Source organism: Mastacembelus armatus, unplaced genomic scaffold, assembly GCF_900324485.2.
Source record: "Mastacembelus armatus unplaced genomic scaffold, fMasArm1.2, whole genome shotgun sequence".
NCBI classification, from domain to species: domain Eukaryota; kingdom Metazoa; phylum Chordata; class Actinopteri; order Synbranchiformes; family Mastacembelidae; genus Mastacembelus; species Mastacembelus armatus.
In genome coordinates, this window is record NW_022872881.1 from 20,955 (window position 1) to 162,188 (window position 141,234).

At 44.3% G+C, this 141,234-nt stretch overlaps 9 protein-coding genes, 1 long non-coding RNA gene and 2 pseudogenes across 15 annotated transcripts; 5 read left to right on the forward strand and 7 right to left on the reverse strand.

Moving 5' to 3' along the window:
- The first annotated feature begins 644 nt into the window (after positions 1 to 644).
- Positions 645 to 2,872, forward strand: LOC113132372 (uncharacterized). Its single transcript, XM_026310368.1, has 5 exons — positions 645 to 845; positions 979 to 1,248; positions 1,509 to 1,572; positions 2,395 to 2,436; positions 2,579 to 2,872. The coding sequence occupies exons 1-5, from the start codon at positions 689 to 691 to the stop codon at positions 2,646 to 2,648; spliced, it is 603 nt and encodes a 200-aa protein (XP_026166153.1). The 5' UTR covers positions 645 to 688; the 3' UTR covers positions 2,649 to 2,872.
- A 2,074-nt stretch (positions 2,873 to 4,946) lies between these two features.
- Positions 4,947 to 6,756, forward strand: LOC113132377 (chromodomain-helicase-DNA-binding protein 7-like). 2 transcript variants are annotated; one of them, XM_026310374.1, is made up of 7 exons: positions 4,947 to 5,053; positions 5,141 to 5,326; positions 5,600 to 5,929; positions 6,018 to 6,081; positions 6,199 to 6,252; positions 6,441 to 6,485; positions 6,590 to 6,756. In XM_026310374.1, the coding sequence occupies exons 2-7, from the start codon at positions 5,167 to 5,169 to the stop codon at positions 6,657 to 6,659; spliced, it is 723 nt and encodes a 240-aa protein (XP_026166159.1). In that variant the 5' UTR covers positions 4,947 to 5,053; positions 5,141 to 5,166; the 3' UTR covers positions 6,660 to 6,756. The 2 variants fall into 2 exon arrangements, with proteins under 2 accessions (XP_026166159.1, XP_026166158.1); XM_026310373.1 differs by having other exon boundaries at positions 5,041 to 5,326.
- A 4,068-nt stretch (positions 6,757 to 10,824) lies between these two features.
- Positions 10,825 to 18,195, forward strand: LOC113132380 (interferon gamma receptor 1-like). Its single transcript, XM_033325105.1, is given in 8 exon segments — positions 10,825 to 11,036; positions 13,600 to 13,723; positions 13,935 to 14,116; positions 14,227 to 14,375; positions 14,893 to 15,058; positions 15,319 to 15,443; positions 16,545 to 16,782; positions 16,785 to 18,195. Coding segments are annotated over 8 exon segments (1,218 nt in total). The 5' UTR covers positions 10,825 to 10,975; the 3' UTR covers positions 16,958 to 18,195.
- Positions 18,196 to 18,290: 95 nt separating this feature from the next.
- LOC113132379 (protein LTV1 homolog) lies at positions 18,291 to 25,959 on the reverse strand. Its single transcript, XM_026310376.1, has 11 exons — positions 25,802 to 25,959; positions 25,105 to 25,236; positions 24,634 to 24,837; positions 23,928 to 24,015; positions 23,613 to 23,745; positions 22,949 to 23,186; positions 22,443 to 22,570; positions 22,204 to 22,343; positions 21,127 to 21,179; positions 20,437 to 20,637; positions 18,291 to 19,103 (listed from the first exon to the last, which is right to left on the reverse strand). Exons 1-11 carry the CDS (start codon positions 25,802 to 25,804, stop codon positions 18,993 to 18,995), a joined length of 1,431 nt encoding a protein of 476 aa, XP_026166161.1. The 5' UTR covers positions 25,805 to 25,959; the 3' UTR covers positions 18,291 to 18,992.
- A 783-nt stretch (positions 25,960 to 26,742) lies between these two features.
- On the reverse strand, positions 26,743 to 37,375 carry LOC113132378 (calpain-9-like). Its single transcript, XM_026310375.2, has 20 exons — positions 37,095 to 37,375; positions 35,990 to 36,059; positions 35,778 to 35,896; positions 35,225 to 35,358; positions 34,846 to 35,014; positions 34,640 to 34,723; positions 34,363 to 34,448; positions 34,095 to 34,172; positions 33,056 to 33,216; positions 32,285 to 32,442; positions 31,379 to 31,587; positions 30,880 to 30,916; positions 30,705 to 30,785; positions 30,452 to 30,509; positions 29,554 to 29,618; positions 28,573 to 28,641; positions 28,411 to 28,489; positions 27,697 to 27,813; positions 27,556 to 27,614; positions 26,743 to 27,073 (listed from the first exon to the last, which is right to left on the reverse strand). Exons 1-20 carry the CDS (start codon positions 37,278 to 37,280, stop codon positions 27,047 to 27,049), a joined length of 2,046 nt encoding a protein of 681 aa, XP_026166160.1. The 5' UTR covers positions 37,281 to 37,375; the 3' UTR covers positions 26,743 to 27,046.
- Positions 37,376 to 38,882: 1,507 nt separating this feature from the next.
- On the reverse strand, positions 38,883 to 41,078 carry LOC113132364 (TAF5-like RNA polymerase II p300/CBP-associated factor-associated factor 65 kDa subunit 5L; annotated as a pseudogene).
- A 6,442-nt stretch (positions 41,079 to 47,520) lies between these two features.
- Positions 47,521 to 62,608, reverse strand: LOC113132365 (calpain-9-like; annotated as a pseudogene).
- A 766-nt stretch (positions 62,609 to 63,374) lies between these two features.
- On the reverse strand, positions 63,375 to 70,649 carry taf5l (TAF5-like RNA polymerase II, p300/CBP-associated factor (PCAF)-associated factor). Of its 2 annotated transcripts, none has more exons than XM_026310356.1 (5): positions 70,513 to 70,649; positions 66,117 to 66,258; positions 65,750 to 65,854; positions 64,904 to 65,664; positions 63,375 to 64,667 (listed from the first exon to the last, which is right to left on the reverse strand). In XM_026310356.1, the coding sequence occupies exons 2-5, from the start codon at positions 66,253 to 66,255 to the stop codon at positions 63,870 to 63,872; spliced, it is 1,803 nt and encodes a 600-aa protein (XP_026166141.1). In that variant the 5' UTR covers positions 66,256 to 66,258; positions 70,513 to 70,649; the 3' UTR covers positions 63,375 to 63,869. The 2 variants fall into 2 exon arrangements, with proteins under 2 accessions (XP_026166141.1, XP_026166140.1); XM_026310355.1 differs by lacking the exon at positions 70,513 to 70,649 and adding an exon at positions 66,636 to 66,761.
- Positions 67,027 to 77,756, forward strand: LOC113132362 (nuclear pore complex protein Nup133-like). The gene is made up of 25 exons (XM_026310354.2): positions 67,027 to 67,288; positions 67,835 to 67,950; positions 68,278 to 68,381; positions 68,650 to 68,883; positions 68,972 to 69,142; positions 69,777 to 69,932; positions 70,154 to 70,224; positions 70,542 to 70,689; positions 70,903 to 71,050; positions 71,321 to 71,475; positions 71,722 to 71,813; positions 72,083 to 72,246; positions 72,513 to 72,607; positions 72,800 to 73,024; positions 73,110 to 73,232; positions 73,339 to 73,438; positions 73,578 to 73,841; positions 74,197 to 74,330; positions 74,680 to 74,838; positions 75,751 to 75,886; positions 76,265 to 76,383; positions 76,789 to 76,869; positions 76,970 to 77,034; positions 77,211 to 77,299; positions 77,522 to 77,756. Exons 1-25 carry the CDS (start codon positions 67,164 to 67,166, stop codon positions 77,656 to 77,658), a joined length of 3,411 nt encoding a protein of 1,136 aa, XP_026166139.1. The 5' UTR covers positions 67,027 to 67,163; the 3' UTR covers positions 77,659 to 77,756.
- Positions 77,757 to 79,863: 2,107 nt separating this feature from the next.
- Positions 79,864 to 83,574, forward strand: LOC113132375 (centriole, cilia and spindle-associated protein-like). 2 transcript variants are annotated; one of them, XM_026310369.2, is made up of 4 exons: positions 79,864 to 79,953; positions 81,221 to 81,618; positions 82,026 to 82,375; positions 82,934 to 83,574. In XM_026310369.2, exons 2-4 carry the CDS (start codon positions 81,252 to 81,254, stop codon positions 83,111 to 83,113), a joined length of 897 nt encoding a protein of 298 aa, XP_026166154.1. In that variant the 5' UTR covers positions 79,864 to 79,953; positions 81,221 to 81,251; the 3' UTR covers positions 83,114 to 83,574. The 2 variants fall into 2 exon arrangements, with proteins under 2 accessions (XP_026166154.1, XP_026166155.1); XM_026310370.2 differs by having other exon boundaries at positions 82,029 to 82,375.
- A 3,721-nt stretch (positions 83,575 to 87,295) lies between these two features.
- On the reverse strand, positions 87,296 to 92,508 carry LOC113132371 (cell division control protein 6 homolog). 3 transcript variants are annotated; one of them, XM_026310365.2, is made up of 12 exons: positions 92,385 to 92,508; positions 91,527 to 91,875; positions 91,199 to 91,441; positions 90,909 to 91,108; positions 90,430 to 90,578; positions 90,190 to 90,296; positions 89,442 to 89,581; positions 89,097 to 89,197; positions 88,853 to 88,920; positions 88,497 to 88,675; positions 88,148 to 88,288; positions 87,296 to 87,643 (listed from the first exon to the last, which is right to left on the reverse strand). In XM_026310365.2, exons 2-12 carry the CDS (start codon positions 91,861 to 91,863, stop codon positions 87,551 to 87,553), a joined length of 1,758 nt encoding a protein of 585 aa, XP_026166150.1. In that variant the 5' UTR covers positions 91,864 to 91,875; positions 92,385 to 92,508; the 3' UTR covers positions 87,296 to 87,550. The 3 variants fall into 3 exon arrangements, with proteins under 3 accessions (XP_026166150.1, XP_026166152.1, XP_026166151.1); XM_026310367.2 differs by having other exon boundaries at positions 91,199 to 91,436; positions 91,525 to 91,875; XM_026310366.2 differs by having other exon boundaries at positions 91,527 to 91,914; positions 92,385 to 92,505.
- Positions 92,509 to 93,751: 1,243 nt separating this feature from the next.
- On the reverse strand, positions 93,752 to 94,336 carry LOC113132369 (uncharacterized). The gene is made up of 3 exons (XR_003295890.1): positions 94,197 to 94,336; positions 93,968 to 94,042; positions 93,752 to 93,839 (listed from the first exon to the last, which is right to left on the reverse strand). It is a non-coding gene; the product is annotated as an uncharacterized LOC113132369 (long non-coding RNA).
- Between the last annotated feature and the right edge of the window lie 46,898 nt (positions 94,337 to 141,234).

Below are 141,234 nucleotides of genomic sequence, written 5' to 3' on the forward strand. Positions count from 1 at the left end.
TACATTTAGTGATCACTGGAAGAGTTGACCTTCTCTCAAATCAATGACCTATGACAATAAAGTATGTACAGAACTGCTTCGTGCATTTTTGGTTTGTGTCTTGTCATACAAAGTCAGTGTGGCAGAGCTCACCTCACGGTCTAGTTGAGATAAAATACTGGTGTCAAAAGGTTTGATAACATCTAGTATGGTTGAGTTGCCATGACTTTATCAGCAGATGACTCTGCAAGGAAGACTTGAGCCCTGTGAACTTTTGAATCACCAACAGAAGGCAGATCACCTGGTTTCACTTTTTCTTCAGTAAAATCTGACAGTTTGAATTTTCAGTCACATGGTCCATAAGCTTCAAAACATAACAGCTGACTTTTTAATGGACTTTTACTGCTACATAGTGTGATATGGGGAGAAACAGTTTTTTACATCTCATGTCCTTTCAATGGCACCAAGGCGTAACCGTTACCGTAAGTGAGAGATGTTTCCTGGTTGCTGGGTGATTTGAACCTCCCCTGCTCTGAGAGCCAAGTGTGAATGTCACAACATTCTGCACATTCAAGGTCTTACTTCTAGGAACCAAAGGAGTGGCCTGTGTCAGAACAAAGGATCTGAATTCTTTGCAGCTCTGCGGGAGCTATATATATATATTGTTCCACTTTTGTTGTTGCAGTCAGACACAGTAGCTGGAGTCAAGATGAAGCTTCTCGTGGTGTTTCTGCTGGTGGTGCTGGGCTGCAGCCTGGCTGAAGGGCGAACTATGACGAAGTGTGACCTGAGGGCTCAGTTGTTAAACGCGATGAACAAACTGCCAAATGATGAGATACCAATTGAAAATGAGTTTTTGGCCAAGGGTAAGTACTGCTGATGGACTAATTCTGTCCTCTGGGGACCATGAACATCTACAGCAAATGTAAGAGACATTAATAGAAATGTGAGTCCAGGCAGTTTTTCATTTCCATTTTCTCCTCTCTCCCTGGCCTTCAGTCGTCTGCCACGCCGAGCTGTCCTCAGGTTTTACCACCAGTGCAGTGAATCATCTGAAGCCTGGCACAGAAGACAACCACTTCATGGAGCGTCAGGACATTTTGAACAGTGGAAATCTACAGTCTGTTCAGAACCCTGAGTGGCACCCAGACCCTGCGGCTCAGGAAGGGGAGGTCTTGGTGCTCTCTGGCATTTTCCAGCTCAGCAACAACCTTGTCTGCAACAATGGCAGTAATACTTCCCCCAACATCTGTGAGACAGAGTGCACCAGTGAGTTTCACTTTGACACCTGCCTCTTGCTGCTCAGCTGGAATCAAAGACAAAATGCAGGATTGGCTTTTAAATTTGATCCCTGGACTGTTTCAGCTTTTATTTACCCCGAGCAACCAACAAGCCGACTCTACAGATGTTAGCAGCAGACAGCTGTCAGCTACAAACCAGATGTGCATGTGTAGAGAGTTTTACTGCCTGTACTTCTCTGCTTTTCTTCTTGTGGGGGGAACAATTTAAACTTTACTTTTTCTTTCCAGAGCTGCAGGACGACGACATCACTGATGACATCAGCTGCCTGTTTGAGGTCTACAGCAATCCTGAGTAAGTTCCTGATTCAGGTTTTTACTCCCATTGCATCGCAGTTAATTTGACAGCTCATCCATTCATTTCTGAATCAGTTTTGACATTAGCTCCCTAGTCAGACCTATTTGAAAACACAATGCTCTGCTTTAAATAATCACTTAGCTTGGACTTTCCAGAAAATGTCTTTAAAATGATAAATATGACGTTTTCCTCACTGGGAGAACTGGAAGTTATGAATATGCAGATACTGTCCATGTTCCCAAGCAATTTATCAGCGTCTGTGCCCCGGAGGCTTCAAGTATCTGACTCGCATCTTAAACTCCGATTTAATGTGAAGACAGAGAAACTTCCTCTCCAGGAGATGAATGTGAAAACAGCCTCCAAATGTTAAACTGCACATTCATCGTACTGCACAGTGAAGTCATCCGGCTCAGGGCAGAAGAAGAAGAAGAAGAAATGGGTTTTTGTGTGAGAGGGACTGTGAGGTTCATCTCAAAAGGCACGTCAGGCTTTAAAACAAACATTTCAGGAGTGGCTGCACAAACAGGTTGAGACCGTCTGCTGCTGTGAGAGACTGACTGGTTACACCAGTCAGTAGTTTGGCAGGTGGCCTGAAATGAATAGCAGCTGTGTATAGTCGGTGAGAACAAGGCCAGAGAGCAACAAATACCTCCAGCTATATTTCCACACTGCTCATTATTTTTAATAACCGATGGTAAACAGTGTTTGCATCACTGTGCATGTGGAGGTGCATCCAACCACGTCACTTCACAGACTGAGCTAATTTGCCCCGACACTGCGATTTTATTTATCTCATATATGCTTCATGTATTTCCACAGCGAGGGCCTTGCAGCAGACGTGCTCAGGAGGAAGATCAGACAGTAAGTTCAGTCTTTTCCTCCTAAGTTGCATGTTCTGCTTTTACATGTGCTTTGCATTGATTACCTGCAGTTTGGTCATCCAATCAATACAGTCAGTTTGCCTAAACAAATACCTGTAATGTTGACTTCGGCTTATTTCTAGGATCCGGCTCATCTTCCAGGAAGAGTGCAAAAGCAAGACAGCCTCGGAGTACTTCTCTGACTGTGCATAACCTGCACCCATGTAACTCCTGGAATCACTGGGATTATTAATCTTCTCCTAAATGCAGAACCAGTGACTATGATGAAATGAAGTGAAGGGTTTTTGTGTTTTTATGTCTGTTATTCAAAATCAACATCTGTCCTTTGACGCTTTGGTAAAAGATTCATAACGTGGCTTGATGAAGCAGTTTCCTCTGAAATACACAGATCAATAAACCTGTAAAATATTTAAAAATGTGTTATGTTTGATTATTACTTCAGCAGCACATATTGTTTAGCTGATTAACCATCACTTCACTACACAAAGAGTCCAAGACAAATCATTGGTGCAAGTTCTCCAGTGGTGTTTTTTGTTTTGAATCTCACTTCTGATTTTAAAAAAATCTCTGTAAAATGATCTTGTACACAGATAAAACAATAAAAGATCATAAACAAAACTGTGAAATGCAGTCACTGCTTTTGAATATGCTGCTGTTCACTGCCACAAACTGAGACATGCTGATGGTGCTGATGAGAAAACAAGGCCAAATACAGAGACTGTAAATGCTCACAGGCAGCCTGGACTGTAGTGGACCAGGGGGAGATGCTAAATCTGAGCATCTTCTGCTTTAGACAATCTGGCCTGTGGTTGTGTTATAGGTGTAAACTGCCACATCATGCTGATGGTTGTAACTTTAGAACTAACAGATCAACGATTTGTTTTCATTTTAAGATAACCTGATAGGAAAGGTTCCCATAAACTTCAATGGACCCGTCACTGGTGTCAGTGGAGACACTTTTTGATGTTGTAGTTCTGACACTCATCACTAGAGGGCATCCTTTGCCACTGTGTTACTGTAATCTACAAGGGCTCATGCAATCTCAGAAATCCAAACAAGAATGCAGCTGCACTGGTATGTCCTGTCTTGCACTGGTGTCACCTCTGATTGAGGTGAGTAGATAATGATCCTACAGACCTTTTGTGATCATCTGAGTTAAATGGCTGAAGAGAGGGGCCCCAGGGGTTCCTGTACCTGAGGAGCAAAGTCAGCAGAAGAGATAAACATAAACATCAAACATTTTTAAAACATGGAAATGCATTTCTGTGTTCTGATGAATCTGACATTTTGGTGCTGTGTCGTCTTGCCTGGATTAAGGAAACCCCTCTTGGAGCCAGACCTGCGAAGGGATCCTGCCCAGTGTCTGCTAGTTAGACCTTCACCACTGGGCTCGGTTGGGTACAGCCCAAAAAAATTGACATGGAGCTGCCTCCCTGGTCCAAGAACCAGGAGTCCTGCAGCAGATGGTATGACCCCAACAGAGTCCAGATCTCAGCAGTGTGACATCAGTCTGGGATCACATGGGAACAGCCTGAATCTACAGAACTGCAGCAGCTGGATGGATGGATAATGGATGGATGGATGAATGGATGGATGGATGGATAATAGATGGATGGATGGATGGATGGATGGATGGATAATAGATGGATGGATGGATGGATGGATGGATGGATGGATGGATAATAGATGGATGGATGGATGGATGGATGGATAATGGATGGATGGATGGATGGATGGATGGATGGATGGATAATAGATGGATGATGGATGGATGAATGGATGGATGGATGGATAATAGATGGATGGATGGATGGATGGATGGATGGATGGATGGATGGATGGATAATAGATGGATGGATGGATAATGGATGGATGGATGGATGGATGGATGGATGGATGGATGGATGGATGGATAATAGATGGATGGGTGGATGGGTGGATGGATGGATGGATGGATGGATAATGGATGGATGGATGGGTGGATGGATGGATGGATGGATGGATGGATGGATGGATGGATGGATAATAGATGGATGATGGATGATGGATAATAGATGGATGGATGGATGGATAATGGATGGATGGATGGATAATAGATGGATGGATGGATGATGGATAATAGATGGATGGACGGATGGGTGGATGGATGGATGGACAGATAATAGATGGATAATAGGTGGATTGATAGTAATAAGTTTCATGAGACCTTCCCTTCTCTCACTTTCTGCAAAATAAAATCTGTCAGCCTGGACCATGGGGGGTCTAAATAAAACACCTTTGGTTTTAACCAGGACATTTGACTGAAACTAAAATCATGTTTCAGCTGCTCTGTTCTTGTTGCACGTGTACTGCTCCCGTGTTTTTTTGCTGACGTAAGATGACAATATCTTTTTCTGTACCCGGTTCTAGTCCCATGACTTTGTTTTCAACACGATGGGGGCGTAACCTGTAGATTTGTAAAGATGTTTCTTTTCCCCCTTTACGTCTTCGAACCCATACAAAACCAGAAACCAGAAAAACCAGAAAACATCAGATGTCTCAGAACACTGTGTATTTCCAGATCCTTGTTCCAGGGACCAAGGGAGTGGCCTTTCATTGTAGGTGAACAATAAACGTACAATGTGCCTGGTTTGTTATCAGCGGCTCTGCAGACAGTATATATATCATGTCACACATGCTTCCAGAGTCAGACACGACAACTAGAGTCAAGATGAAGCTTCTCGTGGCGTTTCTGCTGGCGGTGCTGGGCTGCAGCCTGTCTGAAGGGCGAATCGTGACAAAGTGTGAACTGAGGGACCAGCTGGTGAGGGAGACTGCGAACCTGACGGACAGTCAGAAAGTACTGACTGGAAGTAACTTCGTCGCCAAGGGTAACCACCGTTTCACCTACTCAAACGACTTCAACTTGTTTTTTTAGTTACTCAGTCAAAGAGCAGCTAAAGAGGTGGTGGAGGTACGAATAAGAACACACGTCTTTAATACACAGCGGGGCTTTTTTTCTTTCACCTAATCTGGTCTAAATGGTAAAAACTGATCCAGTTTCTCATGAACCCCTTTACTGTCCAGAGGTGTGTGGATCAACAAGTTTTCTATTTGCAGATCAGTTTGTCATGTTGTCTTTATCTTTTCTGTCCGGCCTTCAGCTGTCTGTCACGCCGAGCTGTCGTCAGGTTTTAACACCGCTGTGGTGAACGAGGTGAACCTTGAGAAGAGAGGCGATGACAGCAAGGAGCAGAAAGACTCTTCTAAACCAAGAAGGCAGCGGAGCCCCAAGGGGCCTGAGCCACCCAAACGGCCCGAGCCACCCAAACGGCCCGAGCCACCCAAACGGCCCGAGCCACCCAAACAGCCTGCACCAGCCCCTCCTCAGCCGAACAACACCTGGAAGCTCTACGGCCTGTTCCAGCTCGGAGACAAAGTGGCCTGCAACGGCACGAGTCCTTCAGCCAACATCTGTGGGACCAGCTGCAGCGGTGAGTTTCAGTTTGTGTTTTTTTCCATCTGGATGTCACAGCTGTCTAACGTTTCTTTCCACAAACTGTCGGTTTGTTTTCTGTCCAGACCTTCTGAACGACGACGTCACTGACGACATCAACTGTCTGCTGAAGATCGTCACTAATCCTCCGTGAGTTCTCTTGTGCGGTCGCACAGTTCAAATATCACACACGCTCTCTTAGGTTGGCTTTATTGTACAGTGACCTCAGTGAAAATTGCACCTGATTGGACTTTTTGATTCATTCAGACCGACAAAAGGCCGTGAGAGTTCAGAGTCGAGCGAGGAGAGTGGAGAACAAAGGTAGGACATGCAACAAAGGGCTCCACAAACCTCCCACAGCTGCTGGGACTCTTTGTGTTGTGCCTTTAATATTTGATGGTAAACACCATCCAGCTTGTGTCCTGTGATGCAGCAGACATCAGGGATTAAATCTACAGAGAGAGTTTCTTTGTCCTGATATGTCATATATTTTCCCTATATTTCCACAGAGGACATGGCTCTGGAAAGGCCCACTCGGACAAGCTGAAAACAATGTGAGTTATATCTTTATCTGTTCATTTTCACGTTCTGCTTTTAATAAATGACCTGAAATCACTACAGTTCATTTACTGAACATTTGCCGACTGTTGATCTGCAGGCTGGGGCTGATCTTCCAGAACGAGTGCAAGGACAAGCAGGACGCCAGCTACTTCGCTGATTGCCCATAATCCTTAATACATCTAGTCCCGTAGTTATCACTGGAATTACTGACTTCCTGTCAAATGTCCAGTGACCTGTAATATCAATAAAGTGAAGCATCATACACTCGTTGTGTTTTTTTTGTGTCTGAATAAAGAAATTTCCCACAATGCACAGGTCAATAAACCCGAGTCATATTTTAAAAAGAGATGTTATGAAGGGAGTGTGGAAACATTCTTGGTGTGCTGACAGAACTGAAACTTAAACTTCCTTTACCAGCGTTAACTTTAAATCCTCCGTCTGTCTTAGAAAGTAGCTGCAACACTGTCCCTGCACTAACCCACAACGTTTACAGCCACGTCAGGAGAACACGATGCAGAGGTGGAGAAGAAAAACCTTTTTATCTAAAGGTTAAAAATGTGCATTGATTTATCTAAACCATCAGAAAACACTTTATTACCTTCATCACCGACACCAACAGACATGAGCATCAATTATGTCATTTGAAAGAGAATTGAAAGTCACTGTACATGATGCAGCATATTACTGTTGTTGTTCTGCCGTGTCACCACTAGAGGTCCCACTTTAGTCGTGTGTTACTGTATTTAGTGAAGTGCAGGTGTGTGATCTCACACACTCTCAACATTATTCACTGGTCCCTGCATGTATCCATGTGTGTGTGTGTGTGTGTGTGTCTATAGAGTATTTACAGACGACAGATATTGGAGCTCTAATGTCTTCTCACACTTTTCCACTGTTTGACCAGAGCTCTGGACACAGTCTGGCCTCCAGGTCTTCTATCTTTATCGACTCTACGTCCCTGGAGCTGGAGACGCTGGCAGCCCGGGTGATCTTGGTGAGCGTTTTTTCATAGGGTGGAGGCAGGTAGACCATGACGAAGACTCCGTCTGATCCGTCGGAACTGGTGCTGGTGTGGCGCTCAGCGTTCCTGGTCAGGGAGGACAGGAACTCTGAGCTGCTCTCGGCGTCCTGCAGGTCCAGAGCGATGATGTTGGCCAGGCTCAGCTTACTGCGAGAGCACCGGCAGTACACCAGGCCGACCAGGAGAGCCAGCAGGAGGACTGAGACAAGCGGGAGGACCACGTGGAGCACCGGCTCAGACTGCCTGTCCTCCGCCAGATCCAGCTCGTTCCATTTGTGGCCCTGGAGATCAACGAGGAAGAAAAGAAAAGTTTCTGTCATGATTCTGCTCAGGTCCACTTTTGGATGCCAGAACATTGTGTGACCTGCTTGTGAGCACAGACAAGATGACTTAAAACATATGTAGGTGCACTAGAGCCTAAGAGGGAACTGGGTTTGATTCCCATTTGTTCTCTTTCAGCACATCTGGAAACAGAAGAGTTGACTTGGAAAGAAAATCCTCAAAACAAAGTTTTTATGTCATGTGATTAGATTTGTAGTTTTTGAGCCAAACTTATAGTAAAAACTCACTCGAATAAAGTATAAGTATGAAGTATTTGTGCCAAATACTTCAGTTCCTGTTGTCGCTGTGTGTACATGTGTGTGATTTCTACACACCTGCTTCTCCTGTGTCGCAGGTGAACCTGTCACCCAGTCGTACGACCCCCTGCCTGCTGGTCCGAACCTCATCCAGCTGCTCTCCAGTAGCGCCCGCATGATGCTGAGGTGCGGGTGGTGCTGTCAGGGTGGACGGGGAGACGTGTGTTTGTAGAGTGATCCACTAAAGCGTCCAGTTGTCTGTCCTGTGGTTTCAGGAGTAAACAGCAGAGAGCAGGGGCTGGAGGATGGTTGTTGGTCCGGGTGGGGGCCAGGGATGAGGGTTGGTGTAATTTGGGGGGGGGGGGTTAAAGGATAAGCAGCTGCTCACATGCTCACACATGCAGCAGCACAGCAGGATTCAGGCCAGTGAAGGGATTTAGAGCCGTGCAGCTGCCCTACATCAGGGAGAGTGAGGGAGGGAGGTTCTGGGGACCAGTCTTGTCGTGGGGGCTACAAGTCCCCGTAATGTCCATCATCCAATTTAGGGTGAGGATTTGATTTAGGTGAGGAGCGGTCAGGGTTAGACCCCAGGACATGAACACAACTATGTCTGTGTGTCTATCCCTGTGAGGACCAGTGGCTCCTCTCACCTCACTTGAGGGTTCAGGTTGGAAACAGGTTTAGGGTTTAGACCCAGTGAGTCAGTGACTGATTCTGGACCCAGTTTGCGTACTGGTGAAGCTGTGTGGCTTCTCTTCAGATTACAGCTCGGACACGTGGCGCTGACTGGAGGGTAAAATAACAGCTGCTGCATCTGTTCCAGAGTCCGGGTCCTCAATAGCCTCAAAGAGAAAATCCTTAGAGAGAACAACGATTCGCTCGTCCTCACATCTACAGTCACGCTCTGATTTTTCTTTTTTTTGCTTCATCTTCTGAGCCACCTGAGACCAGAAGGAGGGTCCTGGTGGATTCTAGGCAAAAACCACAAAGAGCTCCCTGTCTGGGACTGAGGCTCCTGGTGGTACCTGCAGACACACAACCTAGGGGCCTGAAATAGCACCAGCATTTCCCCTGATCCTGAGGCGTCACTGATAAATGTAATTAAACCATTTTAAAACTGTAAAAACTGATGTTTTTCTTGGGCCTCAAACACAACACCGACATGTGATCACTCTATAAATTATATTTCAATGAGCTTGACCTGTACTAGCTGAGTACATCACACTTAAGGCTGTGAGTATTTGCTCCAGCTGTGCAGAAGGGTAGCTGTAACAGCTGGATCTCGGTCAGCACAGTGGGATTACTCAGCAGTGACGTAACAGGTCTGACTCTACCCATGATCCTCCTCTCCACCTCTGTGTGCTCGGACCCGGCCCTCGTATTTCTGCACACTCAGCTCGCCACGTGAGGAGTAATTACAGCCGCGGTCCACGGCCGGGGCCTCTAATCCTGCAGGGACAAATCCCTCCGAGTACCGGGCCTCCTGCTGGGTCGACTCCAGACAGATGTTGAAGCTGACAGCTGGACTTTGGACATGTGAGTGTGAGATCAGCACCAGTGTCAGTCTCATCACGAGCAACATCTGGACCTCTGGACGTTTTGTTTGATTAACAGGCCGAGAGTGAGGAAGTACATCTACAAATAAAGTACTGACAGCCTTTACTGCAGTAACAGTACAAATACCACAGAGTAAAAATCCTCCTGCATTGCAAAAGTTACTGCAGTAAAAGTCCAAAAGTATCATCATCCAAATGCACTGGAAATACTTCTAATTTGAAGTACTTTATATACCGCTGGGTAGCTGATGTGAACTACCTTATATACTTCTGATTTGAAGTACTTTATATACTGCTGGGTAGCTGACGTTAACTACCTTATATACTTCTGATTTGAAGTACTTTATATACTGCTGGGTAGCTGACGTTAACTACCTTATATACTTCTAATTTGAAGTACTTTATATACTGCTGGGTAGCTGACGTTAACTACCTTATATACTTCTAATTTGAAGTACTTTATATACCGCTGGGTAGCTGACGTTAACTACCTTATATACTTCCAATTTGAAGTACTTTACATACTCCTGGGTACCTTATATACTTCTAGATTGTATTTTGTTAGGAACTGAAGTTATCAGATAAATGTAGAACAGGAGAAAGTACTTGGATAAATATATTTTATGACCTGTAGGTGGCAAAATACAACCAGTTTACCTGATGAGCTAAATGCACATGGGCAAAATACATATAAAAACGGAAATGAAAACATTTTACCTTCACAATAAAAGCTTCTTTTCATTTGTAAAATAGCGATATATTTGACAGTTCTGTACAAAAGACTCATCAAAAACACCTTCATGAGTTTAATGTGGGCCTGTTTATTACAAAGTGATAACATGTATGTCAATTATGTGTGTAACCGTTTTGAAATAGTGTGCATGTAATAAATGATTTGCTGTTTTTGTAGTTAAATTATTGTTTTTTGTGAGTCCGGGATTATTTTTAAATACATGTATATTTTTGATTAGACTACATTTGAATACATTTATTTACTTACTCAAACTTTTGTTTAAAGAAGTTTCCTCCTACACTTGTTCATTTATTCTCCCTCTCTCCAAACCTTTACTTTGAAAGACACATCGTGATGACGTCGTCCAGGTGTGTTTTTAGATGCCCAGGTGAATTTGATTGGCCTGTTTCTGCTCTTACCGCACACCACGCACGTTGACCTGAGTCATCGCCGGCTCTCGGTGGGAATGTGTTAGAAATGATCGGGGCAGAATTTTTACACGTTGTTGCGCAAAGTCCGAGTTTCCTCTGAGTTTTTGTGTTTTTAGACTTTATAGTTTTCAGAAAAAGCCTCGTTGGCACCAAAGGCCTGAACCATGCAGCCGGGCGGTGCGATCTCGGTCCTGCTCCTGATCGGCGGAGTTTCTGCTGTTATTGGTGAGTGGATAAAAATGTAATGTCTAAAAGTTTATTGTGCTTTAATGCATAACATTGTACATGTGGGCAGCGTAATTAACTCACTGTACTTCATACAGTTCTGAGGTGTTAGTAGTATTAGTATTAGGTATCGGAGGCAAACCTTGTACTTTGTACTGCAGTACATTTATCTGACAACTGTAGTTCCTTATCACAATCAGATAAATCAAACAAAAATACTCAGCACAAATACCTCAATGTATAAATACTCAGTTATAAGAAAAAGTACTGAAGTCACACTGGAGAAGTATTTTTGTTACTATTTCAAAATGGTACTTTAATGTGATAAAGTCAAGTACGATGAGAAAAACTTAAATATCTAATCTATCTATTATATTATATTATATTGTCAGTGTTGTAGTTTGGGTAGATAGTAGTATATATAGTACTGAGTCATGTAATATGAGGATTTCTTCAAAGTAAAAGGAAACTGGAGCTGTGTGAGATAAATATAGTGGAGGGAACGTACAATACTTACTGTGAAATGTTTAAGTATATAAACATAGGCCTAATATTGAAATACTTAAACACAGAACTAAATGTACTTTATTATTTCTAATTACTGCTGCAGTCTGGTAACACAGTATTTGTTGAAATACAATATGATCTTCAAAAACAAAACACTGAATTTCATCTCCAACCACTGATGTTTTGTTGTGGGACGTTCAGGCCTCAGCCTGTTGGTGTTTTTGTAAACAGTGAACCACCAGGTTGACTGATCCTGGCTGACAGTAACAACAACAAACACAAGGATCAGCTCTCGACAAAACTCCCCCCAAAATAAGCCTAAAAACAGACCATGTACAGTGTAACTGCACATTCCTGAGAGTCAGGTGGATCATCTGAGAAAGGTGCGTGAAGGTGAGTCAGTTATTGCCGGTTATAAACCTGTTCAAGGTCCAGGCTGCGTCTATAAACTTTATCATCAGTAGCTGGACAGTATTTTATTTATTGTTTTAAACACATAAAAAACTCTAAGACTTTCATTTCCTCTTCCTCCCATCAGTTTCTGGACATTTCAGCCGTGTGGCCACACTTGAGCAGATGTTACCACATGTTGGAAACTTTTAAAAACGTATTTTAACAGCATTTGTTCCAACTCGTCTGCAGACGTGAGCCTCCTCGTTTTGCTTCTTGTTTTTAATGACACATCCTGAAACTGAGGAGTTTGTTAATCCGGATCATTACCAAGGTTTTTAGGGCATGAAAGCGTCGGCGTTTTCACGCTCCGTTGTAAAGGGGGGGGGGGGGGGGGGGGGGGGGGTGATAGAAGCTGATGAGTAACATGATACTGGCACATATGAATGAACTACAAATGGCGACACCTGCTCATGTGGTGGATTTCGGTGAAAACCATGTTATTTACCGTAGATTCACCTGATCGCCCAAACGCCTTTAACTGTGCAGTGTGTGGATTTACTCTTAGGTCTTCAGGTCTTTAGGTCTGTTTCCCCATTAGTTCAATGTTGTTGATGCTGTCTATACTGTCTGTGATTGACAACTGGTGAGTGAGCAGATATTAGCAGATGAGTGACGTGTGTCTCTGGAGAAGATCAGTACATCTGACAAACAGGTCAGACAGTGGCTGAACAACAAAGAGAGGCAGAGTCTGGAGGAATGCTGAAGAGCAGGGATTGTTCCGTACCACCTTTAACAGGTGTGTTAGTGGAAACTATGACCTGCTGGCTATTGTCAGACTGTTATAGTCCCTTAGGGGATTAACGCTCAGTATGTCGACATCTTAATTTGTGTCTTTTATTACAAACAGGGTTCAGTGCACGGCTGCATGTCACAGTATGGGGCTTTATCCACATTCATCCATCAGGGCCAGTGTAGACCAGTGTAGACCACTGTCCCCGTACAGACCCACTTTAACTACATCACAGCACTGTCACTTCTGTGCACAGATGACTGGATGAATACCAAACCAGAATATATTGAGCTTGGTTGGACATAACATGTTGATAAAACAATAAGTGTAGGAGTCAGAAAGGCTGCACAGATTTCTGGTGTGGAAACAGAGCCCCAGCTGCTGCTGGGTCTGGGCCTGTGCAGAGCAGTAGCAACATCTGGACAGGTCGCACAGCAGCAGAACACCTATTGGCTTGTGTCTGTGTCAGAATCACTTAAGTTCATATTGTGCTTGTTTATTTTAAAGTTGTATTTTATGAAATTCTAAGTTCTGAAAGTTTCTATCAATAATCCTTCATATTATTAAATCATCTCATTCCTAATCTGATACCTCAGTACATCCGTGCTCGGAGGCTAATTGCAGCTTTCACTCCTTCAGCACTGACATCAGTGTGCTGAGCTGTCAGACATGAATTCCACTAACTGTGTATTTAAGGTGGAGAAGTCCAGACCAGGATGTGTGGTTTCATTAGCGGTTAGGTTTACGTTTCGGATCAGGTGCAGACCAACACGCTGCTTTTTCCTCGCAGGTCACAACATCCCATGTGGCTGTCGTCCATGTGAGCACACAGGCTTTGTGTGTATTCACGGCTCTTTCTTCTTCTTCTCTTAGCTGCAGTTCCACCTCCAGAAAAAGTCGACGTGACCTGCCAAAATCTCAAAACCACAGTGAGCTGGGATTACAGCGAAGACCAACCACAAACCAGCTTCACCGTAGCTCTCGGAGGGTCTGGAAGGTAAAAACTACTTTATGTTAAAATCAGTAAACACCTGTTTCTGCTTTAGTTGGACTGATTGGTGGAGTCTGCAGAAACGCTGCTGATTTGAGTGGAAATGTATTGACAGAAATAAACTAGTAATAATATCAGCAGCAGAAGAAGAAATTGTTTTGGTTAATGTCTAAATTCACAGAGGACTGACCTGCTGTTGTCTTGCTTTAATTTGAAGGCATTTTGAGACCAACACCACAGATCACCAGTATGATCTGAGTCCCTTCATCTGGGGGTCTGAGCAGCAGTACATGGACCTCCACTATGTCACGGTCACAGCCATACAGGGAGGAAACTGGTCTGAGCCCGTGGAATCTAAAACCTTCTCCTTCAACACTTTAAAGACAGTCAATGTGAAGTGTAAGTGACATGAGGAGGTCAAACATACTCACACTCTGCTAAATCAAACAAAACGTCTATTAATACAGATGTTTGTTTGCCAGAGGTTAAACTGTGATTTGTCTTCACAGGTGAGTTAGATTTCCCTCCTGCGAATCTCACTGTTCGAGAGTCGGTGGCCACAGTGACTTTCCAGAATCCGTTGCACGTCTACAAAGAACTGAAGGAGGCTGTGAGGGACGACTCTGCCTCCATAAAGTTCAGAGTTTCTCCAGGTGGTGTAAGTGTCACAGGTTTCAAAGACTTTGGTTCAAACTGCTGGTGTTGTCCACATGCACACTGCCTGTGCTATGCTGGGCCCTAAGAAAGAATCCAAAATCAGCATTAAATCCAACTGATTCATATTGTGTAGCCCTCCTCATATCACCAAACCAGCTCTGAGCCTCCACAGACCTCTGCAGGTCCCTCTGGGGTCCTTTAAGTCCTGAGGCTGTGAGGTGGGGGCTCCATGGATCAGACAAGTTTTTTCTTTGCATCTATTGATGTGACTGCACCTGGTTGTCCACGTGGTTCATCAGACCAGGTCTGCTCCATGGTCCAGTTCTGAGGCTCATGTGTCCATTGTAGGAGCTTTCAGTGGTGGACTGGGCTCAGCATGGACACAGGTTTAATGTTGGGGCTGATCAAAACAACCTTTAATGCCAAACACGACTGCAGGCTCATGTGTTTTCTACATCACCAGCTGTTTATTATGATAATATATCAATTCATTAATAATTCTGTGTTCTGACTTTCAGAAATCCGACCAAACCTGCAGTCTGACACAGAAAGTCTGCAGATATGACTTCAAGCTCCCTGAGGATGGAGGGATGTGTGTCAAACTGGAAGGACGTTTGTGTAACAGCAATTGTTTGAGTTGGGTGGTTTTCAAAGAGACAAAAATCTGTCCCAGTGACTCAACTGGTAAGTCTGGAAACCACCAAAACATGTTGATTTAAAGAAGCAACGTGTGTGTGTGTGTGTGTGTGTGTGTGTGTGTGTGTGTGTGTGTGTGTGTGTGTGTGTGTGTGTGTGTTGAGGACAAAATCCAGAGTAACAGTAAGAATGAGCTTTATTCATTACCAGGCTAAAAAAACAAAAAACAAAATAAAAATATTTGTGCTGCAACATTTTGGATTCATCCAAAATATTTCAAAATGTTTCCTGTTTTCTGTTTGTTCCAGAGATCCATGTGATAACACTGGCGCTGTTGCTGTGCGTCTTTGTCCTCGCGATCGTTGTGGTGTCCATACTCATCTGTAAAGTGAAGGCCTGGACCATGAAGATACCCGTCCTACCGGACTCTCTGGTAAGGCACCGGATCAGCACAAACAAAACACTGATGTTTACACTGTGACCAGGGACAGGTGAAGTCCATAGCACTGGTTATCAGGTTCCTCTGGCACCTGTCAGCACTGGGTTTCACTGCTTTTCCATATGTTTCTCACTGAATGGCAGACAGAGGTGAGGGCTCAGACAGATGTGGGCTCAGACAGAGGTGGGGGCTCAGACAGATGTGGGCTCAGACAGAGGTGAGGGCTCAGACAGATGTGGGCTCAGACAGAGGTGAGGGCTCAGACAGATGTGGGCTCAGACAGATGTGTGAGCTCAGACAGATGTGGGCTCAGACAGATGTGTGAGCTCAGACAGAAGTGGGCTCAGACAGATGTGGGGGCTCAGACAGATGTGTGGGCTCAGACAGAGGTGTGAGCTCAGACAGATGTGTGAGCTCAGACAGATGTGGGCTCAGACAGATGTGTGAGCTCAGACAGATGTGGGCTCAGACAGATGTGGGGGCTCAGACAGAAGTGGGCTCAGACAGATGTGGGGGCTCAGACAGATGTGTGGGCTCAGACAGATGTGTGAGCTCAGACAGATGTGTGAGCTCAGACAGATGTGGGCTCAGACAGATGTGGGGGCTCAGACAGAAGTGGGCTCAGACAGATGTGGGGGCTCAGACAGATGTGTGGGCTCAGACAGAGGTGGGGGCTCAGACAGAAGTGGGCTCAGACAGATGTGGGGGCTCAGACAGATGTGTGGGCTCAGACAGATGTGTGAGCTCAGACAGATGTGTGAGAGCTCAGACAGATGTGGGCTCAGACAGATGTGGGGGCTCAGACAGATGTGTGAGCTCAGACAGATGTGGGCTCAGACAGATGTGGGGGCTCAGACAGAAGTGGGCTCAGACAGATGTGGGGGCTCAGACAGATGTGTGGGCTCAGACAGAGGTGGGGGCTCAGACAGATGTGGGCTCTTCCTGACAGTAGGCCTGTGGAAGACGCACAGTGACTGCAGGGCGACACCAGCACCAACCACCTGCTGCACCGACTCCAGTGGTCACAGCATCAGGCTGCTGGTCGTAACATGAAGCTGATCGATGTTTTTAATCTTCATCTGTCTCTGTCTTCAGGTGCTGAAGGACTCTGACCTGCTGAACCCCAGACAGCACTTGAAGTATAATCCTGTGCCCAACCCCCCGATCAGTCCTGTTACAGTGACTCTGCTGGACCCCCACTGGACCTCTTCAGTTGGCTCAGAGGACGACTGCCCTACCCAACACCCCCAGGGCAGCAGCGCCAGCTCGGACCTCGCGGCCTCATATTCTGGACCGTTCTACATGGAAAGACGACTTTCAGGGGGCAGCAACCAGAGCTGGAGGCTTCAGGAAGATGCAGGATAGACGACTCCTCTGTCGACTCGATGCAAACGGAGAGTGTTTCGATGGAGGAGGAGGAGGAGGAGGAAAGACCACCCTATGAACCCCGCGTTCAGCAGATAGACATGGGCGATGGAGACATGGTCGACTGTTACAGCAGGAGATGATGTAAACTATCAGGTTATGAGAGTTTTAACTACAGACGTTTAACTACAGACTGAACCAGTAGCTTCAGGGAGTTGGTGCCTTTTTCCAAGAGACATGGGAGTGATGGTGTTAACCATTTCCCCCCCACAGCCCTCAAACCTCAGGAACCGTTCAGCCCTCGACACAACAGGGACCTCAGTCTACCTTCAAATCAACACGTTCTACGGGCGTCATATTTTTACCTCGTAGCTAAAGAGGCTTCAGCCTGAACCCTGTTTTACAGTTTAGTGAACAGGGGGAGCAACATTCCTGAGCACGACTTGTGATTGACAGGAAAGCCGTCCTTTTAGTGTGGTGTTGTTTTAAAAGAAGATACGGCACGCTGCACTTTGGCTCTGTCGTCTCTGGGAAATAACCCTGGTGATATTCCAGGCAGCTGTTTCAGGAAACAGTGTCTGTCACGATGACACCACCTTCAGCTGAGCTCAGCTCCTGTGGCATTTGATCAGATTATTGTCTGTCAGCGAGCAGCTACTTCATAAAACAGGCTCTAAAAGAACCAGCCTGCAGCTGTTCGTTCTCAGTTCTGGTTGGTTCTGTGTGCAGCTGCTATGAAGGAAAGTGCTCCATGTCACACTTTAAGAGCTTCGCTATCATTTGTTTAAACAAAGGAGCAGTTCACCCAGGTGGCACAAAGACATGATCTTACCTGGTGATATCTGATCGTAGAACTCTTTGGCTTCACGTGTTTCCCGAGTTTTTTTGGTTGGTCATGGTTTTTTAAGAAATAACGCTCCACATATAATAATCTAAAGGGGAGACTGGCAGCTGTTTGCACACAAACTGTTTCTGCAGTAGAAAGTGGTTCCAGTGTGGCTCAATCAGACATGGAAACATTTCTGCAGAGAAATGTTGCTGTTTTTATCTTTATTTATTTATTTTTAGCATTTTTAAGCATGAAAACTCTTTTTTTTTTAGTGGGCTGGCAGCAAAGGTCTGATGTGGCCAAGAAACCAAACAGTCCACCAGTCTCCGCTTCACTACAGGTACAGGAGAAACAGTTTTTCTGGCCTCTGGGTGAACTCGTGCTTTGAGACGTCCCTACTGTCATAAAGGTTTGGTCTTATCAAAACTAAATCTAGAGCCTCATACAATCTGAATGTTGCACTGCTGCCCGCACCTCTGCAGGTGTCGGACACTTTAGTCTCACTGAAGGCGCCGCACCCTGTCAGTGCATTCACCCACAGGTGCTGCTGCCTGACCCGTGACCTGCAGAACTGGTCTGTTGACATGCAGGAGTGTCACTGGGTGTGTTGTTTACATTATTACGAGCATAAGTGGTGTAGCCTTTAATGTTGTGGAAAATCTATTTAATCTGGTGTAAATCTGGTTTTTATACAGTTGCTAATGTGATTACATGAAATAGTCATTTTACAGTTTGTACAGTTAAAGTCTAAGGATAAATGAATTTATTTTCATCTGTACAGAACACACACGATGAATAAAGAAAGAACAGTCAGCCTCTAATCCCAGTGAGATGTGAACTTTAACTGTGCTCAGGTTTCCTCGGGCATGAGAAGAAAAAACTGTCGTCTGCGTGGGAGGAAGGAATGTGAACCATGTCGCTCTGCCAAAGATTTTATCCTCTGATCAGTCAGATCATCTGTTTGGGGGAAAGTACTGCGAAAGTACTACTGAGTACGGCTCAACATGGCATCACACAAAAACTGCTGTGAAGCGTTTTTAATAAAGAGACGTAAACTACAGTGATTAAAGTGTGTTTATAGTCCAGACGTGATGAACGTGTTGGTCAGGATGGGGGGTCACTTTATCTGGGAAGGTTTTCCCCTTCAATGAGGCTCCTCTGTCTGTTCAAGGCAGCAGCTGGTGATTGTGTGTCAATGTGGCTGAGCAGCTTCACTGGAGGTGAACTTCATTTTTACTTATCGCCTGGTGATTTGAAGAAACTTCCTTCTAATCTACAAACCCAGATCCCCTCCAGACCCACTCAGTCCTGGTTTGCCGTCCCAGTGTCTGCAGAGGTGCCGGCGGCTGCTAGAGCTTCAGGCCTTGAATGTTCGTTCTCAGGTTCAACATCTGCTTCTCCTGTCGGACCTTTTCGTCTTTGAAGGCCAGCTTGTTGGCTTTCTTCTCCACTCTCCTCTCCTGCACAAACACACACACACACACACACGGAGAATTTAACACTTTGTTCTGCACAAATCATCTTCACGTCTTCATCATTTGTTGACATCTTTTCCTCTGCGGTTTGTTTTCATGTCTAAACATCCTGATAGCAGACAAATGTGACCAACAGATGAATTATGTTGCTGACGACAGCAAATATTTGAACCTGTTTGTGGAGTGAACACACAATGATCAGGCTCCGATAGAACCAGAGACGAGCACAAATCAACCAGTGACAGATATGAAAAACCTTCTTAAACCTGGGCCCGGTGACTCTACAGAGACGGCATGTTGTCTGTCAACAGCTTTGTCAGGTGTGTCTGTCCTCACCCTCCCTGCTGGTTTGAAGTGGGTGAGACAAAGTTAGAAAAATAAGATTAAAGTCACTCAACATTTCTGTGGTTGTGACAGCAGCAATGGGAGAAGGTTCCAGTGTTAAACAGATGATAATCTACTGTATATGAGCTTCCTCATGTCTGCAGGTGTTTTCACACTTCCTCCTTTGTGTCCAAACGGCAGGAACTGACAATGATCAAAGTTCTTGGTGTTATGAGGAATGTTTTTAGCTCCTACTTTCAGGGTAGGTACCTAATGAAAACAAACCTTGAGTGACGCGATCTACATTGATCGGTGCAGCACCGGAAATGCCCAGAAATGAAATTAAACCTGGTGTCGCTATGATGGAAAAAAGATTTTTAATGATTTATTATTCTCACTGATTTTATTTACAGGTTGGATCACCCAGGAGCTCAAAGACGTCTTGAGGTAGAACAGAGAAGCAAAGACTTAATTATCCGATCGAGTGATTTGTATTTACTTTGCATGTCTGTATCAGCAGCAGCCTCAGCCCAGTCGGAGCTGAGCGACTGGGGAAGACTGACTGATTGTGTTTGATTCTGTTCTGCTCCTTTGATGCAAGAAATAAATCACAGTGTCTTTTTCAGATTTATTTCTGAACCTTTCTCCCAGATACTCCTCACAACAACAACTTTAAACAACACTGTGCCCCTTAGTGCCGGACTAAGGCAGGTCAGGAAGAACACAAACCTAAGACTTAATTATGGAAACAAGACGTCTGTGAGCTCCTTGTGATTTCACCTGTAAATGAAAAACCTGTGAAAACAAGTAAATATCAGTAAGAATAATCAATCAATCATCAATCGCCAACTGAACATTTTAGCCTCAGACAGTTTGACAAACAGGATGTTCTTTTCAAATCAAACTGAGATTTCCTGGTTCATCGTCCTGCGTATCGAACAGCCTTTAAAGGTTTTACGACTGTTGCACAGGTTCCAACTGCGACCACGCTCACCTTGCGTTCTTCCTTCACGGCCTGTTTCCTCGCCTTCCTCTCCTCTTTGCTCTCCTCCTTGTTTCGTGGCTGAGTGGAGACACGAGGCAGGTCCGAGTCGTTGATCCTGGTCATGCGCTCCGCCTGCCTGGTGGTCAGGCCCCGGGCGGGGAGGACGTCCAGCGGGATGCCCGTCTTATTGGACACACGGATCGGCTTCGGCTGAGGACAAAAGGGGTGAAAGACGATTTAGGTTTCTGGTGATAAGGTGGTAAAGAGCAGCTGGATTTACTTTCTAAGCATCTGGGCAAAACTTTTTTTTTCCTTTACAAACTCATTAGTTAAAATATAATTACAGGCTCCATGACTGTCCTGGTTTTGTGTTTGGCAGTGTTTCATCAGTTTGAGCTCTGGGTTTTGGTCTCCACCACCTCCTGAGGGAAATCTCTGGCTCTTTAGCTGCTAAATGCTCCACTATGTTCACCAGCTGCTGTTTGCTGCTGAGCAGGTAGAGGACAGAGGCTTTTTACAGCTGCAGCTGCTCCAGTGTTGCAGGTGTGAGAAGCACCACCTAGTGTTCACCTGAAGTGACAGGTCCTGGCAGCACAGCACCCCCTCAGGTGTGGGAGAGCTTCATTCTGATTGTCATATTTATACTGGGTGCATCTTAAAATGGACTAGAAAACCTAAAATAAAAACCTTTTTTCATACCTTTGGTGGATCTTCAATGACTTTGGGTCTGTTGTAAATGTTCGAATAGGTGCCTGGGGAGGAAATATGAAAATATCAGTCAGTGAACTGAAGTGAGTCTGCAGGATATTTTGAAAAATCAAAACACAAACCCCGCGTTCTACTCTAAGAAAGTTTTGAGGCCTGGGATTCTGCAGCATCGCTCACTCTAACAGCTTCTGTTGCTGCTTTGCTCCTGCAGGAGTCAGGAGTTCCACCACTGACCAAATAAACGTTACTTGTGTGAACAGGTAAGATTTTAACCTTTGGTTTCCAACAAAGCAGTTAGTCACAATCTGAGCCACTGTGCAAATACACCACACTGGTTACTGTTACAAACCAGAGCCAAGTTCTGTGACTGCACAGACAGTCAGAGCAGAGCTAATGTTCAGGTTCACACGTCATGTTTTTCACCTTCAGACCCTGAAGACCTTCCAGAAAACGTCAGGAAAATATTTTCCAGTATAAATGGATTGGATTATATTCTGAGATGTTCCTAATGTTCTGAACCTCTAAATGGACAAAACACATGAAAATGATGCTCCTGAAACTGGAACCTCAATAAAAACATAAAAATTGACATACATGTGTCAGGCCTCTTTCCACTGAGGCAGTTCCAGGGCTGCCTCGGAGCCAGCACCTAATTTTGACCCGGTTCTTTGTGTTCAAACAGCCAAAGAACAGGCTTGGACCAGGAAAACTGGTGCAAATTCTCTAAAAGTGAGAACCTCTTACATCAGGAGCTGTGAGCGGGATTATCTTGACCAACAGGACCAAGTGTGATGTGTTTGGAAACTGTTTTGTTGTGATCAGGTGATTTTTTTGCTGGTTTTCTGCTATTATAACGTATCTTCTGTCTTTCTGTTGGACCTGCAGCATGTGAACCTTCTGTACTGTGGCAGTGCAGTTACTAACGTTAGCTCGTTCGCCTACACACAGTACTCACTGCTCGGTCAGCCTGTGTGCAAACTGGTTGTAAGAAGGATCTCAAGTTGGACCAGCTCTGAACCGTCAGATTGTACTGGTTGAAAAGGACCATCAGTCCGAAATGAAACTCACTGATGATGGTTTCACAGTCCCACGTCTCTTCTGGAGCCTCAATAACAACAGTTTCCATCTCTTCTTCTTCCTCCTCTTCATCCTCCTCCTCCTTCACAGCAGGAAGCTCTTTGGGACCCAGGTCATCAGGCCTGAGGAATCTGAACCACAACGAGACACAAACGAGTCATTTAACAAATAAAAACACATATCTGATACATCAAATCGAGAGGAGGAGAAGAAGAAGGAACTCCACCCACTCCTTCTCTTTCTGTTTGAAGTAGTCTTTGATAACTTCTTCGAGACGAGCGCTGTCCGGCTGGATGAAGCCCTCCAGCTCAGCGTTGTCCAGAGCACCGATTTCGTCGTCGTCAAACTGTTCGTAGAACTGAAAGAACACAGATGCAGTTTTTGACTAAGGACCTTAACGGCTGTGAGGGGCTGTATGTGAGAGTCAGGGTGAGGGAGGGACTGGGGGGGGGTCATGACACCATCACTGAGTTTCCACATATGAGGAACTGGTGAGATGCAAATCCAGCCCCAGCTGAGCTGCATGTTTTATCTGTGTTTGTGTCCCTGGAGCTGTGTGAACACTGCTCATGTTGTCCTCGCTCACACTGCAGCTCTTTGTTATTGTTATGGCTCTGTGGTTTTTCCGTGTTAATCCCTAAACAACTGGTACTAACTGGTGCTACTCATGGTGGAAGGTGATACGTCCTCTAGAAGACCCTCGTCACACACCACCGCTGAATTAAGATGCGTTCACCTTTTCGAAGCGGTCGTCCAGCAGGCTCAGCTGCTCGTTCCTCCTCATCACAGACGACGTCAGCGAGTACTCTGTGAACCGACTCCTCGTCTCCTCGTCCGTGAACAGAAACTCTGGACCACGGCCGGACTCGTCCTCGTCGCCCGAGAAACCTCCTTCAGAGTCGAAGTCGCCCTCTTCATCGTCTGTGTCCTCCCACTCATCATCGTCATCTTCGCCGTCTACATGGTGGCCATTTCTGTCAAAGAGGAAATTACGTGTCACGTACTATAATAATACATCACAATATTTTTAGCAGAATCCACAGTCAGAACTATTAGTAATATGAATATTAGTAGTAATCACATTACTATGGAATACTACATGTACTATTGTAAAACCTCTGGTTGCTCATGTTAATGAGGAGTCACTATTAAATCAAATATGGTTCAATAAAATCTCTTTCTGTGATATTATAGATCAACATGTCTGCCTGTATCACTGCAGAGATAAAGAGATAATGTGGTTGTTATTCCTCAGCAAACTCATCCGCTCTATTTCTTCTATAATAATGATTTTTGTTATGGCAACCACAAGCAGCAGTAACAGCAGCAGCACTTCCACAGTCTCTGGAATGACCAAACAAAACCTTCAGTGCAGCATCAGATAACTTGTTATTTCTTACTCCATTTCCTCTGCTCTGCTCGCACTGTTTGCTTTGACAACAAAGTCATCGTCCAGGATGTTGTCGGGGTCCTCGTAGTCGAAGTCTTCGTCGAGCGCGGCCACGATGTCGGGGTCCATGTCCAGTCGGGGTCCTGGAGGAAAACACAAAGCACAAGCTGCTTCAGGCGACGTCACATTATCGGGATGAACGGAACAACAACAAAGAGCTGAAACTAATAGACCAGTTTCTCCATGAAGTTCAGTGAACAAATATCAGTGTATTAGCTTTAACAGTCTGTTCAAATCTGCTCTGAATCAGGTGAAAGTTGTTTACCTGAGATCGGAGCAGCTTTGTTCAGAAGTCCGACCTCCTCTTCAAACTCCGAGGCGAACACTGAGGAGGGCAGGTGGATGGTGGCTGCCTGTTCGTCAGACACAACAGGAATCAGTTTTTAACCTCACTGCTTCAGAGAAATGTTAATACTCTGATGAGACTGTACAACTGTCTGCCCGAGTCTAACACGGTGCCTAAATCTGTACTTAAAACAAAAACACAAAACAAATCTGAAAAGTGAACATAAATTAACTCAACACCTTAAAAGTGCAAAGACAAAACCAATACAAAACATTTGCATAATAAACTTCTGATCCCAATATAACAGTGTATGTAGCTAATAACTGTAGCAGCATCTTAGACAGACATCAGAGATCATGAGGACCTGTCAACCAGGGTCCTTTCAAAACGGATCTGCTCCACTAAACGACTTCTCACTGTAACTTCTCAGAGAAACAGGTCTGAACGAAGCTGATGCCGTCACATGACGTTTAACTGTCATCACGCTACATCAGACACAACCTGGGAAATGAAGCATTTTCCAGCTGCATCATTTTGGCAGAGGAAACACTGCTGACGTTGCTCTGAGCTAACAGCTGCAGTGAGACCAAGTGTACTGTTAACCAGCATGTGACACGCAGTCATGCTTCTGCTGCCCGTAACGGCAAAACCATCCCAGAACTTTGTCAGGACTTTCTGGACTCACAGCAAAGGCCTTGTCCATGTCTGGTTCCTCATCGTTCTCATCTTCATCACGGAGGTGAACAGAGCGTCTGTCGGTATACGCGGGTCCGGCCTCCACAAGCTCCGACGGGCCGGACGCCTCCTTCAGGTGCTGCAGGTAGTCGTAGTCGTCGTCAAAGAAAACCCCAAACTTCCTCTGCTCCTCGCGCCGCTTCTCCGTTTCCACCTGGAACATATTAAAAACACAGTTTTCACATCAGATGAAATGTTTCTATCACCAAATCATATGTAGTCACGTTTAAGCCGAGTTACTTTTCTGACTTAGACTGTTGTTTTACTGTGAAATGATGATGTTTGGCTGAGCTGCTCAGGACTCTCAGGTCTACACAACCTGTGACCACAAAGGTCAGGAACCACTGAAGCAAACCAGCTTTTTTCCTAAAAGAAGCTTGAGGAGATTAACGTGAGGCTCATTAGAAGAGTTCATGTGGACCTTGGCGGCGGGCAGCAGGACGTGCTGTGGGGCTTTCTCATCCGCAGCCAGCGGGTCCCTCTGACTCCTGTGGACGAGGTGAAAGGTCACAGCCTTTTTCTTCTCGATGAAGGCTTTCTTCTTCCGATGAGGCTGAAAGACAAACAGTGTCACGTGTCATCCAGTAAACTCCTGCACGGTCCTGTTTACATCCCTCTGGCTCAGTCAAAGTTGTTAGGAACCTCATTTTAAGAAGTTGAATGTGTTTTATAAGTGTACACAAAGTTTGAGGTACTTGTACTTCACTTGATTATTTATACTTTTTCTACTTCATACATCTACTCCACCACAACTCAAAGGCACATTTCTATTTCACTAATGTTTATTTGACATGTTTAGTTACTTTGCAGATTTGGATTCAAATACAACAAAACCCATTAGGATGTTTTATTATAGGTTTGAACAAAACTACTTAGTAGTACAGAAAATAACTAGAGGTAGCTCCGTGTTTAGCAGGTTTACTATATAAACACATCAATAACACACACATTAACGTTATTTAGGAAGAGGAACTTGTACTTGTGGTCCATTGTGTTGTATTTTATGTCAAACTATGAATGTGTGCCTTTCTCTTCTAACACACTATTGATTTGTTCACGGCACTGACGTTAGCCGCGGTGGCTAACACCGTTAGCTTAGCGCAGAAAAGTCCGCTCACCATGTTGTAACCGAACGTCTGGCTGGATTTTTCTACGGGTCGAGTTTAAACGTGTCCGGTCCTCCAGCTGTGGGCAGATGGTCACACAAATAACCGTCTACATCCACAAAGTGTCGTCGTTGTTTATCCACGTTGAGTCAGCCACCATGCTGCTGCTGCCGCCATTACTGGAAAGTACCACTTCAGCCTGCAGGGGAGGGGGGGTTGAATTATACCAACACACTTTAATAGAAAATAAAATGTGTTAAATGTTTAAATGTTTGGATTTATGGTTTAAAATGTTCTACGATACGAATAACATCAATAGCACGTATGTTAAAATTATCATTAATTTTATTGTAGGAGCTGTGACCCCTCTTTATTAGGCACTGTTGGTACAGTCCAAAACGTCCTGAGGTGCATCAGCGCCACCTGCTGGTGTGGAGAAGATGCCGTCAGTGAAAAACAAGTTAAATGTTTTTTAAAAAGCCCCAAAGTGAAATGGGAACAGTCCATGACAGCTTCTGCCTTCAGAGCCTGTAAAAGAGGAAAAACCACAGACCTTCTACATGTGTAGTCACTGTGGACGATACTTGACCTGAGCTGTTCTGACACAACGTTAGGTAAAGTACAAACACACATAATTAATTAATCATTTCTGAATTTCATTATTAAAGTTACCAGCAAATACAATGAGGTTTAACCTGAGAAAAGGAATTTCCACATTAATAAACTCTGGTGTCATTTACTTTAAACACTGATCATGTAAAATGATTTGGATCATGTTTTTCCAGATGTTTGTTTATATATGTGTGTGTTTCTGATCATTATGCATAAAGATTTGTCTATGTTACACAGGCTTATATAACATAAAATTAAAAGTACCAGTCCCTCAAAACTGGACTAGTATGCACAGTACTTGAGTAAATGTGTCGTGTAGTCAAAGTTTCTCCACAAAGACAAAAGTTTTATTCCAAATTTATTTCCATTCGTGCAGAGAGTAGAGAAAATAAAACAATCCTTTGTCCAAAAGAATGAGTCAGTAACATTCAAAGTTTAACCCCCCACCCCCATCACAAAACCTTCCTTCAGTGTCTCACATTTCTTGCTCCAAAATAATATTTCAAGTGAATAGATGACACATAAAACAAGAGAAAGAAAAAGCGTGCACATGTCATTATGGCCTGAATATTCAACCCCCTGAACTAAAACATCGTCCGCTGTGTTTTGCTCTGTTGGTGTCTTCTGTTTGATTTCAGCTTCCCCTCAGACATTCATGGACAACATCAGGAACTGTGCAGGGAAGAGAAGACAAGGAGCAGCTAAATCAACCTAAAGTCAAATCACTGACACGCTGCAGACGTGCTGTTGTGCAGCTCAGCTCCACAGTCACTATCATTTGTCCAAAATCACATTCTCACCAGCACCACACAGGCACGTCTTTGCATTTGCAACTCTTCATAGACTCTGACTCAGTGCAGAAAGGTTGTTTTTCCAGGAGCACGAGAGAGGTAACAAGACTAGTTTATCAAATCCACATTGATTTTAGTTTGTTTTAAAGCAACTTGGTTCAATCTATGGATTTCAACCATTGCAGCAATATCTCTGACTCTTCTATTTGTTTTCTGTTGGATAATCTTTGCAAACATTCCACCACAAACACATGGACCTGGATAAATTCCACCCATCTGGCACGCCAGGTATAGTAAAACAAACACTTCAGAATTGTTTGCAGAGATTAAAGTTGCTCAGGTGTGGTGTAAAAGTGGTTTTACCTGCATCATGTTCATCCTCACACGGCCCCTCTTGAATTTGTCCAGAGCCTGGAAAGTTCCTGGATAAGACAGAGAGTTTCAGTCAACACAAAGTTCCACCAAACATAGAGGAGGCTTTTATTTTAACTTTGCTCTACGTACTGAACATGTTCTCCAGGCGAACGATGCAGGTGAGGTAGTCATCAAAGTCTATTTCGTAGTTTTCGTCAGCAAACCTCAAGCCGATCAGCTGCAGGAGCTGGTTGTTGAGACGCATGCCTGCAGGAAAACAACGCAGCAGCAACACTCAAGATTTACATCATTCCCCAAAACAGTGACTCTTATTTCTACAGGCTGCAACGCTGTTGCTGCAGCTGCTACTATCAGCCCTTACAGTATAACTTTCACTACCACTCATAGAACATCGGCACAAAGAAAATATAATGCATTTACTAACACATTTGTATATGGGAATGGAGTACACAGTATTTCACAGAATATATTACAGATGGAGTACAATAGTACATAGTATAGTACAATATTTAGTGTATAATACACTGCATTCTCTTTGAGAAATGTGTCATTTGACACTAATTACAGTCTTTTACCGCTGCTTTCAACACATCTCATGGTCTTTGTTAGTGGACAGCATTTCCTCATTTGTCATAAAGACTCAGCAGAGTAAGCTCCATCCACTAAGGAAGACTGGGAGAGGTCACAAATCTTTATGTTTAATGACATCTTCATGTATGACCAACACACGTCTTTGTTCAAATGCTGTAAACAGTCTTCTAAGAAATGTCTGCCCACAGATACAAAGTGACAGATGCAGATGAGACGAAAGTATTAAAGTAAACCTGTTAACTGGACTCTCACCTGCAGCACTGAGCACACTACGAAGCTCATAGGACGACATCTTCCCTGATCGGTCGGTGTCAAAGGACAGGAAGAGCATCTGCAACAACACAGGTTCATTTTTAACAACCTGAACCGCAAAGAGCCGCCTGAGCTGAGTTACACAGAAAAATCATCACTCACGATCCACTTCTTCATCTTCTCCCAGAAGACCTTAAACTCATGGAACTCCAGCTTCCCTGTGTTGTCCACCTGGTTTCTACTGTCAAGGAAAAAGCTTCAAATAAAATTATGCTTTTTCAGAGCCTTAAACCCAACGTGTGCTTTAATGACAGGGTTTGTTTTAAATTGAACTACATAAACAACTAAAAACACTTGTGATGCATCCATTGTCAGTTCGTTAGGCACAGACAGCTAAAACAAAGTCAATCTAATCCAACAGTCCTACATTAAACTCCTCCTAATGAATATTATAATGTTCTGTTAGAGTGTTAATTCAATCAAATGACTCAAAACTGCTGAAAAGGTGTGCAAAATGACTAAATAATGCACAGGAGGCAGAAAAATTCTACAACAGACAAACGACAAGCAGTAATTTCTCTGTTTAACTACAGAAAGTTTCATGATATCCAGAGACAACTGAAGAGTGAACCTAAAGTGCTCATGTCATCAGGTAAATGTATCTGTGATCTGTATAATCTACAATATTAATAATACATCATTAGAGCCCAGAGGAACATGCTAAAGAATAAACAAAAGTGGTCCAAGAGATAACCCTTGTGGAACTCCATACGTGATCAAAACAAGATGAAAAATTACCACATTGATCCAAAATATCTATAAGGAGGCATATAAATAACACAGACACACAGACTGACTAGCAAAATGTGCTGAATGATCATAAAGAGATGTAAAATGACCACAAAACAATGACAAATAGATGCAAAACACCCGTAAAGACTCACAAAGACACACAAAATAGGTGACTGTTTGTTATTTTATGTCTCTTTGAGTCTGGGGCTTTAATATGCATAGTTCTAAGTCTGACACAGGGGTTCCTAATAAACCGACTGGGTCCGACACAGGGGTTCCGAATAAACTGACTGGGTCCGACACAGGGGTTCCTATTAAACCGGAAATTGAGTCAGGCAGCTGAAAGGATACGTCCATGAGGTTGATGATACTGTGGCAGGTGCTGAGACTCAGGCCTTCAAATTTGATCTCTTTTCCTGAAAATAAATGATTAAAACATCAAGCAGTAGAATTACTACATACAACAACACTGCATGGACACTCAGTTACAACACTGTAGATAAGAGAGAAAAAACTATATATTGTGCAATAGATTACAGATGCCATAAGCTGTATTTTGGAACCAAATGTCAATTTGATGGATGCTTAATTTTTTCTTCTGCATGAAGTTGGAAGTTTTTGTATAAAAGTAAATCAGCTTTTCTGTTTTGTTTTTCATTTATTTTACATCCTTGGTAAACACCAAAAAGCACAGAAGATAAAGAAAAGCCAAAGTTATTGATGCATTAACTGATCTAAGAACAATGAAAACATGATTTGTTGTAATTCATTTTAAAAGCTTCACACATTTAATCCTGTTGACTACCAGGGTTATTCTTTGTAATATTTCACTCTTTATAATTATCCATCCTTGATTTAATGCCACATTAATAGTGTTAGAACAGCTGAGGTGTTATGTTTACATCTGATCATCACATTAGGTTATGCCTGACGCAATGCCAACTGTATTTCTGAATATGTAAGACCATATACTCGAGGATTGTAAACCTCTACAGTAAATTTTTACACTAAAAGCCAGTGGGTAAGATTTGGAGGGATAGCTGCTGTTTGTCTGATATCAGAGCCCAGTGGAAGACACTAAGGATTAAACAGAAGAGGTACAAGAAAGGATCCCTGTGGAACTCCATACATGTCAAAATTACAAGTTGATGTTCATTTTTGATACAGCATCTGCAAAACGGTTTTAGACAAAGACATTTCACAACAATTAAACTAAAAACAGAGAAAAAAGGAATGGAACAAAACTTACGTCGGCTGAGGACGCCATTCAGCATCTGCTGAAGCTCATTGACAGAGATGGCCTCATCCTGTAGACACGGCAACATTTACATTCAGAAATATTCATGGAAAATACAGTAATTACATAATAATGGTCATTTTCACACATGAGCTTTTCGACATTAGGTTAACAAGACAGTGTCTGAGCAGATAAAACTCCTGAAGCCCAGGTGGTACATACTGTCTAACACTGGACTGATAGTATTAAACAGCTGTTTTCTTACATCACCAGCCAGCTGATCGAATAGTCTCCTCAGGCCTTTCTCCTCACTGGACTCCTCCTCTGGAGCGCTGGGCATGGGCGGCTGGTGGAGACAACACAGCATGAGTACAAGCAGACCGGACTGGTTGATCAGCTGAATGGGTGATTGATTGTCAATGTCTGGGAGATCAACTTACAGCTGGGAGGTCAGCGTCAACCTTGCTCCCCATCTCCCTGTGAAGTCACAAGTTGTCAAAGAAAAGTTAGTAACTGCAGATACTTTGTGCCCACATTTCTTATTTTTTAAAGTCATGTTTCATTTTTAATTCATTACTTTATTCTGTGTTACCCCAAAAACTGTATCATGCAGTCAGAGCCCTACACTGTTTCTGGGCTACAGCCAGATGTTGCCGAGGCAGGCTGTAGCTGTGACTGCAGCTTCGGTCATGCATGTAATTGTTATAATTCTGGCTGTAACACATTTGTTTCTGATGGTGAAAAAAGAGCTAGATAGAAACTACATGACACATATATAGTAACTCAGAATTCATTGTGAGGGAAAATACCCAGCATGAAACTGTGGAGGTTCTATAAAGGTGCATTATTTTAAATTCTCAAATAGCACTGACTCTTTGTTTCCCCATCTGTGCTTTGTTGTTCCATGTCATAAACTCTACCAGATGCCTGAACACTCACAGAGCTCCAGCTTTCTTCTCTGAGAAGATGCGGATGAGGAAGTCAGCTTCGTGGTGGGGCTGGAAGGTGGTCGGGACCAGCAGGTATTTCCCAGGAGGCAGAGTAAAACGCTCCGACACCTCTCGCATGTTAATGTAGGTCTTGCTGCGAGCCGTAGATGGGTTGTAACGGAAGAAATCCTTCCCGAGATGATCTTCTTCTTCTGGAGCCTGAACAGACAGAAACGGAGAGAAAAGCCGATCAAATTAGCTGATTCTAACTAAAGAAAACATTATTATTATTAACATGTCAGCACACATATGAGGCAAAATGATTAGTGAAAGCAGGTGTGGAGTTTGTGAACTTATGAAATGTAGATGGTGAAATTTCTATTTCCACTGGACCTCTCATCCTCATTTGTTTCAAACTCTACTACTCCATCTGACATACATGTTTTTGGACTGTGGGAGGAAACCAGAGTACCTGGAGAAAACCCACGCAAGCACAGGGAGAACATGCAAACTCCACACAGAAAGGCCCCTGATGGGTTTCAAACCAGGAACCTTCTGGCTGTGAGGCAACAGTGCTAACCACTCATCCACCATGTTGCCCAGCTTCATAAACCATTTATGATAATATGCTGATGAATAAGTTTGTTTTTGCAAACTGTTTCAAATAAAGTTTTTTTGGACCCACTGCTATAATTTGAACATACTTGCATATATGCAATATCCACTTTTATGCTGATGACACCATGTTGTATGTCACAATGACATACATATTTAAAATATGCATATATTTGGCACAAAAGTATAATAACACCAAAATAAAGATTTCTTGTACAGTTTCAGAAAAGTGTGAGACGATTAAAAGATAAACGGTTCAAGCAGGAGTCTGAAGCTCAAATGTGTTTGGATATTTTCTGACCTTATACACTGCGAAGCCGATGGTCTCCAGGTCCAGGCCTTCCTTCCTCAGCTTTCGTCTGTTCTTCTGCATGAGAGCGATCACTACGCTGCACACATCGTCATCGTCGTCAGTGTCCTCCAGCTGCAGCTTGAACTGCGGGTTCGTCCAAAACGTGTCTGCAGATTAAAGAGGTATAGTGTTAGAGAGCGGTTTGGGATTTAAACACCAAGTGAAATAAAATAAACATTTTTCTGGCCCTTATCCAGAGTCAGGATTTAATGGCAGCAGGTTCACCAGGGTAGTCCAGATGTTCCCACAGCAGTATTTTCCAGGTGCCCCTGTCCTACTGGGGGTCCTCAAGGCATCCCCAAGCCAGATGCAATGTGTTCTGGGTCTGCCCTGGAGCCTCCTACTAGTTGGATGTGCCCAGAAAACCTCCAATGGTAAGTGCCCAGGAAGCAAATGGCCAAACCACCTCAAATTTCCTTTCAACATGAAGCAGCAGCAGCTCTACTCTGAGCCCTCTAGAAGTCCAAACGTCTCACCGTATGAAGGAAACTCATCTCGGCTGTTTGAATTCACAGTCTCATTCTTTCAGCCATTACGCAAATCTCATGAACACAGGTGAGGACTGGATGTAGATGAACTGGTTTTTGTTTTGTCTTCTGGTTCAGTTACCTCTTAAAATACTGTCAGTAAACCCATTCAGCAGCACAGGTGAATTTATGGATAAACTCTATAAACATGCCTTATACTGTGTTGAGCGGTAAGCAAAATGTTTATTCCTACCAATGTAGTTCCTGCAGCCTCCAGCAGTCGAGCCTCGGATCCAGTTTCCCTCAAACATGCTGACTTCCCACTGGTGCTTTACATCGTCGGTCAGGGAGTCAGCGGTCATGTTGCAGATCTCCACCTTGTCATAGTTCCTCTTGAAGTCCTCGAACTGCATCCTGGAGTCACAAAAACCATCATCTTCAAATTTAATACCATCATCATGTCAAGTCCGGTAGCTTTTATTTGGCGTTTCAGCCGTGCACAGTAAACACAGTGTATAGTGAAACAAAACAGGTGGTGCAACATAAAGATCTTCACTCAGAACTGAAGATCACACACATCTAATAGCTGACTGATAATTAACTCAAAGCTCTGTAACAATAAAAAGCCTCAGAAAGTGGACGAGTACATATAGTCCACTAAAGATGAACTGCGTATCACGTAGTAATACAAGACATTTCTAATAGATGACACGCTGCTTGCAGCCATAACACACAACAGTAATTGACATATTTACACAGTTTGTTTGGTCAGACAGCAGCTAGAACACTGTTCTGCCTAAGGATCCACTGGGACAGTTATTATACAGCAGAACAGTCAGGAGTGGGCACAATTAAAAACACAAATAAGATAAAAAAGAAGCTGAATGAAAGAGAGTTCAGTTTTGTCAATGTCAGAGGGCAGCAAAATAAATTTGAATTGTGTTTATTAGGTCATATTGGCAAAATGCATTTTGCAAACTCAGACAATTCAGTGTTTTGTAGATTTGGCAAAGTAAGTTATGACAAAACAGCTAGCAGCCAGTCTTCAGTCTAAGGCCCATCACTGTTCCCAACAGGACTGATATTTATTAGTGAGAGAAACTGACAGCTAAAAACTGTTAAGCACAAAAGTCCTTATGGCTTTTTCTCCATCTGTGTCTTTGCATGAAAGGTTTGTGCATTTTATTTTTTATTTACCCTTATTTGTCTTATTTATTCCAGGACCTCCAAAACAAACACACAATCGCAAAGTTAAATGAACTTAATCTGTAAATCCAAAGAAATGGACTCACCAGAATTCACCGTCGTCTGTTGAATTCTGCTGGAGGCGAATCTGTTCAGATTTGTCGATGTAGTTCCACTCTCTGGAGCTGAGACAGAAAATACGACTGTTTGTTAGGAGTGAAATTAAAATACATACAAGTACAGTGAGACACAAACTGCTAGAACATATTATAGAGACGTTTATTTCGTGTGTCTCTCTCAGTCCTGCTGTCTCACATAAAGGAGCATAATGTCCAACATAAACTATGTTTTTTGAACATTGGTCTTTATTCTTACTTGTCACTCCAGGGGCCATTCCACTCAACCTGCCCCCAGGGGTTTCTGATTCGGATCAGCTGGACCGTCTGACCTCTATAATTCACCTGGGAATCAGAGAAAATTGAATTTCTTTGTTAATTATTCTATCATCCTGAAATATGGCTCTGTTTCCCTGCTTCAGTACGTAACTCATTTATGTTTTACTTCATTTTCATTTCAGGGCTTCTCTTCAGGAGCCTTCAGGTCCAAGATGAAAAGCAGAAAACATCAGTTGAACAGAAACAAACAGTCTCACCTCCTCCATGCCTGTGATGGAGTATGCATGTCCCTTCACCAGGCCGGTGGTCGTCTTGGCTTCAGACTCTGCAGAGCTGGTGATCTGGAGAAAACCAGAAAAGCGTTTGAGCTGGGCTGACGTACCATATGAGGAGTGAAAGACAAAAACAATAATTAAACATTATGTTCTAACTAAGAGTGTTTTCTTTGGGGTTAGGTCTTTACATCAATAGAGCATCCCATCATGGAGCCTCTGTCCAGGGCCTTCTTCATGATGGAGAACAGGTTCCCTGGAGCGTTCTTGGTCTCGTACATTTCCCCCACACCGCCAGTGAAATCCTCCATGGCCTCCATTGTGCTGCCGCCCTTCAGCGCCTCGTAGCTGCCGTTTAGTCTACAACACACAGGACAACGTGTCACTGTAGTTAACACAGAAAACAAAGCCAACGTTAACGTTTTAAGGTGTTTTTTCTGCTTAGGGAGAGAATCCTGATCCTTTTGGTGACCTCCTGATCCTCCCTGTAGACCCTCAGATCAACACACACAGAACCCTCAGAGGTCCGGAGAGCTCAGGACAAAAATAAAGCAGTGGAAGCGTTCTTACTTGGCGTAGGCCTTCTCCATCAGGGCGCTCCAGAACTCGTTGTAGGATGCAGAGTGAAGCATGATGAGTTTGTTTCTCACCGTTGGCAGCCTGTCATCCACCACCACCTCCAGCCATCTGTTGTGCTGCCAGAACTGAGGAAACAGAGAACGTGTCACATAAAACACAACACAAGTCCAGACCTAAGCCAGGCGTCGACACGAGTCTGCACAGCCCCCACTGTTGGAGAGGAAGAACCATGTGTGCCAGGTCAGCGGCGTGGCTCCCTGCTGTGTCTTTAATAGTCTTTGGATAACAATGGAGGTCTTCGGACAGACCGACAAGCTGAACCAGGTTCTGGATGGGATTTGGACTCAGTAACACACACACATAGAATCACCTGTGTCTTTTAAAGGATTTTTAACCACCGACTATGTTTCAGCGACTTGCTGATACAGACGCTGTAGTTATTCTCTCTGTGTCTGTCCTTCCTCACAGAGACTGAAGAGTCAGGAAAAGCTAAAAAAGATCAGAGTCAGAGAAGCTTAAGAAAACAAACCAACGCTGCTCGTACCTGGAAGTGAAAGATGCCAGCGTATCTGTGGTCAAACTCCTGGTCTGGAGGCACAACTCGGGCCATGGTTTCAGGCTTGAGGGTCAGGGATGCGATGGCTGCCAGGAGCCAGCAGTCCCCTGTGGTGACAAACAGGTGCATCATGGGTAAATGAGTAAGATTTGTGCACAGGAAGAGTCAAAATGATTCATGCAGATCACTTGCGGACCAACCGAGCTGTCCTTGACAAATGTCTGTCCTGTCTGCGCCGCCGACGATAAACTTCGGGTCGCTGCAGATCTCCTGTGGGAGAGAAGAGGAACAGGTTGGATTTTTAAAAAATGACAGGTGAGACATGACACTGGTGCCTAAACAACAGGTGAAGGTGACACATGCCTTTAATAGGTGTGTTCACATTCCAGCCATATTAATCAACCTGAAATCTCAGTCACTGGAGCTCAAAAACTACAACAGAGGCAGCTGAAACATCCACTCAGAAGAAACGCCCAAGGGAGAAATGTGGACTAATCACAACCAGTGTGATGCTGGTGGGTTTTCTAGTTTACTCAAACCAGGTCGGTGCTGCAGGTGCAGTATGTTAACAGGTAGAGCTGCTGAAACCAGCTAATTAACAGGCAAAAACATCACGTATAAGATTTCTCAAAAAAATAAAATCATCCAGGAACAACTTCATCTAAAGCTGATCAGCTAAAATCCAACCAGACCAAAACTCTGGGTGTGATTTGCGAGTCGCTGCCGACTGTGGTAAAGTTTGCACAGACAGAAGAAACTGCCCCTGCTCTTGGTTCTATTTACACTGTTTCCTTGTAGAACTGGTTTTGCAGCTACAGCTGAATAAATACAAAATTTTTTTGTTTGTGCTAAAACCAACTTGAAATAAAACTATCACGTCGGTTATTACTGATTCTCTGTCCATGAACGCTGCCAGGACTCACTCAGGTCAGTGCCACAAACAGGTTTGATGACGACAGCTTGTTGGTTTTCATTCATTCAGGTTTGTACTGAACCAGAGGTTTGACTTTTTAAAGCCAGTCAGAGTGAACATGACCAGTTTCACTGAAAACTACCACAATATAAAACCACACGTTGACCCATTAGATGAGCAGTCCAGCTAGAAACCACAGGACGTCATTTATTTAATGTTTTAAATCTCAATTTAAGGCATCAGCTGTGAGAGTTAAGAGATTTCAGGACCCCTTCAGGGTTTAAGTGGAGGCAGGTTGAAACATCTGGGCACTTTCTAGCACAGTTTCTTCAATCTGGGTCAGCCAAACCACCTGAAACTAGAAATCCTAAATCTAAAACGTGCCTACGTACCTTAGGCCTCTTCCATTCAACATTGACAGGAACACTCTCACTGAAAAACAGTGAGGAGTCTTTGGCAGGAAAGTCTGGATCCTCAAACAGGACCCCCTTCTGCAGACATTCCCTCCTCAGCTGTTCGAACGACTTCCCATCTGACTGCGTGATCTCGGCCTGGATCGGGCTGGACTGGAGAGGCATCTTCTTCTTGGGGAAGAAGCTCGGGAGAGCGGAGCAGAAGGAGCCGTGAGGTGAAGTGTGATGCCCTGAGCTGCCTGCTGTGTGTCTGATGCAAAGACGAGCCTGTCAGGTCGGTAGGGCTGAAACGTACACACCCTCCAGACAGAAACTGGTTTATCCTCCTGTGGCGGTGAACCTCGCCCCTGCAGACTCTCCTCTTATTATCGCTCTCCTCTTTGGGCTCGGCTTCATTCCTCACAGTTCAGCAACATATAGTTAAATAGCTAGAAGTGTCATTTAAATTCAGTATCTGGGCCTAAAGGACCACATAGTGTCGTCGTTTTAAAATGGGACACATAAAATCGTATCTGCGCTCAGTGTGTGGTGAACCACAAACCACTTGTCCCCAATTATCTGAGAATTAATTTAGAGCGTATCAATTCCTGCCAGTCCATGCAGCGATTTCTTGCCTGCCTCAGGTAGATAACGTTTAATGCAGTAATTTCCTTTTGTTGGTTTCTCTGTTCTGTTGACTTTAATCTAATCAGAGCAGTAACTAGGACCAGTTTTACCATGGAAGACTAATGTTTACACATCATAAAAACAGTCTACATGACCTCTCATCGGGTGAACCGTTCACCTGGAAACTACAGTTCACTACATTCAACTTGTCCAATCTGAACCTAAGGCAGAAATCCTTCTGGTCTAAAGAGAACACAGTCTGAGACACTTGGACATATTGTTAGGAGCTTGTGCACTTTCCTGGTTTTTACCACCAGCTGTCAAAGGAGCTTTATGGTTATGTAATGGAAGCATGTCACAAGCAGGTACTGAACTGAGAACAGGGTCCTGAAGCCCTTTCTGCACTACGAGAAATCTTTGATTCTGGCACCTGATGCTGAGGAGAGCTGAGCCCAGCAGCTCTGGACGAGGTTTAAGTTAAAGTTTCATGTGAATGTAAATTACAAACAAAATCTGGACAAAAGAAAATGAGCAGATATTTATTTACCTGGGAGGACGATATGTGATGCAGTGGTTCGGTCTTTGCATCCGATTGCTCCGATTTCCTCCCACAGTCCAAAAACAAGCAGGCTGGGTCACAAAAACACAGGTGTCAATGTTTTCAGCCTTTGGGTGTCACTCAGGACCCCCAGCACACGCCTAGAGGTGGAGGCGTCCTCCACCCCAAACTCTCCTGCCACCTCCTAGACGGGGACGGACAAAAGACCAGGACGGACTTTTCATGATACTCAATGACAAAACAAAAAAGGAGCTGAGTGAAACATTAGTTCAAATATATTCTGTTATTTATTTTGTCTTAGAGTACAACAGTTTACTGACAAACACAGAGGAAACTGGCTGAAAGTATAAATGAAATACAAACAAAAAAACTTTCATATGAAAATGCAGGGAAACCAAATCACTTTCATTTACATTTGAATCGCTCTGTAAGCACAACCTGGAGGGTTCCATGTTACAAAAATACTGAATCTTTTTAAGCATTGCACAGTTACTGACAGAACAGCTTGAAAAATACAGACTTTCGATTCTTAGAAAGTCCTCAGCAAGACTATTACACCGCTAACTCAAATACCTACAGCAGGCTCACGCAGGAAAAACCAACCCGCTGTTCTGGGGTTTTAAATTTCACTCTGTAGCTTCTGTTTTTAAAGAATGAGACTTCCTGATTTACAAAAAAAATATTCTTTGCTTCTTGTCTAAGACTGGCGACATCATCAATCTAACACCCGGAACCATTCAGGCTCAAAAACCCGACGGCCGTGGCTACTGCTCTGTCTTCTCCTGTGCAGTTCCCGTCACCAGCAGCAGGTTGCAGGCCATGAACTGCACGTTCAGCACGTTGCTGGTGTTTCCAGTGTACAGTCCCACCAACTCGCTGGATGAGCCGTCAGCAGGCGTCCCACCGTGGGAGTTGCGGATGTCCCACACCCGGACCGAGTTGTCCATAGACGAGGAGGCCACCAGGCTGCTGTCCGGGCTGAAGGACAGGCTGGTGATGTTGTCTGTGTGTCCCCGCAGGTCTTTGTACAACGTCCCTGATGCCAAGTCCCACAGCTTCACCCGCTGGTCCTCACCAGCTGACGCCAAGTACTTCCCGTTAGGGGAGAACGCGAGTGAAAGCACCGGGCCGCGGTGGCCAGTGAAAAGGCGAACGGACGCACCCTGCTGGGTGCCCCACAGCCGGACAGTCTTGTCTGTGGAGCCGGTGGCCAGATAGTTGGAGTTGGGGTGGAATTTGACACAGTCAACGTCAGCGAGATGCCCAGCGTACAGCCGCAGCGGGTAGGTGCGAGAGAATGTCCAGAGGCGCGCGGTGCGGTCGTGGGAACCGCTCGCAAAGTAAAGGCTGCAGGGACTGACGTCCACGTCCCACACCGGGTAGGCGTGGCCCTGGTACAGAGCCGTGTTGGTGAAGCTGCCCAGGTCCCAGTAGCGGACGGTCGTGTCTTCAGAGCAGGAGAGCAGGCCCGAGCTGTCCGTCAGGAAGGAGGTACGATACACCGGGCCGCTGTGACCCCGCAGCGTCTTTATCTCCTCGGCCTGAGCCGTCTTCCTCATCCACCTGCGCAGAGAACAACAGAAACAAGAAATAACACAACACTAACCAAACCATCCTGCCCTGAACTGCCACTGTGTTTGTGAAAACATTCATGTTCAAATGATGTGAAAAACAAAAAAAGAGTGAGCAGTTAGAACTCCAGCCGAACTAGAGATTATTTTAATTAGATTAACTCACTGATTAGAAGCTATAACATTAATGGAATAACACCCACTAGACCCTTCAACCTTATCTCGACTCACTTCCTCCTCCAGTACACACATGCCAGGTGGATGCGCGACACATCAGCCTGATGCGGTTTGGCCTTCAGCTTTCTGGCTCGAAGGCTCCAGAGCTTCACTGTGGAGCTGTCGAAGCCGGCGGCCAGCAGCCGGCTGTCGGCCGACACCTCAGCCGTGTTCAGCATCTGCTCCGTGTGGTGGAAAGCATAAAAACCACGGTGGTGAGCGAGGGGGGCCCTCGCGGACTTTCTTTATGCAGTCCTGCAGTCCAGGGCCGCCTCGTTCTGTGGGATCCCTGCAGGGACTTCCACCCCGTCCCCACACTCAGCTCCATCCACTCCTGCCCAGGAGGAGGTGGAGTTTGGGGCGGCGGCGTTAGACCACTGGTACCGCCATACAGTTGGTAGTCTGTGCGCTGGGAAGCAGTGACCTCCACCTGCAGGTGCGTGCTGAGGGCCTTGCAGAGGGCGCTGTTGTCCTCGCTCTGCAGGTAGCGCAAGCAGGTAGCTGTAGGCAGGCTCCGTCAGGTGAACCACATACTTGTGCTCCAGGAAAGCACTCAGCCGGGGTTGGCTGCAATGTCCTGAATAGTGAGAACATGGCGGAGCTGCTCTATGGTGGCACGCTGCGCTGTCCTGAAGAAAGGCGCCGTGGAAGCGACTGTAAAATCCATCTACTGCCCCCTTCAGGCCACCGCGCACCATGTCCAGGTGGAGGTAGACGAACAGTGGGTAGGGATGCAGCTCACCTCCTTCGCCCAGGATAGTTCTGTCTCTAAATAAAATAAAAAAAACCAAGATCACAGCTGCAGCTAAGGAAGGACTCCTGTGACTGTGCAGCAGCAATGCGGATGTGCTACCTGACAGAAAGGAGCGCAGTCTGGAGTACTGGGTCTTACTGCTGTGGGTCAGACTGGCAGGGTGCAGCAGAGACGATGTTGGCACAGCGGACTCCGCCTGCACTGCTCAGACGTGAAGAAGGAAAGAAGCAGTGGGAGAGAACGAGGAACGTTATCATGTTAAGGGTAGAACCATTTTCAGAGTGAACTAAAGTGGCTCAATGTCATCAGGTAAATGTAGCTGTGATCTGTAATAATCTACAATATTAATATACGTCATTAGAGCCAAAGGAACTGCTAAAGAATAACAAAGGGTCCAGAGGATAACCCTTGTGGAACCGCCATACGTGATCAAAACAAGATGAAAATTAACCACATTGATCCAAAATATCTATAAGGAGGCATATAAATAACACAGCTGACTAGCAATGTGCTGAATGATCATAAAAGAGATGTAAAATGACCACAAAGCAATGACCAAATAGATTCAAAACACCCGTAAAGACGCACAAAACAAACAAAAATAGGTGACTGTTGTTATTTAGTCTCTTTGAGTCTGGGGGCTATTAAATGCATAGTTCTAATTCTGACAGACAACAGGGGTTCCTAATAAACCGACTGGGTCCCGACACAGGGGTTCCTAGTAAACCGGAAATTGGAGTCAAGCGGCTTGAAAGGATACGTCCAGGAGGTTGATGATACTTGGCAGGTGCTGAGACTCAGACCCGTCAAATTGGATCTCCTTTCCCTGATAATAAAGGGTTAAAACAGCAAGCGTAGAATTTACTACAAAACACACTGCATGACACTCAGTTACAACACGGTAAGATAAGAGAGGAAAACTATATATTGTGCAATGAGATGGACAGATGGCCAGAAGCCGGTATGGGGAAACCAATAGCAATGGAATGGAGCTGAAGTTGGCTTGACATGACGAGTGACTGGGAAGGTTTTGTTGGGGAGAAGTAAGGATCAGTTAGCGTTGTTTGCGGGGGGGGATGGATGGGACAACCTGGTGAAACACCAAAAGCAAGCAAAAAGAAAAGACCAAAGTGGAGGGATGCAGAACGATGCTGAAGAACAATGAAACAAGATTTAGTTGTGGAATGGCTTTGGAAAAGATCGACAACATGTAACCGTCGACTACCAGGGGTGCGGGAATACACTACTTCACACCGGGATGAAAGCCACTCGATTGGAATGCACATTGATAGTGTGGGAGAACAGCGGAGAGGTGATGTTGGGACAATGCGATCACACAGGAGGATGCCGACCAGCGCAATCGGAGCCGGAAATAGTGAAGACCATATACTAGAGCGAGGATGGAACCTCTGACAGTAAATTTGGGGAACACAAAGCCAGTGGTAAGAGTGTGGAGGAAGCTGGCGGTTGGGGCGAGGCAGAGCTCAGTGGGAAGACACGAAGCCAGTTAAACAGAAAGGTACAAGAAAAAGGATCCCGGGGAACTACCATACAGTTCAAGAATTACAAGTTGATGTTCATTTTTGAGACATACAGCAATCTGGCAAAACGGTTTTAGACAAAAGACATGTTCACAACAATGAAACTAAAAACAGAGAAAAAGGAATGGAAACAAACTACGTCGCTGAGGGACGCATTCAGCAAGCTGCTGAAAAGCATCATTGACAGAGAATGGCCTCATCCGGTAGAAGCACGCAAACAGTTTTACATGTCAGAATATGATCATGGAAAAATAAGTAAGTAACATAATAATGGTCATTTCACACAGAGCTGTTCGACATTAGGTTTAACAAGACAGTGTCCTGAGCAATAAAAATCCTGAAGCCCAGGTGGGGTACATACTGTCTGAACATGGACTGAGTAGTATTAAACAGCCTGTTTTCTTACACACCAGCAAGCTGATTCGAATAGTCTCCTCAGGCCGTTCCTTCGCCAGCTGGACTCCTCCTCTGAGCGCTGGGCATGGGGCGGCGGTGGAAGACAACACAGCAATGAGTAAAACAGAACCGGACTGGTGATCAGCGAATGGGTGAATTGATGGTCATGTTTCTGGGAGAATGCAACTTACAGCTGGGAGGTCACGTCAACCTTGCTCCCCATCTCCCTGTGAAGTCACAAGTTGTCAAAGAAAAGTTAGTAACCTGCAGATACTTTGTGCCCACATTTCTTATTAGTGTTTAAAGTCCATGTGTTCATTTTTAATTCATACTTTTCTGTTGCCGTACCCCCAAAAACGGTATCAATGCAATCAGAGCCCTACATACCTGTTATGTTCTGGGCTAACAGCCCAGATGTGGCCGAGGCAGGCTGTAGCTGTGACTGCAGCTTCGGTCCAGCAATGTATTGTTATAATTCCTGGCGGTAACACATTTGGTTTCTGTATGGTGAAAAAGAGCTAGATGAAAACTACATGACACAGATATAGTAACTCATAATTCTTGTGAGGGAAAAACCAGCATGAACTGTGGAGGTTCTATAAAAGGAAAGTGCAATGTATTTTAAATTCTCAATAGCACTGACTACTCTTGTTCCGTCCCTCTGTGCTTTGTTGTGTCCTGTCATAAATAAACTCTACCAGATGCCTGGAACAATCCAAGACTCCAGCTTGCTTCTCTGAGAAGATTGCGGAATGGAGGAAGTCAGCTCGTGGTGGGGCTGGAGGTGTGGGACCAGCAGTATTTATCCCAAGGAGGCAGAGTAAAAACGCTCCGACACTCTCCATGTTATGTAAGGTCTTATGGCATGGGGGCGGAAGTAAGAAGCCGTAGATGGGGTGTGTACAAAACTTCGAATATCTTGACAACAGAAGAACGATGAAATAGCAGATCAATTAGCGCTACTGAAAACATGCATGGATGTTAAAGCGCTTCGTTACAGCGGGAAGGAAGCACATATAGAATGGAGAGAGCCCACAAAAATAGTCTGATGCTGTGCATGCTCGGAAGAAAACCATTATCTGGATGTGGACGTTAAGAGACCTGAGGCCAAGCGATTGTGGGAAATGGCGTGAGTTGATTGGGACTTTGAAATGTTAGATGGTGTTCCACTTTGACACTGGACCTCTCATCCTCATTTTGTTTCAAACCTACTATCCTCAGTGACATACGAGTTTTTTGGACTGGGGGAAACCAGAAGTACCTGGAAAAACCCACGCAAGCACAGGGAGAACATGCAGACTCCACGCAGAAAGGCCCCTGATGGGCTTCAAAACGCAGGGAACCTTCGGCTGTGGAGGCACAAAGTGCTAACCACTATCCACCCATGCGGCCCAGCTCATAAACCATTTATGAGTAATATGCTGATGAATAAGCTTTTGTTTGTTTTTGGCAAACTGTTTTCAAATAAGTTTGTTTTGGACCACGCTATAATTTGAACATATACTTTGCAATATATGCATATCCACTTTTAATGCTGATGAGCACCATGTTGATAAGGTCACAATGACATACATATTTAAAATTTTAGCAATATATTTGGACAAAAGTAAATAAACCACAAATGAAAGATTCTTGTACAGTTTTCAAGAAAATGTGAGACCGATTAAAAGATGAAACGGTTCAAGCAGGAGTCTGAAAGCTCAAAGTGTTTGGGATATGTTTCTGACCTTACCTGGAAGCCGAATGGGTCTCCAGGTCCAAGGCCTTCCTTCCTCAGCTTTCGGCTGTTCTTCGCAGAAGCGATCACTACGCTGCACACACGTCATCGTCGTCAGGGCCTCCAGCTGCAGCTGAACTGCCGGGTCGTCCAAAACGTGTCTGCAGATTAAAAGAGGTCAAGTGTTAGAGAGGCGGTTGGGACTTTAACACCAAGTGGACATTAAATAAACATTTTTCTGGCCCTTATCCAGAGTCCGGAAGTGTATGGCAGCAGGTTCACCAGGGTAGTCCAGATGTTCCCACAGCAGTATTTTTCCAGGTTCCCGGCCTGTCTGACGGGGGTCCCAAGGCGAATCCCCAAGCAGATTGCATGTAGTTCTTCGGGGTCTGCCTGGAGCCGCCTACTAGTTTGGAATGTGCCCAGAAGACCTCCAATGGTAAGTGCGCCAGGAAGCAATGCGCCAAACACCATCAATGTCCTTCAACATAAGCAGCAGCAGCTCGACTCTGAGCCCGCTAGAATTCCACAACCTCATCTCACGTTATGAGGAAACAGCATCTCGGCCTGTTTGAATCACAGTCCTCATTCTTAAGCCATTACGCAAATCTCATGACACAGGTGAGGACTGGATGGTAGATGAACTGGTTTTTGTTTTTGGCTTCTGGTTCGTGACCTACTTAAAAACGGTTCAGTAAACCCATTCACAGCAGCAACAGGTGAATTGATGGATAAACTCTATAAACATGCCTTATACTGTGTTAAGGGCGGTAAGCAAAATGTTTAATTCCTACCAATGTAGTTCCTGCAGCCTCCACATACGAAAGCCTCGGAATCAGTTTCCTCTCAACATGGCTGACTTCCCATGTGCGGTTTTTACGTCGTCGTCAGGGGAGTCAGCGGTCATGTTGCAGATCTCCAACCTTGGCTCTAGTTCCTCTTTGAAGTCCTCGAACGTGCATCTGGAGTCACAAAACCAATCATCTTCAAATTTAATATACATCATCAGTCAAGTCAGGTAGTCTTTTATTTGGCGTTCACCGGTGCACAGTAAACACATGGTAAGTGAAACAAACAGTGGTGCAACATAAGACCTCACTCGACTAAGACCACACACATTCCTAGATGGCTACTGACTATAACTCAAGCTCTGTAACAATAACAAGCCTCATAAAGTTGACGAGTAACAAATATAGTCCCACTTAAAGATGAACTGCGTATCAAGTAGTAATAACAAGACATTTCAATAGATGACACCGCTAGGCATACACAAACAGTAATTGACATATTTACAACAGTTTGTTTGGTTAGACAGCAGCTAGAACACTGTGTCCTGCCTAGGAATCCACTGGGAACAGTTAGTTAGACAGCAGAACAGGATCAGGAGTGGGCACAGTATTAAAAACACAAATAAGATAAAAAAAAGAGCTGAATGAAAGAGAGTTCAGTTGTGTCAATGGTCAGAGTGGCAAGCAAAATAAATTGGAATTGTGTTTATTAGGTCATATTGGCAAAATGCATTTTGAAAACCAAGACAACTTCACTGTGGGTTTAGATTTGGCTGGAAAGTAATTAGAGACAAAAGCTAAGCAGCCAGTCTCAGTCTAAGGGCCCATCACTGTTCCAACAGGACTGATATTTATTAGTGAGGAGAAACTGACGCTGAAAAATGTTAAGCAGCAAATGTCGCCATTATGATGGCTTTGTCTTCCACTGTGTCTTGTGCAATGAAAGGTTTTGTTGCTTTTAAGTGTTTTATTTACCCTTATTTGTCTGATTTATTCCAGGACCCGCCAAAAACAAAACACACAATCGCAAAGTATACAAATGGAAGCTTAATCTGTAAAATCCAAAAAGAAGAGTTGGACTCAAACCAGAATGTCACCGTCGTCTGTTTAATCTGCTGGAGGAGAATCTGTTCAGGATTTGTCGATGTAGTTTTCCACTCTCTGGGCTGAGACAGAAATAACACGTTGTTAGGAGGAGTGAAATTAAAATACATACAAGTACAAGTGAGACCAAACTGCGTAGAACAGCAATTATGAGACGTTTTTTCGTGGTCTCTCTCAGTCTGCTGTCGCACATAAAGGAGACAGAATGTTCCAAACTAAACTATGTTTTTAACTTGGTTCTTATGTCTTCTTTCACATCCAGGGGCCATTCCACGCAACCGCCCCCCAAGGGGTTTCTGATTCGGAAAGCTGGACCGTCTGACTCCATAATTCACTGGGGAAATCAGAGAAAATGAATTTCTTTTTTGGATTTATTTCTATCATCCTGAAATATGGCTCTGTTGCACTGCTTTCAGAGTAACTCATTTAAGATGTTTGTACTTCATTTTCATTTCAGGGCTTCTCTTCAGAGGCTCAGGTCCAAGATAAACCAGAAACATCAGGTTGGAAGATGAACAGGAAAACCACACCGTCATCTGGCACCGCCTCCATGCCATGTGATGGAGTATGCATGTCCCTTCACCAGGCACGTGGTCCGATCTTGGGCTTCAGACTATCTGCAGAGCTGGTGATCTGGAGAAAACCAGAAAAAGCGTTTGAGCTGGGCTGACTACCATATGAGGAGTGAAAGACCAAAAACAATAATTAAACCATGTATGTTCTAACTTAAGATTGTTTCCTTTTGGGTTTAGGTCGTATTAACAATCACATAGAGCATCCCATCATGGAGCCTCTGTCCAGGGCCTTCTCATGATGTGAGAACAGGTTTCCTGGAGCGTTCTTGTGCTGGTCTCGTACATTTCCCCACACAACCCGCCAGGTAAATCCTCCATGGCCTGCCATGTGTCTGCCACCGCCCTTCAGCGCCTCGTACTGGCCGTTAGTCTACAACACACAGGACAACGTGTCACGGTAGTGTACACAGAAAGCAAAAGCCAACGTTAACCGTTTTAAGAGTGTTTTTTTCTGCTTAGGAGAGAATCCCTGATCCTTTTTGTGACCTCTGATCCATCCCGGTAGACCCCCTGCATCACACAACACAGAAACCCTCGAGGCGGAGAGCTCAGGACAAAAATAAAAGCGTGGAATGTTCTTACTTGGCGTAGGCCTTCTCCATCAGGGCGCTCCAGAACTCTGGTAGGAATGCAGATGAAGCAATGATGAGTTTGTTCTCACCCGTTTGCAGCCTGTCCCATTCCACCCAACCACCTCCAGCCATACTGTTGTGCTGCCAAACTGAGAACAGAGAACGTGGTCACAAAACACAACAACAAAGTCCCAACCGAAGCCAGGCGTCGACACCGGAGAAGTCTGCACAGCCCCCACTGTTTGAGAGGAAGAACCATGTGTGCCGGTCAGGGCGTGGCTCCTGCGGTTGTCTTAATAGTCTTTGGATAACAAGGGAGGTCTTCGGACAGACCGACAAGCTTGAACCAGGTTCTGGATGTGGGATTTGGACTCAGAACACACACACATAGAAAACCTGTGTCTTTTAAAAGGATGTTTTGTAACCACGACAATAGTTTGTCAGCGAACTTGCTGATACAGATGCTGTAGTTATTCCTCTCTGTGTCGGCCTTCCTGCACAGAGACGTGAAGGCAAAGTAAACAGAAGTAAAAGATCGAAGAGAAGACTGTAAAAGAAAAAAACCAAACGCTCTGGCTCGTAACCTGGAATGAAAGATGCCAGCGTTCGTTGGTGGTCAAACTCCCTGTCATGGGGAGTGACACAACTCGGCCATGGTTTCACGGCTTGAGCGGTCAGGGATGCGATGCTGCCAGGAGCCAAGCATCCCCTTGGTGACAAAACAGGTGCATCTGGTAATGAGGTAAGACGTTTGTGGCACGAGCAAGAAGAGTGAGAAAATGATGTCAGGAAGTTAGGTAGAGAATCCATGAGAACTTAGCGTACCAACCGAAAGTCGGTGTACCTTGACAAATGTCGTTCCCTGTCTGCGCCGCGACGACGTAAACTTCGGGGTCGCTGGCAGATCTCCTGTGGGAGAGGAAGAGGAACAGGTTTGGATTATTAAAAAATGACTGAGTGAGCCCATGGACTGGTGGCCAAACACAGTTGAAGGTGACCATGCCTTTAAATAGCGTTGGGGGGGTGTTCACAAATTCCAGCCATAGTGAATCAACCTGAAATCTCAGTCACTGGAGCCAAACTACAACAGAGCAGCTGAAACACACAACTCAAAAGAAACGACGCCAAGGGAGAAATGGGACTAATCAACCAGTGGATGCTGGTGGTTTTCTAGTTTACTCAACCAGGTCGTGCTGCAGGGTGCAGTATGTTACAGGTAAGCCGCGGAAACCAGACTAAGATAACAAAGCCAAGCAAAAACATCAGCAGTATAAGATGTCGTCTCAAAAAATAAAATCATCCAGGAGGAACAACTTATCGCTAAACTGAATCAGCTAAAATCCAACCAAGACAAAAACTCTTGGTGTGATTTTGCTAGTGCTCTGCCGACTGGTGGTAAAGTTTGACAGACAGAAGAAAACGGCTGCCCCCTGCTCTTGGTTCTATTACACACTGTTGACTTCGTAAACTGGTTTTTGGCAGCTAACACAACTGAATAAAACTGAAAATTTTTTTGTTTGTGCTAAAAAAAACCAACTTGAAATAAAACTATCACATCACACCCGTCACAGGGTTATTTACTGATACCTGTCCATGAACGCTCCAGGCACTCCTCAGGTCAGTGCCACAACAGTTTGATGACGAGCATCTTGTTGTTTTCATGTCATATCAGGTTTGTACTGAACCAGAGGTTTGGACTTTTTAACAGTCAGTAGTCAGAGTGAACGTGACCATTTCACCTGAACACAATATAAAAGCACACACACAGTGTTTGAACAACAACACACCAAGCAAACACGTTGACCCCATTAGATGGAGCAAGGCCAGCTAGAAAAAACCACAGGACTCATATATTTAAATGTTTTTTAAATATCAATATTTAAAGAGAAAAGTTAAGTTAGAAAAAATAAGAAAAAGTAATCAATTTTAAGGAAAAGAAGCATCAGCTGTGAGAGTTAAAGAAAGATTTTCAGAGCGGGACCCCAAAGGACTCTCAATCACTTCAGTACTCTTCAAAAGGGTTTAAAGTGAAGGCAGGTGTGAAACATCTGGACCAACTATCTGGACACTTTTTCTTTTCTAATCTATTCACTTCTAATTCTTTATCTCTTTCACTTTTCTAGACTTTTCTTTCTACTCCTTTCCTAGCACACGCTGTCGTTCTTTCTTCAAGCTTCTTCTCAATCTGGGTCGCCAAACCCACCACCTGAAACGAGAAAACAAAAAAAAAAAAAATCCAAATCTAAACGTGCCTACGTACCTTAAAGAGAAGGAACCTTAGGAGGCCTCTTTCCCTTCCATTCGAAACTTGACAGGAACAACGCTCAACTGGAAAAAAAAAAACATGAGGAGTCTCTTCTGGCCGAAAGTCCTGGATCCCCTGCAAACAAGTACCACAAACAGGACCCCATTCGGCAGACATTCCCCTCAGCTTGTTCAAACAAACGACTTCCCCATCTGAATGCGTGTCTCGGCTGGATCGGCCTGACTGGGAGAGGCATATCTAATCTCGGCTTGTTTGGGGAAGAAGAATCAGAAGGAGGCCGTGAGGAGGGAGGTGAAGTGTGATGCCCCGGGAGCTGCTGCTGTGTTGTCCCTGATGACACAGACGAACCTGATCAGGTCGTTAGGTTGGCTGAAACGTACACCACCCTCCAGACAGAAACTGAAACGTACTGGTTTATTATCCTCCTGGTGGCGGTGAACCTCGCCCTGCAACCTCTCCTCTATCCGCTCTTCCCCCTTAATCGTCTCCTCTTTAATCGCTCTCTCGTTGGGGCTCGGGCTTCATTCGCACAGTTCAGCAACATATAGATTAAATAGCTAGAAGTGTCATTTAATTCAGTATCTGGCCGAAAGGACCACAGAGTGGTCGTCGTTTTAAATGGGAACACATAAATCGATATCTGTGCTCGCAGTGTGTGGTAACCACAAACAACTTGTCCCCCAATTATCGAAGAATTAATTTAGAGCGTATCATTCCTGCCCAGTTCCATGCAGCGATTTCTTGCCTCCGCAGGGAGATAACGTTTAAATGCAGTAATTTCCTTTTTGTTGTTTCTTTTTACTCTGGTTTTGTTGACTTTTAATCTAATCAGAGCAGTAACGAGGACCAAGTTTTAATTACAGGAAGACTATGTTTATACACATCATAAAACAGTCTACATGACCTCTCATCGGGTGAACCGTTTCACACTGGAAACGACGTTCAACTACAGTCAACTTTCCAATCTGAACCCTAAGGCAGAAATCCTTCTGGTCTAAAGAGAACACAGTCTGAACACTTGGACATATTGTTAGCAAGCGTGTGCACTTTCCTGGTTTGTAACCACAGATTGTCAAAGGAGCTTTATCACAAGCAGGGACTACTGAACGTGAGGACAGGGTCCTGAAAGCCCTTTCTGCACTACAAAATCTTTGATTCTGGCACCTGAATGATTAGGAGAGCTGAGCCCAGCAGCTTAGGGAGAACGAGGTATTTAAGTAAAGTTTATGTGAATGTAATTACAACAAAATCTGGACAAAAGAAAATGAATCAGATATTTAATGTACCTGGGAGACGTATGTGATGTAGTGGTTTCGGTCTTTGGGATGCAAGATGGCTCGCTTTCCTCCCACATCCAAAACAAGCAGGCCTGGGTCACATTACACACAGGTGTCAATAGTTTTCAGCCTTTGGGGTGTCACTCAGGGACCCTCAGGCCACGCCGGCAGGTTGGAGGCGTCCTCCACCGCCCAAACTCGCCTGCCCACCAAATCCTGGACGGGGACGACACAAAACCAAGCAAAAGACGGACTTTTTTCATGATAACTAAACTCAAAGGACAAAACAAAAAAGGAGCTGATGAAACAAATTAGTTCAAATATATTCTGTTATTTAGTTTTTGTCTTAGATTACAACAGGTTTACTGATGTGTGTGTGGTGTTGTGTGTTGTGTGTGTCAATACCTCCTGCACACAGTTTTCAATCAACACAGATTTCATACTGATCATTATGCATAAAGATTTGTCTATGTTACACAGGCTTATATAACATAAAATTAAAAGTACCAGTCCCTCAAAACTGGACTAGTACGCACAGTACTTGAGTAGATGTGTTGTGTAGTCAAAGTTTCTCCACAAAGACAAAAGTTTTATTCCAAATTTATTTCCATTCGTGCAGAGAGTAGAGAAAATAAAACAATCCTTTGTCCAAAAGAATGAGTCAGTAACATTCAAAGTTTAACCCCCCACCCCCATCACAAAACCTTCCTTCGGTGTCTCACATTTCTTGCTCCAAAATAATATTTAAAGTGAATAGATGACACATAAAACAAGAGAAAGAAAAAGCGTGCACATGTCATTATGGCCTGAATATTCAACCCCCTGAACTAAAACATCGTCCGCTGTGTTTTGCTCTGTTGGTGTCTTCTGTTTGATTTCAGCTTCCCCTCAGACATTCATGGACAACATCAGGAACTGTGCAGGGAAGAGAAGACAAGGAGCAGCTAAATCAACCTAAAGTCAAATCACTGACACGCTGCAGACGTGCTGTTGTGCAGCTCAGCTCCACAGTCACTATCATTTGTCCAAAATCACATTCTCACCAGCACCACACAGGCACATGTCTTTGCATTTGCAACTCTTCATAGACTCTGACTCAGTGCAGAAAGGTTGTTTTTCCAGGAGCACGAGAGAGGTAACAAGACTAGTTCATCAAATCCACATTGATTTTAGTTTGTTTTAAAGCAACTTGGTTCAATCTATGGATTTCAACCATTGCAGCAATCTCTGACTCTTCTATTTGTTTTCTGTTGGATAATCTTTGCAAACATTCCACCACAAACACATGGACCTGGATAAATTCCACCCATCTGGCACGCCAGGTATAGTAAAACAAACACTTCAGAATTGTTTGCAGAGATTAAAGTTGCTCAGGTGTGGTGTAAAAGTGGTTTTACCTCATGTTCATCCTCACACGGCCCCTCTTGAATTTGTCCAGAGCCTGGAAAGTTCCTGGATAAGACAGAGTTTCAGTCAACACAAAGTTCCACCAAACATAGAGGAGGCTTTTTTTTAACTTTGCTCTACGTACTGAACATGTTCTCCAGGCGGACGATGCAGGTGAGGTAGTCATCAAAGTCTATTTCGTAGTTTTGGTCAGCAAACCTCAAGCCGATCAGCTGCAGGAGCTGGTTGTTGAGACGCATGCCTGCAGGAAAACAACGCAGCAGCAACACTCAAGATTTACATCATTCCCCAAAACAGTTTATTTCTACAGGCTGCAACGCTGTTGCTGCAGCTGCTACTATCAGCCCTTACAGTATAACTTTCACTACCACTCATAGAACATCGGCACAAAGAAAATATAATGCATTTACTAACACATTTGTATATGGGAATGGAGTACACAGTATTTCACAGAATATATTACAGATGGAGTACAATAGTACATAGTATAGTACAATATTTAGTATAATATACTGATTCTCTTTGAGAAATGTGTCATTTGACCTATTACAGTCTTTTACCGCTGCTTTCAACACATCTCATGGTCTTTGTTAGTGGAAAGCATTTCCTCATTTGTCATAAAGACTCAGCAGAGTAAGCTCCATCCACTAAGGAAGACTGGGAGAGGTCACAAATCTTTATGTTTAATTACGTCTTCATGTATGACCAACACACGTCTTTGTTCAAATGCTGTAAACAGTCTTCTAAGAAATGTCTGCCCACAGATACAAAGTGACAGATGCAGATGAGACGAAAGTATTAAAGTAAACGTGTTAACAGTGGACTCTCACCTGCAGCACTGAGCACACTGCGAAGCTCGTAGGACGACATCTTCCCTGATCGGTCGGTGTCAAAGGACAGGAAGAGCATCTGCAACAACACAGGTTCATTTTTAACAACCTGAACCGCAAAGAGCCGCCTGAGCTGAGTTACACAGAAAAATCATCACTCACGATCCACTTCTTCATCTTCTCCCAGAAGACCTTAAACTCTGGAACTCCAGCTTCCCTGTGTTGTCCACCTGGTTTCTACTGTCAAGGAAAAAGCTTCAAATAAAATTATGCTTTTTCAGAGCCTTAAACCCAACGTGTGCTTTAATGACAGGGTTTGTTTTAAATTGAACTACATAAACAACTAAAAACACTTGTGATGCATCCATTGTCAGTTCGTTAGCACAGACAGCTAAAACAAAGTCAGTCTAATCCAACAGTCCTACATTAACTCCTCCTAATGAATATTATAATGTTCTGTTAGAGTGTTAATTCAATCAAATGACTCAAAACTGCTGAAAAGGTGTGCAAAATGACTAAATAATGCACAGGAGGCAGAAAAATTCTACAACAGACAAACGACAAGCAGTAATTTCTCTGTTTAACTACAGAAGGTTTCATGATATCCAGAGACAACTGAAGAGTGAACCTAAAGTGCTCATGTCATCAGGTAAATGTATCTGTGATCTGTATAATCTACATATTAATAATACGTCATTAGAGCCCAGAGGAACATGCTAAAGAATAAACAAAAGTGGTCCAAGAGATAACCCTTGTGGAACTCCATACGTGATCAAAACAAGATGAAAAATTACCACATTGATCCAAAATCTATAAGGAGGCATATAAATAACACAGACTGACTAGCAAAATGTGCTGAATGATCATAAAGAGATGTAAAATGACCACAAAGCAATGACAAATAGATGCAAAACACCCGTAAAGACTCACAAAGACAAACAAAATAGGTGACTGTTTGTTATTTTATGTCTCTTTGAGTCTGGGGCTTTAAAATGCATAGTTCTAAGTCTGACACAGGGGTTCCTAATAAACCGACTGGGTCCGACACAGGGGTTCCTATTAAACCGGAAATTGAGTCAAGCGGCTGAAAGGATACGTCCATGAGGTTGATGATACTGTGGCAGGTGCTGAGACTCAGACCTTCAAATTTGATCTCCTTTCCTGATAATAAATGGTTAAAACATCAAGCAGTAGAATTACTACATACAACAACACTGCATGGACACTCAGTTACAACACTGTAGATAAGAGAGGAAAAACTATATTGTGCAATAGATTACAGATGCCATAAGCTGTATTTTGGAACCAAATATCAATTTGATGGATGCTTAATTTTTTCTTCTGCATGAAGTTGGAAGTTTTTGTATAGAAGTAAATCAGCTTTTCTGTTTTGTTTTTCATTTATTTTACATCCTTGGTAAACACCAAAAAGCACAGAAGATAAAGAAAAGCCAAAGTTATTGATGCATTAACTGATCTAAGAACAATGAAAACATGATTTGTTGTAATTCATTTTAAAAGATTCACACATTTAATCCTGTTGACTACCAGGGTTATTCTTTGTAATATTTCACTCTTTATAATTATCCATCCTTGATTTAATGCCACATTAATAGTGTTAGAACAGCTGAGGTGTTATGTTTACATCTGATCATCACATTAGGTTATGCCTGACGCAATGCCAATTGTATTTCTGAATATGTAAGACCATATACTAGAGGACTGGAAACCTCTACAGTAAATTTTACACTAAAAGCCAGTGGGTAAGATTTGGGGGATAGCTGCTGTTTGTCTGATATCAGAGCTCAGTGGAAGACACTAAGGATTAAACAGAAGAGGTACAAGAAAGGATCCCTGTGGAACTCCATACATGTCAAAATTACAAGTTGATGTTCATTTTTGATACAGCATCTGCAAAACGGTTTTAGACAAAGACATTTCACAACAATTAAACTAAAAACAGAGAAAAAAGGAATGGAACAAAACTTACGTCGGCTGAGGACGCCATTCAGCATCTGCTGAAGCTCATTGACAGAGATGGCCTCATCCTGTAGACACGGCAACATTTACATTCAGAAATATTCATGGAAAATACAGTAATTACATAATAATGGTCATTTTCACACATGAGCTTTTCGACATTAGGTTAACAAGACAGTGTCTGAGCAGATAAAACTCCTGAAGCCCAGGTGGTACATACTGTCTAACACTGGACTGATAGTATTAAACAGCTGTTTTCTTACATCACCAGCCAGCTGATCGAATAGTCTCCTCAGGCCTTTCTCCTCACTGGACTCCTCCTCTGGAGCGCTGGGCATGGGCGGCTGGTGGAGACAACACAGCATGAGTACAAGCAGACCGGACTGGTTGATCAGCTGAATGGGTGATTGATTGTCAATGTCTGGGAGATCAACTTACAGCTGGGAGGTCAGCGTCAACCTTGCTCCCATCTCCCTGTGATATCACAAGTTGTCAAAGAAAAGTTAGTAACTGCAGATACTTTGTGCCCACATTTCTTATTTTTTAAAGTCATGTTTCATTTTTAATTCATTACTTTATTCTGTGTTACCCCAAAAACTGTATCATGCAGTCAGAGCCCTACACTGTTTCTGGGCTACAGCCAGATGTTGCCGAGGCAGGCTGTAGCTGTGACTGCAGCTTCGGTCATGCATGTGATTGTTATAATTCCTGGCTGTAACCACATTTGTTTCTGATGGTGAAAAAGAGCTAGATAGAACTACATGACACAAATATAGTAACTCAGAATTCATTGTGAGGGAAAATACCCAGCATGAAACTGTGGAGGTTCTATAAAGGTGCATTATTTTAAATTCCTCAAATAGCACTGACTCTTTGTTTCCCCATCTGTGCTTTGTTGTTCCATGTCATAAACTCTACCAGATGCCTGAACACTCACAGAGCTCCAGCTTTCTCTCTGAGAAGATTCGGATGAGGAAGTCAGCTTCGTGGTGGGGCTGGAAGGGGTTGGGACAGCAGGTATTTCCCAGGAGGCAGAGTAAAACGCTCCGACACCTCTCGCATGTTAATGTAGGTCTTGCTGCGAGCCGTAGATGGGTTGTAACGGAAGAAATCCTTCCCGAGATGATCTTCTTCTTCTGGAGCCTGAACAGACAGAAACGGAGAGAAAAGCAGATCAAATTAGCTGATTCTAACTGAAAGAAAACATGATTATTACATGTCAGCACACATATGAGGCAAAGTGATTAGTGAAAGCAGGGTGTGGAGTTTGTGAACTTATGAAATGTAGATGGTGAAATTTCTATTTCCACTGGACCTCTCATCCTCATTTGTTTCAAACTCTACTACTCCATCTGACATACATGTTTTTGGACTGTGGGAGGAACCAGAGTACCTGGAGAAAACCCACGCAAGCACAGGGAGAACATGCAGACTCCACGCAGAAAGGCCCCTGATGGGCTTCAAACCAGGAACCTTCTGGCTGTGAGGCACCAATGCTAACCACTAATCCACCATGCTGCCCAGCTTCATAAACCATTTATGATAATATGCTGATGAATAAGTTTGTTTTTGCAAACTGTTTCAAATAAAGTTTTTTTGGACCCACTGCTATAATTTGAACATACTTGCATATATGCAATATCCACTTTTATGCTGATGACACCATGTTGTATGTCACAATGACATACATATTTAAAATATGCATATATTTGGCACAAAAGTATAATAACACCAAGTGCAAAATAAAGATTCTTGTACAGTTTCAGAAAAGTGTGAGACGATTAAAAGATAAACGGTTCAAGCAGGAGTCTGAAGCTCAAATGTGTTTGGATATTTTCTGACCTTATACACTGCGAAGCCAATGGTCTCCAGGTCCAGGCCTTCCTTCCTCAGCTTTCGTCTGTTCTTCTGCATGAGAGCGATCACTACGCTGCACACATCGTCATCGTCGTCAGTGTCCTCCAGCTGCAGCTTGAACTGCGGGTTCGTCCAAAACGTGTCTGCAGATTAAAGAGGTATAGTGTTAGAGAGCGGTTTGGGATTTAAACACCAAGTGAAATAAAATAAACATTTTTCTGCCCCTTATCCAGAGTCAGGATGTGATGGCAGCAGGTTCACCAGGGTAGTCCAGATGTTCCCACAGCAGTGTTTTCCAGGTTCCCCTATCCTACTGGGGGTCCTCAAGGCATCCCCAAGCCAGATGCAATGTGTTCTGGGTCTGCCCTGGAGCCTCCTACTAGTTGGATGTGCCCAGAAGACCTCCAATGGTAAGTGCCCAGGAAGCAAATGGCCAAACCACCTCAAATTTCCTTTCAACATGAAGCAGCAGCAGCTCTACTCTGAGCCCTCTAGAAGTCCAAACGTCTCACCGTATGAAGGAAACTCATCTTGGCTGTTTGAATGCACAGTCTCATTCTTTCAGCCATTACGCAAATCTCATGAACACAGGTGAGGACTGGATGTAGATGAACTGGTTTTTGTTTTGTCTTCTGGTTCAGTTACCTCTTAAAATACTGTCAGTAAACCCATTCAGCAGTACAGGTGAATTTATGGATAAACTCTATAAACATGCCTTATAGTGTGTTGAGCGGTAAGCAAAATGTTTATTCCTACCAATGTAGTTCCTGCAGCCTCCAGCAGTCGAGCCTCGGATCCAGTTTCCCTCAAACATGCTGACTTCCCAGTGATGCTTTACGTCGTCGGTCAGGGAGTCAGCGGTCATGTTGCAGATCTCCACCTTGTCATAGTTCCTCTTGAAGTCCTCGAACTGCATCCTGGAGTCACAAAAACCATCATCTTCAAATTTAATACCATCATCATGTCAAGTCAGGTAGTTTTTATTTGGCGTTTCAGCCGTGCACAGTAAACACAGTGTATAGTGAAACAAAACAGGTGGTGCAACATAAAGACACTCACTCAGTACTGAAGAACACACACATCTAATAGATGACTGATAATTAACTCAAAGCTCTGTAACAATAAAAAGCCTCAGAAAGTGGACGAGTACATATAGTCCACTAAAGATGAACTGCGTATCATGTAGTAATACAAGACATTTCTAATAGATGACACGCTGCATAACACAGAACAGTAATTGACATATTTACACAGTTTGTTTGGTTAGACAGCAGCTAGAACACTGTTCTGCCTAAGGATCCACTGGGACAGTTATTAGACAGCAGAACAGTCAGGAGTGGGCACAGTTAAAAACACAAATAAGATAAAAAAGAAGCTGAATGAAAGAGAGTTCAGTTTTGTCAATGTCAGAGGGCAACAAAATAAATTTGAATTGTGTTTATTAGGTCATATTGGCAAAATGCATTTTGCAAACTCAGACAATTCACAGTGTTCTGTAGATTTGGCAAAGTAAATTATGACAAAACAGCTAGCAGCCAGTCTTCAGTCTAAGGCCCATCACTGTTCCCAACAGGACTGATATTTATTAGTGAGAGAAACTGACGGCTAAAAAATGTTAAGCACAAAAGTCCTTATGGCTTTTTCTCCATCTGTGTCTTTGCATGAAAGGTTTGTGCATTTTATTTTTTATTTACCCTTATTTGTCTTATTTATTCCAGGACCTCCAAAACAAACACACAATCGCAAAGTTAAATGAACTTAATCTTTAAATCCAAAGAAATGGACTCACCAGAATTCACCGTCGTCTGTTGAATTCTGCTGGAGGCGAATCTGTTCAGCTTTGTCGATGTAGTTCCACTCTCTGGAGCTGAGACAGAAAATACGACTGTTTGTTAGGAGAGAAATTAAAATACATACAAGTACAGTGAGACACAAACTGCTAGAACATATTATAGAGACGTTTATTTCGTGTGTCTCTCTCAGTCCTGCTGTCTCACATAAAGGAGCATAATGTCCAACATAAACTATGTTTTTTGAACATTGGTCTTCATTCTTACTTGTCACTCCAGGGGCCATTCCACTCAACCTGCCCCCAGGGGTTTCTGATTCGGATCAGCTGGACCGTCTGACCCCTATAATTCACCTGGGAATCAGAGAAAATTGAATTTCTTTGTTATTTATTCTATCATCCTGAAATATGGCTCTGTTTCACTGCTTTAGTATGTAACTCATTTATGTTTTACTTCATTTTCATTTCAGGGCTTCTCTTCAGGAGCCTTCAGGTCCAAGATGAAACACAGAAGACATCAGTTGAAGATAAACAAAACCACAACCCTTCAGAGTCTCACCTCCTCCATGCCTGTGATGGAGTATGCATGTCCCTTCACCAGGCCGGTGGTCGTCTTGGCTTCAGACTCTGCAGAGCTGGTGATCTGGAGAAAACCAGAAAAGCGTTTGAGCTGGGCTGACGTACCATATGAGGAGTGAAAGACAAAAACAATAATTAAACATTATGTTCTAACTAAGATTGTTTTCTTTGGGGTTAGGTCTTTACATCAATAGAGCATCCCATCATGGAGCCTCTGTCCAGGGCCTTCTTCATGATGGAGAACAGGTTCCCTGGAGCGTTCTTGGTCTCGTACATTTCCCCCACACCGCCAGTGAAATCCTCCATGGCCTCCATTGTGCTGCCGCCCTTCAGCGCCTCGTAGCTGCCGTTTAGTCTACAACACACAGGACAACGTGTCACTGTAGTTAACACAGAAAGCAAAGCCAACGTTAACGTTTTAAGGTGTTTTTTCTGCTTAAGGAGTGAATCCTGATCCTTTTGGTGACCTCCTGATCCTCCCTGTAGCACCTCAGATCAACACACAGAGAACCCTCGGAGGTCCGGAGAGCTCAGGACAAAAATAAAGCAGTGGAAGTGTTCTTACTTGGCGTAGGCCTTCTCCATCAGGGCGCTCCAGAACTCGTTGTAGGATGCAGAGTGAAGCATGATGAGTTTGTTTCTCACCGTTGGCAGCCTGTCATCCACCACCACCTCCAGCCATCTGTTGTGCTGCCAGAACTGAGGAAACGGAGAACGTGTCACAAAAAACACAACACAAGTCCAGACCTAAGCCAGGCGTCGACACCCAGGAAGCGAGACGAGTCTGCACAGCCCCCACTGTTGGAGAGGAAGAACCATGTGTGCCAGGTCAGTGGCGTGGCTCCCTGCTGTGTCTTTAATAGTCTTTGGATAACAATGGAGGTCTTCGGACAGACCGACAAGCTGAACCAGGTTCTGGATGGGATTTGGACTCAGTAACACACACACATAGAATCACCTGTGTCTTTTAAAGGATTTTTAACCACCGACTATGTTTCAGCGACTTGCTGATACAGATGCTGTAGTTATTCTCTCTGTCTGTCCTTCCTCACAGAGACTGAAGAGTCAGGAAAAGCTAAAAAAGATCAGAGTCAGAGAAGCTTAAGAAAACAAACCAACGCTGCTCGTACCTGGAAGTGAAAGATGCCAGCGTATCTGTGGTCAAACTCCTGGTCTGGAGGCACAACTCGGGCCATGGTTTCAGGCTTGAGGGTCAGGGATGCGATGGCTGCCAGGAGCCAGCAGTCCCCTGTGGTGACAAACAGGTGCATCATGGGTAAATGAGTAAGATTTGTGCACAGGAAGAGTCAAAATGATTCTTGCAGAGATCACTTGCGGACCAACCGAGCTGTCCTTGACAAATGTCTGTCCTGTCTGCGCCGCCGACGATAAACTTCGGGTCGCTGCAGATCTCCTGTGGGAGAGAAGAGGAACAGGTTGGATTTTTAAAAAATGACAGGTGAGACCTGACACTGGTGCCTAAACAACAGGTGAAGGTGACACATGCCTTTAATAGGTGTGTTCACATTCCAGCCATATTAATCAACCTGAAATCTCAGTCACTGGAGCTCAAAAACTACAACAGAGGCAGCTGAAACATCCACTCAGAAGAAACGCCCAAGGGAGAAATGTGGACTAATCACAACCAGTGTGATGCTGGTGGGTTTTCTAGTTTACTCAAACCAGGTCGGTGCTGCAGGTGCAGTATGTTAACAGGTAGAGCTGCTGAAACCAGATAATTAACAGGCAAAAACATCACATATAAGATTTCTCAAAAAATAAAATCATCCAGGAACAACTTCATCTAAAGCTGATCAGCTAAAATCCAACCAGACCAAAACTCTGGGTGTGATTTGCGAGTCGCTGCCGACTGTGGTAAAGTTTGCACAGACAGAAGAAACTGCCCCTGCTCTTGGTTCTATTTACACTGTTTCCTTGTAGAACTGGTTTTGCAGCTACAGCTGAATAAATACTAAATTTTTTTGTTTGTGCTAAAACCAACTTGAAATAAAACTATCACATCGGTTATTACTGATTCTCTGTCCATGAACGCTGCCAGGACTCACTCAGGTCAGTGCCACAAACAGGTTTGATGACGCCAGCTTGTTGGTTTTCATTCATTCAGGTTTGTACTGAACCAGAGGTTTGACTTTTTAAAGCCAGTCAGAGTGAACGTGACCAGTTTCACCACAATATAAAAGCACACGTTGACCCATTAGATGAGCAGTCCAGCTAGAAACCACAGGACGTCATTTATTTAATGTTTTAAATATCAATTTAAGGCATCAGCTGTGAGAGTTAAGAGATTTCAGGACCTCTTCAGGGTTTAAGTGGAGGCAGGTTGAAACATCTGGACACTTTCTAGCACAGCTTCTTCAATCTGGGTCAGCCAAACCACCTGAAACTAGAAATCCTAAATCTAAAACGTGCCTACGTACCTTAGGCCTCTTCCATTCAACATTGACAGGAACACTCTCACTGAAAAACAGTGAGGAGTCTCTGGCAGGAAAGTCTGGATCCTCAAACAGGACCCCATTCTGCAGACATTCCCTCCTCAGCTGTTCAAACGACTTCCCATCTGACTGCGTGATCTCGGCCTGGATCGGGCTGGACTGGAGAGGCATCTTCTTCTTGGGGAAGAAGAAGCAGAAGGAGCCGTGAGGTGAAGTGTGATGCCCTGAGCTGCCTGCTGTGTGTCTGATGCAAAGACGAGCCTGTCAGGTCGGTAGGGCTGAAACGTACACACCCTCCAGACAGAAACTGGTTTATCCTCCTGTGGCGGTGAACCTCGCCCCTGCAGACTCTCCTCTTATCGCTCTCTCTTTGGGCTCGGCTTCATTCCTCACAGTTCAGCAACATATAGATTAAATAGCTAGAAGTGTCATTTAATTCAGTATCTGGCCTAAAGGACCACATAGTGTCGTCGTTTTAAATGGGAACACATAAATCGTATCTGTGCTCAGTGTGTGGTGAACCACAAACCACTTGTCCCCAATTATCTGAGAATTAATTTAGAGCGTATCAATTCCTGCCAGTCCATGCAGCGATTTCTTGCCTGCCTCAGGTAGATAACGTTTAATGCAGTAATTTCCTTTTGTTGGTTTCTCTGTTTTGTTGACTTTAATCTAATCAGAGCAGTAACTAGGACCAGTTTTACCATGGAAGACTAATGTTTACACATCATAAAAACAGTCTACATGACCTCTCATCGGGTGAACCGTTCACCTGGAAACTACAGTTCACTACATTCAACTTGTCCAATCTGAACCCTAAGGCAGAAATCCTTCTGGTCTAAAGAGAACACAGTCTGAGACACTTGGACATATTGTTAGAGCTTGTGCACTTTCCTGGTTTTTACCACCAGCTGTCAAAGGAGCTTATGGTATGTAATGGAAGCATGTCAAGCAGGTACTGAACTGAGAACAGGGTCCTGAAGCCCTTTCTGCACTACGAGAAATCTTTGATTCTGGCACCTGATGCTTAGGAGAGCTGAGCCCAGCAGCTCTGGACGAGGTTTAAGTTAAAGTTTCATGTGAATGTAAATTACAAACAAAATCTGGACAAAAGAAAATGAGCAGATATTTATTTACCTGGGAGGACGATATGTGATGTAGTGGTTCGGTCTTTGGGATGCAAAGATTGCTCCGCTTTCCTCCCACAGTCCAAAAACAAGCAGGCTGGGTCACATTACACACAGGTGTCAATGTTTTCAGCCTTTGGGTGTCACTCAGGACCCTCAGCACACGCCTGCAGGTGGAGGCGTCCTCCACCCCAAACTCTCCTGCCACCTCCTGGACGGGGACGGACAAAAGACCAGGACGGACTTTTCATGATACTCAATGACAAAACAAAAAAGGAGCTGAGTGAAACATTAGTTCAAATATATTCTGTTATTTATTTTGTCTTAGAGTACAACAGTTTACTGACAAACACAGAGGAAACTGGCTGAAAGTATAAATGAAATACAAACAAAAAAACTTTCATATGAAAATGCAGGGAAACCAAATCACTTTCATTTACATTTGAATCGCTCTGTAAGCACAACCTGGAGGGTTCCATGTTACAAAAATACTGAATCTTTTTAAGCATTGCACAGTTACTGACAGAACAGCTTGAAAAATACAGACTTTGATTCTTAGGAAAGTCCTCAGCAAGACTATTACACCGCTAACTCAAATACCTACAGCAGGCTCACGCAGGAAAACCAACCCGCTGTTCTGGGGTTTTAAATTTCACTCTGTAGCTTCTGTTTTTAAAGAATGAGACTTCCTGATTTACAAAAAAAATATTCTTTGCTTCTTGTCTAAGACTGGCGACATCATCAATCTAACACCCGGAACCATTCAGGCTCAAAAACCCGACGGCCGTGGCTACTGCTCTGTCTTCTCCTGTGCAGTTCCCGTCACCAGCAGCAGGTTGCAGGCCATGAACTGCACGTTCAGCACGTTGCTGGTGTTTCCAGTGTACAGTCCCACCAGCTCGCTGGATGAGCCGTCAGCAGGCGTCCCACCGTGGGAGTTGCGGATGTCCCACACCCGGACCGAGTTGTCCATAGACGAGGAGGCCACCAGGCTGCTGTCCGGGCTGAAGGACAGGCTGGTGATGTTGTCTGTGTGTCCCCGCAGGTCTTTGTACAACGTCCCTGATGCTAAGTCCCACAGCTTCACCCGCTGGTCCTCACCAGCTGACGCCAAGTACTTCCCGTTAGGGGAGAACGCGAGTGAAAGCACCGGGCCGCGGTGGCCAGTGAAAAGGCGAACGGACGCACCCTGCTGGGTGCCCCACAGCCGGACAGTCTTGTCTGTGGAGCCGGTGGCCAGATAGTTGGAGTTGGGGTGGAATTTGACACAGTCAACGTCAGCGAGATGCCCAGCGTACAGCCGCAGCGGGTAGGTGCGAGAGAATGTCCAGAGGCGCGCGGTGCGGTCGTGGGAACCGCTCGCAAAGTAAAGGCTGCAGGGACTGACGTCCACGTCCCACACCGGGTAGGCGTGGCCCTGGTACAGAGCCGTGTTGGTGAAGCTGCCCAGGTCCCAGTAGCGGACGGTCGTGTCTTCAGAGCAGGAGAGCAGGCCCGAGCTGTCCGTCAGGAAGGAGGTACGATACACCGGGCCGCTGTGACCCCGCAGCGTCTTTATCTCGCTGCCTGAGCCGTCTTCCTCATCCACCTGCGCAGAAACAACAGAAATAAGCAACACATAACACAAACCATCTCTGCCCTGAACTGCCACTGTGTGTTTGTGAAAACATTCATGTTCAAATGATGTGAAAAACAAAAAAAGAGTGAGCAGTTAGAACTCCAGCCAGAACTAGAGATTATTTTAATTAGATTAACTCACTGATTAGAAGCTATAACATTAATGGAATAACACCCACTAGACCCTTCAACCTTATCTCGACTCACTTCCTCCTCCAGTACATCACATGCCAGGTGGATGCGCGACACATCAGCCTGATGCGGTTTGGCCTTCAGCTTTCTGGCTCGGAGGCTCCAGAGCTTCACTGTGGAGCTGTCGAAGCCGGCGGCCAGCAGCCGGCTGTCGGCCGACACCTCAGCCGTGTTCAGCATCTGCTCCGTGTGGTGGAAAGCATAAAAACACACGGTGGTGAGCGAGGGGGGGCCCTCGCGGACTTTCTTTATGCAGTCCTGCAGTCCCTCCAGGGCCGCCTCGTTCTGTGGGATCCCTGCAGGGACTTCCACCCCGTCCCCACACTCAGCTCCATCCACTCCTGCCCAGGAGGAGGTGGAGTTTGGGGCGGCGGTAGACCCACTGGTACCGCCATACAGTTGGTAGTCTGTGCGCTGGGAAGCAGTGACCTCCACCTGCAGGTGCGTGCTGAGGGCCTTGCAGAGGGCGCTGTTGTCCTCGCTCTGCAGGTAGCGCAGCAGGTAGCTGTAGGCAGGCTCCGTCAGGTGAACCACATACTTGTGCTCCAGGAAAGCACTCAGCCGGGGGTTGGCTGCAATGTCCTGAATAGTGAGAACATGGCGGAGCTGCTCTATGGTGGCACGCTGCTCGCTGTCCTGAAGAAAGGCGCCGTGGAAGCGACTGTAAAATCCATCTACTGCCCCCTTCAGGCCACCGCGCACCATGTCCAGGTGGAGGTAGACGAACAGTGGGTAGAGGATGCAGCTCACCTCCTTCGCCCAGGATAGTTCTGTCTCTAAAATAAAATAAAAAAACCAAGATCACAGCTGCAGCTAAGGAAGGACTCCTGTGACTGTGCAGCAGCAATGCGGATGTGCTACCTGACAGAAAGGAGCGCAGTCTGGAGTACTGGGTCTCATACTGCTGTGGGTCAGACTGGCAGGGTGCAGCAGAGACGATGTTGGCACAGCCGGACTCCGCCTGCACTGCTCAGACGTGAAGAAGGAAAGAAGCAGTGGGAGAGAACGAGGAACGTTATCATGTTAAGGGTAGAACCATTTTCTCAATTTGTTCCTGGTCAAATAAAGGAAGTAGCCCAGGTGGGTGGAAAACCACCTTACCTGGCAACACATGCACCACATATACTGTGTCTACAGTGACTTTAAACAAATGTAAAGGTGAAAATCGTGTCTGGCTGGGCTCAGTGCTGTAATGACATCATGTTCACCTGTGTTCACCTGTGCTCACCTGTGAGGCTGGCAGCCATCTCCTCGGCTGACTGGAAGAGCTTGGTCCCCTTCAGGGAGCCTTCAGAGTCCACATACTGCCTCCTCTTCAGGTACTGAGCCACGGCATACTGGATCTGCTCAGTGCGGACCCGCTTCATGACCTGTGACCCAACAAGCACACCGATGTCACACACACCTGCGAACACACCTGCACATCACTTTCACTCTCATCCTGACGAAGGACGATGTTTAGGTTCCGAGTCATCATCAAGATTAGCCGTCCCAGTAGCTAATGACCGAGCTAACACGTTAACTGAGCCAAAACACTCTACAAACGCCCTAATGAAACCCCAGACACACCTGTCAGCTAATACTAATGAGCCTGGAACACCTGGAGCTGGAGACAAACCCAAAGCTGCCAGGTTTCCACATGAGAGGAAGCTAATCGGCTAACCCGCCCTGGGCCCGGAGGCGGCTCCAGACTTTTAGCGGGATCGATCCGGTTCCGTATCTTGATGGTCTGGAAATAAATACTCACTGCATATCGCGCTTTTCTCTTCTTGTCCTCGGTTACTGTTTGCAAGTCGACGGGGGTCTGGTGCAGCTCGGTATTCAGCTGAAACTACACCGCTGCCATTGCTGCTCCATCGTCCGCCCCCCCGACCAGCTCCATCAGATCATGCTAGGCTAACGTTAGCCTGCTAGCTCACCGGCTATCGGTGTTCGACTACTTCGGCCTGATTTCACGTTGAGCACCGTGTATCGATGATCGACCGCTTTAAAAAAAAAAAAAAAAAAAATTAAAACTCTGTTTATGAGCGAAACTCTTCATTTAATTTGTTATTTAATTTAAAAACGGACATTGTTAGTTATTTTTATTGTTTATTATTTAGTTATTGCTAAATAATTTTCTTTCCATGGGCGTGGCTTGTCAATCGATGACGTATTTTTGAAGCGACATCACCGCGCGCTGTTCGGACAGTTGGACGCATTTTTACCGGAACCTGTTTGTTAAACTCGTACAGGTTTTGTCCGGTGCTGAGCCGTACCGGGTACCGGAGCAGCCATGTTTAGTCCCCGTACCGCCCCGGGTTCCGGCCGCAGGCAGCAGGGCAGGACCCCCGGCAGGAAGAGCGTCTCCGGGGCGGCCAAGAGTCTGTTCTCCCCGCGCAGACCGAGCCTGTCGGCCAGGTGAGAGAGACCGCCCCGCTAAAACTAAACCACACTGGACCCTCCTGAATCAGTATTATCACCGGTTTGTGTTGAAAACTGAGGCTGTGCGTTAGTTTGTGTCGGTCACTTATATTAAATCAACATTAGACGAGACAGTTTGGTTTATTTAGCACAATATCAGAGAAAAACCCCTTGTGATGTTTATGTCCTTAGCCCTGTAGTTCAATAATTAAGCCTCTAATGGGGAAAATGAAACAACATATGAACACACAAGGGAAAAACAGAGGGAGAGACAATGAGGTGGCTGGGGCTCCTGCAGGGTCAAGACCCAGATCCAACATCTGAACCAGGCACCAGAGGAGGGAGACAGAGGGGTCCCAGTACCAGGTCCAGAACCTGAATGGGGGGTGATGGGAGAGAGACTGACAGAGCTCTGAGTCTCACGAGGACAAGAAGAGACCCAGTGGTTTTTATATTTACCTTAAACACATCAGTTCAGCAGCACCACAGACTAATTCAATATTCAGCTTGTATTTTTATTCAGACCCTGCTTTACCCCCTCAGGTCGACACCCACCCGAGTGCAGAGTCACGCCACTGCAGAGTCGCTGAACTATGATGTGCAAACCTTCGGCTCGTCGCTGCCTGTCAAAGTGATGGAGGCTCTCACTACGGCCGATGGTAAAGGAAACTCTGCCAGGGCTGGAGGATGTAGGATAAACAGTGTATCTTATTATTTAACAGTGTTTTGTTGATAAGTAAATAAATATTGAGATTAAAATATTCTGCAGTCACAGTACCTCCTGAATTAAACAGGGTTTGCTCAGCCAACTCCCGACTTTGCTCATGTTCTGCTCAGGCTTCTGGATCAAATCCACAGTGTTTCTGCTCTTTATTTGGGATTCTGGTTTGCTTGACATCAGAGTGTCTGTCAGGGTTTGATAAAAGCACTGGTTCCTGCTCCAGTTTTGCTCCTCTGAACATTTCTCTGTCTCTTGGTGCTTCCAGTCGATGACCAGATCTCAGTGAAGGTGAATGAGAGCGGCTGGGCCTGGTTGGTTTGTGGAGAGAAACTCATCATCTGGAAAATCTGCCAGACTGCTGTTGCTAAGGTACATTTAGGCTTTGTTTCCAACAGCAGATCCGTAAATTCAATGTGAGAAAATGTTTTTGCTTTATAAATGGAACTTTCTGGCAGTTCGGAGGCTGGAAACAATTGATTAGTTAATCAACAGGAAATTATCCATCTGTACCTTTTAATTTTTGCTGTTTGTCTGAGGCCAAGGTTCCTAGTCCAGATACCTGTCTCTGTGTTGTCCAGCTCCTCCTGGAGGATCCCAAGATCCATGATTTAAAGCCCTTCTGTGTGTTTTCCTGCAGCTGTCGGTGTGTAAGGAGCTGCAGCTGCCCGGCAGTGAGTACAACTACACCGCCGACCTCGTGGCTGTGACGTCTGTTGCTCCTCTGGAAACGGCTGCCGTTCAGTCCGTCTCCGTCCTGGCGGTGGCTGCAGAGGGAACTGCTCGTCTCTGGCCCAGCTTGGCTCAGGAGGGCAACTACACAGAGACCGAGGTGGACCTGGGAGATCTCTGTAACTTTGTTGTTGCTGTCAGAGTAAGCAAACCCTCAGTAAATCACATTTTGGCCTTTAGCCTGGGCCAGTCTTGCTGTCTGTATTTCCCACTTCTCTCTCCTCTGTCAGGGAGGGAGCTTTGTCTTGTCCTCAGAGAAGAGTCAGCTGCTGAGAGCGAGTGTGGATTCTTCAGGAAAGCTGCATTACCGAGCCCTGCAGCAGGGTCAGGGCGTGCTGTCCGGCATCGGACGCCGTGTCTCCACCTTGTTCGGCATCCTCTCTCAGCCGGCCAACAGCACGGTGAGCCGCGCGGACAGATCCTGCATTCAGAGTGTGGTGCAGCTTATGGAGAGCAGGCTGATGGGCATATTCATCGGAAATTAAATCAACCACACAAAGCGATCTTACACCCACGGTTATTTTTAAAATGAACCTTCCTGAAAAAGTACAGATCCTGGTCACACATGAAGTCATTCAAAATAAGTGGCTATAACAACACTACACCCAGTAGGAGGTGTTCCTCTGGGCACTTCGTGTTTTTTATCATGCAGTTAGTTTAAAATATGGGTTCAGTGGTTTATTGGTGTTTGTTTGGCAGAATTTCTTAAAAATGTGACAGATGTTATGACATTCGGTGCACAGTTTGGCAGTGGGAGCCACACCGCTCGTCACCAACAATGGGAGGCCCGTCTTTTTCCAAAAACCAGCTCCAGACTCTGAGAACGGCAGTCACTGTTTACAGGCTCTGAAGGGACAAAGAGTCAACTGGTCTCTGGTTCCACCAGCGTCTCTCTGCTCACAATCATTTATTGTTTTAGTCTCTAAAGGGAATTTGTGCAAAATAACAAATCACAGGCTGCATCCCTGCAGTGTTTTCAGTAGTCAGCCAGCTGCAGGATGCCTGTGCTCAGGTAGTGAACCTGTGTCTGTGCAGCTCCACAGTGTGCTGTGGGTGGGCGGAACCAGCTGCTTGTACACACTGACCAGCTCCAGTCTGAGTAAATGGGAGGTCGACTACAACTGGGAGCACCAGATCCTCAGCTGGGACACCCACAGAGCTCTGACCGAGAGCATCGCAGACGCCATCTGGGTCAGTACGGGGACGCACATCTTCATATACAGTTTATATCAGTGTGATTCATTCACTGAGAAACAGGAATATAGTTTATATTCTAACATTTACTGTCAAATACAGTTTTCATTAAATGAAATATTCCAGGATTAAATAGTTCTTATACTGGCCGTGGTCATGTGATTAAATTTCCTTTAATCTCACATGATGGTCACACATGAAATCTTCTGTCCCATCAGGGCTCAGAGAGCAACTACGAGGAGATGAAGGAGGGAGCGAATGTGGTGTACCTGGACATGAAGCTCAGCCAGTGAGTGTGTCGCACTTTAGCATAAACTCAGTCTCTGTGAACACTGGCTTTCTGGTAATTATTCATTTAAATTAGTTTCAAATTTGGATTTCATGGTTTGTCTAAAGGCTCCAGCAGATCCCCCTCACCCAGCTTAGGAATAGGCGGGTATAGATAACAAATGGATGGATGGATGGTTGGTCTAAGTGGCTAATGTTAATGCTAATAATGAAAACTGAAGCTTTTAGAGTTACCTGCTTTTGTACACATATTGTTGTGCTCAAAGCGCTGAATATATCTGAGTCCAACCTGAGCCGAAATCTATGCTGTGTTTTCAGAGCCGGCCTGGTGGTTTTGGCTGCAGCCTGGCACCCGTCAGACACCCCCTGCTTGGCCTACTTCTGCCTGGTGACCCTGCAGGACAACGGGGCCTCCATCTCTGACCAGTTTACTGTGGAGGTCACCAAGTACAACCCTCCGTTCCAGGTCAGTCCTGATCCTGATCCTGCAGAAGGTTCAGTTTAGTGATGCTTCAGGATTTTGGGTCTAATAAGGGGGTCAGTTCAGTTTAGCCAAAATCATTTTAACACTTCCCATGCTTTGAGTGGTTGCATCTGTGATTTCATGTGTTTTTTATACTTGCAGTCGTAATAAATGGTAGGTAGGTGTTTTTTGTTGATCATATGTTTGTTACCTCAGAGTGAGGAGGCCCTGCAGTCCACACGCCTGGTGCTGCCCTCCCCTGGCTCCACCGCCTTCCTCTACAACGAGGAGCTGGTGTTCGCCTGTTCCACGGGAACCAGCAGGGCGGCGATACCTGATGAGAAAATCAGCTTTAATTCACCTGGTAGGAAGTGGCAGCTGTGTTTGCATCAGGAAAGGATTCTTGGTTTACGACAGATACATGTCAATACGAATATAAGGAGTTATATAAGAGTTAATGTCATTAAATCCTTATATTTAATTTTCAGTTTTTGTTCTTGCACGAATCTGATTTTAGCAGAAACTTCCTCATGTAAAAATCATATGTGGCCCTTGGCCCAATCATTTATCATCAAGCAGTGTTATTATTGTGCTGAATGACGTCAGAATGAGGCCTAATAAAGTCTGTGTCCAGGTGATGGCGTACGTGGAGGAGGCTGCTGCGCCAACCTGCCGGTGTTTTTCTCCCAGAACAGCGGCCTGGTGGCGGTGGTGGCCAGAGAGAGCGCCTCCATCCTGCCAGAGACCATGGAGGACTCCCTGTGCTCCTCACTGGCTGCAGCTCCAGAGGTAAAACTCAGACTGGCAACACCACAGCACCTGGTGAAATCAGACAGGCTGCACATGAAAAGCAACACACAGTAAATTTAACCTGGTTTCAGTTTTAAAAGCTTGAACTGTGCAGAAGCCCTGGAAGAATGTTCATTTTGCAATATCTGCATGTGCTGTTCACGTGTTGGATAAAAGGACACATGTTGTTTATCTCTTTGATTCCTGGGTCTAAAACGTATTTCTGATTTCGCTTCTGCTTTCAAGGTTTCAGTCATGGAGACGCCGACCAGAGTGGAGCCTGTAGCTCAGGAGGATAAAACCAAACTCCTGAAGGCAGCGTTTCTGCAGTTCTGTCGGTATGTCAGGAAGTTACTCCCAGATCTGTTCTGAAAAACAAAATCTTTTACTGAGAGTGAATGAGCTTGGTCGAATGAACATATCAGACCGAGCAGCTTTGGGTAACTTGTGTGGTGTTGTTTTCAATCAGCTTAACGGTGTTCACACCCAGAGCTGGGCTCAAGTCACTGACGGACATGGATGTGTAGGAATAAACACAGAAACAGCAGGACACTCAGGGGATGTGGACTCAGACTCAAACTGAAAATAACCCTCTGTCTCTTCTCAGTAATGATCTGGTGGGGGCTCAGATGGTCATAGACGAGATCTTTCCCGCCGACGGTGACGGGGAGGAGGGAGCCGACCTGGACAGTGTGGTGACTCAGATCAACCTGGACCTGGTGGACGACTACCCGGCCTCGGACCCCCGCTGGGCCGAGTCTGTCCCCGATGGTGAGGAGGGGAAAGTGGGAGGGAGAGACTGCTGATGCACAGGCCATCAAAAGAAGCAGCCTGTGTGTGTGTGTGTGTGTGTGTGTGTGTGTGTGTGTGTGTGTGTGTGTGTGTGTGTGTGTGTGTGTGTGTGTGTGTGTGTGTTAATTCAGCACAGATCCACCCACAGACTGACAGAAACAATGAATGTGGTGCATTTTAAAACAGTGAACAGTCCGAGACTCATTTATACTTGTTCAGATTTATTTCTCTTTCTGTTCATGCAGAGAGCGCTGGATTTCCTCTCACCTCCCTCATCATCCTCCACCAGCTGGAAGACAAGATGAAGGCCCACGGCTGCTTCATGGACTTCCTGCTCCAGGTACACACACACACACACATTCACACACACACACAGGCAATTAAAATATTAAGGGTCTGTTTAGAAATGACCTTCAGTGATGAGTTTGTTCTTGTATACTGAAAGTACACGACAAACCGACTGACGCAGCTGGATTAAAAAGAACAGGGAGGTAGAATCGCATGTGAATGACTGTCACCGTGCTCCTGACAGGTGGGTTTGCTGGACCGGCTCGGCCAGGTGACGGTGCGTTCGTCTCCCATGGCGACGCGCCTGCTGCTGTGCGAGCACGCTGAGAAGCTGCAGGCGGCCATGGTGCTGAAGAACTACCACAGCAAACACGCCGAGCTGGTAAACCGGGCCATCGGCTCCGCCCTGCAGAGGACCAACACCGCCGTGCCGCCCAGCCTCACCGCCGCCGACGTCTTCTTCAGAGAGGTCTGAGTCTGAGCGGTGCCCTGCGGTGATCGTTACTGTAGCGTGTGGATGTCATGTGACTGTTGCACTGTTTGTCCTCTCACAGGTCTCTCAGATCTCCTCGGTGTTCGATTGTCTGCTGGAGGAGGAGGAGCGCAGCCTGAAGGAGAACCCGGTCGACTCGGTGCAGTGGGCCGAGGTGGTTCTCACCGTCAACATCATCGTCAAGGTGGAGACTCTGCTCCTCGCTCCTTTAATGTGCGACACCAGCTGCTGTGATCTGACACCAGCATCAGTGTTAAACAGTTTTTATAGCTTGTGCCCCATGTGTGCAGGACATGCTCCAGGCTGCTGGGCAGTACAGAGAGACCAAGGCCTCGATGTACAGAGCTGCTGAAAAAGCTGCTGCAGAGCCTGAATACGTCCCCTGGACAGGTGACACACACTCATCTTTGCTTTTTAAAACTCTCACACACAATAATCGTATGTGTGTGTATGTGTGGTTTTGTGGATACAGCTGGTGTGAAAGTAAGTTATTAACCCCTTCTGTCCCGCTCAACCTTTCACCCTGCAGCCTCAGGGGGTGTTGGTGGCGTTCGCACCATCATCTCTCGACAGCACGAGATCATCCTGCGCTCAGTGTACCCCCATGCCGACTCAGAGCTGCGCAGTGTCCTGTGTGAGCAGCTGGTGGCGCTGTTGGACATCTACCTGGGAGGCTACGTGGCCCAGCTGAGCTCCCTGCAGCAGCGGAGGCCCCCGGGGACCTCCCAGGAGCGCTACAACAGCCTGGAGATGGAGTACAGCCAGCGCCGCTCTGAGCTGCTGACCCCGCTCTGTAAGTGGAGGATGAACCAGTACTGAGGGCCAATTTAATAACTGAACAGGACTCGATTCACAGGAGTCACACACTAGAGCCTGTGAACGTTTGTTCTGCACAAATATAAAACACCACAGTCGTCAACAGAAAAGCAGAAATCAACGTGCAGGGAGAGGAAATAACGTCTTTACTACAGAATGAGACACAGTTACAGTTTACAAGACGACATCAAAATAATATGAAGGTGTGTGTTTGTGTGATGAACTGTGAGAGGTTGGGTAAAGTGTGCACGTATACCTGGCCTGACATACAGTGAGGGTGTTGCGGTGGGTTTGTGCTGTGATTGTGACTGTGCAGCTGTTTGGTGTTGCAGTGGAGCTGGGTCAGTACCAGTGGGTGGCAGCGCTGGCTGAGAAGTACTGCGACTTCGACATCCTGGTCCAGATGTGCGAGCAGACAGACAACCAGAGCCGCCTGCAGCACTACATGGCCAAGTTTGCAGACCAGGTACGGACAAACGCTGTTGGTCGTTGACTTTAGATAAAGGTGGACGTCCTGACACTCAAGCCAAAATCCCAGGAATTCAGCTCTGACATAAAGACAAAGCTGAACCAGAAGAATCAGATTCTGAATCAGCAGCTGGCTGAGGTTCAGGAAGCCCTGGAGCTGGAAATGAGTCATGAGGTATCAAGTGTAGACTGATGGAGGGAAGTGTCAGTTTGTTTAAACACCATAAAATGTGAATGGTAGTGAATACTTCCTGCCACGGTAAGTGTGAACACAAGTCACGCTTATGTGGAGTTACTGTCAGGCCGATGAGTCACCAACTTCCTCTCTCTGTCACCGTCTGCTGCAGAATTTTGCCGATTTTCTGTTTCGCTGGTACATGGAGAAGGGGAAGAGGGGAAAGCTGCTGTCCCAGCCCGCCGCTCAGCACCAGCAGCTGTCCAGCTTCCTGCAGGCCCACCAGCACCTGAGCTGGCTGCACCACATCCACGTGCATAACTACCACAGCGTACGACACACACACACACACAGCTTGTTTCCTGGAGCCACACATCACTAAGAACAAAAGTCTCACATACACCTTCCTTCTTCCGTCCTGTTCCTGTTTCCTCTTTCACTTTTGTTTTTCCTCCTATGACCCCAAACTGGCCCAGAGCTGATCTGCAAACATCTGGTTTGGTCTGTTCACACTTAGTTTAAAACACATCTGAGTCACTCGGAGGAGAAACATCAAATTTGAAACCTTCAGCTGTGAAATGAGCGTAGTTCCATCCCACAGGTATAACGATGTAGTATAGAAGCAAAACACAGGATTATATAATCTTATCTCTAATCTTATCTCTAATCTTATCCTAATGAATCTTTCCTTTCCTTCCTTCCTTCCTTCCTTCCGTCCTCCCCGCCCTTTCCTGTACTAACTCACAGTACAGAAAAAACACACTATTTCCTTCCTGTTTTAAACTTGTTAGTGCACATAACCAGAGCGCAGCAGCAAGTAGAGCCTCTGTTAAACACACACACACACACATTTTATACACCCTTACTTCCTGTTCTCACTTAACAAGCACAGAGAAAAACCACACACACACACACACGCACATATCTCTGGTTAACACGCACACACGTATCTCTGGTTAACACACACACAGAAACTTCCCTTTTTACTTTGTCATTAGCAGAAGTGATGAGACTCCTGGTTTCAAATCTGTCTGTGATTAGAAAAGACCGTCTGTAGACTGAGAGCGTCAGTGTCTGTGGCCGAAGGTTTTGTCCTCGCACTTCATTGAAACATCCATTCTTCTTTTTATCACAGAAATAAGGATCTTCAGTTAGTTTCCTGCAGACTGATGATGTCACTGATGTGTGTGTGTGTGTGTGTGTGTGTGTGTGTGTGTGTGTGTGTGTGTGTGCGTGCGTGCAGGCCTACAGGACGCTCTACAGCCAGGCCAACATGGAGACACGTTACTTCGTGAAGAAGAAGACGTTGCTGGCCCTCAGTAAACTGACGGCGCTGGCGTCCGACCTGCCGGAGGACGAACTCAACAAAGAAGTTGCTGGTAAAAACACAACCTGAGCTGCTGTTTTCCCTCCACTGACTCAGTCCTGATGTTCCCACAGTGTGAACAGACCAAACCAGATGGTCTCAGATCAGATCTGGTCCACTTGCACATGTGGTCCTAGATGATGTGAGTGTGCGAGCTCCGTCAGAACGGTCAGATCAGAATCCATGTGGTTGTTTTAACGTCGTGTTACCATAAATACGATTCCCGCAGTGTAAGAAAACTCTAGCTCTTCCCTTCTCACTCCGGGTGCTGATAAATGACTTCCTCTTCCTCATTCAGAGTTTAGCCTTCGGTTTGACCGTTTCCTGCAGAATTGGGATCTGACGTTTTACTGAGTGTGTTGTGTAAGCAGACTTGTGTGTGTCCACCCAGACATCGTGGAGCAGGAGCGCTTCCTGCTGCATCAGGAGACTCTGCCTCGACAGCTGCTGGAGGAGAAACAGCAGAACCCGGACACCATGCCTCTGCTCAGCGCTCACAACCTCATACAGGTGGAAGCAAACACACTGTATACACTCACAGAACAGGAACTACTGAGTGTGTGTGTTTAAACACAGATAACAGATCTGCAGAAGTGACACCGCCATACGCCGTCTCATGGTGATATTTGGGTTTCAGTTTGCACAGCGGCAGGAAGTGGTTGCCTATCTTTAGATGCGGTCTGTGGGAAATTAGCATGCACTCTACTCAAGGTGTCAGTGTGCTGCTGCTGCTGCTGCACTTTAAAGGGAGAAAATGTTTGTTGATTTGAGTGAATTCATCTTCAAACATCACCACATTCCTTTGGTCGAGAGAGAGAGAGAACAGATAAGTTTGCTTTGATGCCTAATAAAGGCCGTGAATGTTTGGCAGCCATGTTTCTGTAGACCTGCTGTAACAGCTCCTCCTCCTCACAGTTGTACGTCTGTGACGACAACAGAGGAGCCAACGAGTACGACTTCAAAAAGGCTCTGGACCTGCTGGAGTACGTCAGCGAGGTAACGTCCTGCTTTCACTGAGGCCGCTCCGCCTGTTTGAGCTTCGACTGGTCGGGTTTGGCCCCAGTGAAAAGTCAACTCGTGGGTTTGTGTGTTGCAGGAGGACGCTGTGGACATCGACTCGCTGAAATGTGAGATCTTCAGCAAAGCGCTCAGGAGAGACGAGTAAGAGCCGCCTGCCGTGTTTTTACGGAGCTCAGCATTCAACCAAAGATTAGCCTCAATTCAATGTTGATGTCACTGAAATCATTAGATGCAGTTTAGAGGTGTTTGCAAATGAAAGTAGACAGGAAGTAGATGTACATACATGTTGTTTGACTTTGCCGCTGCGTTCCTCCCAGCTGGTCGTCTGCTGACGGGAACGATGACCCTCTGGAAGCTGCCAAGGACAGTATCTTCGTCAAGATCCTCCTCAAACTCATACAGGAAGGTGAGAATAAACCGAAGTACACACAGGACAGTACAGTTCTACCACTCGGGGGTCTTGGAGGACGTGTGTATAGTTATTCATGTTTTTTCAAAAACGAATGTAGTGAGTAACTGTCATGTGTATCTGTGCAGATAAACTGGTTTAAATTATGTTTCACTTCATTTAACAAACACCGAATCTGTTCTCACGTTTTCCTGCCTGACAAAGTAAACTGTTTTTCAGGAGTTCCTCTGCAGACGTACCTGCCTGACGTCAAAGATCTGCTGGAGTCGGATGATCTGAGCAATTTGAAATCAAAACCTTATTTCGAATTTGTCCTTCGGGCCAATTACGAACATTACCTCCAAGCCCAGATGTGATGACTGTTCTGTTCCCACTCCCTTTGCTTCCTAATCATTTTGAAGAGTTGTTTGAATGTTTGTACCATTTTCTAAATAAACGTGTTAGTATTTCTCTACTAAGTCTAAGGTTTTTACAAAAACATACATTAAATCCAGTTTGTTATTTCAGTCAGTGGCTATTTACTGACATCTAGTGGTGTTTCTGCAGCATTTCTCTTTTAAAGCAGCAGAGGTAGTGTAAAAGGTTGTTAGTGGATAGAGTGATATAGGGGAAGACCTGGCACCACACATTCTCCAATGGGTGGCCCTGGAGGAGCACCCCACCCAGCTGATGGAGGCCACACTTAACCCCAAGGCCAACAAGGTGAAGATGACTTAGGTCATGTTCAAGACCTTCATCGTCCTCGCCATGTATGTGGCCACCTATGCCTTGCTGTCGCTGAACGTCTCTGGTCAGGTCACCGGTCAGTTTCTGACTTCTGCACTTACATTCCTGATTCTTGCTAAGTTTTCTATTGGCTGGGGGATTCTGGCTGGGTCACTCCAGAAATGAGGGAGTGGCAGGTTCACGAGCAGCAGCAGCCTGGACGGCAGTCAGAGACACAACTAAGGGTAATTTTCATTACTGATTATTTCACCTGTAAAATGTTGATCACAAGCTCCAAGAACTGATGTTTACATCTTCAAACCAGCTGTTTTATCCAACAAATCAACCAAAACCCAAAGATATTTCATGTATGTTTACACAAAAGTGATACAAACAGGAAATGCTCACATTTCAGAAGCTGGGACTTGAGAATATTTGTGTTTTTTTTTTGCTTAATAAACTACTTAAACCATTAATTGATGATTGATTTCTCCACCAGGTCCATTTAGCAGCTGCTCCAGAGCTTTCAGTTGCAATTGATTATCTCATGACAAGTCAAACATCTTCTGATGAAAAGTATGTCATGGGAGGGAAAACTCCAGAACAGCTACTGAATGGACCTTTGTCTGCTTTGTTTCTTCCCCGTCACCTTTAAAACATCCAGTGGGAGAATAAATAAGACACTGATCATCACAACTGTTATGACAATTAAATCTGCTGCCAGGGAATAAAACACCAACCTGATTCTTGGCTCCTCTGCACATCTGGATCTGTGGCTCCATCCTGGCCTCCCTCTCCAGCTGAGTCCAAGCAGGAGTAGGAGGAACCCGGACCCAGTACAGTCCAACTTCTGAACACCCCAATCAGCAACATACAAATCTGAATAGGGCTGATGGGAAAATGGGAAAAACTTAATTTGAAAGAAAAAGAAAGCCAAAGTAGTTTGAGTCACATTTCAGTCTGGACCAAAAACCAAATCAGGTCTTACCTGTTGGCTGCCTGCACAGAGGGAGGAAGAGCACGCATGCTCAGTCTGGTCTCAGCATCTTCATGGAAAATCATATTTTGTTGCTCATTTCTGCTCTGCTGCCATCAAACTGGAGGGAGAGGCAGAGGATTACACCGGAAACACAGGAGTTTCTCCTTCAAAATAAAGGTGACACTGCAATAAAATATGCCATTGCATCATGTCCACCACTGTGCTGTACAGTAAAATTATCACTCTATATATCCATTGATCTGTCTATGATCCACCCATCTATCAACTAATCATCTGTCTATGATCCATCAGTTTATCAATTGATCATCTATCCATCCGTGATCCGTCTGTGTATGAGTTAATCAATCATCCATCCATCATCTGTCCATAAGAGAGGAGACATTTTCATCAAGACAACAAAAACAGCACAAACACACACAGCTGCAGACAGCATGCCACACACACTAACACCATCTTGAATATTACAATAACTGACAGCGACATCTGTCAATCACCTATTGATCCAAACCAATCATGTCTATCAAGCCATCAATGTATCAAAAGAGAATTGGCATTTACAGTATATATGACAAATAACAAAAACAACACAACAGCTGCAGCTTGTCACATACAATCATTCTGTTTGTGACAAAATAAACATGTCTATCAACATATTCATCCATCCATCATCTGTCCAATCGAGAAACTGCATTTTATACACGACAAATAAAACAACAACAAAAACAAGACAACACTTTAACAGCTGCAGATACCGTCCATCATCCATCAAAACTTAGGAAGCATCACTGCGGCCTTTTATTTTGAAAGCGTGAGGCGGAAGCAGCGTGCCGTGCGTCAGCTAGCTTGTAGCCGTCGGTGCTAGGTGTTGGAGCGGGGCGATGCTCGTCGTCTGACCGCGGCAGCATCGGCAGGGAGCGGGATCTAGACCGCACCGGACCCCCCTGGAGTGAGTAAAAACATACCGGGTGTTAATACCCGACAGTCCGGGTCTGTCTGCGTCGATTCTAGAGGCTCCGTGTTTACAAACGGGGCTTAACGGACGGTAACGGCGATGATCGTGTCTGAGCCTGTTTTCATCCGTTACCGTCATTTAAGCGTCACATTCACACTTTCCCACCGTGAGCAGGTTAAAGCTGCTGTTTTCCTTCTCTACGGGCTGTTTTCAGACCAACGTGCCCTAAAAACACGACGAACTGATCCGCCCTCAAGTCAAGAGAGAGACGGGTTATCAATAAACCCATAATTAGCTGTTCATCAATAACCGATATCAGATATTATCACGGTGTCAGCTCAGGTAATCAGTAATCAATACCGGTTATTTATCACTTTCACCAGCTGACAGGTTTTCAGGTAAATAAGTAAAGAGTTTGCGTGTGGGAGGCTCCTGACAGGAATAGATGGTCCGTTACTGGTTGTAGTACAGGTAGTACTGGGTAGTACTAGTTAGTAAAGGTAGTACTAGTTAGTACAGTTAGTAGTAATACTATAATGAACCTCAATCCTGCTCTGATGAGTGTAATCTGCTGTGGAGGGCGGTGGGCGGGGCGTACAGGTAAGCCACACCCACCAGTGTGGCGTCATCAGGTGTTATTATTATCATAACCGTGTTAATAAGATGATATTTTATCTAATAAAGTCAGAACATAAATAAATAACTATTTAACTTAGAAAACTGTTTATTTCCTTGTATTTTTCTGCTAATTTCCTAAAAACAATTATCTTTAATTTCGCTGTAAATGACGCTGATGTTGGTGTTATTATACTTTATATACTGTATACTTGTTACTGTTATGAGTCCTCATGTTATGATGATGTAGTAATTAAGTGAAAATTATTTCTTAACGTGTACATTTAACAGTCGTTCTGAATTAGGTGAAAATTAAAGTGAATGAATCAGATTTGCAGGATAAATAAGGATATGAGTAATACAGGAACACTAGAAGTAAAGTACTTCCTGTCAGGAAATAAAATGTGAGGAAATGTGAGCGTGACGATCAGGCTGCAGTTGTTGTGACTGAGACTTTGTGTGTTGTGATGTTCCATATTGTTAAAACATCCATCGCACACTAGGACAGTAAGTCTAAAAGTTGAGTATCAAGTTGTAATAAACCGTCATCGTGGTTTTAATATATTGAGACTGAGGGGAAGGTCCAGCCAGCTGAGCTCACAGTCCTACTGGTTTTCAGTTTTCTGTCCTTCTCTGGTTCCCCCAGTGATTAGGACCAAGCACGAGCGGTAACAACCATGGTGACCAAGAAAATCCGGACCGAGTATATGAAGAAGTTCAGGGATCCCAAATGGGAGACGTTTTCTAAATGCTACGAGGACTCGCTGAGGTACCGTCTGACCCGGCGAGTGATGGAACATTCCCACAAGCCCTGGTTCTGGGAGGGCTGGGACAGCAGCTCCGACTCCAGCGGCTGGTCCACGCCGAAGCTGACCAGGAACAAAGTCGCCCCTCTGTCCCTCCCACCGCCGCCAACATCCTCGGAGGTGAAACAGAGGCTGTGGGAGCTGAAGACCAAACAGGATCCAAAACCGACTTCTGAGGACGTAGAGACTGAGGTGAGAGCTGGAGAGGCTCCGGTCGTAGACGCTGCACCGACTGCAGGTGAGGAAGCTAATCGTTAGACTCTGACCTTAACTGCTTAGTTTATTAAATGATTAGTCAGTCGTTCGATTAATCGCTTTAATGGATAAAAATATCAAATATTTTCTCCAGTTTGATCATTTAAGTCTTTGGGTTTTTGACTTGTTCGGACTAATCAAGACTTTTGGCTCTCAGAAAGGACTGAAGCTGAAACCAGGTTTAAACATCAGTCAGGCGTTAACTCTCCTGCTGATCAGACAGGACATGCAGTTTGAGTGATGAGGGACAAAAGTCTTAGAAGCACTGTTGATTTGTTGTGTATTTGCACAGAGTGAGGACTATAAACACCAGACTCTTGGAGTATTGGGTCATTAACTCAAAATCAAACCTGTGACTCTAACCTGCAGTTTGTCCGTTTCCTCCTGAAGCAGCGGTTGTACAAAACGGCGTGAGTGAAGGCGGCGAAAGTTCAGCGACCGCAGCTCCAAACACCAGCGGACCTTCAGATGACACAGACAACGGGGCGGCCGACACGGCGTCTTCTGATGCGGAGCCGGTGAACCAGCGGGTACCGAGACGACATCACCGCCGCCGCACCCCTCGCTCTGAGCCGGCACACCGGGACAGTTCTCAGGACGACAAACCAGCCGGTGCCCGTAAACCACCGAGGGCGAAGAGTCAACCACCGATCGGCACCAAGGAGAAGGAGAACCGGAGACCGTCCAGCCGACTGGACTGGGCCGAGAGACGGATGGAGGTCAGGAGGTCGCCCAACGACGTGAGTTAAAGCTTTAAAGACAAACTGAGAGTCAACCTTAATAAAGACTGACCTTAGGCTGCAAGTCATTATTGACATTATTGATCGATCTGATCATTAGATTCTTTGTTAATCAGTAAAATGTCAGAAAGGCAAAATGTTTAGTTTGATCAGCAGTGATATGACAGAAAACGGAAACATCAAATCCTCATTTGAAATGTAAGTTTTTGGTGTTTTGTCATTTTTTTCTGATTCTGAAAGTAAATGATTTGATTGTCTGATGATAAAATAACTGAGCAGGTCCAGCTGTTTCCCTGATGAACTGGAACTAATCAAACTGTATTTGTGGTGTGTCTTTTAAAGATTCAAAGGCTGAAACAGAAACAGACCAACATTATTGCAGCCTTGTCCTCTGATGTTACGGTTTAGGATGGAAACAGTTCGAGTCCGTCAGGGCAGCTCGGCCTCGTTCACAGGAGACCACAGCAGCGACGCCGTGATACCAAACACTCGGGAAACATGAATAATGAAACACTGGTGTGCTTTTCAGAAACCTCTCTCTGGTTTCTCCTCTCACAGAGTCACACGTCCGACGCCTGCATTCAGACCCGGCGGGAGTCCGACAAGCGAGGCTCCAACCTGGACCGGCGGCGGGCTCGCTCAGCCGACCTGGAGAAGTTGAGGCGGTCGCAGCTGGCGGTGGTGGACGACCGCTGGATGACGGAGTACATGCGCTGCTTCTCCGCAAGACTGAGGTAGAGACACGATGGCCCCACGACCCTGGAAACGGTGTCGTCTCGGTACAGTCCCTCACACTGAGACCAGCAGAGCGAGGTGAAGTAAGGAAGTGGACAAAGCTGTGAACAAATCTGAAAACACTGCAGGGTTAGATTATGGCCATCAGACAGATGTAATTACAATTCCCCACAGTGTGGTCTGTTCAGTCTGTACCATGAGTCTCGTTACTGTGGAGACACAGTCCACGTGTCCTGCTGCTGAAAGAGACCGATCACATGTTTTCGACACAAATAAAAATCCAACTGGTTCAATTAGATCTAATCAGGTCAGAGAATGGATCTCAGGTGGAGAGATACATCTGTTAATGTCCCACTGACTCAGTCCTGATGTTCCCACAGTGTGAACAGACCAAACCAGATCAGTTCTCAGACCAGATCTGGGCCACCTGCATATGTGGTCCTGGGTCCGATTCTTGTCCGATGCGTGAGTGAGCGAGCTCCGTCAGAACGGTCAGACCAGAATCCATGTGGTCGTTTTAACGTCTCCATCCTCTGCACATGTCGCCTGTCGTCATCATTCAGTGTGGGAAACATCAACATGGAGGAGGGGGGGCAGTGGAGAGACCAGGACCTTCACATTGGTTGGACATTTATGGAGAAGCTTCTGATGGAGCCAAACTGGAAGGAACATATGGGAACCCAGCAGCTTTGGAGGGAACTCTGGGAATTGTAGTTTACATCTCACCTGAAATTATTTATTTTTATTAATGCAGTGTCTCCTCCAATCAGGAGCGTCAGAAATGTTCGTCTATGCAAACGTGAACAAACTGCAAACTGATGGCCCGATGTAGCCCCGCCCACTTCTTTACTTCACAGTAAACATCCCATCATGCCCTTTGTGAGACGGACTGAGACTGAAAACCAAACAGTCACTGCTGATTGTAACATCTGGACTAAAGGTAAATAAGTAAATAAGTAAATAATCTGTAGGTGGTGACGGGCCAATGAGAGCTGGTGTTACTGTTCTGTGTTTACACATCACTTACACCTTTTTATTTCTTTTTTTAACGAGGCACCTGCTGGTCTGGTGGAACAGGCCTCAACATGCAAAAACCAAAATACCCATAAAGGAGAAAGTCAAACCACAGGAACTTTCTTTACTTCGTGATTCCAGATGTTTCTGACCCAACAGCAGCGACTGTGTGATTTTCAGTCCAGGTCCTGTCGAAGGTTCAATGACGGACAAACGTCAGACAGAATCAAAATCGATTTTATAGAGAAGGAAATATCACGATCACAGTTTGAATGTGTTTAATTTCAGAACACACACACACACACTGAGGCAGCTGTGTGTTTCTAACTCAGAGGCAGCAGAAAGGACCAAACTGGAATATTTTTGATATTGGAGTATTTTGATCTAATGACTCGATTAGAGGAAACTACTGCTGGGTGGGTTATGACCAATATAGAAACAAGATTTATCAAATAAACTGAGTGTTTAAGATATTTTCAGAGTAAAAAGTGTATTAATGCTGTGCTCGCTTTATAACCATCCTTTTTAACTCATTCATTTCTTCTGATATTTATTCAGCACACTGAGACTGTTAATGAGGAACATTCAGTGACAGTAACATGCTGCTTTTCTATTAACTGCTGTGCTAAACGCTAAACCAGTTTCTCTGTATCCAGCAGTTGGAACGCAGACTCAAACTGGATTAAACTGAAGATTTGAGCTTATTCCACTTTTGCAGGTTATTATGAAAAACACTTAGACTCATAACTTCGTAAGATTTGTTAAAAAAACAGCTCTAATGATTTGTATCGATCAGAAAATCAGCTGCATGAACAAAAACGTTCATGCAGTGAAACATAAACAACCTAGAATAGAAATGATTCACTGGATTAACTGTTTAGATTGTCAACTTTAACTGATAACGAGACTGAAGTGACAGTTTCTTTATTCTCAACAGTGAAAACAAAGATAAGAGAAATGAACGTGTTTAAACCGCGAGGTTTGTAACTTCCACCTCATTTAAAGGACAAAAAACAGATTTAAATGATCGTTAATGAAAATTAAAACCTACAGTCTGTTTCACAGTGAAGTGTCAGAATAAATTTGATGTTTTTTTTTTTATCGTCAGCTCTGATTTGGATTTGAAACTTTAACTCAGACGAACAAAGAGCCGGTGTGGGGTCCAGGCTGTAGGTGACCTTGGCCAGTGTTTGTTTCACCATCGCTTTAGTTGTTTGTTGATGTAAAAACCGACTTTATTTGTCACGTCCAGCGACTGGACCGAGGGCTAACGTTCATTAATGAAGTTCACTGAGAATGTTTATTGACTTCGCACCGACTGAACCTCCTCACTCTGAATGTGCACGTTTCTATTTATTTACTATTATTGTGTTGTTGTTGTTGACGTCAGGTTATTTTAAACAGGTGTGTCCAGTGTGAAACCACACAGTGAACTGATACTTCAACACCTGTTAACTGTTCTAACGGTCAAGGCTTTTATTTAGAACAACAAGAAGACAAATCCTGATTTGATCCCACTAAATTTCTAAGTGAAACATCGGGTCTGTACCTAACAGGTGTGTGTTCTCTCAAACTGGACATTTGTTTGTTTGTGGCTTTAATATTTTACCGTGAACAGTCTGAGCTGTTCTTTGTGTGAGGTCACAGGAAGTGTTGTGTACTTCCTGTTCTTTAACCTTTAGATCCTTAAATGTGGAGCAGAAGTTTACAAGTTTGTTTGTTTACATCAAATGTAGATTTTTGAGTATCAGGACGTCGAGACAATCACAGCAAAGTGTTTGAGCTGCTGCTGGGAAGTTGATTCAAAGTGAAGTGATAGAAAAATCACATATTTAAACTGTTTTCACATTTTATTGTCGTCTGTTTATCCATTAATCTACGCTCAGTGCCCACAGTGACAAAGTGAAAAGTCCTCAGACTGTGGATCCAAACTGGGCTCAGCTCTGCTTCCTGTTGCTTTCATTCTCCTGACATGGGTCCAGAATCAGACTGGAGTCCACCTGGGACACACTGATTTGATTGGACAGTTTAGAAAAACACACACACACACACTAGTGTTGTTGGGACATAAACCAGGACAGATCAGATCAGACTGTGCTGAGACAGATCAGGACCAGGTGGCAAAATCAGGTCTAAAGTCCTGAGTGTTCCCAGGTGGGACAACCTGGACAGATTCAGGAGACTGAAGCCGAAACTGCTGCAAAGGGGCTTTTACCAAGTCCTGGATTCAGAGTCTGAACAAAATGAGATTTTAGTTCTGGGTTTTAAAGAAATTTCCAAAAATCAATTTAAAACTTTTCACTTTGTGGGTGTTTGAGTGTTGAAAACACAAATTTATCAATTAACCAGTAAAAACTTTTACATCCAGAGAGAAGGTGTTTGCCGTTTCTATGAAAGTTTGACTTGTTGTGGTTTATTGGTAAAATATATGAAATATGTTTCATCCTCCTGAATATTAAATGTCACTTTTCATTTTCCAGTCCTGTATTTGAAAACATGCACAATTTATATATTTTCTTCCACTTTAAGTCTTTGCTGTGAATAAATCAGATTTAATAGTTTATATTTGTGTGGCACTGATTCTGTAGAGAACATTGGCAGGTTTTTACATTTGATCACCACCTGCACCATCACAGCAGGTGTAGAAGTTGAATCCTGGCTCCTGAAGAGCAGCCGTTAACCCTTTAATCCAATCAGCCTGTGCAGGGTCGAGTGGTTTTTAAAGGAACAAGCTTAGACACTTAAACGTGTGGTTTGTCCTGCACTGGCCTCCATTATTACTATTAAATAACAAGCATTTAGTGTTTCTGCCCCAGCAGCTGGTCCTGTATGACACCACTCAGGTCCTGTACTGAAGTAAAACTACAAATACTGCAGTGTGAAAATACTGTTACAAGTAGAGGTCCTGCAGTCAAAACGGGACTTTAGTAAAATGAACATGAGAGATGCTTTAAATTGATATAAAGCCTTTAAACCTGAGGCCACTATTTAAAACTCTGCTCGAAAAGCATCTTCACAAACAACCAGAATGATCTGAACGTCACATGACACAGATCCAACAGGATGTAGTGTGGACTTACTGGTAAAATGTTATTTTGTAGGAAAAAAGAGCAGCAGTAAACAAAGGTTCAATAAGAGAAGCAGCTGCTCCACAGAAACAGGGACAGCGGATTAAAATGTCTGGACGTTTGTTTATTTACAGCATAAAAATAGAAACGTTTCATATCCCCAGTGAAACACATGCTGCTATTTCATCACCGATGTGAGTCCAACACTTTAACTCAAATGAGCCTTCAAAAAGGAAAATTAAATAAAAAAAACATGCGTCGCAAACGTTTCCTTAAAAAAAAAAAAAAAAACTGTACAAATTCCCAGAAAAAAAAAAAGAATCTTTGTCCAAACGTTGGAGGTAAAAATAAATAGTGGTCATGAGGGGAGTCCTGCAGCCAGAATGCTGCCCAGCAGAGTCCGATCCTTCAGAGCATTTTCAACATCTTTCTCCTCGATCTTCAGAAACACCTGCAGGACGACAAACGTTCGGCTTTCAGGTCCCAAACTGACTTTTCTGTTTCCTCAACAAAAACTCTCTGAATCACCAACTTCACATTTCCACTTCTTCTTTTTCTCTGATCACTGCACTTTTGTTGCCCGTGTTGAGTTTTACTCTGCTGGGCCTCTGACCTTCATCATCAATACATGTGTTTTATTTCATGTTTTATCTTCTAAGACTTTGCAAATGTTCAGTTTCCAAGATGGCGTCATTTTGTAGTTTTACTGCAGGTGATAAACACAAACTGATGAAAGAACTACAACAGGAAACCAGCAGGTGTGTCACCTCACACATTCTCCCAGAAACACACAGTGGAACTGTGATTACTGTATAACAAATAATCGACTGAAACACCATCAGCTCTTTTTAGGACTGGACTCTCTTTAAAAGACCTGCAGAGGTTTTTATTTTCCTGTCAACACCTTTTCTGCTAATTGAAGAGATGAAAGTAAAAAGAGCAAACTGCTCCGTACCTTAGTGAGTCGAGCCTCCTTGGCTTTCTTCAGAGCGAAGATTCCTCGGCTCTCCAGCAGGGCGCAGAGCGACAAACACTCGCCCTGGCCGACGGCAGACACCTGCCTCTGAGCACACAGGCGGCTGTAAACCTCGTGCAGCTGAAACACAGACGAACAGTGAGGATCCACGTTTCTGCTGCAGCAGCACAGTTCACACTACACAGAATCATCTGTCTTTCCCACCGATCAGCTGCTCCAACACCAACCTAACCAGAGTCACCCAGCAGGGGTTAGTCTGATCTTATGGCAAACACTGCACCGCTAACACCTGAGATCACCAACAGTCACGTGACCTTTAGGGACTCACCTTTCCCAGGACGATCTCTTTGCTCCTCCCGTTGCGAATGAGCAGCAGGAGGCAGCAGACGAGCAGTTTCTGCTGCAGCGGGAAACTCTCTCCCTCTGAGCCGCCGCTCTGAGACGCCATACGGTCGCCGTACACCTCCGACAGCACCCGCGCCACCTGCGGCAGGCTGACCCGAGACGCTGCACGCACCCGGGGACAGAAAGAGTTTCAGTTATAGTGTTGGTTCCCGTTTGTTGCAGCAGGAAGAGAAACCAGTCAAACCTCTAAGTAACGTGTGACATCAGAAGAACCATCGGCAGGAACTGATCTGCCAGTAGAACAGCAGCAAAAGGAGGATGAACCACAACTGTTCTCACCTTTAGCTTCAGCTTTTGAATCAGCTGCTTGTTTTCTTTCGTCAGACTCTACGATCTCCACCGCTCTCCTGGGAAAACAGCAAAAATGAAAAGTGAACATCAGCTTTGAACCTGCTGGTTTCACAGCAGTCGGGTCTGCAGAGACAAAAAAATAAACCACACCACACAGAGAACCAGAGCGGTCACCAGTGTCAAACTAAACCAACTCAACATGATCATTTCTCTGTGGAGGTCACATGTTTACCTGCAGATGTCCAGAGCTTTCCTGGCGTCTCCCGACACCGCCGACACCTTCCTGGCACAGAACTGAACGGCAGAGGCGTCTAGGATCCCTTCAGCCGAGGCCTGACAGGAGCAGACAAGTTCACACAGAAGTCTCATCATTTCAGAACATGAAGGCAGCACATTGGGCCAGTCGGGTCAGTATGACAGAACCAATAAAGTCAAGGAGAAACTGTAACACTTAGTAATAGTAAGTGATAATAGTATTAGAGCTTTAATACTCTCAGAGTATCACACACACATTTTATTTTCTGCAGGACTTGATTTTCCAATGTGCTGGTGTGTGTTTATCTCTTCCTGTGTTTACCTGTGTCAGTCTGTCCTGAACGATGGCCGTCAGCTCCTGTCGGCTGTACGGAGGGAAATTCAACAGCAGGGGGCGACAGTGAGGACGGGCCTGCAGCCTGGGCAGGATGCGGTCGGTCAGATCCAGAGCGTTGGCAATACCTGGAAAACATCACAGCTCGTCAGTGCACAGGACTCAGGGTGGAGCAACAACACCTGGGGGAGAAACAAGGAGGCACCAGAGGCTGGGTCCACATCCCAGCTGCTGTTTTCCCTCCACTGACTCAGACCTGATGTTCCCACAGTGTGAACGGACCAAAACAACAACAGAGGGAAATAGACGCTTCACGTTGGTTGGACGTTTATGGAGAAGCTCCTGATGGAGCCAAACTGGAAGGAACATATGGGAACCCAGCAGCTTTGGAGGAACCTGAGCACAAATGACGTTGTTGTTCTTCACATGTCAGTTCAGTCTGTGCATGGTGGCAGTTTAGGAGCTCAGAGGGTTCACACCTGGTCCATGTGCCTGACAGACATGGGTCAAACAGCAGGTCTGATGGGAACAGCAGGACTCTCAGGGATGTGGACTCAGTCACAGTTAACAAACAAACTCAAACACTAAAACAACAAGTCAGATGCATTTAAGTCTCATACAGTTTCATTTCCCCGAGACATAACTGACAGTTTTCTCTGAGACGGTTCAGGCCCCGAAGGTCAAACGTCACAGTAAACTTGGTGTTGGACAGAGACAGAGACAGTTGAGCTCGTACCGATGAGACAGAGACGAGACTGAGGCAGGTACGGCCATTCGAAGATGGTGTAGAGGACGTCCTGCGCTTTACTGTCCAGCTGATCCATCTCGTCCAGAACCAGCAGCCTGCCGAGGACAGAGGGGCGGAGTCAGTCTGCTGTTTGTTATTTATACGTCTGACGAGAAGGATTATTCTTCTCATATAAACATCCTCGTCGCTGTATTTCTGCTGTGGACTCCTGGCTGTGGGTCTACTTACACCGTGGGGCCCGGGGCCGTCAGGACCCTCTGCAATCCGCTCTGTCCACCGGTCGCTCGCAGCTTTTCGGCCAGCAGGCGGAAGATGGCGTGGGAGCTTCTCAGACTCATACAGTTCACCACCACCGTCTGCACCGAGGACAGCTCGGCCTGATGGGACAGGAAGGACACGCGGTGTCTGGGTGTTTCACTGGACAACAGTCTCACAACCATAACACACTGGGATGCAGCAAATATGGCTGACACTGAGAAATGACTTATAAACTAAACCAGGTTCTGGATTCACACCCATTACGCTGAGGACACCACACTGACACACAGAAACATCTCAGTTGACCTTCCTGCAGTGATCTAAAGAATCCAGCAGGGGTCAGTAAAGCTCCAAACATCTCATATGTCCTCTGTCCAGAGTCTGGTGCTTTATTTTAAAACAAAATATACTAAAATACAACTAAAAAAGACAAATATAAATAAAACTACCTTCATCTCCTGGAGGATACAGTTCAGACAGGCTGTTTTGCCGGTCCCCGGGGCCCCGGAGATGTAGAGGCTACCAGGAAGACGCTGCAGCACCTTCTCCTCCAGGAAGGAGCGGATGGACGCCCGCTCGGCCTCTCGGGACAGGAGTCGCTCAGGGATGGCAGTGTGCAGGGCCTGCTTCACGCTCTGGAACCTGGACTCTGGAGGAGAAACAGATCAGGACATTAGGAGAAAGAGGTCACCTCTTAATTTGGGTTTTGGTGTGAGAAGCAAAAATACTTGGGACTTACTTTCTGCAAACAGTCGCACGACCGGTGGCTTTTTCTCAGAGCTCGGACGAACTGGACTTCCAATGGGCGTTTCTTGACGCCTCGGGGACGACTTGGCGGTGGGAGAAAGCGTCTGTCGTGGCGAGGACGGGACCGGCGAGTTCTCGTCAAAGCCGAGCTTTCGTGGTGAAGCCAGAGTCGGTTTGCTCTGCTTTGGGGGCGAGCCCAGCAGGGAGGCGCCGAGGTTACAGCTGTTGTCGTCTCCTTAGGAGGGAACATCATTGGTTATTTACCTCTTCAGCTAAACACAGAACACAACACACCTGTTTTCCTGTCTGGAGTCTCTCACCTGTGCGTTTCCTGGGGCTGAGGGGGAGCCGGGTCTGGACACTGGGAGAGGAGGGTGGTGGCAGTGGGCCTGCAGGGCGTCTGGGTGACAGAGGAAATGGGTGGGTGACCGGTCGTCTGGGTGACAGAGGAGTGGGCTGGTCAGAAGGACGTCTCGGGGAGAGCGGTCCAATCCGGGTCAGGGCCGCAGGGAGACGCTGGGGTTCAGGCTTGGTTGGCGATGGAACTGAAGGTTTCTCCAGCTGAGGCGTCTTGGAGCGGGAGGACGCCCTGCAGGACTTACGGCGAGGGAACGGGAGCGTGGGCTGAGCTCGGCCCTGAGAGCGCGTGCTGGGCATTTTGTGTTCGACCTGAACCACAAAGAAAATCCTTGTGTTACCACCAGGGACCTGGAAATGAACCAAGAACCCAGGTTTTACTGAGAGTTGCTTGTCACTTGTGTCTCTGCTGTCAAAGGGTCACAATAAAAACTGAGTCCTGTCCAAGATCAACTCTGAAGTCTCTCTGCACTGTGGACTGAACGGACCTGACTGTTGGTCCAAGCTCTTAAATAAACTCGGAGCCGCCGCGTCTCAGGAAACAACACGTGTAATGGCGCCAAAAGCGACACACACTCGGAGGAAAACACAGCAGATCCGACCCTGGAATCACCGTGGTTCGATCCAAACCACGTGAGGACACCACGGGGCTCAATCTGACAGGAAGGTTTTTCGTTTATAATCTTAAAAAACAGAAAATACGCGCGAAGACGAAGCGACGCAGAGGACTAAAGGAAAACAAGCGGCACAGCTCACTTCCGGTGTCTATTAACAATCTTTGAGCTCTTGTCACCAAAATAAGGCGCTGGTCGTGACGTTACCTTTTCAAACAGCGGACAGGAACCTCGTCAGCTCAGTGTGCTGTGTTGTCTCTGGGCCCGGGACTCGGTTCGTCTCTATCCGTCCCTCTTCTTTCACCAACTGATCCAAACTAAAGCGCTTCCACTTTGTCACTGCTCTCTGATTGGTTCAGGATAATACCGCCTGCGATGCTGATTGGCTGAGCACAGGCGGATGTTGCGTCAGGAGATTTCGTCGGCGGTTTTGGCGGAATTTCTCCAGTAACTAAGTACATGTACTCCATTACTGTGCTTTATTGACATTTTTACGTACTTGTACTTTACTTTGATTACTTTTATAGTACTCTGTACCTTTTCAGAGCGTGTACTTTTGACAGCAGTACACAAATTATTATACTTTTAACTACACTACACGTATTTGACATCGTTTTAGTATTAGGTACCAAACATAACACCAGTTTCTACCAGCTGGTAATTTGACCAGCTACAGTACTGAAGTGCTGTTTTTAATCAATGCAGCAATAAAAATCATCCTATAATAAAAATAACAGGCCACAAATAAAACAGATTTACAGACAAACACAACATCCACATCAAAAACTGTTGTAACTGCAACTTTATTTGTACTTTAGAAAAAAAACAGCCAAATTTGACAAAAGTGCAGTACAAGATCAAAACATGAAATAAAAGCCGATAAAAAAAAACGAACTACAAAAGGGATAAAACTAACATAAATATAGACGATAAATAGAAGATAAATAAATGAAATTGCCTCTGAGGCCATTTAAAAAGGTCTAAAAACAGGAGGCCTGTCTAATGTGCAAGGGCAGATCGTCCCACAGTTCAAGGTGCCAGGTTTCCTGCAGGACTCTCCAGGTTCACACCAGCTCAGGTGCTTCCCTGTTCAGTTCCATCATTTCATGTCCATGTTCCACTGGCTCTGCTCTTTGGTCCTCTCTTCCTCTGAGCTGCTTCCAGAAATGCTCTGCAAGAAGAAGAACAGGCTAAAGATGAGTGTTAACTCAGGGTCGAGTCCTGTCCAAAGGGAAACCAAACAAATCTGATGGATGTGTTTTCTCTAAACTTTGCTGTTGTATTGTGAAATATTGGAGCAGTGATTTAAATAAGACAGTTTCAAAGGGACGTTTATGAAACAGTTCAGGCACCTGAGACATGACCAGGAGAGACTACTTTAGGCTTAAATTGGATTTATTCAGCTGCTTCATGTTTCACTTGCACTTGTGTGTTTTATTGTTATTTTAATAACTAACATCTGGCCTGGGGCCAACACTGGGGCCAACACTGGGGCCAACACTGGGGCCAACACGCTTGATCACTGAAAGGCAGAAGTCTGTTACTTACAGATCTGTTTACGTTTCAGGATGATGAAGGTGATGATGATGATGATGCCAAGGACAGCACCAACACCAATGAGACCATAACATCCTCTGGCTGAGAAATGAACCTTTTCATCCTCTGAGAAAACATCAAACATCATGTTGGGAAGAAGGTCAAACTCTCAGTAACGTGACTGTTGATTCTCAGACTCTTACAGTCCGACCAAAGTTTGTCAAAGACACAACATTAATTCAAAACATATTTACCAGGCTGGTTTTCCACTGGAGGTGTTGTCGTACTGTTGTTATCATCCTCTATCCTGTCTGGTGCCTCAGGTTTTACTGTGATCAGATACAAATCTGTTTGAGTATTTTTTCAAAGATGAACATCTTGTTTAGGAACAAAATTCTTCATTATCCTGGAGCTGATTATGTTCGTTTTGATTTATTAACATCTAAAAATATCCTGTACAGTAATAATTCAGCACCAACTCACCAACACTGAGGTCAAAGGTACAGTTGGCCTTCAGTTGTCGGATATGGATCTTGTAGAGTCCACTGTCAGACAGCTGCACTGGGGAGATCTGTAGTTTCACGATTCCTCTTCTCAGGTCTTCATCACTGAGACTTATCCTGCTGCTGTTGTGATCAGGATCAATCTCTCCAGATCGATGGACGAGGAGCACCTCATAGGGGTCGACTTTACTGAACTCCACTGTCTTAGTCTTCAAGTCGACTGAAGGATCCACATGACATTCAGTAACAGCCCTGTCACCTGCTGCAGCCTTGATCGGTGGAGTCGGGCAAATGAGCTGATGCTGTCCTGTGGAAACAATCGATCCATTCAGATGGTTTAAACACCTTTAAAAGACAAAAACCTCATGTGGATGATGTTTTAAAGCTGATCATCTTTCTGCGCTACAAACCCAGTATGAGCAGTAAAATACAGCAGGACATTCTCTTGTCTCCAAAAGTGATTAGAGCTGATCTGTTACTAAAAACTAGAATGATCATAAACTTACCGGTCACAGCGTCTGTAAATGTTACAATCAGCAGAAGAGTCAAAAGTATCATTTCTGTCTGTGTGAGATTTCAGCCTGGTAGCGTCCAGCTCAATGTTCTGTCAGTGATATTTGGATATTGTGCCCTGATGCTGTGACACTAAGCAATCTGACTTCCTGCACACCATATATGGGTTGACGTTACAGGAACATCCTGAGAATTGTGATTAGTGGAGGAGGGTCCAGGGCACTTAGGAAGTATACCCTCAAGTATGCGGTTAGTAAAAAAAAACTGCGAAACTGTGAAAAAAGTATCTGGTCCTACAAGAAAAACTCTTGCAGCACATCCTCTACCTTTGTGGAAACTCCCTTTCCCTTTTCCTTACAGGCTGCTCCAACGCAGGTGTGAGCACAAGTGAACACAACTTTCGTGGACCAACCACAGACGAATTGTGGGCTACAGCAAAACAGGTACGTGCACAGGTAGGGTTCAACCTGTGCATGTACATACACTTAGAAGTGCCTCTTCTTTGGAGGTGTTTTTTTTGGGGGTTTTTTTTGTACTTCAATAAATCAATGCTATTGGTCACCCTGTACGTCTGTCTGCCTGTTTTACAAATATACTTAGCCAATGAAAGGTTTTAAAAACAGCTTGTAACTAAATCTTGCTGTACACTTAGGGTGCCCAGTGTACCCTTAGGGTGCCCAGTATACCCTTAGGGTGCCCAGTATACCCTTAGGGTGCCCAGGGTGCTTAGTATACCCTTAGGGTGCCCAGTGAACCCTTAGGGTGCCCAGTGTACCCTTAAGGTACCTAGTGTACCCTTAGGGTGCTTAGTATACCCTTAGGGTGCCCAGTGTACCCTTGGGGTGTCTAGTGCACCCTTAAGGTACCTAGTGTATCCTTAGGATGCCCAGTGTACCCTTAGGGTGCCCAGTGTACCCATAGGGTGCCCAGTGTACCCTTAAGGTACCTAGTGTATCCTTAAGGTACCTAGTGGATCCTTAAGGTGCCCAGTGTACCCTAGAGTGTCTAGTGTGCATACAGTAGCACTTCATCTTTTATAAAATGAGATTTTGGCCAAACGTATTTTACAACAGGAAACACTGATCGCCCATGTTGTTACAACAAACGTTGTGACCTGTGGATGAAAACATATTTGTGTTATTGAGTCAGTAGATCTTGCAGATATGTCTTATTATATTTGTAATTTATTTCGGCTGTTGATATTGTTCTTTGTAGGAAACTAAACTATGAGCTTTGCATGTTCACTCCACCCATCATTCAGTCAGATGCTTTTCCTCTGCAGAAGTTTCTACAAGTCACCACAGCTTCTTATTTAATAGTGTAATTGTCGAGACAATTTGATAGTCGACAATTTAATAGTCATATGAGACTATCAAATTGTCGACAATTGGATAGTCTCATCTGACTATCCAATTGTCATTGTCGACAATTGGATAGTCTGACAATTGGATAGTCATATGAGACTATCCAATTTGGATAGTCTCATATGACTATCCAATTGTCATTGTCGACAATTGGATAGTCTGACAATTGGATAGTCATATGAGACTATCCTATTGTCATTGTCGACAATTGGATAGTCTGACAATTGGATAGTCATATGAGACTATCAAATTGTCATTGTTGACAATTTGATAGTCTCATATGACTATCCAATTTGGATAGTCTCATCTGACTATCCAATTGTCGACAATGACAATTGGATAGTCAGATGAGACTATCCAAATTGGATAGTCTCATATGACTATCCAATTGTCAGACTATCCAGTTGTCGACAATGACAATTGGATAGTCTCATCTGACTATCCAAATTTGATAGTCAGATGAGACTATCCAATTGTCAACAATGACAATTGGATAGTCTCATCTGACTATCAAATTTGGATAGTCAAATGAGAATACACCGTCATTGTCGACAATTGGATAGTCATATGAGACTATCCAATTTGGATAGTCTCATATGACTATCCAATTGTCATTGTCGACAATTTGATAGTCATATGAGACTATCAAATTGTTCAGATGAGACTAATAGTCAGATGAGACTATAATTCAATGTAAACTATTAATAGTTTAGACACCAAAGGTTTGTTTGGATCAGCTGTGAAAACAAAGATCTAATAGTAATAATGGATCATAAACTCACCCAGGGCAGCATCTGTGAGTGGAAAAATGAGCAGGAGAGAATAAAGTAGGACTCCCATCTCTGTTATCAGCAGCTGATGAACGGACTAGTGGCTCTGACAGGCTGAAGCTTTTCTATGGTCTTATGAATGAGCATAAGTTGGGAAGCTCCTCCCACTTCATGTGCAAAAACAAAAAGTGGGTGGAGCAGTTTTATGACACTGCTGTTCTGCAGTTCAGAGGGCTAATGACTCATGTCAGTCTGGCTGGTGCTCGCTTTTTACTTTCAACATTTTTTTCCTAGTGAAGTTGAATTAACCCTTTAATGTCCCCATTAAGAAACATCATAGGGAATAACAATCAGTTAAAAACAATCAGTTTGTTGTTTCATTTTTAGACCCAGCAGTTTGTTTGTATAGGTCCTGTGTTCAACATGTTTTCAACAAGAATGTGCTCAACTAAACATGTGTGCTTACCAACATTGTTTTCATGGTTCAGTCTAGGCAGTGAGCCAGCTGTGATTGAAACAGGCCAATACTGCTCTGGCTGTGCTGACATGTCTGTGTACAGTGTTTCACATACTGCAACATCATGGGGACATGTGGAAAACTGCATGAAAAAAATACTGTGATATGTTTCATACATGGTTAGAAACGTGCCAAGCATTAGAAACCATCTAAAAATATTTATTTTCCTTCTGAGTGCTGGTATTTTCACACACACACACACACACACACACACAAGGAATTTGTTTAGGTAAGGGGGGGGGGGACTCCAGTGCAAACAGACATAAATACAAATGCTACAAAGGATCAAACGGTGAACATAAATGCTACAGAAAACTAAAGAGAAAAATGTACAGATAATAAAAAGTAAACAAATTACAGATAACGTTATGACCCAAACAAGTCCAGTGAGCTTACAAAAGGTGCAACCTGAAGACAGAATGTAAGGGGAACTAATTGGTGTGCAAAGAGCAAACAGGTGCCAGTGTCATAGTGCAGGTGGTAGGAGGGAATGGTGGAGAGCTACGAGTTTAGGAGTTGGACGGCCTGAGGGAAGAAGCCTCCTTTGTGCCGGGCTGTCTTGATGTTTGGAGCTCTGAAGCTCCGGCCAGAGGGTAAGAGCTGGAAGAGGTGGTGGCTCGGGTGGGTGGCGTCCAGACTGATCCTCTGAGCTCTTTTTCTCACTCTGGAGGTGAACAGGTCTTGGAGGGTGGGCAGGGGAACACCGATGATGTAACTTATATCTCCTAACATGAATCAGTTTTATTAGACTTTAGTTCCAAACCTGTAATGTGGTGTTAGGGTTGTTATGACGACCACAGAAACTTGAATGAAACTTTAATAGACTTAAATATATATATGTTATATAGAATACAAGCACTGACACATTACATTCAGCAGTCAACACTGTATGTTTCATGTTTGCTGCTGCTGGTGGGCAGGTCCACAAACAAACAAACAAACAAACCCTGAGTTCTCCTCCTTTCATCCATCACACCTTCAGAAATGACTGTTCACATCTGGAGTCCCTGAATTGGAAGGTGATGCTTAAACACTGGCACATATAGAGGAAGGGTCAACAGTGACCTTTGACCCCTGAGTGTGACACAGATCACAGGATGCTGTGATTGGTCGGTCCATTTCCTGCACCGTCCACTGTCTGACAGCTGTGCTGAGAACATCTGCAGCTCCATATTTCCCACACTCAGGTCTTCACGGCTGAGCCTCGTCCTGTTTCTGTACTGCTCCAGCTGATCAATGTCATTGATCATCCTGCTTCGATAAGAGAAGACCACCTTGCTGTCGTTAACCCTCGTCCAGTCCACTGTGCGGTCAGACTGGTCGAGTCCAGGATCCAGGAGACACGGGAGACGCACATCTTCACCTATTTCTGCTTCGATTGGCTCATTTGGACAAATGACCCGAGCTGCTTCTGGGGAAACAACATTTAGACAACTCATACAAACTGTGTCATATTCAATCAGAGACGACTTAACTAGATGTTTTAAGGCTCTGGGACACTGAGCCAAGTTATTGGTCTGTGTTCAACCAACTGACTGAAGTTTCAACAAGAGCAGCAGCAGAAATAACTCATTTGACTGGTGAGTGTCCTGGTTTACAGCGCCTCTAGTGGCCACAGGCAGTCATTGCATTTGACTAAAGTCAACTGGTGTCAGAGTACACACACACACACACACACACACACACACACACACCATGTGCCCATCTACAGTAAAAACAATCACCACAGTAGGACCTAATACCTTGGTCAGACTTGTCTACATGTTTATACATTGTGAAAGTGTTTTCTCTAGACTATAACGTTACTGATGTTATTGACATGGACTACACAGGAAATAGACTCAGTCTAATGATGATAGAAAGATTTTCTGCTGCAGACACTTCACCACTTTAAAAACCTCCAGTTTCCTTCTAACCAAAATCCAGTATCTTGTTCCTGATTGAGTTTTTCTGCTCAGACTCCATTTATTTCACTCATGTGGATGATGTTTTAAAGCTGATTATTTTTCTGCACTACAAACCCAGTATGAGCAGTAAAATACAGCAGGACATTCTCTGGTCTCCAAAAGTGATTAGAGCTGATCTGTTACTAAAAACTAGAATGATCATAAACTTACCGGTCACAGCGTTTGTAAATGTTAAATTCAGCAGAAGAGTCAACATCATGTCTGTTCCTGTGTCTGTCAGTGAAAAGCCCGTGGGCTCTTTTATACAGTCAGTGGAGTCACAGTACATGGTGATCCAGCCCACATGATGATCCAGCCCACCAGGTAAAAAAATTCGGTTTAGGGCACAAGTCCAGCCCACATGATGATCCAGCCCACATGATGATCCAGCCCACATGATGATCCCGCCCACATGATGATCCACACGGTGACAATCTCCGCACAAGGCACAAATCCAGTCCACACGGTGACAGATCCCGGGTCAGGTCAGATAAAGTCCCCACAGTAGGACCTAATGCTACTCTCACACTTCCTATGTGTTTCTACGTTTCTATGTCTATGTATCTCTGGACTATAACGTTAATGATGTGGGCTACACAGGAACTATAAGTTTTAAAGCTGATCATCTTTCTGCGCTACAAACCCAGTATGAGCAGTAAAATACAGCAGGACATTCTCTGGTCTCCAAAAGTGATTAAAACTAGAATGATCATAAACTTACCGGTCACAGCGTCTGTAAATGTTAAAATCAGCAGAAGAGTCAACATCATGTCTGTGTCTGTGTCTGTCTGTGTCTGTGTCTGTCTGTGTCTGTGTGAGCTGCTCCTGTGTCTGTCGGTGAAAAGCCTTTTATACGTGACGTCACAATACATAGAGGCGGGGTCACAGTGAAGGTGGGGCATGTGAAACTGCTCAGTTGCTTTGACATAACAGTTTCTTCTTTTATCATACTGTAAAACATGACCACCAAGTGTTTAACAAACCTGAATGAAATCACAAACACGGCAACATGATCCCTGAAGTGCCATCACACGGGGACATGACAATCTGGAACATGCTCCCATTCCTGAAGTGATCAGCACCTCCTTGCTGCTATAGCCTTAACAGCTGGAACAGCTCAATCATGCTCTTCCTCATCTGTGAAGAGGGGCCCCCAGAGGCCAGAGCTTGTAAACAGGGGCCCAGACAGTAACTTCCATACAAATCACAAGTGTGAAATCTAATCTAAAATACCCTACCTTACTCTACCCTAAACTACAAAATAAAAGCAGGCCACTCTCTTTGACAAAGGCGATGATACTGTCTAACATGTAGAGACTGAAAATGTGTTTCTGCCTCAGATATAAAATCAAGAATCAGCTTTGATCATGAACTTACCGGTTGCAGAGTTTGCGAGAGGAAAGGAAGAATGACCAAAGAAGTCCAAAGTCCCATCACCGACTGTAGAAAAGGAGCCAGACTTTTAGTGTGAAACTCAAACTCCCTGCACTTGCTGTTTATCTGTCTGGTACGAGGAGTTTGTAGTGTAGTGCAACACACACACACACACGCTGAAAAACGTGATGTAGGCTGTCAACATCTGGCTCGTCCCTCACGTCAGGCTGCTTTACGTTTACTTTCAACAGCTTTTTAACTAAAAAATGTAGAATGAAAACCCCAGTGATGATGTTGTGTCTCCCCTGTCAGATGTTTTATTGTTGATCTGGTTTATGTTAGTGTTGACTTCTCATGTCATTTATTTCATTTATTAATTCATTGATCAGCCATAACATCTTGACCACTGACAGATAATGTGAATAACACTGATCATCTTCTTACTGTGGCACCTGCCAGAGTGTTGGGCACATTGAGCAGCAGGTGAACATTAAGTCCTCAAGGTCGATGTGTTGGATACAGGAAAAACAGCCAAGTGTAAGGATGTGAGCGGCTCTGACAGAGGCCAAAGTGTGGTGGCTAGATGACTGGGTCAGATGACTGGGTCAGACCACCTCCCAAACTACAGGTCTTGTCGGCTGTTCCTGATCTGCAGTGGTTCACTGTTTAAGGTGCGAGAGCTGAATCAGCTAAGTAGAACCATGTGAACCTGCACTGATTACATCCAGATCAACTTTAAGGAGTATCACTAATAAATTAGCCAGTGAACCGTGTTAGTAACTGGGATAAAAGAGGAAAGACAAGAAATTATAATTCACATGATCAGAACACGTTACAGACATGTCTGAATGTTTCCTCCACACTGTGACTCACTGTGTTTTACTGTCGGCCTCATGGTGTCTATCGGGGATGGGGATTTCTAACTAAAATGCTATTTGATATTTGTTGGTCAGTGCGTGTCATCAGAGCAGATTCACTTCTCCTTAGCATTGACTTTAAACCCAGTTCTTCTAAAAGACTTTGCCTCATTGGATGTTGGGAACTAATTGAAAAATACTCAAAGACTGACTCTGCACTTCCATCATCAATCTTACTACTTCAGCTGACAGAGACAGACTGAATCCTGTTAGTTTGGCTTCATCTTTATTATGTATTACAAAAACCTTCACTATAATTTAACACTGTCTTGTGTGGAGTTGTAAGGGCCAACACCGGGGCTGGGTTGGGCTGGGATCAGTCTTTAATGGTATAAATAGAAGTGGGTGAAGTCACCCATAGTGTTCCACACCTGGTTGAAAGGAGGCACCTGATTGGTTAATAGCTTGTGTGACAGAGCAAATATTGACGTAAAAAATTAGGAATATTAAAGAGCGTAGTCAAACAACAATTTAGACGACAAAGCCACAATGATTACTGTGGCAACAATAGTGACTGTGACAACTGGCACTGATTTTTCAATGGAAGTAGGAGCCAGGGCTTGTTGGAGTCAGCAGCTACTTCCTATATGACCTCAAACCTGAAGCAGGCTTGCTATGTCCACTCCTTCTACAGTCACTGGTCATTGTCCAGGGCTGCTTTTCAGCCCCAGACTGTCCCTGTCAGACAAAGCTGTTTTCAGAACCAGAATCAGAACCAGAAACAGGTTTATTGCCAAATAAGTGAGGGGTTCACATTATGAGGAATTTGTTTTGGTGAGATGGTGCAAACACAGAGCATAGGCATGACGAGTTACATGTAACATATAATAAGTGTCCAAAATAAGCAGCATGGATAAAATAAAATAAGTATGGTGCAGTGAAATAAAAAATACTGTGTGTATATTTTTCTTATTTACAAGGTGAATTTACAGAAAGAGCAACACCGGCTGAGCTCAGCCAATCACAGCGCATACTGATGGAAGTGACGCATGCTCTCCACCTATCACAGTCAAGAGCCAGGCCTAATTTCTGCTTCCTCGTTTCAAGAGGAGCCTTTGACCGACCTCCGTGAAGGTGGCCCCCCACCCGACGCAAAACTTCGCAAAAATAGTCTCAAACGTTTGTAAAAATCTTCGTTTGGACAAAGAAAATTCAAAACTGGAAAAACTGGAAAAATATATTCACTGTGTGATTCATTAATAGATTTGTATAATCAAAACAGCACCACTCAAACACAAAGCATTTCTAAGGATCGCCCTGTTATGTAATCTACATGACCTTAGCCTTATGACCTATAGCCTGACTCACCCTATTATGTCGAATATTATCCATGTGCTTATGAATAATGTCCTAACCATTATGGCAGAGGAATGTGCTCTGACTGCTCCAGCTCAAGCAGAAAAATGTTATTTGAAATTGCTGGGAGCTACAAGTATTGTGTGTATGTACAAGCTGTCAATCATATAATAATATCGCCTGCAGATTTTTTCAAATGTTTACCACCCTCAGTGGTTTGAGGTGGTCAGATTTTAGAATTGACCATTTCAGTGGTAATTTAAATATTTAACTGACATAATGCCAACAAAGCAAAAGCTCAATAGTAGTAATATACTTATAAAATATACTTAGTAGTAATATACTTTAAAAAGTACTTACTGTGACTGGCTGCCATTTTTAACATCACAGCCCATCAATATACACCCAAGAAATACACTTTCCAATCACATCACTTAATCGTCCCAACCACATCCTAATAGAGCCCAGCATTGGTCCAACAGTTGGACATGACCAAATGTCATTTCAAAAGACCTCCGTGAAGTTGGTCCCCCACCCAACGCAGAACTTTGCAAAAATAGTCTCAATCGTTTGTAGAAATTTTCGTTTGTGCTGCTTCGGTTTTTCTAATGTTAGACATTATATTTTAGGTGATGACGTCATCAGCCCCCCCACATGCTCCAAACTCACCCGAAATAGTCTCAATCGTTTGGTTTTCCTTAACAATACAGTTGAAGTAACAAGGTAAGATCCAAACGGATCCTAACTTAGTTAAGTTACCGATCGACTGTGTGTTTCCAACTTATACCAGACACAGCGGCTCACAGGAAGTGTGGACTGTAACACCAACTCCAAGGTAAATGTTTTTACTTGCTGCTGTATATCATTATGTTCAATATGTACAATAGTATGTCATACAATATGTCTGCTGTATCTCTGTGCTTATACATACATAAGCTTTGTATGTGTTTTATATGCATGTATGTAGAAATGCACCTCATGACTCAATGAATTAAGCCAAAATTATTTTACTTGTGAAACTGAATTAAAGTGAACTAACATCTTAACATCCATTAACACAAATAATGGACCTTTAAAAACCTAAACACTTAAAAACACTGACAGGCCATGACTGTCTTCAAACCAAAACTGCCACACAGAATAACAGACTTAAGTGCAAACTCCATCAAGCCTGACTTCCTGAAGAGCAGAAACAGCTTCTCCAAACAGGAGAAGGAAAACAAGGGTGTGTGGCATACAGCAAAATACTTGAGATTAAATTTAAACAGTGCAATCAATCCTTGGTGTATAACACTGCATGTGGGCAGATTTTGTTTTTTTCTGACACTCCTGTCACTCCACTTCTCAGGTCATCATACATCTCCCAGACTCATGGAGACCTCCTGCAGTAGGCTACATAAGGTCCAAGACTAGCCTGGGTTAAGCCTCCTTTGAAAGCGATGACTGCCCTTAAAGTAAGTCTCTCTCCCTGGAGCATCAGATTGGGGGGAAATTCACTCTGGAAATTCTACGGAATTACTTCCCAGGTCAGTGTCAATCCACAGAAGTTCTCCCAGACTGTAACTGTGAGACACTTTCCCTGCACAGAGCTCTTCTCCTGATGTAGAGTCTGTCTTGAATGCAGAGGGACACTGTGATGGACTTTGGACTGGCCTGAGGCAGGGGGACTCCAGAAGGTTAAGGCCTTCTTCCACTGCGGTCTGAAGATGAGCAATGCCAGAATCCTGTAGTACAGCAACAGAAGTACAAACAAATGGTATTTCCCTTGTTGCTTGTGTGCTGAGACTGCAGTACTGTGAGGAGCACTGCTTTGTGAAGTGAACACATGAATGTTGTGGCATTGATGTTTCAATGATAGTGGAGGTGAAAGCACAACATAAGCACTGACAGTCTTTCCCCTCACAGATGGATCTGCATGGAGCCACTCAGGACAAGGAGAGACATAGGAATTCCTCTTTCTCTTTTTGGGTGGAAGAGCTAGGCCTCTCCAGTTTTCAACAGAGTCGTCCTCTGTTGGATGGATGTTTGTGACAATGTCAGACTTCCCAGAACAGGAAGGATCCATTCCTGGTTTTACATCTACACTGCAAGTTATGGCTGATAGTTGATTGGCTTCTTTGACAATCACTGTTGCAACAGCTGCATCTTCTTCACCCTCCTCTTGACTTTTTTGTTTTGCATAACAAATGTGCATGTTGCCTTCAATGAAGGACAGATGTCGAGCAATGAATCGATCCACCCGAATCGGCAAGTTTTCATGCTTGAAAAGATCACGTTTGATGTTTTTGAACTCTGCTTCAACATTGGCTGAACTTGCGATGACGTTGGTGCTTTGGAAGTGAGGGATCATTACCCCTGTCCAGAGTGGTAAGTAGCTTGCAAGCCAGATTACATTGGGAATGATCTCAGGGAGGAAGTGCATATTATCACGATCTCCATTAGCCACAGCAAGTGACCTGCTTTCTTCATATTTCTGTCTGTTTGGTCGCCCACCCACTGCGTTTGATCTGCTTTTTCCAGTTCCTCCCCCTCTACATCTGGAATGACGACACACTCTTGTGCAATTCAGGCTTTCAGGTATTTCTTGCACCTTTCTGATATGAGGGGGACTCCAGAGCTGTCATTGCCCTCTGCTTCACTGAGAGCCACAGTGGTAATGCTGCGTAGTAGCTCTTTAGCATCCATGCGTCCATGGACTGTGACTTAAGAAGCTGTGCCATTGATCTCACAAAGAAATCTTTAATGCGATGTGTTTTTTTCTTCAAGCAGTCCCACTGGCAGATCATCTTGATGCAGTGTGCAACATCAGCCCGGACAAAACAAGGTGGCACTTTTGCAGACTTACCAAGTAAGACGCCACAGCACACATTGATGTAGGTCTTCAGATCAGGATGAGGAGTAAAAGCCTTGACCAAAGCTCCGAGCAAACCTCTTTTGGAGTTGGTGCACCTGCACGTATCCATTCTGTCAGCCAGTGTGTTATTGCATTAACATCATGTCTCTCTGACAACATTTGCACGACTGGGACACTTGAGCTCACATTACCTGTCAGAACGCCCTGATATAAGAAGACATGGCCAGACATCCCGTTTGGTCTCTGTAGTTTCCTCACTACTGAGCCAGTTGCATCAGAACTCACAGTGGCGTTAGTAGAAGTCTTTGATTATGACTTGTGTTTGACTCCAATAGTGACAGAAAGACTTGTCCAGTCCAGTGTCTTTAATGCTACCACTGTGAGGTGGGCTGTACTATAACATCTGCAGTGACAAAATAGGATCCTTGTCACCTAGTTCTAAGGCATTTCTCTCTGGCTTTGCTTTGTGCAGGGTGGCCAAAATATGGTAGATGGCTTGGCTCAGGATCTCCAAAATCCATCAGCTTTGTTGCCTCCGATGCCCTCCACACATGGGGTTCCATTCTACCCCCACACAGTTCTTTGGATATCTGTTCACACAGGTTACCAGACATCGGACGCTTGGAACAGCCAGTGTGCAGGGAGTCATCTGTGTTTTTCATGAAGCACGTTAACAACATTGGGCTGTTCATTTCAGACTCTGTCACATTTAATGTGAATGTGGCCATGACACTCCTTACACTTGGAATCCCTGTTGACTGCTGGTTTCTTGGGCATCTGGCATAAGCAAAACATAATTACTCACTTAAATAATCCTGACTCCAAAAATGTCATGTATAGTATAAACCTGTATTACTGTATTATCCCTAATATAAGGACAATATGGTAATAATATGTTATATCTTATATTACTGACAATAGAGTAATGTTGATCCCTAAATGCACAACATATTCTAAAACTAACAGGAGTCATATGTACAACTGTAATTAGCATTTAATTGCTAGTGATATAAGTGATACAAGTATTAGCAATGTGTTTTTTGTTCAGTAAACATTGGAAATCTTAGCTCACTTGAATTCTGTACCGTTGTTCTTGAAGTTACCCTTACAAAAATTAACCTTTGTTTTAGTATCGTAACAGTAGTAACCAAGTATCATAACTTTTATTATTTGGCATATTCATTACCGTTTGTACAACAGTTTTACTACAAAAACCATGGCTAACTTATGATCACCATGGTTTAAACTGACACTGTTAAAACATTGTACTTACATTGGCCAGAAATTTGAGTTTATAACTTTATCAACTTTTCCTCTACTAACTTGATTTTCACAACAGCATCTTGAAGAGTTCATAGACGTTATCCAAGACCAAACATCATGTTTGAGCCTCCCCCATCACTTCACCCCCTGCAGGAGATTTTCTGACATTTTCTGCAGCATCTTCTGGGGCTTCATCCTCTTTCTTAAAAACCACTTTCCACAGGTTTCTGGTCCCCTCTTATCCTCCGATCTTCCTCCAGATCTCTGTGGAAACACAGCAACAGTTTGTGAGCCACCTGATTCAAACTATTTAAGAAAGCTGGTGTAATAAAGGGAAACACAGCCAGACAATACAGTGGATTTTATAATGTCCATATTAACGATAGATTCTGATATAAATGTTGATGAATTAAAGCAAATGAAAGCAAAACAAACTGATGTTCAGTGTAAAGAGCTCTGTGCTGCATTAGTGTGTATTACATGATACCAAACTATCTGCTTTAATAAAAACCTCATTGTTTTCAAGTCTTAGGAAGTTTAAGTTGCATTAAGCAGTTTGATACTCAACTCTTCCTGCGTTTCACCAGGACAAGAATAAGACCAGCAAGGCCAATGGCACTGAGGATCCCGATGTTTATCAAAGACACTACAGGGAATTTTGTGGCTGATCTCCCACGTCTTCAGATCTTTTTTCGCTCAGCGTCCTGATTGGTGGTTGAAGCAGAGGGGGCGGGGCTATATACGTCGTCATGCTGAGGTTCCGTTAATGTTCGGTTCTAAACCAGGAAGTACGCGGTTAGCTAATAAAAATAAAGGTTAGCTCTGCATGCTAACACCTGCCTAGCTAACGTTAGCTCGGCATGCTAACACCTGCCTAGCTAACATTAGGTCTGCATGCTAACATTAGCTTGGCATGCTAACACCTGCCGAGCTAACATTAGGTCTGCATGCTAACATTAGCTCGGCATGCTAATACCTACCTAGCTAACATTAGCTCTGCATGCTAACACCTGCCGAGCTAACATTAGTGCTGCATGCTAACATTAGCTCGGCATGCTAACACCTGCCGAGCTAACATTAGGTCTGCATGCTAACATTAGCTCGGCATGCTAACACCTGCCGAGCTAACATTAGGTCTGCATGCTAACATTAGCTCGGCATGCTAATACCTGCCTAGCTAACATTAGCTCTGCATGCTAACACCTACCTAGCTAACATTAGCTCGGCATGCTAACACATGCCTATCTAACGTTAGCTCTGCATGCTAACACCTGCCTAGCTAACGTTAGCTCTGCATGCTAATACCTGCCTAGCTAACATTAGCTCGCCATGCTAACACATGCCTAGCTAACATTAGCGTGACATGCTAACATATGCCTAGCTAACGTTAGCTCGGCATGCTAACACCTGCCGAGCTAACGTCAGCTTAGCGTTAGTCCTTCAGGACATGTTGACTTGAGTCCATCTGGCCGAGCTAACATTAGCTCTGCATGCTAACATTAGCTCTGCATGCTAACATTAGCTCGGCATGCTAACACCTGCCGAGCTACCATTAGGTCTGCATGCTAACATTAGCTCGGCATGCTAACACCTGCCGAGCTAACATTAGGTCTGCATGCTAACATTAGCTCGGCATGCTAACACCTACCTAGCTAACGTTAGCTCTGCATGCTAATACCTGCCTAGCTAACATTAGCTCAGCATGCTAACACATGCCTAGCTGACATTAGCTCGACATGCTAACACATGCCTAGCTAACGTTAGCTCTGCATGCTAACACCTGCCTAGCTAACGTTAGCTCTGCATGCTAATACCTGCCTAGCTAACATTAGCTCGCCATGCTAACACATGCCTAGCTAACATTAGCGTGACATGCTAACATATGCCTAGCTAACGTTAGCTCGGCATGCTAACACCTGCCGAGCTAACGTCAGCTTAGCGTTAGTCCTTCAGGACATGTTGACTTGAGTCCATCTGGTTTCCTGTGCCGAACATGAGGACTAGGGGTCCGGGGATTTTCCAAGTCCCTGAAATGGGTTTTGCTTGTATGTCACTGCACCGTGTTTTTGTGTTTTAATTTCCACAATGATCACGTGACACTACACAGTAAGCTCATTTGTTCAGAGTGGAAACACAATTCTAAAAGACACATGTGGAACCAGAACCAGCTGCATGATTGGATCCACCTGAGGAAAGTGACAGAGGCAGCACCAGGACTGTGGAATGAGCTGCCCTTCACATTAGACAGGCCTCCTCCTGATCTATTTTTAAATGTCTTCATGAAACTCCCCTGTCCTCAGTGACCTTTGACAGTCTGAGATGTTGATATTTAGATTTGACCTGTTTTGTGTTTTTAAAAGGGCTCAACAAATAAAGTTGCAGTTGTGTGTTTTACTGTCATTTAGCTGAAGCAGTTATTAAATAACTAAATACTGAGATCATCAAAATAATGACAGACTGGGACATGAAGGGACAACAGAGTTTATTGTATATAACAAAGCACATTGAACAACAGAAAGAAGAGAAAGAAGAAAAACCCAAAGTTAAATAAAATTTGTTTCAGAAAACAAGGTGAAAATAAATAGATGAAGCAGCTGGAAACAAATTGAAAGTGCTTTAAGGAACAGAAGCTGAATATTCAAATCAGTTTCAACACTTGGTCTTGGAATCTGGTGTTAAAGTCATGACAGTTAAACAACATGAGTCTCAACATTACACCACAAATGTTTCAAAGCTACAGTCAAATTCAACACCTGAACAGATTTTTCTCTTTGGTTCCAGTCGAGCTTCATGTTGTGACTTGTAGTGTTTCCTGATAATGCTTCAGCCTCACACTACATTTGTCTTGTGCAAATTTCTTTTAGGTTGTAAGAGTTGCTAATTCTCAAGAAGACAAGAACCAACTGGAGAAATAGGTGGACTCATCTTGAAAAGACCCCAAATGTCATGACCCCTTCAGGTCCTGCAGGTGGCTTCCTGACACAGATCCAACCAGCCAGTGGAGTGAGAATAAAACCAGGGAAATGTGCTGATATTTGCTCGTCTCAGTTAAAAGACGTACAAGCTGCAGTGGAGAAATAGAAGAGTCTGGTTCTGGGTCTTATGAGTCTGAAAACTGTTTAACAGGCTGAAAGTGCAATAAATAAATACAAAATAATTACATAAATACATTTATCCTTCATAAAATTCTTGATGAAATCCACCTGACAAAGACCTGATGTCATCGGTTCATTAAAATACAGTCCAGCTTTTTTTTTTTTTTTTTTTTTGGTCCAGTAAAGTCTTTGGCATCTCTAACATCTGGTTTTATTCTCACTCCTCCACCTCGACTCCTCCCAGGGTGTTTCCTGCAGGACTCTCCAGGTTCACTCCAGCTCAGGTGCTTCCCCGTTCAGCGTCTTCATTTCATGTTCTTCTTCCACTGGCTCTGCTCTTTGGTCCTCTCTTCCTCTGAGCTGCTTCCAGAAATGCTCTGCAAGAAGAAGAACAGGCTGAAGATGAGTGTTAACTCAGGGTCGAGTCCTGTCCAAAGGGAAACCAAACAAATCTGATGGATGTGTTTTCTCTAAACTTTGCTGTTGTATTGTGAAATATTGGAGCAGTGATTTAAATAAGACAGTTTCAAAGGGACATTTATGAAACAGTTCAGGCACCTGAGACATGACCAGGAGAGACTACTTTAGGCTGAAATTGGATTTATTCAGCTGCTTCATGTTTCACTTGCACTTGTGTGTTTTATTGTTATTTTAATAACTAACATCTGGCCTGGGGAGAACATTTATAAGTGTTGGGGCCAACACTGGGGCCAACACTGGGGCCAACACTGGGGCCAATGATATTAATTGATGTTCACTGAGCCTAAAATAAAAAAGTAAATACTGGAGTAAATGTACTGAGTCACGCTTGATCACTGAAAGGCAGAAGTCTGTTACTTACGGATCTGTTTACGTTTCAGGATGATGAAGGTGATGATGATGATGATGCCAAGGACAGCACCAACACCAATGAGACCATAACGTCCTCTGGCTGAGAAATGAACCTTTTCATCCTCTGAGAAAACATCAAACATCATGTTGGGAAGAAGGTCAAACTCACAGTAACGTGACTGTTGATTCTCAGACCCTTACAGTCCGACCAAAGTTTGTCAAAGACACGACATTAATTCAAAACATATTTACCAGGCTGGTTTTCCACTGGAGGTGTTGTCGTACTGTTGTTATCATCCTCTATCCTGTCTGGTGCCTCCGGTTTTACTGTGATCAGATACAAATCTGTTTAAGTATTTTTTCAATGTTTAGGAACCAAGTTATTAATAACCTGACATTTTATTTTCCTATTTTTGATGAACTAAAATGCCCAAATCCTGTACAGTAATAATTCAGCACACTCACCAACTGTGAGGTTGAAAGTGCAGCCAACCCTCAGTTTGGGGATGAAGCATTTGTATGGTCCACTGTCAGACAGCTGTACCCGGGACAGGTTCAGTCTAATGAGTCCACTGCTCAGGTGCTCCTGGATGAGACTCGTCCTGTTTCTGTACCCCATCATCTGTGTCGGAATCCTGTCCCCAGATGGATACACGTAGACCTCCTCGTCGAGGTCAGCTGTCCTAAAATCCAGTGCGTATGTTGATAAGTTGACTGGGGGATCCAGACGACACTCAAAAGTAACTGTGCCACCTTCTTTGGCTTCCAGTGAAGGGCAATCGACACCAACCTGCCCTGTAGAAAACAAACCATTTATCCTGGAGTTGATTATGTTCGTTTTGATTTATTAACATCTTAAAATGTCCTGTACAGTAATAATTCAGCACCAACTCACCAACAACCTCAGTGTTGGTGAGTGTCTATTCAGATGGTTTAAACACCTTTAAAAGACAAGAACCTTCCAAACATTTAATAAACGTCTCTACAACTGTTCTTCTCATCTAAACGTGCAGCTCCACCTCTTTTCACTCTGCTCCAGTTTTAGTCCTTTCACCTGTCCACAAAATAAAAGTCCTTCTGTCATGTGACAAGATTTGCTCTCACATGTACTGTGATGTGTCCATTGTTATCCAGCTGCTGCCTGGCCATTTTAATAGCCCTGTTCCTTTACACACACAATGGAAGCAAACATGATCCACTTTAATCTAACAGCAGAGTAATGTGAGGTTGTCTCTGTCACCTGAGGAGATTAGATATGAAATTAGTTGTACATGTTAGTAGATCTGAGCTAATTGTGTTTGGATTGAAAGTAAAGTTTTCATGTTGTTCTGAGCTGCAGAGAGAAATAAGTGTCAAGATGTCGAACAAGAATCCTGACACTAACATTTACTGACATTATCAAATAATCAGGAAATAAAAGCTTCAGATGTTGGTTTAGGACGACAACAGTCCAAAACCCAAAGATCCTGAATCAACAAAAACATGAACCTTCTTCTTGGAAAAGAGACTTTAGGTCAATAATCAAAATAAATCACAGTTGATGTTGTTAATCTAAACTAATTGTTGGAGTTTTGCAGCTGCTCAACAAAAACAACAAAGTTAGAAACTAAAGCTCAAACTCTGCCTCAACACTGAAGCTGACAGGCTCTAACAACTGCAACATTTCATTGATTCTCAAGCTGAAAACAAACGTTAAAAAACGAGTTTAAAGTTTTCAAAAGGCTTTAAAGTTTAACGAGGTGAAAAACAGACACATGTCAGACATTAACGCCACAATATCGGTGAGAACTCATGTTTTAGTCAGACTACGTTAGCGACGCAACGTTAAAGACCCGGAACTTACCGGCGGCGACCTGGAGCATTAACATCAACAGTGACATTAGCAGCGTCTCTGACATCGACCCCTTCATGTTATATCAAAGAAAAACAGACGGTATAATAACAGTGACTGCAGATAAACGCGTTTTTAAAAGGAAGTGAAGAGCTGAATGGCCGACGAGGACACGAACTTTTGAACAGATATTTTTTCGCGGAAAAACGCTCAGCCAATCACAGCGCATACTAACGGAAGTGACGCATGCTCTCCAGCTCCAGATCTGCTGCTGCAGTGTCGCAGGGTTAAAACTCACTGCGAGTCTCATGGCGCATGACGTCTTTTTGGCGGGAATGACACCTCACGTTATTTCACATCGCTGCCACTAGTGGGCACTACTGTAACTCTTCTTCTTCTCCTCTGGACTGCTCCCTTCAGGGGTCTCCACAGCCAATCATCTGCCTCCATTTAACCCTATCCTCTGTATCCTCCTCACCCACACCAACTATCCTCATGTCCTCCTTCACTACATCCAAGAACCTCCTCTTTGGTCTTCCTCTAGGCCTCCTTCCTGGCAGCTCTAACCTCAGCATCCTTTTACCAAGCTGTGATAGTGGGCACTGCTGTAAATGCATCACTGCAAAATCCAAAACGTACTTATGGTATAAACTAAAGAAACGGAAACTAAAACATGTTGGAAAACATATATAAGGTTAAAACAACAACATGAGCAAAACAAACAAACTACTGTGGAGGATTTCTCACTGCTTGGTTCAGTCTTTACAATTTATCCTCTTTGCAATTCCAAACTGTGATGTGTTTTTCCTTTTTCCAACACAACTTTATTTATGGGATGTCTTTAAACCCACTGTAGGCTGTGATATGTTCACTGACATTACATAATCCCTCCACATCCCTTATGTTACACTAATTCCTGCAAATCCTCTCTTCTCTGAACGTTATAACTTTCTGAAGATAAACATGGGATCACTGGCAGCACAGATGTTAAACTGCTGATGTTAACATGAACATTAGTGAATAAGGTCAAATAAAGTCGGCGGCGACCTGGAGCATTAACGTCACCAACAGTGACATTAGCAGCGTCTCTGACATCGTCTCCTTCACGGTTATATCAGAAAGAGAAACAGACGGTAAACTTGTCGTAACACCAGCCACTACGTCGCAACATCGAAACGTTTCTCCGCTTCAACGACCTGCAACAGGGTTTTGACTTTTGCTATAAGACACGTGACTTTTTCGCGCCGCGCCGTTCGAGCCTCCCATCCAGACCACGTGATCCGCACGAGGAAGCCCGGTCTTTGTTTCGGAAGTGCAGACTTCAAACTCAGTGGTAGTGATGGGAAGTTCGGCTCTTTTGGCTCAGCTCCCACAGAAGAGCCGGTGTCGTGCAAATTAGTTATCCCCGACAAGAATTGTATCCCCTGCCGCGGGAGCGCGCATGCATTCAGAGTGAAGGTGGACCTGGGTCATTAGGCTTGAATTTTAGCTAAGCTAACGAAAAAACAGTAACACTTGGATTCTTTAGTCATCGTATTGAATATAGTTCTTTTTCTGCACGATGTTTTCTAATGTGTCTTTTAATTTGTTTATCTTCCTGTCGAAAGTTCTTCCAGCCATTGTCAGCGTCATGTCAGGCTGTAGCCTATTTTACGAGTTTGTCGAGCTTCTCCAAAGCTCTGAGATTGTGAGGTCCCTGTTTGGAAGCTACATTCAAACACGTTGTGATCTGATCTTTCTTTCAATACAATATACTGAATCAAACAGCCTGCACGTTAAACAGCTACAATAAAATCGAGTTCGACAGGAAGTGTAAACAAGCCTACAATAAACACATCACATTGTCAACAACAATTGTTTGTATAACCGATTTTTAAATGCAAAATAAATTGAGGTCTAGTTTTGGATACTGTTATGAATGACTCTGAATGATCACAACCATCATATTATTGCATAATATGACGTTACAGGGGGATACACATTATTTCAGATGCAGTTTCCCACCTGAAATAAATTGTATCCCCCCTCCATGATGCCAAATGTCAAATGATACTCAAACATCCTGAATGTTATTCTTTACACATTCCTGATCATGCTTCATAATACTGGAGACTTTGGACAGTCAAACTACAGTCAGCACTAAATAAGAAACAGGACATTAATGTGTAAATACAAATGTACCTGGTGTAGCAGCTTCTCCCAGCAGACCACATGCTGCAGCTTCTCCCAGCAGACCACATGCTGCAGCTTCTTCACTCTCCACCCACTCACTGTCTGATCTGCTGCTGCAGTTTCGCGGGGTTAAAACTCCCGACGAGTCTCATTGGATGATACAGACGCATGACGTTCTTATGGCGGGAATGACACCCCCGCTCACAAAATAGTGCTCACGTTATTTCACATCGCTGCCACTAGTGGGCACTACTGTAACTCTTCTTCTTCTTCTCCTTTGGGCTGCTCCCTTCAGGGGTCTCCACAGCCAATCATCTGCCTCCATTTAACCCTATCCTCTGTATCCTCCTCACCCACACCAACTATCCTCATGTCCTCCTTCACTACATCCAAGAACCTCCTCTTTGGTCTTCCTCTAGGCCTCCTTCCTGGCAGCTCTAACCTCAGCATCCTTTTACCAAGCTGTGATAGTGGGCACTGCTGTAAATGCATCACTGCAAAATCCAAAACGTACTTATGGTATAAACTAAAGAAACGGAAACTAAAACATGTTGGAAAACATATATAAGGTTAAAACAACAACATGAGCAAAACAAACAAACTACTGTGGAGGATTTCTCATTGCTTGGTTCAGTCTTTACAATTTATCGTCTTTGCAATTCCAAACTGTGATGTGTTTTTCCTTTTTCCAACACAACTTTATTTATGGGATGTCTTTAAACCCACTGTAGGCTGTGATATGTTCACTGACATTACGTAATCCGTCCACATCCCTTATGTTACACTAATTCCTGCAAATCTTCTCTCTCTGAACGTTATAACTTTCTGAAGATAAACATGGGATCACTGACAGCACAGATGTTAAACTGCTGATGTTAACATGAACATTAGTGAATAAGGTCAAATAAAGTCCCATTATTTAGTCTTTATAATCAGTGCATACATAATATATAGACTATTGTACTGCAGATGTATGGTTGCAAAAACCCTTGGGTGATCAATAATGAGGAGAGTGGCAGACAGATTGTCTTTTTCAGATTTATTTCTTGCAAGAAAGGAGCAAAGCAGAATAAAACAATCAGTAACATCCCCGGCTGCTCAGCTCCTACTGGGCTGAGACCACTACTTATACAGACAATGCAAAGTGAATGCAAATAGCTCATATATTCAGATAATTAAGTCTTTACTTCCCAATTCTACTACAAAGTCATTCCCTAATAAGGCTGCATTCCAAAACTCTAGATTCACAGTGGAAACTGGTTCCCGAACAGAATCAGAATCATACATGTCAGACTTAGGAACCTCAGATGTGTGAGATCGATGCCCGCGTACTGAGCCGAAAAGTTAAACACTTGCACAAGCATGTACTTTACAATAGGGATCACAATGCAAGTGAGAAGGTACAATGATCAAAGTACTTGCAGCTACTCCTATAGCTCTTAATTTACCAAACCAATTCATAGAAGTTATCCAAGACCAAACATCATGTTTGAGCCTCCCCCACCACTTCACCCCCTGCAGGAGATTTTCTGACATTTTCTGCAGCATCTTCTGGGGCTTCATCCTCTTTCTTAAAAACCACTTTCCCTGAGTTTCTGGTCCCCTCTTATCCTCCGATCTTCCTCCAGATCTCTGTGGAAACACAGCAACAGTTTGTGACCCACCTGATTCAAACTATTTAAGAAAGCTGGTGTAATAAAGGGAAACACAGCCAGACAATACAGTGGATTTTATAATGTCCATATTAACAATAGATTCTGATATAAATGTTGATGAATTAAAGCAAATGGAAACTGATGTTCAGTGTAAAGAGCTCTGTGCTGCGTTAGTGTGTATTACATGGTACCAAACTATCTGCTTTAATAAAAACCTCATTGTTTTCAAGTCTTAGGAAGTTTAAGTTGCATTAAGCAGTTTGATACTCAACTCTTTCTGCGTTTCACCAGGACAAGAATAAGAGCAGCAAGGCCAATGGCACCGAGGATCCCACCAGCTATGGTTCCAACATGGTTCTCATCAGGAGGAACATGAAAAAGAGCTAATTGCGAAGAAGGTCAAACTTAATGTGGTTATTTATTCTGATATTCTGCTACAGTCTGACTGTCTGGGATAATGTTTATCAAAGACACCACAGTTTTCATAAGAAGAATTCAAGGATCTTTACCAGGTTTCTTTGGTTTTGTCTCTGTGGTTGTGTTGACATCCTGGGTATTTATACGGTTCTGTTCTGGATCTTTTTTCTCTGCTTTAAATGAAATACAAACAGATCAGGTTTGTTTTTGTCTTTATTATGTAAATCATGATTTATTAACATCTAAAAATGTCCTGTACAGTAATAATTCAGCACCAACTCACCAACACTGAGGTTAAAGGTACAGTTGGCCTTCAGTTGTGGGATATGGATCTTGTAGAGTCCACTGTCAGACAGCTGCACTGGGGAGATCTGTAGTTTCACGATTCCTCTTCTCAGGTCTTCATCACTGAGACTTATCCTGCTGCTGCTCTGATCAGGATCAATCTCTCCAGATCGATGGATGAGGAGCACCTCATAGGGGTCGACTTTACTGAACTCCACTGTCTTAGTCTTCAAGTTGACTGGAGGATCCACATGACACTCAGTAACAGCCCTGTCACCTGCTGCAGCCTTGATCGGTGGAGTCGGGCAAACGAGCCGATACTGTCCTGTGGAAACAATCGATCCATTCAGACGGTTTAAACACCTTTAAAAGACAAAATCCTTCCAGACATTTAATAAACGTCTCAAAATTGGTTGTTATTGGGTCTTTCAGCAGGATAATGACCCAAAACATGTGGCAAAATCTATTCAAAAATGGTTCAGCAGACACAAAACCAAGCTCCTCCAATGGCCATCTCAGTCCCCAGACCTCAACCTGGTTGAATTGAATTGGGATGAACTGAAAAGGAGAGTGCATAAGAGAGGACCCTGGACCTTGGATGATCCGGAAAGATTGTGCGAAGAGGAATGGTTAAAGATCCCTCTCTCTGTATTCTCCAACCTTGTGAGATGTTAGAGGAGATTAAGTGCTGTCCTGTTGGCTAAAGGGGGCTCTATGAAGTATTAAGATCAAGGGTGCCGATAATTGTGGAGGGCACAGGGCACGAATCCCGCGGTGACAAACCCCACACCGGGCACAAATCCAGTCCACACGGTGACAGATCCCGGGTCAGATAAAGTCCCCACAGTAGGACCTAATGCTACTCTCACACTTCCTACGTGTTTCTACGTTTCTATGTCTATGTATCTCTGGACTATAACGTTAATGATGTGGGCTACACAGGAACTATAAGTTTTAAAGCTGATCATCTTTCTGCGCTACAAACCCAGTATGAGCAGTAAAATACAGCAGGACATTCTCTGGTCTCCAAAAGTGATTAAAACTAGAATGATCATAAACTTACCGGTCACAGCGTCTGTAAATGTTACAATCAGCAGAAGAGTCAACATCATGTCTGTGTCTGTGTCTGTCTGTCTGTGAGCTGCTCCTGTAACAACCTGTACACTCCTGTGCTGCTGTATTACGTCAACCAGTGACGTCACTACAGGTACGTAGAGGCGGGGTCACAGTGAAGGTGGGGCATGTGAAACTGCTCAGTTGCTTTTACATAACAGTTTCTTCTTTTATCATACTGTAAAACATGACCACCAAGTGTTTAACAAACCTGAATGAAATCACAAACACGGCAACATGATCCCTGAAGTGCCATCACACGGGGACATGACAATCTGGAACATGCTCCCATTCCTGAAGTGATCAGCACCTCCTTGCTGCTATAGCCTTAACAGCTGGAACAGCTCAATCATGCTCTTCCTCATCTGTGAAGAGGGGCCCCCAGAGGCCAGAGCTTGTAAACAGGGGCCCAGACAGTAACTTCCATACAAATCACAAGTGTGAAATCTAATCTAAAATACCCTACCTTACTCTACCCTAAACTACAAAATAAAAGCAGGCTACTCTCTTTGACAAAGGCGATGATACTGTCTAACATGTAGAGACTGAAAATGTGTTTCTGCCTCAGATATAAAATCAAGAATCAGCTTTGATCATGAACTTACCGGTTGCAGAGTTTGCGAAAGGAAGAATGACCAAAGAAGTCCAAAGTCCCATCACCGACTGTAGAAAAGGAGCCAGACTTTTAGTGTGAAACTCAAACTCCCTGCACTTGCTGTTTATCTGTCTGGTACGAGGAGTTTGTAGTGTAGTGCAACACACACACACACACATGGTGAAAAACGTGATGTAGGCTGTCAACATCTGGCTCGTCCCTCACGTCAGGCTGCTTTACGTTTACTTTCAACAGCTTTTTAACTAAAAAATGTAGAATGAAAACCCCAGTGATGATGTTGTGTCTCCCCTGTCAGATGTTTTATTGTTGATCTGGTTTATGTTAGTGTTGACTTCTCATGTCATTTATTTCATTTATTAATTCATTGATCAGCCATAACATCTTGACCACTGACAGATAATGTGAATAACACTGATCATCTTCTTACTGTGGCACCTGCCAGAGTGTTGGGCACATTGAGCAGCAGGTGAACATTAAGTCCTCAAGGTCGATGTGTTGGATACAGGAAAAACAGCCAAGTGTAAGGATGTGAGCGGCTCTGACAGAGGCCAAAGTGTGGTGGCTAGATGACTGGGTCAGACCACCTCCCAAACTACAGGTCTTGTCGGCTGTTCCTGATCTGCAGTGGTTCACTGTTTAAGGTGCGAGAGCTGAATCAGCTAAGTAGAACCATGTGAACCTGCACTGATTACATCCAGATCAACTTTAAGGAGTATCACTAATAAATTAGCCAGTGAACCGTGTTAGTAACTGGGATAAAAGAGGAAAGACAAGAAATTATAATTCACATGATCAGAACACGTTACAGACATGTCTGAATGTTTCCTCCACACTGTGACTCACTGTGTTTTACTGTCGGCCTCATGGTGTCTATCGGGGATGGGGATTTCTAACTAAAATGCTATTTGATATTTGTTGGTCAGTGCGTGTCATCAGAGCAGATTCACTTCTCCTTAGCATTGACTTTAAACCCAGTTCTTCTAAAAGACTTTGCCTCATTGGATGTTGGGAACTAATTGAAAAATACTCAAAGACTGACTCTGCACTTCCATCATCAATCTTACTACTTCAGCTGACAGAGACAGACTGAATCCTGTTAGTTTGGCTTCATCTTTATTATGTATTACAAAAACCTTCACTATAATTTAACACTGTCTTGTGTGGAGTTGTAAGGGCCAACACCGGGGCTGGGTTGGGCTGGGATCAGTCTTTAATGGTATAAATAGAAGTGGGTGAAGTCACCCATAGTGTTCCACACCTGGTTGAAAGGAGGCACCTGATTGGTTAATAGCTTGTGTGACAGAGCAAATATTGACGTAAAAAATTAGGAATATTAAAGAGCGTAGTCAAACAACAATTTAGACGACAAAGCCACAATGATTACTGTGGCAACAATAGTGACTGTGACAACTGGCACTGATTTTTCAATGGAAGTAGGAGCCAGGGCTTGTTGGAGTCAGCAGCTACTTCCTATATGACCTCAAACCTGAAGCAGGCTTGCTATGTCCACTCCTTCTACAGTCACTGGTCATTGTCCAGGGCTGCTTTTCAGCCCCAGACTGTCCCTGTCAGACAAAGCTGTTTTCAGAACCAGAATCAGAACCAGAAACAGGTTTATTGCCAAATACGTGAGGGGTTCACATTATGAGGAATTTGTTTTGGTGAGATGGTGCAAACACAGAGCATAGGCATGACGAGTTACATGTAACATATAATAAGTGTCCAAAATAAGCAGCATGGATAAAATAAAATAAGTATGGTGCAGTGAAATAAAAAATACTGTGTGTATATTTTTCTTATTTACAAGGTGAATTTACAGAAAGAGCAACACCGGCTGAGCTCAGCCAATCACAGCGCATACTGATGGAAGTGACGCATGCTCTCCACCTATCACAGGCAAGAGCCAGGCCTAATTTCTGCTTCCTCGTTTCAAGAGGAGCCTTTGACCGACCTCCGTGAAGGTGGCCCCCCACCCGACGCAAAACTTTGCAAAAATAGTCTCAAACGTTTGTAAAAATTTTCGTTTGGACAAAGAAAATTCAAAACTGGAAAAACTGGAAAAATATATTCACTGTGTGATTCATTAATAGATTTGTATAATCAAAACAGCACCACTCAAACACAAAGCATTTCTAAGGATCGCCCTGTTATGTAATCTACATGACCTTAGCCTTATGACCTATTGCCTGACTCACCCTATTATGTCGAATATTATCCATGTGCTTATGAATAATGTCCTAACCATTATGGCAGAGGAATGTGCTCTGACTGCTCCAGCTCAAGCAGAAAAATGTTATTTGAAATTGCTGGGAGCTACAAGTATTGTGTGTATGTACAAGCTGTCAATCATATAATAATATCGCCTGCAGATTTTTTCAAATGTTTACCACCCTCAGTGGTTTGAGGTGGTCAGATTTTAGAATTGACCATTTCAGTGGTAATTTAAATATTTAACTGACATAATGCCAACAAAGCAAAAGCTCAATAGTAGTAATATACTTATAAAATATACTTAGTAGTAATATACTTTAAAAAGTACTTACTGTGACTGGCTGCCATTTTTAACATCACAGCCCATCAGTATACACCCAAGAAATACACTTTCCAATCACATCACTTAATCGTCCCAACCACATCCTAATAGAGCCCAGCATTGGTCCAACAGTTGGACATGACCAAATGTCATTTCAAAAGACCTCCGTGAAGTTGGTCCCCCACCCAACGCAGAACTTCGCAAAAATAGTCTCAATCGTTTGTAGAAATTTTCGTTTGTGCTGCTTCAGTTTTTCTAATGTTAGACATTATATTTTAGGTGATGACGTCATCAGCCCCCCCACATGCTCCAAACTCACCCGAAATAGTCTCAATCGTTTGGTTTTCCTTAACAATACAGTTGAAGTAACAAGGTAAGATCCAAACGGATCCTAAAAATACTTGTGATATTAAATTTAAACAGTGCAGTCAATCCTTTGTGTATAACACTGCATGTGGGCAGATTTTGTTTTTTTCTGACACTCCTGTCACTCCACTTCTCAGGTCATCATACATCTCCCAGACTCATGGAGACCTCCTGCAGTAGGCTACATAAGGTCCAAGACTAGCCTGCGTTAAGCCTCCTTTGAAAGCGATGACTGCTCTTAAAGTAAGTCTCTCTCCCTGGAGCATCAGACTGGGGGGAAATTCACTCTGGAAATTCTACGGAATTACTTCCCAGGTCAGTGTCAATCCACAGAAGTTCTCCCAGACTGTAACTGTGAGACACTTTCCCTGCACAGAGCTCTTCTCCTGATGTAGAGTCTGTCTTGAATGCAGAGGGACACTGTGATGGACTTTGGACTGGCCTGAGGCAGGGGGACTCCAGAAGGTTAAGGCCCTCTTCCACTGCAGTCTGAAGATGAGCAATGCCAGAATCCTGCAGTACAGCAACAGAAGTACAAACAAATGGTATTTCCCTTGTTGCTTGTGTGCTGAGACTGCAGTACTGTGAGCAGCACTGCTTTGTGAAGTGAACACATGAATGTTGTGGCATTGATTTTTCAATGATAGTGGAGGTGAAAGCACAACATAAGCACTGACAGTCTTTCCCCTCACAGATGGATCTGCATGGAGCCACTCAGGACAAGGAGAGAGATAGGAATTCCTCTTTCTCTTTTTGGGTGGAAGAGCTAGGCCTCTCCAGTTTTCAACAGAGTCGTCCTCTGTTGGATGGATGTTTGTGACAAAGTCAGACTTCCCAGAACAGGAAGCATCCATTCCTGGTTTTACATCTACACTGCAAGTTATGGCTGATAGTTGACTGGCTTCTTTGACAATCACTGTTGCAACAGCTGCATCTTCTTCACCCTCCTCTTGACTTTTTTGTTTTGCATAACAAATGTGCATGTTGCCTTCAATGAAGGACAGATGTCGAGCAATGAATCGATCCACCCGAATCGGCAAGTTTTCATGCTTGAAAAGATCACGTTTGATGTTTTTGAACTCTGCTTCAACATTGGCTGAACTTGCGATGACGTTGGTGCTTTGGAAGTGAGGGATCATTACCCCTGTCCAGAGTGGTAAGTAGCTTGCAAGCCAGATTACATTGGGAATGATCTCAGGGAGGAAGTGCATATTACCACGATCTCCATTAGCCACAGCAAGTGACCTGCTTTCTTCATATTTCTGTCTGTTTGGTCGCCCACCCACTGCGTTTGATCTGCTTTTTCCAGTTCCTCACCCTCTACATCTGGAATGACGACACACTCTTGTGCAATTCGGGCTTTCAGGTATTTCTTGCACCTTTCTGATATGAGGGGGACTCCAGTGCTGTCATTGCCCTCCGCTTCACTGAGAGCCACAGTGGTAATGCTGCGTAGTAGTAGCTCTTTAGCATCGTCCATGGACTGTGACTTAAGAAGCTGTGCCATTGATCTCACAAAGAAATCTTTAATGCGATGTGTTTTTTTCTTCAAGCAGTCCCACTGGCAGATCATCTTGATGCAGTGTGCAACATCAGCCCGGACAAAACAAGGTGGCACTTTTGCAGACTTACCAAGTAAGACGCCACAGCACACATTGATGTAAGTCTTCAGATCAGGATGAGGAGTAAAAGCCTTGACCAAAGCTCCGAGCAAACCTCTTTTGGAGTTGGTGCACCTGCACGTATCCATTCTGTCAGCCAGTGTGTTATTGCATTAACATCATGTCTCTCTGACAACATTTGCACGACTGGGACACTCGAGCTCACATTACCTGTCAGAACGCCCTGATATAAGAAGACATGGCCAGACATCCCGTTTGGTCTCTGTAGTTTCCTCACTACTGAGCCAGTTGCATCAGAACTCACAGTGGGGTTAGTAGAAGTCTTTGATAATGACTTGTACATATACATTTGTGTTTGACTCCAATAGTGACAGAAAAACTTGTCCAGTCCAATGTCTTTAATGCTACCACTGTGAGGTGTGCTGTATTTTAACATCTGCAGTGACAAAATAGGATCCTTGTCACCTAGTTCTAAGGCATTTCTCTCTGGCTTTGCTTTGTGCAGGGTGGCCAAAATATGGTAGATGGCTTGGCTCAGGATCTCCAAAATCCATCACCTTTGTTGCCTCCGATGCCCTCCACACATGGGGTTCCATTCTACCCTCACACAGTTCTTTGGATATCTGCTCACACAGGTTACCAGACATCGGACGCTTGGAACAGCCAGTGTGCAGGGAGTCATCTGTGTTTTTCATGAAACACTTTAGCACCATTGGGCTGTTCATTTCAGGCTCTGTCACATTTAATGTGAATGTGGCCATGACACTCCTTACACTTGCCTCTGATTTCTATGTATCTCTCTGTGGCTGATTGATAGACCTTGGCTCTTTTAAAGGCAAATGTGCAGGGGCTTTTCACTTCCTGCCAAATGTGATGATTTATAACATGCGTCCAGATGCCAGGCTTCAAAATTGTGTATTCCCTTTTTTGTGTTTTACAGATCTTGTTTTTGTGTTGAACTGTTTCAGGCATAAATTCAATCCATTTCTGAAATGGAACTTCAAGATCGAAAGTCCAGCAATCTTTTGATCTGGGGGAAAGGGACCCTGGCTCAAAATCAGTGTCATCACTACTGCCACTTGTTTCATTATCACTTTCAAGAGTAAACCCTAAAGCAGTCCAGATGTTGTGTGTATAGAGCCTTTGCAGTGATCTTGTTCTCTAGTTGCTCACTAAGCTCTGTCCAGATGTTTGATCAGGAGTAGCTGTGTTGCCATGTTTGACTGTGGCCTCTTTTGATGAACACAGGACTGTGGAAATGGAATCCCTGTTGACTGCTGGTTTCTTGGGCATCTGGCATAAGCAAAACATAATTACTCACTTAAATAATCCTGACTCCAAAAATGTCATGTACAGTATAAACCTGTATTACTGTATTATCCCTAATATAAGGACAATATGGTAATAATATGTTATATCTTATATTACTGACAATAGAGTAATGTTGATCCCTAATTGCACAACATATTCTAAAACTAACATGGGTCATATGTACAACTGTAATTAGCATTTAATTGCTAGTGATATAAGTGATACAAGTATTAGCAATGTGTTTTTTGTTCAGTAAACATTGGAAATCTTAGCTCACTTGAATTCTGTACCGTTGTTCTTGAAGTTACCCTTACAAAAATTAACCTTTGTTTTAGTATCGTAAGAGTAGTAACCAAGTATCATAACTTTTATTATTTGGCATATTCATTACCGTTTGTACAACAGTTTTACTACAAAAACCATGGCTAACTTATGATCACCATGGTTTAAACTGACACTGTTAAAACATTGTACTTACATTGGCCAGAAATTTGAGTTTATAACTTTATCAACTTTTCCTCTACTAACTTGATTTTCACAACAGCATCTTGAAGAGTTCATAGACGTTATCCAAGACCAAACATCATGTTTGAGCCTCCCCCATCACTTCACCCCCTGCAGGAGATTTTCTGACATTTTCTGCAGCATCTTCTGGGGCTTCATCCTCTTTCTTAAAAACCACTTTCCACAGGTTTCTGGTCCCCTCTTATCCTCTGATCTTCCTCCAGATCTCTGTGGAAACACAGCAACAGTTTGTGAGCCACCTGATTCAAACTATTTAAGAAAGCTGGTGTAATAAAGGGAAACACAGCCAGACAATACAGTGGATTTTATAATGTCCATATTAACGATAGATTCTGATATAAATGTTGATGAATTAAAGCAAATGAAAGCAAAACAAACTGATGTTCAGTGTAAAGAGCTCTGTGCTGCATTAGTGTGTATTACATGATACCAAACTATCTGCTTTAATAAAAACCTCATTGTTTTCAAGTCTTAGGAAGTTTAAGTTGCATTAAGCAGTTTGATACTCAACTCTTCCTGCGTTTCACCAGGACAAGAATAAGACCAGCAAGGCCAATGGCACTGAGGATCCCGATGTTTATCAAAGACACTACAGGGAATTTTGTGGCTGATCTCCCACGTCTTCAGATCTTTTTTCGCTCAGCGTCCTGATTGGTGGTTGAAGCAGAGGGGGCGGGGCTATATACGTCGTCATGCTGAGGTTCCGTTAATGTTCGGTTCTAAACCAGGAAGTACGCGGTTAGCTAATAAAAATAAAGGTTAGCTCTGCATGCTAACACCTGCCTAGCTAACGTTAGCTCGGCATGCTAACACCTGCCTAGCTAACATTAGGTCTGCATGCTAACATTAGCTTGGCATGCTAACACCTGCCGAGCTAACATTAGGTCTGCATGCTAACATTAGCTCGGCATGCTAATACCTACCTAGCTAACATTAGCTCTGCATGCTAACACCTGCCGAGCTAACATTAGTGCTGCATGCTAACATTAGCTCGGCATGCTAACACCTGCCGAGCTAACATTAGGTCTGCATGCTAACATTAGCTCGGCATGCTAACACCTGCCGAGCTAACATTAGGTCTGCATGCTAACATTAGCTCGGCATGCTAATACCTACCTAGCTAACATTAGCTCTGCATGCTAACACCTGCCGAGCTAACATTAGTGCTGCATGCTAACATTAGCTCGGCATGCTAACACCTACCTAGCTAACGTTAGCTCTGCATGCTAATACCTGCCTAGCTAACATTAGCTCGGCATGCTAACACATGCCTAGCTGACATTAGCTCGACATGCTAAAACATGCCTAGCTAACGTTAGCTCTGCATGCTAATACCTGCCTAGCTAACATTAGCTCGCCATGCTAACTCATGCCTAGCTAACATTAGCGTGACATGCTAACATATGCCTAGCTAACGTTAGCTCGGCATGCTAACACCTGCCGAGCTAACGTCAGCTTAGCGTTAGTCCTTCAGGACATGTTGACTTGAGTCCATCTGGTTTCCTGTGCCGAACATGAGGACTAGGGGTCCGGGGATTTTCCAAGTCCCTGAAATGGGTTTTGCTTGTATGTCACTGCACCGTGTTTTTGTGTTTTAATTTCCACAATGATCACGTGACACTACACAGTAAGCTCATTTATTCAGAGTGGAAACACAAATCTAAAAGACACATGTGGAACCAGAACCAGAACCAGAACCAGAACCAGCTGCATGATTGGATCCACCTGAGGAAAGTGACAGAGGCAGCACCAGGACTGTGGAATGAGCTGCCCTTCACATTAGACAGGCCTCCTCATGATCTATTTTTAAATGTCTTCATGAAACTCCCCTGTCCTCAGTGACCTTTGACAGTCTGAGATGTTGATATTTAGATTTGACCTGTTTTGTGTTTTTAAAAGGGCTCAACAAATAAAGTTGCAGTTGTGTGTTTTACTGTCATTTAGCTGAAGCAGTTATTAAATAACTAAATACTGAGATCATCAAAATAATGACAGACTGGGACATGAAGGGACAACAGAGTTTATTGTATATAACAAAGCACATTGAACAACAGAAAGAAGAGAAAAAAGAAAAACCCAAAGTTAAATAAAATTTGTTTCAGAAAACAAGGTGAAAATAAATAGATGAAGCAGCTGGAAACAAACTTAAAGTGCTTTAAGGAACAGAAGCTGAACATTCAAATCAGTTTCAACAGTTGGTTCATTTGTAGTTGCAGCCAATAAAGTGATTTAAATCTCTGTCATGGAATCTGGTGTTAAAGTCCTGACAGTTAAACAACATGAGACTCAACATTACACCACAACACTGTTGCCAACTTGGCGTTAGCGACTTTTTGGAACTTTTGGAGACTTCGACGTGAAAGCACGTATCGTTCTACCACACTGTACACGACACAAGCAGCGGGTGCTTTTGTGAGCCCCTCCCCGTCCAGAGCGGCAAGTAAATGTAAATGTTAAGTTACTACACTATCACTCTAAAATAAATCATTGTCAACATTTGACTCGCTGCATCAGACGTTCTCAGTCACCTATACCACCTCGTCTACTCTGTGTCTGTGAAGATCTAGCTAGCTAGCTCACAATGTCAGTCAAAACTATACAGTCGAAAATACTGCAGGCTCCAGTCCTAAGTGGAGCTAAAACAAAGTTCAGAATAAAAAAAAAAAAAAAAAAAAAAAAAAATGCACAACCCGCCACTGTCTCTTTTTTAGGTCACTTTGCTTGTCCCAAGCCCAGATAAAGGAGGAGGGTTAGAATACAGGACAAAACTGATTATATGTAATTTGGGTTATTTTGAAAAATAGTCTATTAAATGGCTAAATTAAAAAATTGACAAAAGATCAACTGAAAATACATTTACAGTTCTAAACATATTTACAGTGTCTTTTACTCACTTTTTAGCTCTCCCACAACATTATTCCTTTCTCCCACAGTGTCCATTACAAATTGACAAGCAACATGACACTTACTCAAATTAGGCGATGACATTTAGCGACTTCTAGCGACTTTCAGGACAGCCAATAGCTACTTTCCTTACTGAGGAGTTGGCAACACTGGACCACAAATGTTTCAAAGCTACAGTCAAATTCAACACCTGAACAGATTTTTCTCTTTGGTTCCAGTCGAGCTTCATGTTGTGACTTGTAGTGTTTCCTGATAATGCTTCAGCCTGATACATTTGACAAATTTCTTTGCAAATTTCTTTTAGGTTGTAAGAGTTGCTAATTCTCAAGAAGACAAGAACCAACTGGAGAAATAGGTGGACTCATCTTGAAAAGACCCCAAATGTCATGACCCCTTCAGGTCCTGCAGGTGGCTTCCTGACACAGATCCAACCAGCCAGTGGAGTGAGAATAAAACCAGGGAAATGTGCTGATATTTGCTCGTCCCAGTTAAAAGACGTACAAGCTGCAGTGGAGAAATAGAAGAGTCTGGTTCTGGGTCTTATGAGTCTGAAAACTGTTTAACAGGCTGAAAGTGCAATAAATACAAAATAATTACATAAATACATTTATCCTTCATAAAATTCTTGATGAAATCCACCTGACAAAGACCTGATGTCATCGGTTCATTAAAATACAGTCCAGCTTTTTTTTTTTTTTGGTCCAGTAAAGTCTTTGGCATCTCTAACATCTGGTTTTATTCTCACTCCTCCACCTCGACTCCTCCCAGGGTGTTTCCTGCAGGACTCTCCAGGTTCACTCCAGCTCAGGTGCCCCTGTTCAGTTCTTCATTTCATGTTCTTCTTCCACTGGCTCTGCTCTTTGGTCCTCTCTTCCTCTGAGCTGATTCCAGAAATGCTCTGCAAGAAGAAGAACAGGCTAAAGATGAGTGTTAACTCAGGGTCGAGTCCTGTCCAAAGGGAAACCAAACAAATCTGATGGATGTGTTTTCTCTAAACTTTGCTGTTGTATTGTGAAATATTGGAGCAGTGATTTAAATAAGACAGTTTCAAAGGGACGTTTATGAAACAGTTCAGGCACCTGAGACATGACCAGGAGAGACTACTTTAGGCTTAAATTGGATTTATTCAGCTGCTTCATGTTTCACTTGCACTTGTGTGTTTTATTGTTATTTTAATAACTAACATCTGGCCTGGGGAACACTGGGGCCAACATGGGGCCAACTGGGGCCAACACTGGGGCCAACACTGGGGCCAACACTGGGGCCCACGACGATATTAATTAATGTTCACTGACCCTGAAATAAAAAAGTAAATACTGGAGTAAATGTACTGAGTCACGGTTGATCACTGAAAGGCAGAAGTCTGTTACTTACGGATCTGTTTACGTTTCAGGATGATGAATGATGATGATGATGATGATGATGATGCCAAGGACAGCACCAACACCAATGAGACCATAACGTCCTCTGACTGAGAAATGAACCTTTTCATCCTCTGAGAAAACATCAAAATGTTGGGAAGAAGGTCAAACTCACAGTAACGTGACTGTTGACTCTCAGACTCTTACAGTCCGACCAAAGTTTGTCAAAGACAACATTAATTCAAAACATATTTACCAGGCTGGTTTTCCACTGGAGGTGTTGTCGTACTGTTGTTATCATCCTCTATCCTGACTGGTGCCTCAGGTTTTACTGTGATCAGATACAAATCTGTTTAAGTATTTTTTCAATGTTTAGGAACCAAGTTATTAATAACCTGACATTTTATTTTCCTATTTTTGATGAACTAAAATGCCAGCCCACACGGTGACAGCGATTCCCGGGTTTCAGGTCAGATTAAAATCCCCCACAGTCAGGACCTACTATGACTACTCTCACACTTCCTACGTGTTACGTTTTCTATGTCTTATGTATCTCTGGGACTAATACGTTCATGTGTGGGCTTACCACATGAACTATAAGTTTTAAAAGTGAATCATCTTTCTCGCTCAAACCAGTATGAGCATAGTTAAATACAGCAGGACATTCTCTGGTTCTCCAAAAAGTTGATTAGAGTTGGATCTGTTCCTACAAAACTACGATGCCTAAACTTCCGGTACGCGTTTGTTTAAAATGTTAAAATTCAGTCATAGAAGAGTCAAAATCATTCTGTGTCTCTTTTGCTCTGTGTGAGATTTCACTCCTGGTGTAGTGTCCATATTGCCATTTTAAACAATCTGATCCTGCACACCATACTATTGGGTTTTGACATCATAGGGAACTTCCTGAGCATTGTGACTGGGCAGGTTTTCCCAGGGCACGTTAGGTGGTTCTACCCTAAGTACACGGTGTTTTAAAAAAAAACACAAGTATGTCATATACACAGAAAATAGACAAAACGTATCTGGTCCTCAAGAAAAACTGTGAACAAGTGAAACCAAACAGTTTTGGGAAAACTTTTCGTGGACCAATACCACGACGAATTTTGGGCTTCACAGCATTGGCACATGCTACTTTTACTTTTTGTCTTTACACTAGAAGTGCCTCTGCTTTGGAGGGTTTGTTTGTTCTTCAATTAATCAATGCTATTGGTCCACCCTTTACGTTGTCTGACTGTTTTACAAATTACCTTAGCCAATGAACGAGTTTTTTTAAACACGCTTGTGACTAATCTTGCTGTTTACCCTTAGGGTCCAGTGTAGTCCAGTACTTAGTGCGTTTGTTCCCAGTGTACCCCTTAGGGCTGCCAGTGTACCCTTAGGTTCCCAGTGTACCCTTAGGGGCCCGTGTACCCTTAGTCAGGTACTGTGCCACAGGTACCCTTAGGGTGCCCAGGGTACTCCTTGGTTCCCAGTTTACCTTTAGGGTTGATGACCCTAGTAGTGTACCATTAGGTTCCCAGTGTACCTTAGTTTGGTGCTTAGTTCAGTTACCCTAGTAGTTAGTGTCCAACGTTTCAGTACCTTAGGGTGCCTAGTGAACACTTAGTGTCCAGTGTACCTTAATGTGCTCTAGTGTTACCCTTGGGTTGCCTAGTGTTACCCTTAGGTTCCCAGTGTACTCTAGGGTGCCATCTTACATCTTAGGGTCCCAGGTTGTAACCTTAAGGTGCCCAGTGTACCCTTAGGCTGGCCCAGTATACCCTTCGGGTGCCAGTAGTGTACACTTACGGGTCACAGTATCACCCTTAAGGTTGCCCCAGTGTTACCCTTAGGGTGCCCAGTATCCCTTAGGGTTCTTCAGTGTACACTAGGTTTCCCAGTGTACCCCTGGGTTCCAGAGTTACCCTAGGGTGCCTAGTGTGCATGACAGTAGCACTTCATCTTTTATTAAAATGAGATTTTGCCAAACGTTATTTCCAACAGGCACCACTGATCGCCCATGTTGCTACAACAACGTTGTGACCTGTGGCTGAAAACCTAATTTGCTGTTACTGAGTCAGTGGGGATTTTGCAGATATGTCTTATTTCGTTGTATTATTTCGGCTGGTTGACCATTGTTCCTTTGTAGGAAACTAAACTAATGAGCTTGTACAACCCTGTATGTGGTTGTCAGTGAATTAAAGGTCAAACAAGAGACGAGTCACACCTGGCTACACTCTCTGATTCACCCAGTTCAATAGTAAAGTGTGTCCCAAAAACGTTGTCTGGTCGTTTCACCCCAAAGGTTTGTTTGGATCAGCTGTGCAAACAAAGATTCTAATAATATACTGGATCATAAAACTCACCCAGGGCCGCATCTGTGAAGTTGGAAAAATGAGCAGGCGAGAATAAAGTAGGCATCCCCTCTCTGTTATTCAGCAGCTGAATGAGGATAAGTGGTCTGACAGGCTAAGCTTTTCTATGTTCTAATGAATGCGCATAAGTTGGGGAAGCCCTCCATTCCAAGTGCAAAATAAAAAAACGTGGGAGGAGCCGCGTTATAACTTCTTGGATTCTTTGCCAATGATTCATTCAGTAAGTCTGGGTTGCTTCTCTTCAAGTTTCAACACTTTTTTCTTAGTGACATGCTTGCTGTATAACCCTTAATGGTCCCTCTAAGAAATACCTCCTAGGAATAATAACAATCAGTAAAAACAAATCAGTTTTTGTTTCATTTTTAGACCAGCAGTTTGTTTGTATAGGTCCTGTGTTCAACATGTTTTTCAACAAGACTGTGGATTGTGAAAACAGTTTGACCACAAACTTCAATGTCGTTTTAGGTGGAAATGTTTTTTTTGCCTGGATTCTCACCGATTAAAACACACCCTATATGTTTTATATGAGATAACAACTTAATGCAAGTGGTTACAAAAACCCAAATGTTGTGTCCATCTAACTAATTTACACACAACCATAGATAATATGCAACACACTTTTCCCCACCCACTACAAATCTCAAGGATCCAGTACAACCAGTAGTAAAGACGTTTTCTTTTCCAACCAAAACAGTGAGTCCAGACAATCTCTGTTCTGACATGAGACTGTCAAGTCTGACTAAGCCTGTCCCTGTCTGCTGTGTGTACAGGTGCTATCCAATTGTTTTCATGTAAGTATAGGCACGTGAGCCAGCTGTGATTTGATTGAAACAGGGCCAGTATGCTCTGGCTGTGCGACATGTCTGGTACAGTTTCAAATACTGAAACATCATGGGGACATGTGGAAAACCACACACACAACACACCACACACACACAACAACACACAGACCATTGCCCCTGTATCAGGTGGTAACGCTACACCTTGTCCGACCTAATGCAGTCCTGCTGCCCCTTGTGACTGCTAAATTTACGCACCCTTATCATTCCCTTTGTAGTTTCCTCATTAATGCACTGTTGGCCTTCTCTTTGGAAACGTTTCTGCTTATATCTCACGTGTTGCCATCTGTTTTTTGGTTTTTTCATAATGTCATTTTGACCAGTTTTAATAAACAGCCCGGTCTTGAGTGATCCTATTGTTGTTGGCACTCTTCAGCTAAAAAACTTGAACTGCCCAATTGTGGATCCATCTGATCCCTGAACCAGGAAGTTAAAGTTATCCAGATAAATGTTAGAGCAGGAAAATGTCCAAGGTTTGACTCTGACATGTCGTGCAAGTCAAGGATGAATTAATACTACATGGCAATCCTCAGCATAAAAGTAAATACCTCAGACTAGACTGAAGTGCAGTACCTGAGTACATTTTTTTCCAGCGATGATGTTTGAACTCTATATCTCCTAACATGAATAGTTTTATAGACTTTAGTTCCAAACCTGAATGTGGTGTTGTTAGGGTGTTTATGACGACACAGAAACTTGAATTTAAACTTAATAGGACTAAAATATATACTTTATTATAGAATACAAGCAACGCACTGACACCATTACATCAGCAGTCAAAACTGTCTTGTTTCATGTTTGCTTGCTGTTGGGTGGGCTCACATTCAGAAATGGTTGTTCTGTTGAGTCACTTTGGTTTGTCACAGCTGCTGAAATAGGAGGGTTGATGTGGTCAACACGACATGTCTGCCTACATGCAGGATATGATCTGAAATATCCTTGTTGCTAGAAAAGCCATGATCTCTGCTCTATAACGAAAACTCAGTCTACAAAGGATTTATATGTTATATACCGTAAACGGTACTAACAGGGCAGACCATGGTTTTCCATCCAGGGTAAACAGGACCTGACCCCTAGTGTACAGTAATCACAGGAATTTTCTCACTTAAGGATTTGGAAAACGTTTCGGAACATCTGGTTGCTGGTGCTGATGGACCTGTGTACAGTTAACGGCACTGAGGAGTTGCACGGACCAGTAAAGCAGCAGAGCAGTGCAGACGTATATTAAATAAACATTTATACACAGACAGGAATCTATAAATAGGAAGCTCAGCTGTTGGTGATGCACCAAACAAAGTCATGTACCAAACAGTTTTCTGGATGAAGATGAAAAAGAAAATTACCTGGACACCCTGGGACACCCTGGACACCCTGGACACCCTGAGCTCTTGTCACAAAATAAAGCGCTGTGTGACTTACCTTTTCAAACCGCGGACAGAAACCTCGTTCAGATCAGAGTGGCTGTGTTGCTATGGGGCCGGGATAGGTTCGTCTCTATCCGTCCCTCTTATTTCACAATCTGATCCAAAATAAGCGCTTCCACTATGTCACTGCCTCTTGATGGTTCACGAAGAATACCGCCTGCGATTGCTGATTGGGCTGCGACAGGCGGAGTTGTGTCAGGCGGGAGATTACGAGGCTGTTTTGGCGGAATTTTCAGTAAAATCAGTACACCCCCATGTACTCCCATTCTGTCGTTATGACGTTTTTACGACGTTTTTTCCGTACTTGTACTTTACTTTGATAACTTTATATTACTCTTGTACCTTTTCAGCGTCGTGTACTTTGACAGCAGTACAAAATTATTATACTTTAATACACTACAGTATTTGACATCGTTTTAGTATTAGGTACCAAACATACCCACAGTGTCTACAGCTGGTAAGATGCACCAGCTACAATACTAACGTGCTGTTTTTAATCAATGCAGCAATAAAAACATCATCCGATAATTAAAAATAACAGGCCACAAAACAAAGATTTCCAGGACAAACACAACAATCCCATCCAAAAACTGTTGTAACTGAACTTTATTGTACTTTAGAAAAAAAACCCAATTTGACCAAAGTTGCAGTACAAGATCAAAAAAAAACCTGAAATAAAAGCCGATTAAAAAAAAACGAAAACTAAAAAGGGATAAAACTAACAAAATATAGACGATAAAATAGAAGACAAATCCCGCACCGGTGACAATCCCCGCACCGGGCACAAATCCGGCACAGGGCACATCCACGGTAACAAATCCCGCACCGGTGACAACCCCGCACAGGGCACAAATCCGGCACAGGGCACATTTTCCACGGTAACAAATTCCCACCGGTGACAATCCCCGCACCGGGCACAAAATCCGGCACAGGGCACAAATCCGGCACAGGGCACATTTCCACGGGTACAAATCCCGCACCGGTGACAATCCCCGCACCGGGCACAAATCGGCACAGGGGCACATTCCACGGTAACAAATCCCGCACCGGTGACAAACCCCGCACAAGGCACAAATCCGGCACAGGGCACATAATCCGCACGTTAACAATCCCGCACCGGTGAACAATCCCGCACCGGGCACAAATCCGGGCACAGGCACATTTCCACAGTAAACAAATCCCGCACCGGGTGACAAACCCGCACAGGGCACAAATCGCGCACAGGGCACATTTTCACGGGTAACAAATCCGCACCGGTGACAAACCCGCACCGGGCACAAATCGGCCACAGGGCACATTTTCCACGGTAACAAATCCGCGCACCGGTGCAATCCCCGCACGGTGACAAACCCGCACAGGGCACAAATCCGGCACAGGGCACATTTCCACAGTAACAAATCCCCGCACCGGTGACAAACCCCGCACAGGGCACAAATCCGGCACAGGGCACATTTTCCACGGTAACAAATCCCGCACCGGTGACAATCCCCGCACCGGGCACAAATCCGGCACAGGGCACAAATCCGGCACAGGGCACATTTTCCACGGTAACAAATCCCGCACCGGTGACAATCCCCGCACCGGGCACAAATCCGGCACAGGGCACATTTCCACGGTAACAAATCCCACACCGGTGACAAACCCCGCACAGGGCACAAATCCGGCACAGGGCACATATCCCACGGTAACAAATCCCGCACCGGTGACAATCCCCGCACAGGGCACAAATCCGGCACAGGGCACATTTCCACGTTAACAAATCCCACACCGGTGACAATCCCCGCACAGGGCACAAATCCGGCACAGGGCACATATCCCACGGTAACAAATCCCGCACCGGTGACAATCCCCGCACCGGGCACAAATCCGGCACAGGGCACATATCCCGCGGTAACAAATCCCACACCGGTGACAATCCCCGCACAGGGCACATATCCGGCACAGGGCACATTTCCACGTTAACAAATCCCGCACCGGTGACAATCCCCGCACCGGGCACAAATCCGGCACAGGGCACATATCCCGCGGTAACAAATCCCACACCGGTGACAATCCCCGCACAGGGCACATATCCGGCACAGGGCACATTTCCACGTTAACAAATCCCGCACCGGTGACAATCCCCGCACCGGGCACAAATCCGGCACAGGGCACATATCCCACGGTAACAAATCCCGCACCGGTGACAATCCCCGCACCGGGCACAAATCCGGCACAGGGCACATATCCCACGGTAACAAATCCCGCACCGGTGACAATCCCCGCACCGGGCACAAATCCGGCACAGGGCACATTTCCACGGTAACAAATCCCGCACCGGTGACAAACCCCGCACAGGGCACAAATCCGGCACAGGGCACATTTTCCACGGTAACAAATCCCGCACCGGTGACAATCCCCGCACCGGGCACAAATCCGGCACAGGGCACAAATCCGGCACAGGGCACATTTTCCACGGTAACAAATCCCGCACCGGTGACAATCCCCGCACCGGGCACAAATCCGGCACAGGGCACATTTCCACGGTAACAAATCCCGCACCGGTGACAAACCCTGCACAGGGCACAAATCCGGCACAGGGCACATATCCCACGGTAACAAATCCCGCACCGGTGACAATCCCCGCACCGGGCACAAATCCGGCACAGGGCACATTTCCACAGTAACAAATCCCGCACCGGTGACAAACCCGCACAGGGCACAAATCCGGCACAGGGCACATTTTCCACGGTAACAAATCCCGCACCGGTGACAAACCCCGCACCGGGCACAAATCCGGCACAGGGCACATTTTCCACGGTAACAAATCCCGCACCGGTGACAATCCCCGCACCGGTGACAAACCCCGCACAGGGCACAAATCCGGCACAGGGCACATTTCCACAGTAACAAATCCCGCACCGGTGACAAACCCCGCACAGGGCACAAATCCGGCACAGGGCACATTTTCCACGGTAACAAATCCCGCACCGGTGACAATCCCCGCACCGGGCACAAATCCGGCACAGGGCACAAATCCGGCACAGGGCACATTTTCCACGGTAACAAATCCCGCACCGGTGACAATCCCCGCACCGGGCACAAATCCGGCACAGGGCACATTTTCCACGGTAACAAATCCCGCACCGGTGACAATCCCCGCACAGGGCACAAATCCGGCACAGGGCACATATCCCACGGTAACAAATCCCGCACCGGTGACAATCCCCGCACCGGGCACAAATCCGGCACAGGGCACATTTCCACAGTAACAAATCCCGCACCGGTGACAAACCCCGCACAGGGCACAAATCCGGCACAGGGCACATTTTCCACGGTAACAAATCCCGCACCGGTGACAATCCCCGCACCGGGCACAAATCCGGCACAGGGCACATTTTCCACGGTAACAAATCCCGCACCGGTGACAATCCCCGCACCGGTGACAAACCCCGCACAGGGCACAAATCCGGCACAGGGCACATTTCCACAGTAACAAATCCCGCACCGGTGACAAACCCCGCACAGGGCACAAATCCAGCCCACACGGTGACAGATCCCGGGTCAGGTCAGATAAAATCCCCACAGTAGGACCTAATGCTACTCTCACACTTCCTACGTGTTTCTACGTTTCTATGTCTATGTATCTCTGGACTATAACGTTAATGATGTGGGCTACACAGGAACTATAAGTTTTAAAGCTGATCATCTTTCTGCGCTACAAACCCAGTATGAGCAGTAAAATACAGCAGGACATTCTCTGGTCTCCAAAAGTGATTAGAGCTGATCTGTTACTAAAAACTAGAATGACCATAAACTTACCGGTCACAGCGTTTGTAAATGTTAAAATCAGCAGAAGAGTCAAAATCATTTCTGTGTCTCTGTCTGTGTGAGATTTCACTCTGGTAGTGTCATATGCCATTAAACAATCTGACTTCCTGCACACCATATATGGGTTGACATCATAGGGAACTTCCTGAGCATTGTGACTGGTGCAGGTCCAGGGCACGTAGGAGGTATACCCTCAAGTACACGGTTAGTTTAAAAAAAAACACAAGATATGTATAACACAGACAAATATGACAAAAGTATCTGGTCCTACAAGAAAAACTGTGAACAAGTGAACAAACAGTTGTGGGAAAACTTTCGTGGACCAACCACAGACGAATTTTGGGCTACAGCATGTGCACATGTACTTTTCACTTTTTGTCTTTACACTTAGAAGTGCCTCTTCTTTGGAGGTGTTTGTTTTGTTCTTCAATAAATCAATGCTATTGGTCACCCTTTACGTCTGTCTGCCTGTTTTACAAATATACTTAGCCAATGAAAGGTTTTAAAAACAGCTTGTGACTAAATCTTGCTGTACCCTTAGGGTCCCAGTGTACCCTTAGGTTCCCAGTGTACCCTTAGGGTGCCCAGTGTACCCTTAGGTTCCCAGTGTACCCTTAGGGTGCCCAGTGTACCCTTAGGTTCCCAGTGTACCCTTAGGGTGCCCAGTGTACCCTTAGGTTCCCAGTGTACCCTTGGGGTGCCCAGTGTACCCTTAGGGTCCCAGTGTATCCTTAGGTTCCCAGTGTACCTTTAGGGTGCCTAGTGTACCCTTAGGTTCCCAGTGTACCCTTAGGGTGCTTAGTGTACCCTTAGGTTCCCAGTGTACCCTTAGGGTGCCTAGTGAACACTTAGGGTCCCAGTGTACCCTTAAGGTGCCTAGTGTACCCTTAGGGTGCCTAGTGTACCCTTAGGTTCCCAGTGTACCCTTAGGGTGCCTAGTGTACACTTAGGGTCCCAGTGTACCCTTAAGGTGCCCAGTGTACCCTTAGGGTGCCCAGTATACCCTTAGGGTGCCTAGTGTACACTTAGGGTCCCAGTATACCCTTAAGGTGCCCAGTGTACCCTTAGGGTGCCCAGTATACCCTTAGGGTGTCTAGTGTACACTTAGGTTCCCAGTGTACCCCTGGGGTTCCCAGTGTACCCTAGGGTGCCTAGTGTGCATACAGTAGCACTTCATCTTTTATAAAATGAGATTTTGGCCAAACGTATTTTCCAACAGGAAACACTGATCGCCCATGTTGCTACAACAAACGTTGTGACCTGTGGATGAAAACATATTTGTGTTACTGAGTCAGTGGATTTTGCAGATATGTCTTATTATGTTTGTAATTTATTTCGGCTGTTGACATTGTTCTTTGTAGGAAACTAAACTATGAGCTGTAACCCTGTATGTTGTTGTCAGTGACATTAAAGAGTCAACAAGAGAAGAGTCAAAACCTTGGACACACTCTCTGATTCAGTTCAATAGTAAAGTGTGTCCAAACGTTTGTCTGGTCGTTTACACACCAAAGGTTTGTTTGGATCAGCTGTGAAAACAAAGATCTAATAATAATAATGGATCATAAACTCACCCAGGGCAGCATCTGTGAGTGGAAAAATGAGCAGGAGAGAATAAAGTAGGACTCCCATCTCTGTTATCAGCAGCTGATGAACGGACTAGTGGCTCTGACAGGCTGAAGCTTTTCTATGTTCTAATGAATGAGCATAAGTTGGGAAGCTCCTCCCACTTCAAGTGCAAAAACAAAAAGTGGGAGGAGCAGCGTTATAACTTCTTGGACTTTGCAATGATTCATTCAGTCAGTCTGGGTGCTTCTCTTTCAGTTTCAACATTTTTTTCCTAGTGAAGGTGTATTAACCCTTTAATGTCCCCTCTAAGAAACATCATAGGGAATAACAATCAGTTAAAAACAATCAGTTTGTTGTTTCATTTTTAGACCCAGCAGTTTGTTTGTATAGGTCCTGTGTTCAACATGTTTTCAACAAGAATGTGGATGTGAAACAGTTTGACCACAAACTTCATATGTCAGTTTTTTATGGTGGAAATGTTTTGACCTGTATTCTCACAGATAAAACACACACTATATGTTTTATATGAGATACAACTAATGCAAGTGTTTACAAAAACCAAATGTTGTGTCCATCTAACTAATTTACACACAACCATAGACTAATATGCACACACTTTTACCACCACTACAAATACTCCAAGGATCCAGTACAACCAGTAAAATGAAGTTTTCTTCCAACCAAAAAGTGAGTCCAGCCAATATCTTGTTCCTGACATGAGACTGTCAAGTCTGACTCAGCCTGTCCCTGTCCTGCTGTGCATGTACATGTGTGTACTCCAACATTGTTTTCATGGTTCAGTCTAGGCAGTGAGCCAGCTGTGATTGAAACAGGACAATACTGCTCTGGCTGTGCTGACATGTCTGTGTACAGTTTCAAATACTGCAACATCATGGGGACATGTGGAAAACACACACACACACACACACACACACACACACACACAGACCCTGCCCCTGTATCAGGTAAGATACACCTGTCCGACCTAATGCAGTCCTGCTGCCCCCTTGTGACTTCCTAAAGTTACAGCACCATTATCATTCCCTTTGTAGTTTTCCTCATTAATGCACTGTTGGCCTTCTCTTTGAGAAACGTCTTCTGCTTATATCTCAGTGTTGCCCTCTGTTTTTTTGGTTTTCATAATGTTCATTTGACAAGTTTTAATAAACAGCGTCTTGAGTTGATCCTATTGTGGTTTGGCACTTTCCAGATAAAACTGAACTGAATTTTGTTGGATCCATCTGATCCTGAACAGGAAGTAAAGTTATCAGATAAATGTAGAGCAGGAAAAGGTCCAAGGTTTGACTCTGACATGTAGTGAAGTCCAAGGATGAAGTAATACTACATGGAAATACTCAGCTATAAAGTACAAATACCTCAGAACTAGACTGAAGTGCAGTACCTGAGTACATTTATTTTCCAGCGATGATGTAACTTATATCTCCTAACATGAATCAGTTTTATTAGACTTTAGTTCCAAACCTGTAATGTGGTGTTAGGGTTGTTATGACGACCACAGAAACTTGAATTAAACTTTAATAGACTTAAATATATATATGTTATATAGAATACAA

Excerpts from the sequence above, each read along its gene's own strand:
- LOC113132372 (XM_026310368.1), top strand. The coding sequence starts at position 689 with ATGAAGCTTCTCGTGGTGTTTCTGCTGGTGGTGCTGGGCTGCAGCCTG. Across the intron at positions 1,573-2,394 it reads GAGGTCTACAGCAATCCTGA|CGAGGGCCTTGCAGCAGACG; the intron begins GTAAGTTCCTGA and ends GTATTTCCACAG. Across the intron at positions 2,437-2,578 it reads CTCAGGAGGAAGATCAGACA|GATCCGGCTCATCTTCCAGG; the intron begins GTAAGTTCAGTC and ends GCTTATTTCTAG.
- LOC113132377 (XM_026310373.1), top strand. The coding sequence starts at position 5,122 with ATGTCACACATGCTTCCAGAGTCAGACACGACAACTAGAGTCAAGATG. Across the intron at positions 6,082-6,198 it reads AAGATCGTCACTAATCCTCC|ACCGACAAAAGGCCGTGAGA; the intron begins GTGAGTTCTCTT and ends TGATTCATTCAG. Across the intron at positions 6,486-6,589 it reads TCGGACAAGCTGAAAACAAT|GCTGGGGCTGATCTTCCAGA; the intron begins GTGAGTTATATC and ends GTTGATCTGCAG.
- LOC113132379 (XM_026310376.1), bottom strand. Across the intron at positions 24,838-25,104 it reads TCCTGCTGCCCGCCGCCAAG|GTGGAAACGGAGAAGCGGCG; the intron begins GTCCACATGAAC and ends AATATGTTCCAG. Across the intron at positions 23,187-23,612 it reads AGCAGAGCAGAGGAAATGGA|AAATGGCCACCATGTAGACG; the intron begins GTAAGAAATAAC and ends CCTCTTTGACAG.
- LOC113132378 (XM_026310375.2), bottom strand. The coding sequence starts at position 37,280 with ATGCCTCTCCAGTCCAGCCCGATCCAGGCCGAGATCACGCAGTCAGAT. Across the intron at positions 35,359-35,777 it reads CTGGCATCTTTCACTTCCAG|TTCTGGCAGCACAACAGATG; the intron begins GTACGAGCAGCG and ends CTGTTTCCTCAG. Across the intron at positions 28,490-28,572 it reads AGAAGATGAAGAAGTGGATC|ATGCTCTTCCTGTCCTTTGA; the intron begins GTGAGTGATGAT and ends GTGTTGTTGCAG.
- taf5l (XM_026310356.1), bottom strand. The coding sequence starts at position 66,255 with ATGAAGCGGGTCCGCACTGAGCAGATCCAGTATGCCGTGGCTCAGTAC. Across the intron at positions 65,665-65,749 it reads ACTGCGCTCCTTTCTGTCAG|AGACAGAACTATCCTGGGCG; the intron begins GTAGCACATCCG and ends ATTTTATTTTAG. Across the intron at positions 64,668-64,903 it reads GTGATGTACTGGAGGAGGAA|GTGGATGAGGAAGACGGCTC; the intron begins GTGAGTCGAGAT and ends GTTTCTGCGCAG.
- LOC113132362 (XM_026310354.2), top strand. The coding sequence starts at position 67,164 with ATGTTTAGTCCCCGTACCGCCCCGGGTTCCGGCCGCAGGCAGCAGGGC. Across the intron at positions 70,690-70,902 it reads AGTACAACCCTCCGTTCCAG|AGTGAGGAGGCCCTGCAGTC; the intron begins GTCAGTCCTGAT and ends TTGTTACCTCAG. Across the intron at positions 71,476-71,721 it reads CACTGGCTGCAGCTCCAGAG|GTTTCAGTCATGGAGACGCC; the intron begins GTAAAACTCAGA and ends TCTGCTTTCAAG.
- LOC113132375 (XM_026310369.2), top strand. The coding sequence starts at position 81,252 with ATGGTGACCAAGAAAATCCGGACCGAGTATATGAAGAAGTTCAGGGAT. Across the intron at positions 81,619-82,025 it reads AGACGCTGCACCGACTGCAG|CAGCGGTTGTACAAAACGGC; the intron begins GTGAGGAAGCTA and ends TTCCTCCTGAAG. Across the intron at positions 82,376-82,933 it reads TCAGGAGGTCGCCCAACGAC|AGTCACACGTCCGACGCCTG; the intron begins GTGAGTTAAAGC and ends CTCCTCTCACAG.
- LOC113132371 (XM_026310365.2), bottom strand. The coding sequence starts at position 91,863 with ATGCCCAGCACGCGCTCTCAGGGCCGAGCTCAGCCCACGCTCCCGTTC. Across the intron at positions 91,109-91,198 it reads CGTGCGACTGTTTGCAGAAA|AGTCCAGGTTCCAGAGCGTG; the intron begins GTAAGTCCCAAG and ends TTTCTCCTCCAG. Across the intron at positions 88,676-88,852 it reads TTCAAAAGCTGAAGCTAAAG|CGTCTCGGGTCAGCCTGCCG; the intron begins GTGAGAACAGTT and ends GGGTGCGTGCAG.